This window comes from Camellia sinensis, chromosome 9 (assembly GCF_055761805.1).
Source record: "Camellia sinensis isolate YWXY chromosome 9, ASM5576180v1, whole genome shotgun sequence".
Lineage (NCBI taxonomy): Eukaryota > Viridiplantae > Streptophyta > Magnoliopsida > Ericales > Theaceae > Camellia > Camellia sinensis.
Window position 1 is genome coordinate 161163523 of NC_138969.1, and position 144179 is coordinate 161307701.

Sequence of the window (144179 nt, forward strand, 5' to 3'; positions counted from 1 at the left end):
TTGAACTGCTTCTTTCAAAGAAAACACACACAAAAAAAAAGTTGAAATTGGGGGAAGAGGGATAGAAAGAAGAGGGAAGATAAAGAGAGAAGATGGAGGAGCAAGAGATAGAGAGAGAAGAGGGAAGATGAAGAACATGTTATTGATTTGTTGAAGCTGTAAGACCTATGCCATTCTATTCAGCTGCTATCACTCAACTATTTTGTTTGTGTGTGTCTATCTATATATTGTTTGAAAATAATAATAATAATTGTGATCATTATCTATTTGGCTTAGTTAAAATATGTATATATATATATATATATATTTAGGCTCTTATTTATTCTCTTATTTTTGTCATAGTTTATCTTATATATAATAGTTAGTGATTGATTTTTTGTATAATATAAAGTCATTAATTATGAAAATAAAATGTAAAAAACTCAGTTTATAATGATTTAAAAATATGAAATATAATGGATCATACTTTAAAATTTACAAAAATTGATCAATATTTATTTTAAACCCAATATATATGATCATGGGAAAAAAATATGCGTATCGGTAAGTTTTTTTCAAATTGTGCGAAAAATAAAAAAATTCACGGTTCCGGTTACCGCAACCGTTACGCTACGGCCTTTACATCCCGTAACCGCAACCGCGCCACTGCCACCGTTACGGCGACCGCAACCGCAACCACTTTTCAGAACCTTGGTCCGAACACAATCACTAACATCAATCAATCAAAACTAGTCGAACCCTGAAACAAAAAAAAAAAAAACTAGTTGAACCCTACAGTGCAATAACTTGTGTAGGAATATACGCCCATGAAAGAAGTATTAGAAAAGTGTGTCATATGAATGAAGTTGCTGAGACAAAGAAAGTTACTCAGGCTCTTCAGGGTAAAAGCAGCTTTTGTAGCAGACAATGGTATTCCACATTAAACAAAATTAAGATATCTCCTGTATAGCAAAGCAATACCAAAGTTTTGATTAATTTCTTCTAAAACATGTTAAAAAGATTTTGTAGACTTCCAAGTAGCCTTCATGACAGTGCATGTATAATGTCCATTTGAAATTGTCTTGACATGGGATCTACCACCTTTGGACTTAGCATTGCCCCAGTGATAATCCTACTAGTATGGTAACAACCATGGACAATGAAAGCAGAGCTTACCGTAATATTCTTTTGAATAGCCTGTATCATAATTGAAAGATCTTTACCATAGAATGTCTTCAGGGCAGATTCAATTATCATAGTATCCCATACCTGGATAGCAAAAATGATTGAATATGATTATTAGAATAAATGATACCAATGCACAGAATAACATACTTCTATTGAGCACTATCTAATGAGGCTCCTTTCAGATCCATCCCATGTAGGATGTCTTCAGTAATAAAGATTGATCTGATTTCCCCTTTCAATTTCCTTAAATAAAGGAACCAATAAATAGCCTACAGTTACCAATAATGAATTCAATTTGGACACAGACCTCGGTCACAATGTTTCCTAGAATTATAAGACGCATAAAATATATATATATATATATATAACACTAAAAGAAGAATCAAAAAGGAAAAAAAACTTTGATAACAAATTAATAGTAAGAACCTACATGGTGCAAATTAGTCTTCCTCTTATACCATCGGATAGTGATAGTGTTCCCACCTTCATCTCCAAGGAAACCAACATGAAGAGGCTGTCATCATAGAACAAGAAGCCACGAGTAAATGTGCATTTCTCTTTAGTTGTTCAAAATTTTCAAAATTTGTTTTAAGTATGAATTAAGAACCTTCAGGATTAGGCAAAGGAGAAATTAAAATGAACAAAAAAAAAAATTACAGTATAGAATAAATACCAGTGACTTCAGCCACTAAACTAATTAAAGGTAATCATTTCAGACATCGGTGAATTAATACTATACCAATGTTCCGCACTAAAACCCTGAAACATGGATGCCAAGTACACCACATTGTCATAGCCCTATAGCACTGTAATGTCCATATTGATATGATAAAAACAAGTGGTACACAACAATTCATATTACTCTATATGAGAGCAGAAGATGCAGAAAATTATAATGATTCAAATTGTAAAAATAAATTTATCACATGCACTAACAATAAGACTTCATATTACCACCCAATTAATATGCTGCAGTGATAAATCAGGAAGTCACCCCCACAAGAAGAATCCCAGAGGTCTGTCTCATCCCGAACCCGAACATATTGTTTATTTCCAATTACAAGATCAGCAGAAGAAGATAAATGAAGTCCATTTAAATTATAATTAGTCTTCATTTATTGAACCCGTGCATCAGATTTTTTAAGTTAGCAGTAGGGAGAGCATACCTGATGGACATCCCCAATAAAATGTGATAAGAACATAAGTGCCTCTGTCAAATTGTCTGTCATAGAAAGAGGAATGAGCACCCAGATTATAGTCATAATGAAAACAGGTAAACCAGTGGGACTTACATTTCATTTCTGAATTAGAGTCACTATATGACATAAGTTGCATTGTATAGTTGTAAATTGCTCCAGTGACACACCTATTTTTATGACCAGCGGTATCATGGCAGTCCCCTATATAAAGTTTAAGGGAGGTTAATTTCTGAGAATTGAGTTAGAGAAATAGCAAGAAGGTCACACTCATCAACAACTTGACATTTATCAGAATTTCATCTGCAAAGATACAAGCCAGATTTGAAATGGAACTGTTCTTGCGTAGTTTACATCATTCACTGATGAAGCAAATAACGATGAACAAGCTAAGTTATGTCTCAAGTAAAATAATGGTATAAGAATAAGTTGCAATAGAAACATTTGTAATACAAACAATGTGAGAAGACTCGCGTAATAAACACAGGAAACTAAATGATAAGCTGAACTTACGGCAGTAGCTGTAGTTACACCTGAAATCGGGCGTGTCAACATAGTGTAAAGGTCCACTCCAGTGGAAGTGGAACCGAATCTCATCAGCCCAAGAGCAAACAGAAGCAAGATCACCTTCAGCATGATCAGGAAGCAATTCTTTCACTGCAGCTGAAGCATCTTCAGAAAGATATCCCTGAAATATCCAATAAATTTCGTATCAATTTCCTAAAGAGAGGATATCAAAACAAGTGTTGTTTTATGTAGACTTAAGAGATACTATGAGTGGGCTTGCCATTACTAGTAAATACCCCACAAGTCCTGCCTTTTTCCACTTAAATTTAAAGCTGATATGGAGCTTTAGCAAGCAATTCATTTGGATAGTTCGCAGAGCCAAATTGGAGTGCAAAATAATTAAGAAAGACACTAATCATGATTACATATTACATTCATCCAATTTGGTATTATGCTTGATTATAAGGAGTAAACGCCGACTTCTGAACCAGCAGCAAGCAAGATGTGCCTTAAAGCACAAAACCTACAAATGACAATATCCTTTTGTCCAGTTTCCCAACTTCAATGTATTCTTCCAGTCCCAACTTCCATGTGGAGATGCAAAGAGACATGTAGAGAAAAGTATAAATAGGCCCAACGATGTATATCAAGCTATCCAACATATATATCTAAACTTAGGCCTCGTTTGGGAACCCTCCCTTTTAGCCAAAAAGCCAAAAAGTTACTAAATTAGCCAAAAAGCCAACAACCCATACCAAAAAGTCAAAGATTCTCTTTTCTCTCTACTTTTTGCACATCTTTTCGTAAAAAGCCAAAAAGTCATCCCAAACATACTACTTTTTTTTAGCTCATATTTTAGCCAAATAGCCAAAAAGTTACTAAATTAGCCTGTTGCCAAACGAGGCCTAAATCACAGTGTACAAAGGCCCGCTTCCGATGGGTAACAAGTTTTCGACAATTAGATTACAGAACAACTCATTTCCATTCCCAAATACTATACCATTCACAGAATGCACGCAAAATATGAAGTCACTTGCAAACAAGTACCCGACCTATAGTTTATAGATTGCAAGAAACCCAGTAAAGCATTGAGAAAACAAAACCAAAGTACAGTTTTCAAGAAACACAGCCTTAGGACATGGCACCCACATTTTCTCTTTCCTTTTCCAAATCCCTACCAAAATTCATGATCCAAACACTGCCTCAAGACATGGAATCATCTATCAAGAGTTCTAAGCATTACCATAAAACAATTTTGAATTTTACACCTCTCTGACAACTTAAGCTTTTACCCCTCTCTGACAATTTTGCATTTTACCCCTCTCTGAAACTTGATAATCAATTTTTTTGGCTTATTTAAGTTATTTCTCTCATAAAATATTATAAGCAGAAACTACACATATATCTTCAAGAATTCTAACCATAATCATGAAGAAAACTAGAAATCTGATCAGTTGTAGAGTTACAAACTAAAATCACCCAATTTCTCAACAATCTTGAAAATTTAACCTCAGCAATCTTGCAGATAGTATAATGTCCTTCCTTTCCCCAACCCAGAATTCCTGGAACCAATTGCAGAAGAAGAATCACTCTCCCAATCCACAAGACCTCAAACCCACCCATGTCTGCTTCTGATGAACAAAATTAGTTAAGTAAATTCAAAAAATGCAACAATATGCATATATTGATCTGTACATACATAGATATATGTGTAGATGGAGAGAGTTAGCTTAGAAATTATAGATACCTGGTAATGTTGTTTGCGATTTTAGCACAAATTTTGATGATCGAATCAGTAAGAAATATATAAACCCTAGGACTCAACTACAGGACTTGAGCGGTAGTTGTATGCGAATTCCGATGCTACGGTTGGTAGTTTTAAAGTTTTCTCTTCGGGTACTCTCGGTAATAATTTCAAACGTTTTAACGGAAAACAATCAATCGCTTTGCTTCCGATTTGTTAAATTCAATTTTTTTTTTTTTTTTAGAATTTTTTTTAATATTTTAAATAATTTGTTTACTTTTTAATATATTTAAAAAATAAAAAATTTGTAAGAAAATATTTTATAAAATTAATAAATCTATAAGAATATAAAAATATATTGAATTTTTATTTTTTTATATTTTTAGTATTTAGTGATTTTTTTAATATTTTTTTATAAATATTATATTTTTTAATTATATTTATATTAAGTGTATCTAAAAATTTTAAAAAAATTACTGAAAATAAAAAAAAAACTAAAAACAAAAAATTCAAAAATTTAAATTCAGAAAATTAGAACCAAATAAGGTGAATACGACACCGGATAATGATGAGGAAATGATTCTTTGGCGAGGCAAATCACATCCATAAAAGAGTAACCGGTTTTTGTAGTGTTAATTTATATTTTGCCAATTTAATTGACAAAGTTTATTATTAGTTAATATTTTAGTTAAAATGTTAAAATTGACAACAAAAAAAAAAAAAACAATTAAAGATTCCTTTTCATTGACTCTATTCTTCTTACATATTTTTTTAAAAAATTAAAAAGTCATTTCCAAATATATTACAAATTTTTTTATTTCATATTTTAGTCAAAAAAATTAAGAATTCACTTAAAAAAATCACCTTTCAAATTACCGCTAAAGGAAAAAAATAATCTTTTTACTTTTTCAAGTAGTTCGTGATAATAGACATACTATTTAAATAGTTCAATCCCTTTCAATACATCATTTGCCCTTGATTTGTGTCAAATTTCTCCATTAATGTTATTATTTTTGACTAAATTAAGACAATGTTAAAAATTAAGAGTTAGGCTTGTCTCAAATTTAAATTAAACTTGAGAGAAGCCAGACCAAAAATAAATCAAAATTGACACAATTTACAGAAACTGTGAAAAGGATTTGCCCCTTTTTAAATGAGAAGTGTTTGAAGTTTTGTGTGAAGTATTTCTTAAATACAAAAAGTTTCTTACGAGATATTTTGGGAAGTGGATTAAAAGTCACTTCTCAACTTTTAACATATTTCATCTCTCACACAAAAAAGTTAAAAAGCCAGGTTTTAACCATCTTCTCAAAACACCATCAACATATAATAAAAAAATTACCAAACAAGACACTCGAGTGACCTTAAAAGATAATTTTAAAAAAATTTCAAAAAAATTTTACTTTTTCATAAAATTCGTCTTGAACCTTATCAACACATGAATCAATTCCCTCACCATAGTGTTAAAAGGATATGACAAAAATTTTATGGGGGAGATGGTCATTATGAATTTTCTCCTTTTTTAGATTGTTCGGAGTGAGAATGATCCAACTTGTAAAATTAATAATTTAATTTAAAGTAGTTTAATGAAAGTAATAAGAAATTCATACAAAAACATAGCAAATTTTAGGAATTATGAATTTGTGAAAAGGAAGAGAAAAAAAAATAGACAAACAAATGTTTTAAAAATTAAGGTGCTTATTGAATAAGATAAGATCTATTCATGTGGACAAATATGACAATTCAAACAAAAAATTGGAGATTCTCTAATTAGATAAGGATCGGAGAGCAGCCTTTCTCGAAAGTCATTTGTAGGAAGTTATTGAACAAATATTAGAGAATCCGAAAAGTTATTCAGTAAAAATTTAAATAAAAAAAAAAATTGAAAACTTTTAGAGTCCAAATATATACAAGTGATGATGCCTCAACTTTTTTGAAAATTCAAAATTCAAAAACTCTTTTCAAAACTCATAATCAAATAAAATTTTCTCTTTTCAAAACTCATAATCAAATAAAATTTCCTCTTTTCAAAACTCAACTCACAATTCCACACTAAAATCACTACTCTACACTCAAATTATAATTCCAAAACTAAACCAAACGAAGCCAGAGATTCCTTTCCATTGACTCTATTTTTTATACATATTTTTGTAAAAAGTTAAAAGGTCATTTTTAAAAATATTACTAATTTTTTTATCTTATATTTTAGTCAAAAAAATTAAAAATTCACTTAAAAAATCATTTCTCAAACCGCTAAAGGAAAATTTTTTTTTTTTTTTTTTACTTTTTCAAGTAGTTCGTGATAATAGACATATGATTTAAATAGTTCAATCCGTTTCAAATACATTATTTGCCCTTGATTTGTGTCAAATTTCTCCATTAATGTTATCATTTTGACTAAATTAAAAAAATATCAAAAATTAAGAGTTAGAATTGCCTCAAATTTAAATTAAACTTGAGAGAAGCCAGCCCAAAAATAAATCAAATTGACACAATTTGAAGTTGTCTTTAGTATTTCTCAAATACAAAAAGATTCTTTCGAGGTATTTTGGAAAGTGAGTTAAAAGTCACTTCTCAACTTTTAACTTATTTCATCTCTCACACAAAAATGTCAAAAATTCAAAAAAAATCAAAAAATCAACTTTTGACCATCTTCTCAAAACACCATCAACATATACTAAATAATTACTAAACAAGGCCCTTGAGTGACCTTAAAACATAATTTTGAAAAAACTTCAATAAATTCTACTTTTTCAAAAAATTCGTATTGAATCTTATCAACACATCCTCACCATAGTGTTAAGAGGATTTGACAAAAATTTTATGGGGGAAATAGTCATTATGAATTTTCTCCCTTTTTAGATTGTTCGGAGTGAATAATCCAACTTGTAAAATTAATATTTAATTTAAAAGTAGTTCAATGAAAGCAATAAGAAATCCATACCCAAACAAAACCATAGCAAATTTTAGGAATTATGAATTTGTGAAAAGGAAGAAAAAAAAATAGACAAACAAATGTTTTAAAAATTAAGGTACTTATTGAATAAGGTGAGATCTATTCATGTGGACAAATATGACAATTCAAACAAAAAAACTGGAGATTCTCTAATTAGATAAGGATTGGAGAGCAGCCTTTCTCAAAAGTCATGAGTAGGAAGTTATTGAACAAATATTAGAGAATCCGAAAAGTTATTTATAAATAAAAAAAAAAAAAAAAAAAAAATTGAAAATTTTTATAGTCCAAATATATGCAAGTGATGATGCCTCAATGATCACTTCCTGCATACTATCCCATTTCCACCACCACTCCCTCTGGTGCAATCTATGGTGCCACTATATTCCAGTCCCATTGAGCTCTCTCTCCCCACAATTTTCTCATTAGAAAACGTATGACAAGTTTCTCAATCCACAGACAAAAGTGAAAGTGTCCTATACTTACATATCTTCCCCTCCAACCACCGCCACCCCCGCCTTTGCCGGATTCTTGAAATCCGGCCGATAAGTTTGGCCAAGAACTCCATCAACTTCATTGGACAAGCCCATGAACCTAAATTGCACTTCCAAGCGGGCAAAACTATCATCACAAGGTATCCGATAATTGTGTATCTGATTTTCCTCTTCACTCACTGGTACCACACTCACAAGCACCTCCACAATCTCCGGTACAATGACAATGACACTGTTCTTGCTTGAAGTCCTCTCTATTGTAAGATCATTGTAGAGAGAATTCCATTTGGAGGAGTGACCTTCTGGTATTATTTGCGCATTCCCATCATAGGAAAATTGGAAGTGATCGACTTCGTTGTCTCATTTTTGGGCTTTCTTGGCTTCGAGTGTGAAGTTGTGAGAGCCGAACATAAGACCTAAGGCTTGGATCCATGTGTAGTCACGGGTTCTTCCAGAAGGGCAGAGGCCAATGAAACAGGTGTTGATTTGGAGATTGGGATCAGATACCAAGCAAGAGAGGCCTGCGCCTTGAGCTTCCAAATTTGGGCTAAAAATAAGAGCCTCCAAATATAATTTTATGTTTTAGATGTAAAAAAAAGGCACAAATACTATAGGCCCAATTGAATATGGGGCCAAAAAAAAAAAACACAGTCCACAGATTGAATGGGTTAGCTTTATTATCCATTGAAAAGGATATGGTGGATAAATTCGATTATGCAAGCTTCATTTGTGATTTTGCAGCTAAAAATGTGAGAAGGGTAATGTTTATGTGATAATTGGTTCAATTGTAAACTGGATATTGCTAAATTATAAAGCAACAAGACCAGATTTTTATTTTTTTTAGAGTATTTGTAATGATTGCTTCCTATCTTAATATATGAAAGTAAATTTTATTTATAATTTTAATAATTATACGTGCAAGTAAATTTTTTTGTGATTACAAACAAATAAAAAATTTGCTACTTATCATTTTATCCATAAACTTTTTTTTTTTTCAATGTAAGAGGGACCCCATTTCCAAAACTCGTCTTGGGCCTCCTAAATCTCAAGACCGGCCCTGCTCTTGCCGTGGAAGTAAAAAACAATACCATCTCTACCTGTGAACCGGGGGTCAAAGCATGCTGCTCCGGAACCGTTGCAATTTGTTTTTCGCTCTGTTTAGTGACAATGCAGAGATAGTTTGGCAACAAAATTATAAGACAGAGATAAAAATTGATAACTGAAAATTGATGTAATGTTTGATAACATTGTCAGTTTTTTGTTGTTTGTTAAAAAACTGAAAATTGAAAAGTTGGCATTTGTAGCGCTGTCAGTTCCATGTTTACATAACACATGAAAAAGAAAAAAGAAAAAAAACTTGTTCAATGCCGTAAATGTTTATAAAAACAAAAATAATGAAATATAAAGTAAAAAAAGTTAACAAACGAACTGAAAATTAAATACTAAATTTTTTCTAGTATTGACTTAAAACATTTTATAACTAGACTAGGGAGTTGATAGAACAATTACACAACTTTGAAACAGAAAACAGAAATAGAAACTTACTTCTGCATACAGCCTCACATTTAGGTGAGTAACAGTCCAAAAAGCATCCTTCGGCATCGGCTTCTGCAGGTTGGACCTTTGGACACTCAACCGGGCACATTACATGCTTTAAAAAACATTTGCTCCCGCGGTTTTAACAAGTAACATGCTGTGGTGTAACTTTCTTGGCGTGTGTTTTCGTCACCCCCAACGACGCATACATGAGCAAAATGATCGCCATGGATTGAATGCTTAATGGCTTCATATTTTTATAGAGCAAAATGAAGAACTTGAAACTGCAAAGATGTGAAATTGAACTGATACAACAAATTGGCCAACCCTCTGGCTGTTCTTATAGGGCCTAACAAGAGCAAACTCTCTGTGTGGAAAATTATCAAACATCTTGTTAGTAATATAATATAATACCTAAATATAGTGCAACTTTCGGTGGACATCATCATAGCATTGTTAGTAATATATAATTGTATATAATTGTAGCATGCTCGGTGGGCATCCTCAAAGGCATCCGAGGCATCCATTTCTCTCTATAAAAGAGAGTGCCTTCTCTGTGTAATATATATTCAATACATCAATCAATATATACACAATTTATTCTCTCTTACTCTATCAATTTATCTTACATGGTATCAGAGCAAGGTTGAGAAGCTAGTAATTCTGCTTCACCGGCGGGCGGCAGCCTCGCCTTGGCCGCCCGCCGGACCTCTACACATACCTTCCATCCGCTGCCACAAATCCCATAACTGAGCTATCGATCACCAAGGCCCATGGCTCTCTCCCTCAACCAAATCTCTCTCTCTCTCTCTCTCTCGTTGGGGGTGAAGACAGAGAGCATCTGGGCTAAAACAAACATACACACACACTTTCCATTCTGGGTTTCATCAGAAAACTCATCTCATTCCTTTTCCGATCTCTGGTTCTCGGCGATTTTCTTGCATGGCCTATCCGACCCGACTGCTCTTCCGAGCCCCACTCAATCTCCAGCGGTTTCTCCACTGTCACAAAACCCTCACCATCTCCGCCACAGACAGCGGCGACTCCGCCGACAAACTCGACCAACTCCTTCTCTCCGCCTCCATCTGCAACGGCGAAGACTTAGGCCCCTTCGTCCGCAAAGCCCTCGCCTCCGGCAAGCCCGAGACTCTCCTCCACCATCTCCGCCACTTCTCCAAATCCAAGGAGGCTGAGATCGAAGATGTCTGCAGAGCTCACTACCAGGACTTCATCATTGCCGTCGACGATCTCAGATCTCTCCTCTCCGACGTCGATTCTTCCAAAACCTCGATCTCTCTCAACCCCAGCCGAGAGTGTGTCCAAGAGGCACTTCAACATTTGTTCTCCCTCTCGGTTTCTCTCTCTCTAAAGACCGAGCAGCTTTGCTGGATGATGATGGTCCAGCTTCTGTTCGCGTGTTCATTAGCATATTACGTGCCATTTTCAAGGAAGACACAATAGAATATGTTCTATCTTTAATTGATGCCATGCTTACAGCAAACTCCAAACAAAACAAAAAAAAACAAAAAAACAAAAAAACAAAAAAAAAATATATATATACATGGATGTAAACAAAAAAAAAAAACAAAAAAAAAAAAAAAAACAAACAAAGCCCGCTTATTTCATGATCAGTGGGGCTATCTCTGGTCTTTTCTTTTTATTTATTTATTTGCTTCTCCACCGCCCCCACATGCCCCAAGATATTTCCCTTTACACAATAACAGCCCCATGCGCTATTTGATCCCTTTTATGACACTTTTTTTTATTTTATTTTATTAAAAAGACAAAAAAAAAAAAAAAAAAAAAAAAAACAAAGGCCACCCACGTGGGCTTGCCCCCTCTCTTTCTTCTGTTTAATTTTCAACTCTCTTATTTTTATTTCTTTTCTCTAAACCCTTTTTTTTTACTCTTTTTTTTTTTCACATACCCATTTTTATTTTATTATGTACTCAACATTCCCATCATTCTTTTCCCCACTCCAATATATTATCCTAGCCTTACTTGATTCCACTGATTTCCCCCACTCCATTTTATTTATTATTATTATTATTATTATTATTATTATTATTTAACAAAAAAAAAAAAAAAAAAAAATTCATTCCAGTTTAATTTTTCTGCTCCGTCTTGTCCCTTCCCGCCATTCGGATTTGCACAATACACTCATTTTATTCATATCGGGATCAACCCCGATCCACATTTTACAAAAAAAAAAAAAAAAAAAAAAAAAAAAAAAAACAACAACAACAGCAGCTTTGTTTTCTTTTCTGCAGACGGCCACCCACCGACCTACTCTGTCGCCGGTCTCTTCTTTTTACCTCCGTCCTGGGCAGTCCTTGACGGTGCTGCCTCCGTGTTTTCCACGTCGCCGAGCACGTTCACTCCCCCATACTCCTCCAATGCAGCATATGGCGGCCCTCCAAAACGGAACATCACGGTGGCCTTCCGCTTCAGCTCCTTGTTTTCTGCTTTCAGCACACTTATCTCTGCTCGCGCATCCTTATACATGCGTTGGAGCAGAGCCAGTTGGGCGTTTAAATGCTGCACCTCATTTGTCCTACTCTGCAGCCGGTTCGACAAGTTTGTGACCGCCGTCATGGACTCCACACATGCCTTCAACGTATACTGATTGGCCTCCACATCCGACTGCACCGCCATTTTTTGCTCCACCGACCGCATCGGAAAGTTCAACGGAGCAAACACAGCGGTGTTTGGTTGAGGTTCACTGGCCACCGCACCAGTTATCTCTCTTGTTGACTCATTAAGGTCGGGAAAGAGAGTGAGCAGACCACGGGAAGACGAAGCCATTTTTCTGGGCACCAGAGTGTTACAACGTATCTCTCTCAGAAATCTCTCTCAGAAAACAGAGTGTTACAGAGTTTTTTGTCTCCGCCTCTGCCTCAGCCTCTGCCTTCGTCTTGTTTAAATAGCCAGGGCCAGCCACGCGCATCGCGCGCCTCTTGACGCCAGACAAACGGGCACGCCAGCCAACGGGCACGCCAGCCAAGGCACTCACGTGCCTCGCCATCATATTTGGCACGCCTTTTGATGCATCGGGCCCGCCTTTTGATGGCACGCCTTTTGACAGATTGGGCACACCTTTTGAGGGCACGACTTTTGAGGGCTCGATATCTACATCCATGTATATCTTTTGGGCAGCCTATCTACACACTCATCCAGTGTCTTCTACACCAGTCAGCTTTATCAATCCCTTTGTTTCAACCTCAAATAGGTTTCTATCTTCACACCTATTTGAGTTTGAGGGGGGGTTATACACAGTATCATGTTCAAGCCACCTCATGGCGCACTCCCTAAGTCGCCCCCTTGGTGCACCACCACAATCTTCTACAACGGTCCGACATGACCCCGTAAACTGTCTGCTACAACGGTCCGACATGACCCCGTAAACTGTCCTGCTACATCGGTCCGACATGACCCCGTAAACTGTCTTCTACACCGGTCCGACATGACCCCATAAACTGTCCCGACATTGATTCCGGTCAGCTTCTACATCGGTCCGACATGACCCCATAAACTGTCTTCTCCAACGGTCCGACATGACCCCATAAACTGTCTTCTACATCGGTCTGACACGACCACACAGTGTCTGCTACAACGGTCCGACATGACCCCGTAAACTGTCTGCTACAACGGTCCGACACGACCATACAGTGTCTCCTATCCCATTTTTAATTGTCAACTTATTTTTCTTATTTTGTTACTCTCTCCAAACTCAAGTTGGTTCCTATCCTCCTTGAGTTTGAGGGGGGCTGTTAGTAATATAATATAATACCTAAATATAGTGCAACTTTCGGTGGACATCATCATAGCATTGTTAGTAATATATAATTGTATATAATTGTAGCATGCTCGGTGGGCATCCTCAAAGACATCCGAGGCATCCATTTCTCTCTATAAAAGAGAGTGCCTTCTCTGTGTAATATATATTCAATACATCAATCAATATATACACAATTTATTCTCTCTTACTCTATCAATTTATCTTACACATCTTAAGAGCAACACTGTTTAGCCAAGTTTGGTAATTGAAGACTTTTCTTGGCTTATGGTATTGAAAGGCCAAACCATTGCCTGGCATTGCTTCATAATGTGAAGACTTGTCAAGCAGAATCAATTTTTTTTAAAAAATTAAAAATTTGATATGCAAAATCAAACATTTTGAACATATGTCCAATGATGTTATTGGCTTGATCAACATTTTGGATTCATCCCAAACCCACGAACACAAGTTGTAGCCCAAAGAAATAAATGAAAAACGAAATAAAAGGAAAAGTACAGATATTATTTTTGCCTTACAAAACAACGTATAATATTTGTTTAGCAAACTGTTTCTAACAACTATTTTTGGAAAAGAATTTATAAAAATAATCAAGATTTTAAAAAAGTCGAAAAGTTGTTTTTGAATTTTGACATTGTTAGCAAAATTCAGTTCTCTTTTCAACACATCCTTACTTCATGTCAGCCATTTTCACCAATCTTGCCACGTCATTCTTGTCACGTCATCCTTATGCCTGTCGACGAAAAATTCCTAAATTTTAACACTAACAAACATCAACATTTTTCATCAATTTGACTAACGAACAATTAAATGGCAAAAATTTTATAGGATTTGTTAAGAAATGCCCCCAAGACATTAGTTAAGATTGTATTAAATGAAGCCAATCACTACTATAAAAATAAATATAGTTGCATCACAACTTATTTACAGAATAATGTTAATGGCTTAATAATTTCAATATTTGTGGAATGCTATAGTATACAATTTCAAAAGGATGCGTACCATATGAAGGGTATGGCATTTACTACTACTAATAATAATAATAATAATAAAAGAAAGAAAAACAAAAAAAGGTTATAAGCAACCACACATTTATGATATAACTAAAGAACTTTACTAATTAGTCCTATAAGCTAAACTTATTTACCTATAAATCCTATTGATAAATTTACTTATAAAAAGAAGGTAGACTTATCAATAAGAATTAGCGTGTATTTGGGAAGCAAGTTTCAGACTAAATTAACCATTACAGGACAAAATAGGTTTAATTAAGTGAAGACAAAAACTTAAGTTCTGCTTGACAACAATCAATGGCCAACTAAATTTACAAAACTAACCCACATAATTTGCAGGGGCATCGCCTCAGCACATGAAAAGTAAAAAAAAAAAAACTTTTCCCAGAAAAAACCTTTCCCCAGGAAAAAACTTAAAATACAGTTGAAAAAAAAAATTAAAAACATTTTTTTGTTTTTTGTTAAAATATTTTATAAAAATAAATTCAAACTCTATTTATAAAAATATTTTTAAATATTTTAATTTTTTTGTTATGTATTTGGTTATGATTTGAGTGTAGAGTTGTGAAAGTAGTATGGAGTTTCGAGTTATGTGTTTGGTTATGAGTTTTAAAAATAATTTATAAAAATAAATTCAAACTCTATTTATAAAAATATTTTTAAATATTTTAATTTTTTTGTTATGTATTTGGTTATGATTTGAATGTAGAGTTGTGAAAATAGTATGGAGTTTCGAGTCATGTGTTTGGTTATGAGTTTTAAAAATAATTTATTAATTGAGTTTTATTTTATATGTTTGGTTACAATTTGAGTGTAGAGTTGTTTTTAAATTTAAAATATTAACATTTTAAATTATTTCAATTATTTGAATATTTAAATTATTTAAATTTTTTTGTTAAAATAATTTTTTGAATATTTAAATTATTTAAATTTTTTGAATATTTGTTTTAAATTTTTGCTTATTAAATTTTTTAGATTATTTACATTATTTAAATATTTAAAATAAAATTAAAATTAAAATTAAATTATTTAAAATAAACAGGACAATAAAATAAAACCTCACTTTTTATCATTTCACAGAAAATGAAAAAAAATAAAAATAAAAATAAAAAACACATGAAAAAACCATTTGAAAAAAAAAAAACATAAATTATTTAAAAAAAATATGCCTCATTCAAAAATATTTAAAAATATTTTAAAAATTACAAAAACGTAAATTCTAAAAAAAAAAAAGAACGACGAAAATACGCCTCATTCAAAAATATTTTAAAAAAAACATAAAATCATAAATTACCATTCGCGACGTAATTTAGAAATAAATAAAACACGTGAAAACTCATTTTTGAAAAATAAAAAAAATTATTGTATACAAAGAAAAATAACATAAATTATAGAACAAGAACTAATTAATGTATAAAAAAAATGACAAAAAAAATAAATTAAAGAAAAAACATAAAAAAAAAAGGCCAAATCCAAACCCAACAGGGGGAAAAAAAAAATCAAATCAATTGTGGTCCACGCCATCAACTAACGTGGAGGAGCAGAACCAATTCCTTCACATGTATTAATTATGTGAAGGGCAGTTTGGTAATTTATCATGAAGACACATCACCAAAAAGTTAAAAAGTCAAAAAAGTCAAAAAGTCCTTCCCAAACCAGGCTTTTTAGCCCTAGGTTAAAATAGCCAAAAAAATTAAAAAGCCAACCCACTTTCCAAACGAAGGCTTAATAGATAATAAGTCCTAAAAGTAGGACATATTGATAATTTATCAAAATATCATAATAAGTCATAATTAATATTACAATATGTATAATTAAATCATAACTAACAACACCTCAATAAGTTATAACCAGATATCACCCCAATTGGTCATAATCAAATATCTCAAAGGTCCTAACTAGGAAAAATTATTTGGTGCTCTTGGGACGTCACATGATAGTGCTCTTCACCAATTACCTTACATCATGTCTTCTGTTGTTTTTGAATTACCCAACACAAAATTATAAACTTCACTATAAACTTCACTCCCTCCATCAATAACAATACTTCCGAAATACCACATAATTGTGCGCCAAGACTACCAAACAACTTCTCCCTAACTAGGGGCATAAAATTTTCCTTATTTTAATACACTAATTTGGGAAGGGATTTAGAAAAGGAAAGGAAAAAGGTGTGTGAAACTAGGTGAAATATAGACATGTTTTATTTACATTTCACCTACCTTTTCCATTTCCCTTTCTAAATCCCTCCTAAATCCCTCAACCAAATACAGTATAAAAGTTAAGAGTTCAGATTGTTAACTAATTCATTTATAATTTATTTTGGTATTAATTTACAATAAAAATATATTATTTACATTTTGCGGGTTGGGCCAAACATGAACTTCCAAACTCGCCGATAATGTGGTTCTATAGGTTTAACAATTGGGTCACAATTCTAATTTTTTTGAAATTGTAGAGATTACCCATAATAATATAATTAAAAAAATGTTAAAAACAGTTTAAAAATTGTCAAAAATAAAAAAAATAAAAAAATCTAACAGTAGAAACCAATCACGACAATTTTGGAGATGATTCTCCGTCGAAAGTAGTGAGGCACGTCTATGCATGACTGCATCAAGCCAGGTTTTGGATTCGCATTACTTATTAAGAGACTTTGCGTTTGCTCAAGTCTAATCAAGTCCAAACATCTGGTTTATATGTAAGGGTGTGAGCGGTGTAATATGATTCAGACAGTTTAAGAGTAAAATTATATAGTAATTTTATGAATAGTGGATTGACAAATAATCAAATTGTGGTTTGAACGATTTGAGATAATTTTAATGTATTAGTTGATTGAAGAATATTCTAAAACAATTATTAAGTATTCAAATAATATTTTTTATATATATTACACAAATTAATTTTATATAATATTTTATATATATATATATATATATAATTACTAATTTGTAACAAGTTTCATATCTTAAATATCTCTCACAATCATTTTTATTTAAATATTTCATTAGAAGTTAAAAAAAATATGTGTTAACGATAACGAAGCGGAGCGGTTAAGAAAACGAATTATAAATTTCAAAGCTTACGCTGCAATTAACAGATAGATTTGTGCGGATTGGTGCAGGTCGGTGCGATTTTAACAGATTAGACGGTATTTTATACAATCCTATATATATGATCATCCTAAATCCAGTTCCAAAAAAAATATAATTACAAATATTTAAGTTTTTAATTATTTATACATAAAGAAAGTATGAGCAAAAATTGAAATCCTAATCATGCATATCAGAGCTGGGTTTGGGCGAAACCCACGAAGCAACTACTTTGGGCCAAAAACTGTCAAAAAAAAAGCCCAAAATTATAGAAACCATTGTACGGTAATTTTATTTGCAGCCAAAAATTTATTAAAATCTTCCAAATTCTCAATACACTCCATTAAATTATTTAAGGTTATAATTTATTCTCAATACACTTTATATTTTTTTTTCTAAATTATCCTTTAAAGTAACACCCAAATAAACCCATGGCTATCAAGCAAGCACTTGCCTAATAATCTCAAAAGGTATCTCATACCAACCATGGCCAAAATGAAATATTTCTAGAATATCAACATTAGTTAGTGCACTCATCTAAATAATGTCAAACACAATTTAATATTTGAAATTGTTGTTGTTGAATTTTTGCTGTGGGCTTAAGATGATTCAAACACAATTTGATATTTTAAATTGTTGTTGTTGAAGTTTTGCTGTGGGCCTCTGTTTGGCAACTTAGGTTTTGGGTTTTTTAGTTATTTTAGCCACAAAAAACAAAATAGGCTATTTTAGTCACAAAAAATAAAACATCACATCCAACTCATAATCATTACACTCTTCTCTCACAAAAAAAGTCAAAAAAACTAAAAAGTCAAAAAGTCCTTCCCAAACCAAGCTTTTTAGCCCAGGCTAAAATAGCCAAAAAAAGTCAAAAAATCAAAAAACCAACTCACTTTCCAAACCAACCCTTAAGATGATTGCATGGACTACGGATACATTTTGATACTCATACCTACTTTTAAATTACATGGGATATTCAATTATTTGCATTTTGCTATGTTTGTTTTTTTTGATATAATTCTTTTTGGGAAAAAATTATTCAGAGTACAATGCACATCGTACGCAACTCTGTACAAAAAAGCAAATGGCAAACACTGTCTTCGTATTTACTTGGAGAGAATTTATACAACTTTTGAACAATTTTGAAACAAATGAGTCCCACCCTTATTTATAGGCAACTTTGACCTTCTAAAAACTCTTTAGAATTTACAAGATTGGAGGTATGTAGAAGCTTCATAAAAGTTTTCTACAACCTTACAAGCATATTTTAGAATGCTTTCTAAAATTATCTATACAACTATCTATATAATCTTTTATTAGTCTCCATTCCTCCAATCTTCATTTTAATATTGTATGAAGTTTAGCAGAATGTGACGCAAAAGACTTAAATGTACACCATATGTATAAGGAGAAAAAAAAAAACCGAACACTGTTAACAAGCAGCAAGTATTATATTTTAACCCACAAGCTTTATAGGAATTTCAATATCTCAATTTTAATTTTTAAATTTTTCGATCTAAAAAAAAAAAAATCTCAATATTTATTGACTTCTCTCAATCCACAAACCTTTTTAACTTCTCTCATACCTACTACCACACCATTTCAAGTTCTCCTATGCACTATGGTTAGTGATAGAATTATTAAATCATTTTTATAAAATATCTAAAAAAAATAATTTGTATATTAAAAAAAATATCTAAAACAAATATAAATTAACAGGTTGCAATTGCACAAACAAACAAAAAACAAAAAAAGAAGAAAAAAAGAGAAAAAAAAATTACATCGAGCATTAAAATCTAAAAAAAAAATAACCATGCCTACTACCGCACCATTTTCAAGTTCTCCTATACACTATGGTTACTGATGAGATTATTAAATTATTTTTATAAAAAAATTTTAAAAATAATTTGTATATTAAAAAAATATCTAAAACAAATATAAATTCTTATTAAAAAAGCAATAGATTGTAATTGCAAAAAAAAAAAGAGAAAAAAATTACACTGTAAAAAATAATTTGTATATTAAAAAAATATCTAAAATAAATATAAATTTTAAAAAATAACAAGTTGCAATTGCAAAAAAAAAAAAAAAAAAAAAAGAGAAAAAAAATTTGGACAATGCATTTCATTAAAAGTATAAAAAATAATTTGTATATTAAAAATAATATCTAAAACAAATATAAATTCTTATTAAAAAATAACATATTACAATTGCGAGAAAAAAAAAAGAGAAAAAAATTACAATATAAAAAATAATTTGCATATTAAAAAAATCTAAAATAAATATAAATTTTTATTAAAAAATAACATATTGCAATTGTAAAAAAAAAAAAGAAAAAAATTGCACTGTACATTTCATTAAAATGTATAAAAACAATAACATCTAAAACAAATATAACTTCTTATTAAAAAATAACAAGTTGTAATTGCAAAAAAAAAAAAAAAAGTTAAAAAAAATTACACTATGCATTTCATTAAAATCTATAATAAAAAATTATATATTAAAAATAATATCTAAAACAAATATAAAATTTTATTAAAAAATAATAGGTTGCAATTGCAAGAAGAAAAAAAATAAAAATAAAAATTATACTGTGCACTTCATTAAAATCTATAAAAACTAATTTTTATATTAAAAATAATATCTAAAACAAATATAAATTCTTTTTAAAAAATAACATGTTGCAATTGCGAAAAAAAAAGAGAAAAAAAAAATTACACGGTGCGTTTCATTAAAATCTAAAAAAAATTATTTCTATATTAAAAAAATATCTAAAACAAATATAAATTCTTATTAAAAAATAACATGTTGCAATTGTAAAAAAAAATTACACTGTAAAAAGTAATTTGTATATTAAAAAAAATCTAAAACAAATATATTAAAAAATAACATATTGCAATTGCAAAAATAAAGAGAAAAAAAATTACACTATGCATTTTATTAATAATGCTCAAAAAATGTGCCAAATATTTGTGTAAAAGCTTTATACGTGTCCACTCTCAAATTATCAAATGAATACGGATGACACCAAATAACTCAACTTTAATGACTAACAAACATTACAAACCCGACCATTGAAGCCTAATAACTTAATATTAGTAAAATTCAGCAATTGAAAGGTCTCAAACCATATCTCTTTGTCTTCTCAAGTGTTCCTTTTTTTGGTTCATGCATTCATTCTAATATTGATAGAGAATTAGACGTGTGTAAGAGTGAGAGACATTAAAATTATATATTAAGTTATTGTTGGCTTTTTTGGCTTTCAAAGGTTAATAATGTAATTTTAAGCGTGCCAGTAAGGATTAATAAGTCATTACAGAAATTTTAATTGTCAACCAATTATCAGACGATTGTGTTGAAATTTTTCCAGCCTTAATGAAGAGAACTTTGCCCGATGGCTTTACTTAGGAGAAAATTAAAGATATTGACAATAACAATAGATAAAAACAGTTTCATGAACTGAATTTCATTAAATAATAAGAACTTACAATGATACCCTCACACTTCCATAGTCTCGAAGAGTTTTACAGTAACAGACTACTTGGAACTACTCATAAGAATTGAAGTGTAATACAGGAATTAAAGAACTGTAAATGTAGAAATTGGAAAGAAAAACATAAAGTTAATAAATGGTTTCTAAATCTGAGTCTAGATCCATTTCTGTTAGCCTTCTCTTCTATTTATACACTCTAATGGTAACCGTTGAAGTGGTCTTCTAACCATTGAAATGTCCTTCCACGATCACTGGTTATGGCCTTGAATAGTTTGCTTCCACGTCACCTTACGTCTTCTAACTGCTGCAATGCTGTACAGATCCATAGTTACCAATATAAACTACCACGTGTCTGTCATTGACTGGAGACTTGCATTAACTCCCCAAATTACTCTTTACGAGCCACGTGTTAAACTGCAATTGGCTTATACAAAATATATAGCCAACAGTTATGTAATTGTTGTGATAAAAAATAAAGGTTGTCTTCCTCTCCTATGGCAATTTATCTAGTTATACCTCAAATTAAAACGTTAGATGTGCTTCTATATCATCATTGAACATTGCTTTCATTTTTTTAGATACTTTGTCTTACAATTGTTTATATGTTGTGTTATGAAATTTATTACGTGTATTTGCTAAAATTATTAGATAGACCTAATGCAAGAAGTGTAAACCATTTCAATGTCATTCTTGAGATTAAAAGTACAAAAAAACATACACAAAAATATATGAATAGACAATATTTTACAAAATCTGTTTGTGAGTCTCATTTCTTAAAAATACTATAATTCATTTATTTTTGGTATTATATTTTATGTTTGGTTTCTGTACTTTTTTTTATATAGTTTTCTTTGTTTTCATTAAAATTTTATTTTTAAAAATTATTTAATAAATAAATAAATCATTTTCTATTTCAAACAATTCTATTTTTGTTTTTATTTAATTTTTTCTTTAAGTGGTTTTAGTTTTGGACAATTACTTACTCTTTTTTTTCTTTCTATATATTGTAATTTTGTGCATTTTAAGTGTATGATATTTTTACTAATACACTCGGAGATACATTATGAAAGAAGAATCTTGCGAAAATCAAGTAAGAAGAAAAATAAATAAAATAATACGATAAATGTGAAACAAAGATCAAATATCAAAACTCCCAAAGCAAGCAAACAAACAAATAAGTAAGTAGAATAGAATATTTAACAATAGACATTTGAAAATTTGTAACAAAATTTTATAACTTTCTTTTTTGCTAATAACATTCCATTTGGTACTAGCTAAATAAAATGCTTTAAATTATTTTTTTTTTAATTTCAAATTAAAACTATAGTAAATTTATGTAAGCATAATTGCTAACTACATTTTTTTACTTAATGTATAATATTTATATTGACTACCTTTTTCACATTTATTTTTTTAAGTATTTATATAGAAATAAAAAAATGTCGTTAGGAATAAATTTTTCCTTAATTTAGTTATAAATTTTGCCTGTACATTATTTTTAAATTTCGAATAAAAGCAAACATAAAATAATTGATTGAAAATATACTATATTTGTTATATTCCTTTTTCTGTATACAAAATAAATAAATTAATTAATTAATTAAAAATTACAATTCACATATATACAAATAATTACAAACATAACCCGTGCATAAAACAAGTGAAACACTAGTTTATAGCTAATACATTTATAATTAATTAATTAGAAAATATGAAGTGGATAAAATTACTCTTTGAGTGCACCTTTGTATTGTTACCGGAGAAAATTCCACAATCATCCATTACACCTTTAATCTTATAAATTCAAACCAAACTTATCAATGATAATCCTTAAATCTTTAACAAAATTTACAGCCTTTTTGTTACTTATAGCATCCTCATCAAACTCGGAAAAATCATTTTTTGGCTAAACTAGCGATATAAACTTCAAAAAATCAAATCTATCAGTCTCGCTTGCAGCACGTCAAAATTTGTGATTGCTACAGTATCTCGCTACAACAAGCGAGGTACTGTTCATCGTTACAACAAGTAGATTAGTGTTACCGTATGTCCAGGCGAACGTCCAATCGATCGACCGGTCAACCGGTCAATCATTTTTTATTTTTTTTTTTTGCATTTTTTAAGAATTGTTTGGTTGGTGATTGATCAATCTAATAATAAAAAAAAAGAATAACAAACATAATAAGAAAATAATATTTTAATAAGATTAAATTAAAATAGTGAGTTTAATGCAGTAGATACTAAAGAGGTGACTAGCTAATATAACAATCCCGACATATGATTAACTTTTAATTCATGATTAAGAATGTCTAATAAGTAATTAAGGTGAAATTATGAATTAATTGCACGTGTATTACATTCTTTGTGTTTATATCTGTTTACGGTAGGAATATCTGTCTATATTTCTGTTTTGTTCTGCGAATTGAAGGCCTTATCGACATTCAATCATAAAATTGATTTGGTTTATGTGTTATTGGCAATTTTTAGAAAATTATGATAAGTTTAATTGAAATTCGATTCGAAATGAAATAATTAGAATTAATAATGTTCACTTAAGCCTAATTAATGAATTCCCTAACCAAGCCCATATAAGGCACAAGTGGGCCCTTGATTACACTTTACACTCTCATTTCTTCCTTCTTGAGGCACCAAACGTGAGAGAGGAAGAGAGAGTGCTAAGTTTGGAAAGCTAAGAAGAGGAAGAAAAATTGTAAAGAATTCAAGGTGTTGAACTAAGTGACTTAACCATTTGGACATGTAGGACACCAATAAGCTTCTAGGTAAGAATTTCTACCTTCTAATTTGTAATTTAGTTGGTTGCTACATGAAATCAAGTGTGATGGGTGAATTAACATGAGAATTGAGCTTAAATAGATGAATTCCATGTATGTATGCATGTATCATAGCATTTTGAGTTTGAATTTCACATAAGTCTCACATGCATGTGTCTATTTTGACCTTGTTTTGAGAATTCATCACATTTCTTACCATTTGACCTTAATTGATCATGTTTTGGAAAGTTTAAATTCATGACAATTCATGCATGTCATGTTCACATCATATTCTTAAACTTCAAGTTGAATTTTGAGCAATTGGCAAGCTTTTGGGCCTTAATTTGGCGAAATGGTTTTGAATTCATGATGTTTGACAAGTTTAGACTTATTTTCTCAAGCTTTTGGGCCAAAAAAACATGATTTGTGACTTTAAATTTGAATTTTGAGCTTGGGAGCAAATCTGAAAATTCTAGAATTCTGCTCCTCCGCTTGAGTGACAAAACCTGCGCTTGAGCGACCACTCGTATTTTGGCACTTCCGCTTGAGCGACCACAAGTTGGCTCGAGCGTAAAATGCATGCTTCTAGAATTTTACAAGTTTTGCAGACCGCTCGAGCGACCAGAGTTACGCTCAAGCAAAGACCTCAGTCTCACGCTCAAGCGACCGTCGAGCATGCGTCGAATGGAAAAATCAAGCAACTAGTACTTTTGCAAAGTTTACATACCGCTCGAGCGAAGGAAGTTGCGCTCGAGCAACTACTCACATGTTTAGACGTCTGCTCGAGCGAAGGAAGTTACGATCGAGCGAGACCCTTGTTTCTAGCATATTTGACTAAGTGTTTTCAAGTGCATTTTAGCATCCTTATTACACCCTAGACATTTCTAAGTTAAGATTAAGACATAATAATGTGAATAAATACACTAAGAGCGAAATAAAACAAGTTAAATATTATCCAGGTGTGTGTTCCAATGTGTGTGTCTGTTATGGTTGTGTAGGTCACGCACCGTAAGCTGTTGATTCATTGGTTGCTAGCCAAGTTATCTGTGCAATTTTCAGTAAGTAATAACTCTGTAAAGTTATGGTAACTTTAATTATTTTTGATGATACGAAATGATCAGTTTTCTGAAATACTATGTTTTGTTTGAATAAATGATCGTCCAAGTTTCTAAAATGTATTCGTGGCATCCTTAGTATCATATGATATGCGTCCTGTTAGACTTATTTATTTTGATGATTTATTTAATTATGTTTTTAATTTATTTGGAAGAGAAAAATAAAATCAAAATTCATTTTGATGATTTATTTGAAAGAGAAAAATAGAATCAACATTTATTTTGATGATTTTATGTTTTAATTTATTTGATGATTTTATGTTTTAATTTATTTGAAAGAGAAAAATAGAATCATAATTTATTTTGTCTCATTATTTCTTACCCAAAACTTTTATCCTAAATGTTGTTAGAATGTATTTAATATTTGATTAAACCAGAGGTTCAAACAACCCAAAACAAAGGTTCAAACATCCCAGCATAGCAGCAGGCCAAAAGATTCAAGTGGAAGATATTCAAATTAGTAATGATGGAGTAGAAGATATTCAAATGAATACAACGGCTATAAACGGCTATAAGTTTCATTATATATACCAAAACTTCTAATGTAAACAAGTTATAAAAAAAAATCAGAAAATATTCTTTGATCTATAATCACTCATATCTATTCTCTGAAAAAATTTCTGAGAAGTGTTTTTCAATTTTTGTTTACATCCTCTTTCAAAAATTATACACTAAGACGTATAGCTTTAAGCCCATCTTTCCTTTTGTGTGAAGTTTATAGAAAAATCAGAGTTTTATTTTTATATCTATCTTTGAGAGATAATTCTTGTAACTTTCTGTAAAAGCAAAAACACATTCTTTTCAACTTTGTAAGAGTGTAGTACACTCAGTGTTCTTGACTTAGAAAGTCTATATAAAATCTGTGGAGAATTGCTCCATCTGTGAAAAGGTTGCTAGCACCCTGTGAAACTAGAGTATAGTGGAAAATCTCAAGTGAAGCTTAAGAAGTGGACGTAGGCCGAGTTGAAACCGAACCATTATAAATTTGTTTATCTCTCTCTCCCTTATCTTTTTATTTTATTTAAATTGCCATAGCTATATTTTACATTTTCACTGTGTTAAAATCATTAACTGACATAGTTGTTAAATACTTGTTTTAATTATTTCTATTTCATTAACTATATTTATCTATTGTGCTAGCCATAATTTTTATTAGGATATTATAATTTTTATTTGTAAAAACTTAATTCACCCCCCTCTTAGATTGTCTTTTGGATAGCACGTCTCTTTATGGGTTATTGGAATGTCTTTATGGTCGTCCCTTTATGGGTCATCGAAAACGTCTCTGTACACATGAGTCATCAGAATGCCTTATGGTTGTCCTTTTATGGGTCATCAAAATGCTTTCATGGCCGTCCCTTTATGAGGTCATTAGATTTGTTAACGCTAATGGATGTACAACGTACTATCATATGAGATGTATGAACTTTGAATACAAATATGATTGTGTATATGAATTTGTTTCTGCTTTGACATCTGATTATGCACAAGACTCTGTTTTTGTTACAGACATCATTCATTAAAACATTTATTCTGTTATTATTTACTGGGTTTCCGCTCACTATTTATATTATATATGTAGGTGAGTAGGTGCGTGGCCAGGCCGAAGTTACTGCCTGGAGAGTTTTGGGTCAGGTAGCCACAGTGCATCCTGAGGAGGTTCCCGTTTGTAAAGTCAAGTTTTGTGATCCATGTCAAAGACGTTTTATTATTTTGTTTTTGTCTATTTGTACGTTGGGCTAAGTCCTTTATGATGCTACCTGTATGGTGATGTAAGACTTAAGGAAGTTTGACGTCACTTATGTATACATATATCAGTTTTGAAATTTTCTGCCCTATCATCTACACAGCTCTATGGACATTATATGTTATAATTATAAGATTGTAAAATAAATACTCTTAATTAAATTAAAATATCAACTATATAATATAATAATCCAATTGCAACATATTTATATTTAAGTTTTTAATAAATTTTATATAATTTCTATTTCTACATATTTTTATTTTCCAAATGAATGTAAAAGAAAATTAAATTTGTTACTAATTCTTCTTCTAATTTAACAATTATTTTTAATATCAAAATAAATATTTATTTTACTATTTTATGATTTAATATATATTATACAAAATTATTATATGATAATTTTACGATAGAACTAAAATTATTAAGATACACAAATAATTTAACTAAAATTAATATATATAAGTATTTAAATAACAATTTTATAAAATGATTGCGCCCATATTATCAAAATAAATAATTAAAATCATAATATTAAAATTAAAATTATTCTTTTAAAACACACATTGTACTATCAATTTTTTTAAAAAAAAATAACAATAATAACACGTGCATTACATGAGTGAACTGCTAGTTTAATATATATATAATATATTTATTCTGTTATTTAAATAAATATTAAATGAGCCTATAACGAGCCAAATTTTAGCACGTTTGGAATTGTTTATTAAAATTTTAACAAGCTTGAGCTCGAACGCAATAAAAATTTAGGGAACCGAGTTCGAATGAACCTTTACCAAGTCGAGCTCGAGTTTGTTCACGAACGACTCTATTTATTTACCGTCCTAAATTGAAGACAAACTAAAGGAAGAAAGAGGGTGCTGAGTTGATGCAAGGAGAACAATTTCCACACCTTTGTAATTAAAATTATTCTATTTATTTGTCTTGTAATAAAAAAAAAAATTCCACAGTTTTTCAAACCTCGTTGATATTGTACCTTTCCTAATTTAGCTTTAGACTTTTGAGGACAAAAAATGCATAAGTAGTTGTTTGTGATGACCTAAATAAGTATACTTTTTGTCTTTTTACGAAAAGATGTACAGAAAAATAGAGAGGTGATGTGATGAAAAAAACATAAAAAGATAAAAAGATAGATTATTTTGGTATTGCCAAACTTTACCTAAGTTGTCATAGCATCTCTATTAGGTTTTTCATATTACTAGTTGGCGCCCCACGCGATATCCGCCTGGGGTTGCGGCATTGTTTTTTTGTTTAGATAGGATAATGATAGAAACAAGAATAAAGAACCAAATCAAAGCGTCCTTGTATCAAGAATGACAAAGCGAGACACCAAAACGGAACCTCCTCTATCCAAACCCGCAAGCCTTGAGTTGAAGAGTGCTAGCCTTGCTAATCGATGAGCAACCTCATTCCCCATTCTTCACATGAGTTAGTTACCGTACGATAGCGAAAAGCGGTAAGAGCTTGACGAACGTCCATGATAACTGGTCCAAACAAATGCATATGAGGGTGGCGGCATCGTTGATGGTGTCATGTTAGCACATTATTGAATCACAATGTTATATAATCTAAAAACAATGCTATATATAATTTTATTTTTTGTCTCATTTTTTCATTCCTAAATACAAAATAATGAGATAAACTGATAGAGAGAGAGCATAAATTGTGTATATATTATGATTGATGTATTGAATGTTGTGTTGAGCTCTCTCCTTTATAGAGGAGAGGGAGAACAATTACAAACCTAAAGTAGAAGCACAAACCAAACAACATTATTAAAGGTACATTATTAAAGCATACTAATTATTATACTAACCTAATTATTAAAGCAATACCTTACATATTATATTCTAACAGCCCCCCTCAAACTCAAGGAGGATAGGAACCAACCAACTTGAGTTTGGAGAGAGTAGGATAGGAGACACTGTATGGTCGTGTCAGACCGTTGTTGAAGACACGGTATGGTCGTGTCACACCGTTGGAGAAGACACTGTATGGTCGTGTCGGACCGTTGTAGCAGATAATGTCTGGACAGTTTACGAGGTCATGCCGGACCGATGTAGAAGCTAACCGGAATCAATGTCGGGACAGTTTATGGGGTCATGCCGGACCGTTGTAGAAGCTGACCGGAATCAATGTCGGGACAGTTTACGGGGTCATGCCGGACCGATGTAGAAGCTTTTGGTAGTGCACCAAGAGGGCGACTTAGGGAGTACGCCATGGGGTGGCTTGGGTGGTTCCCATGGTATATAACCATGCTCACCATGATATATGTATAACCCCCCTCAAACTCAAATAGGTGTGAAGATAGAAACCTATTTGAGGTTGAAACAAAGGGATTGATAAAGTGGAGCAAAACAGCTCAACACAGAGGGAAGATGTTAAAAAAAAAAAAAAAAAAAAAAATGAGAGGAAGGGTTTTTTTTTTTTTTTGTAATGAAAAGTGGAGCCAACGTAGGTGGACAGGTGGCCCAATAAGTGTGGTGGGATGGAATAAAAAGAGACATAAATATATATATATATATATATATATATATATATTAGTATTGGTGGAATGGTGATGATAATGTTTTGTGGGTGGTGGAAAAAGTAAAGTGAGAGAGAGAAAATCTGTTTTCCGGATTGAGAGAGAGAGAGAGTGGGTGTAAAGTGTTTGGTGGTGTAAAATAAATGAAAAGAAAAAATAAAAAAATAATAAAGGAAGAAAAGTAAAATGGGTTTGAAAAACGAGAGAGAGAGCATGGGGTTGGGTCATAGATGCTGATGGTGTTTATAATAATAATAAGAATTATAATAATAATAAAATGAATGAGATTTCAAAGGAAGAATGGAGATGCATTTGTGTGAGCCCATCTCATGTGAGCTTTGTGCACTTTTCTGTTGCTGGCGTCTGTGGACCTAAGCTTTTCTGCATACCGAGGCTTGCTTTTTTTCTTTTTTTTTTTTTTTAACTATACTAATTAATTAAATTCTAATTTGCAGAAACTTCACAAGCCAAAAACTCAACGAGCCGACCCACCCCATGGACCAAATATATGATACTTCGTGAAGGCCCTTGCATACTTCGAGCATAATTTCCTCTGGCTCTGGAGTTCCTGAGATATCAATCATTTTCTCTGCTGAGTTCCTCCTTCTTCCTCTTATCTCCCTCCACTGTCAACCGCCGAGAGAGCGAGAGAGAGACCGACGGCAGCCTGGGTCACAACGTCTGTAGGAAATGGAGCTGGGATAGGATGGTGGTTGCGATCGGAGTTGCAGCAGCGGGAATTCTCTAAGTATTGTACAAACAGAGCTTTCCTTCCAGAAGAAGAAAGCCGGGTTGGAGAGAAAGTCGTCGTGGTGTCGAGAGAGAGATCCAGCAGCTTTGAACATTTTTCATGGCCCTTGCTCGAGAGCTCCGAGAGTGAGGGAGAGAGGAGTTTTGTTGTGTGTTTCTGTGTATTGTGTGTCTTCCTCTTTCTTATGCTCAACTCTTCCACCCTCCTATGTGTGCTGGGTGTGGGTGTCTGTCATGCATGTGTCAATGGAGAGAGATGTGTACCGTGTGTGTGTGTTGTTTAGCAGATGATGATGATGATGATGATGAGGATAAGGATGAGTGGAGCAGCGTTCGATAGCTTGCTCAGATCTGGCACATTGACGGCCGTAAACGCCTCATCCGACGGCGCAAACACCGTCACCTTGCCGCCTTTCAAGTCGGTGATGTTGACGGAGCGAAGGAGTTCGCGGTGATGACGTTGTTGCAGTTGTGTGGCGAGAGTGTGTGGAATAGGGGTTTGCTTGTCAAGGAAGGTGGGATTCCTTCATTGGCAGAGAAGAGAGGTCAGCAAGTTGATTGAGCCATCGTACGGCAGAGAAGAGTTCAGCTATGGAATTTGTGGCAGCGGAGTGAAGGTATGTGTAGAGGTCCGGCGGGCGGCCAAGGCGAGACTGCCGCCCGCCGGTGAAGCAGAATGACTAGGTTGTTAATCTAGCTCTGATACCATGTAAGATAAACTGATAGAGAGAGAGCATAAATTGTGTATATATTATGATTGATGTATTGAATGTTGTATTGAGCTCTCTCCTTTATAGAGGAGAGGGAGAACAATTACAAACCTAAAGTAGAAGCACAAACCAAACAACATTATTAAAGGTACATTATTAAAGCATACTAATTATTATACTAACTTAATTATTAAAGCAATACCTTACATATTATATTCTAACAGAATTCATATTATTTATTTATTTATTGATAAATAATAATGAAATTCATATTTATAAATATATAAGAGACCGACTCACTTGTGTCTAGAAGTGAAAAGAAGAGGTAAAAAATATAATTAATTTCATGGAACAGTTTTTATTAAAGCAGCTCAAGTTTGATGGCTAAAATTAATTTCTGACATACACTTTTTAATTCATTAACCTAACATTACAATCAAAATAACTCATCTCAATTTCTAAGTGGCAAATAAACACTCAATTACAAAAAATTGAGCATAAAAACATATCATGTTGTAGGGACTAAAGAATGTAAACCAAATTATCTCACTAATAAAGGTACAGTAGTGACTGTTGTGCCTCAATTTGAGGTGTATTATAGATTTATTTTTATGTTCCAAACCGTTTATTTTGTAGGATTTATTGAGTATTTCATGTCTACCAAAAATCATATTAATCAGATATCAATAACTATATGATCAATAACCAAATAAATAAATAATAAGTTTTTCTTTTGAGAAATAACATAAAAAATATGCAATTCGATCATATAATTATTGATATCCAATTAATATGATTTTTGGTAAGCATAAAATACCCAACAAACCTTACAAAATGAACGGTTCAGATCATAAAAATAAACCTATAATACACCTTAAGTTGAGACACAACAGTCACTGCTGTGGCTTTTGCACAACAGTGACCCATCTCCAGAAAGAAAAGTGGCCAACAATAAATAGACATTCTTATGTAATTAGTGCACTTGCAAACTATTCAATACCTTAAAACAGCTTAAATGCAAATATAAATTTGCTTTAAAAATTTAGTATCTTAGGTTTGATGCTAAAACGATAGGTAGAAGGGAAAAGTAACCTAATTTGTAATTTTTGTTTGAGATGATCTAAATAAATATATTTTTTTGACTTTTTATAAAAAAAAATATACAATGTGATAGGGAAGTGATGTGATCCAATTAAGAAGTGGTGTAACCCAAATAATATAAAAAGATTAAAAAAAAAAAAGTGATGTGCTAAACTAGGGGATGCCAAACAAAGGAAAAAAATTGATGGAATTTGAAAATGATGAACCAAGTATAATGACTTGTTTTCCAATTCTCATTTTGTTCACTCTTGTATTTCATTAAAACAAAATAAAATAAAATAAAATAAAATTTGAATGCAGCATACTTTAAAAAAAATATATTAAAAAAAAACAAAAAAAGCTGTGCCAATTATATCTCTAAAGAAGAACAATACAAAAATCAAAACATGCAGGATAGAAAAGATAACGTAAATACCGATATTAAGTTCTGATATATGAGGCCATGTTTGTTAACATTTTCAGTTTTCAGTTTTTAGTTTAGTAAAAACAAGAAGCAAGTTTTCGTTTATTTTTGTAAAAAATAAAAATAGAAAACTTGTTTGGTATATAAAAATATTTTGAAAATAAATAAAAATAAAATAAAAATAGAGAAATATATTTGATGAGTTTTCAAATTTGGTGGCCGGAGATGGAGGGTAGACAGATGTAGTGACCGATAGTGGTGGATAACCGAAAATGTCCCTTGGAGTTAGTGGTCGGATGTCGTCAAAGGACATGAGGTGACCAAAAGAATGCCAAAATGTGGCCTAAGATCATGATGGTGACTGCCCACCCACCGAAGAGTCGCCGAAGGTTGGCCAAAGCTCGCCACTCACCGGAAGCGGCAACTGGTGGTGGTCGGTGGGTGACAGGAGAAAATGAAAACTTGTTTTAAAAACAAGTGTTAAAAACAACATTTTTGTGTTCTCAAAAATTTTGAAAACTTTGAAGTCAATTTCATTTTTTGAAAACGAAAACAATACACCAAACAAATTTTCGTTTTCAATTTTCAAAAAAAATGAAAACAAAAACAATAAACGAAAATGTTAAAAACGGCCCCTAAACAAATGCATATATATATATATACCATAAATGAGTAATTTTGATTTATTGTCATAATTTTCTTTTCCATATATATAAGCAATCTATGTTGCAACATTTTCGTGTTCTGTTCTGGTTTCCCTATAGACACTTCTACACCATATTATTGTGCAATGGAAGGTAACAGAGTTTAGTCATCATCAACTACTCAACAATGGGCAGTCACTAAATCACTAACTACAAGTAATGTGAGAGAAAAATGCATTCACTTGCCCACAAAAATGTTTGAAAATCATATCCTCCCAAACCTTGAGATAGGAAGGCAGAACACACTGACTAAATCAGCGAAACCGATTCCAATTTCGGTGCACAATGGCCCCAACAGGTGGTACCTGATGAGTTTGAAGCTGGATAGACTGGTCTGCTATCTTAGAGAGGCCAGACAGCTTTTTAAGGATATAAAACTCAATCAAGATCAGAAAATCAGACTTCGTTTTTTTTTATCAGAGAAAATCAGACTTTGTTGGGAATATGGGAAACTATATTTCTATAGTGAGAAAAGGTTAACAACCCTGTTTGGCGTTGTTTTCGGAAATTTTCATTTTTGTTTTGTGTTTTCTGAAATAAAACAAGAAAGAAGTTTAGAAATACCACATGACTACTGCGCTAATACTCCATCCACAGATAAAGTTAGTCAAACACCATTTTACACTTTATACCCAAATCAGTAACTTGTTTCTGTAATAAGAGTTACAACACAGCTATTCTATTCTATGAAATCTACATGTCTTTTATAATTATTCATCCAATAATTGCTTCATCAAACACCTAAACTGCTAAAACAGTTCTCATCATTCAATAAATCACCTCTCAATCATCAAACCGTTCAAAGATTTAAGCATGAAATTGCAAATGCATCACCGCTAGTATTTATATATGCATGCATCTACATATGTACACATTGTTATATGCAAGCATAAGAATTCGCAAAATCAATACCATTGTTATATATGTATACTGCTGCATTTTATCAGTTTTGTGTGTGTGAGGCCTCAATCATCAGTATCATGGGTTTGATATTACAGAAAATTTTCACTTGTCATTTAGTATAATGAGGGGGAAAAAAATTATTGTGTATAATTCTATGTAAGGTTTTGTGCCCCAACCAATAATGCAATCTTTTCTAACAAACCCACAGAATAATACTAAAGGCAACCACAAATTCAAGCCGTCAACATTCACAAAATTCAAATGTAGTTTTCTACACTGAAGTTTTGTTCTAACGAGAAATTCCCCATAAATAGAACAGTGTCTCATGAGAATTGACACAAAAATTATTATTGCACATACAAACATCTTCTTTTCCCAACATTGAGTTAATCCATTATCATGCAATTTTTGTAATTTTGATAATATAATGATTCAATTTTATTTTTTGTGCAGATCAGCTCAAATGAGTGTAGTTCTCCACAATTCCAAGTTAGTATTCTTTTCTTGGTTTCTTTTTTGTTTGCATAATCTTTCTTTGTTTGCCAAGAAGATCAGGGGAAAAAAGAAAATGGTAGGAGGAGGTAGAGTTGGGTGGAGACCATTGGAGTCATGACTTACAAATTAATAAAATCTTTAATTCAGAAAGTATGGTGCTGATTTACTGCATTTTATCTTCACTCCAAGTATCATACTTTCTTATTTTAGAACTTGTGAATTAATTTCTGTGAACATATGTGATGCAGCAATTGTTTTTTTTACTTTTCATGATCTGTGTTATATTATATGTTGCCAGATCTTATTGTTATTTATGTGTTTATTGTCCCAAAATAGTTATTGCATTTTGTCCTGAGTGCTTTGTACTGGGTTATAATAATTAATTGCAATTTGTAAGTAACAGCCCTTTCTGTAACTATTAAGTGGATGAAAGTGGGTTGAAATTGCACGTCTCAGATTTTGTCTTATTTGATCATTCATAGATGCCTGATGTGACTGTCATTTGGTCATAAAGTTTTAAAGGAACTGTTACCCTTAATGGGAAGCACATAAGTGACCAAGTGCTTTCAATTCAATTGCCTAATGGCTTTTCATCCATTCTCAGACAATAAAAGATTCAAGTGGGAAAATTGGCTTTTTATCCATTATCAGACAATAAAAGAGTTCTTTGTATTACTTGTAACTTATTTTTGGACATGATTGGCATTGAATCCATTTTGAAATAACAAATCACAAATTCTGATACTTTGTCCATCAAAATTGACAGAAAATAGAATTATGGGAACCTGTTAAATTTGAATTTCTGAAACCTGGCTGTTCGTTGAGGCATATTGACAAACACATGGTATGCATCTACTAAATATAAATACACAGAAAAATACAAGCATGAAAATAACATGGTTGGATATTCTACAACAGAAATAAATATGGAAGTGGGGATGTAAATTGTAATTACCAGGATTTGCAGCCACTGTAGAAGAGCATCGAAATAGCAGTGGAAATGTATGGACAATGGCGTTTGAACTCTTGGCCACTGCGAACAAACTCCACCATGTTGTTGAGCAAGAAGTTTTTGATGTAATACAATACAATGTTGCCCAAGCAATTCTTATACAAAGCGGCACACCAAACGAAGGAACCTTGTGAAAGCAAGATGTGGATGATAGGGTGGATAATCGGCAGAGGAGCAAAGTGTTTCTCCTTAAACATCTGGAGATTTTGAAGCCACCATAATGACACACCAGCGCGCACACACCGATGGGTAGCAAGGGTGATTTGTAATAAAATATTAGATGCAGGGCAATTTCAAAAACGTAAGCAATAGGATGTGTTATAACGCGTTTATGTGCTCTTTATATAGGTTATAGATATTGTTTTTGATGTGTATTTTACTCAGTTAAATGACAACTTTCAATAGGTTAAGTACTATGTTTGCAAGAGTATACTTATAATTGAAAAGTCAAGGAGACTAGGCAAATATATCCTCTCTCCTCCAACAAGGTAAATCATACCATTTATCATTGCACAAATATCAGGTCAGCAACTATGTCAACATGAATCACTTGGGTGGCATGCCATAAAAAAATAATAATAATAAAAAAAAACACATTTTATTTTGTGTAAATAACTTTATTATTATGAAAATTGATTAAGTTAATTTGAATGACTAATTATAAATAGCCTTGTTGGAGTATACACTATGTAAAGCAATGAAAAAAGCATTCATTTGTTACAATTAATTTTGTTTTCCATATAGAAGAGAAAGAGAGAGAGAGAGATGAAAATTTGCAACCAAAACTGGAATAGCCAAACATCACCCCATTCTCTGTTTTGATGAAAAAGATCAGACATTCCCTCATAAAAAATAATAATAATTCAACTAACTCTATCTCTGAGCTACGAACGTCTAAGACTAAGTTACAGAAAGATCCAGGAACATCTTAACCCAACAATATATGCCAAGTAATTTTTCTCACATCTCGAAATCAAAGTAAAGGGTTGCAAACATTCTGCGACAATCCTCCAAAACCACATGAATTAGCAATTGTTCTGTAAAATATGCAGTTCTTTCTAATGCGTGACAAACAAACTAAGATCAATCCAAACAATCACAAAATGCAATGGCAATTACACTCTAAATCCACGAATGCACAATGCAATTGAATTTTACAAAATTCTACAACAATTGAACTCCAATTCAATCAAAATATTTCCAATAAACTTACAGAATTTTTTGAAACCCACCTCTCAATCATCATCAGCTATTGTTGGCCACCACTCTCTTCCAACTTCTTGACATAAGCTGTCAACACCATCACCAAATTCCTCGCCGGAGCCTGCACCGTCCCCACCACCGCCGACGCGGGACCTTTAACCGACCCAAGCAAATTGGCATAAATCTCAGCCCTGGTCGGCAATGTCTCAAGCGCCTTAAACTCCTCCGGACCATAAAACTTTCCTTCGAACACCGCGCCGGTGAAATCATTCTCCTCCAATTTCTTCTCCTTCTGGAAATTCCTGTAGGGTTTGAGAGCCGCAGGAATTTCCTCACTGTGAACAAACAACCACACATTCATACCCTTCATACAAGGCTTCAGAGCCTCCCATCGAGTCCCCTCAATGGCTTTGAAGACCAGAGTGTTCTTGGCAACGATGAGTTTCGATGTTTGAGGCAAAGATCGACGGAGGTCTTGGAACTGTTTGACGGTGAAGCCTTTGTATTTGATTCCGGCTAGGAGGTGGCAGTCTGTGAGCTGTTGTTTGACAGTTTCGACGGTTTCTTCCTTTTTTGTGCGGCTGATGGCGGCCCTGATTGTGGTGGTTGGTGGTGGTTTGTGGTGGTGGAGTTTGAGTTTGGTGGTGGGGATGGAGAGGGGGTTAATGAAGTGGGTTATTGGGGTTAGGGTTTGGGAGGAGGAGAGTGGTGGTTTTGAGGAGGAAGGGAATGTCAAGAGAGTGGCTTCCATGGTGATGAAGGATTAGAATAGAGAGAGCCAAAGAGAGAGAGAGTGAGAAGGGGGTTCTGCTCTGTTATCTTGTTTTGTTACCTTATCCTTCAATTTTGCTGGCCTTTTCAAAAGGGAATTTTCATTTTCTTCTTCTTTTTTCACGAGTAAGGATCCTCTAGAGTATTTTTTTCTTAAAATTTTCTAGAGTGGTGGATTGTGTAGTTAAGATTTAATGATAAGTCATATCAATTTTTTAACATTAAATCTCAACCACACAATATACCACTTTAGAAAACTTTAGGCAAAAAACACTCTAGAGGATCCTTGGTGTTTTTTCACTCTCTCCCTCTTTTTGTGTCTGATGAATTAGAAAGATTTATTTCATATTTTTGAATCATAATTAAAAAAAATATTATAATCAAATAATTAAAAAAATTATGAGTTATAATTAAAATAAAATTTATTATAATTAATTACATAATTTAAGTCTTATTTAAAAATTAATTATTTTAATTAAAAAATCAAAAGTCATTATAAATTATCACATTACTCTCTCTATTATTTTATACATCTTTTCATAAAAAAATAAAAAAATTTAAATAACATATTTCCAAACAAAGAAAACGATATATATGGTAGAGTGTGTATATAGTAAAATTTCTCATCAATTCACACAAATTTTCAATTAGATATTAACTATAATAAAAATAGATATTTATTCATAAATTTCTCATTATTTACTAATGTTCCAGTTAGTTTGAATTATTTTCTTATGTCTCAATAATTTTTATGGGTCACAAAATTATCAAAACACTCCTAATAATAATATGAATATTTACAATATAAATATTTCACGATGTAAACATTCACACTGTTAAATATGAATGTTTACATCACTAAGTTGTTAAGTGTTCAAAATATATTTATAAAAATAAAATTATCTATAAAATATTTTAAATATGAAAATTATGATTTGATAGATCAAATATCTTCAGTTTTGACAAAACGAACAGAGGCTGGTCCACCTAATATTTTGCTAAAATCTCCAGCACTATGTTTGGATGCAGGGATTTTGTAAGAAAAAAAAAAGAAATTGTGGGAATAAGAAAATTCTTCACTTATTTGAATAATTAAATAGATGAGAAATGATGAGAGATTATGAGGAAAAAAAAACTCTGAGGTGTCGTTTGGTAACACTTACGTTTTCAGTTTTCTGTTTATATTTACAAAAATTTAAAAAACTCAAATAAAAACTTGTTTGGTAAAATTTTTGATTTATAAATCAGTGGTCTCAGTTTATAAATTTTGCCAAAAAATGAAAACACAAAAAATGTGTTTCCATTTTGAGTTTTCAGTTTTTTTTTTTTTACCACCCAACACTAGCCACCACCCGCTACCATTTTCCACCACCGTCTTCCACCACCGCCGCCACCACCACCACCACCACCACCACTACCCACCACCCACCACCCACCTGCCATCCACCCGCCACCACCCACCACTCGTGACTACCATCCACCGCCCGCCACCACCACCTACTTGTCACCACCATTCACCACCCACCTGCCACCACCACCTGCCACCACCAGCCACCTGCCACTCACCCGCCACCACCACCCACCACCCACCACCACCACCACCACCACCACCACCATCACCATTACCCACCACCCACCCACCTGCCACCACCACCCGCCACCCGTCACCACCACCCACTCGTTACCACCTACCACCCGCCACCGTCACCCACCCACCCACCCACCACCACCACCACCACCATCCGCCACCTACCCGCCACCGCCGGCCATCCGCCACTCACCTACCACCACCACCCGCCGCCGCCACCACCACCACCACCACCATTACCCGCCACTGTCACCCACCCACCCGCCATCCGCCACCCACCTGCCACCATCACCACCACCATCCACTCGTTACCACCCACCACCCGCCACCGTCACCCACCCACCCACCATCACCACCCGCCACCCAACATCCGCCACCCACATGTCACCATCACCCACTCGCTACCACCCGCCACCGTCACCCATCCACTCACCATCACCACCCGCCACCCGCCACCACCACCACCCACTCGCTACCACCCGCCACCATCACCTACCTACCCACCACCACTACCATCTACCACCACCAACTACCCACCACCCACCGTTACCCATCCACTCACCACCACCTACCCGCCACCACCACCCACCACCCACCACCCGCCACCACCACCACCACCACCACCACCACCACTAACTCGCTACTACCCGCCACCATCACCCACCCACCGCCACCACCACCCACCGTCACCACCGTCTTCCACCGCCACTTGCCACCACTCGTCATTTCTTACTCTTTTTTATATTTGAATTTTTTTAAACATTTTGTCAATTACCAAACGCATTTGTAGTTTATGTTTTTCTAAAAATAAACAAAAAATAAACAAAAACCAGTTTATAAAATTTTTGTAAATATAAACTGAAAACGTAAACGTTACCAAACACACCCACCAAACCTGTATTTTATTTCTCACAAAAAATAATAAGATTCGATCAGAAAAAAATTAAATTTAATGAAAGTTTTCTACAATACCAAATCATCTTTATGAAAAAAAATATATTATTATTTTAGTAAGCAACACTTTCTTTTTTTTTTTAATTTATCCAAAGCTTAGTTTGGGGTACATTATGTAAGAGCATCTACAATTGATGTGTTAAAGTGTGTTATATGATAAAAAGTAATAAAAGTGTAACCTAAAAACATGCGTTAAGAGTTTATTAATTTAGTGAGTAAATGATAATACAATAGATGTGTTAAGTTATGTGTTAAATATATATATATATATATATATATATATATATATATAATAAATAAAATATAAAATAATTGAAAAGTATAGTAGACCCCACCCCATTGCACTATTAGTGTCCCTCTCTCTTTCTGTCAGTGTATCTTTACTTGGTAATAACTCGGCCAGCCATAAAATCATCTGGCTTGCCAAAAAAACTTTACAACTTTTTTTTTCCCCGTAAAGGTCTAGACGTCTGAGGGGACGATCAACTGGACATCTAGCCGGACTAACGTTGCCCTTAGCAGCTCCACTGTAAAGCTTAAAGTGAAAATGGCTGGTTGAAATTTAGTAGCTGACACTAATGGGTAGACTAACATGTCCACTGCTAATGTTCTAAGTACACTTTTTATCTTTTATGGGTCATATTATTTCTCTATTTTTCTGCACATCTTTTTATAAAAAATCAAAAAATACATTTATCTATCTATATATTATCTATACTATATATTAAGCAAAAGAGAGTTTTTAACCCCAAGTTTTGTGGGAGCTCCAATCTCCCAATTTAAATTTCTTGATTTTTTGATTTCAAAAAAAAAAACTTTAGCATTTATTAACTTCTCTCAATCCCCAAGTCTTACCCTCATAATAATACTTTAATGCATTAAGAACAAACATGAAAAAAATTCTTTAAAATCCAACACATATGAATTCTTTGAAAAGTCCAACACATATGATTATTATCCCTCATAATAACACTTTAATGCATTAAGAAAAAACATAAAAAAAAATTATTGAAAATTCCAACACATATGATTATTATCAAAATATTAAACTTTAATATAATATAATAAAAAAATGAAGACATTTAATTTCTTGAAAAATCCAACACATATGATTATTATCAAAATATTAAACTTTAAAAAATATAAAAAACGAAAAAAAGAAGACATTTAAAATAATAAAAAAGACATTTAAAAATCACAATTCATATATATAGATAATTATAAATATATTAAGGAAAAGGGGGTTTCTAAACCCCAAATCTTGTGGGAGCTCCAATATCTCAATCTTAATTTTCTAAATTCTTGATTTAAAAAAAAAAATCTCAGCATTTATTGATTTGTTTAAAATCCCATGATCAGCATTTATTAACTTTTTTCAATCCATATGCCTGCATTTATTGATTTGGTCAAAATACTTGATTAGCATTTACAATCCCCTCATATAAATAATTATAGATACAACCTGTGCATAGTTACTGCAGTAGCCTTTTTAATTTCTCCTGTACACTATGGTTAGTGATAAAATTGTTAAATTATTTTTATAAAAAATCTTAAAATATATAATTTATATATTAAAAAAATTAAAACAAATATAAATATTTATAATTATCTCGTGCATAGCATGTGTAACAACCATCGCCACTATTTACCGATTAACTACCGATTACTGCTAAACTGAGACTGATTATGATTGGTAACTGAATTGATTGAAGTACTGAACTGACTGACTGAAATCTGGAACTGAATTGACTAAGTATATCTGTTTAATTGTATGTCTATCTGTTGACTGTTTGATTATCTGTTCATGCCTTTGTGTTTAAATTGCGAATTGAAGGCCTTATCGGCGGCCGAATCTGAAATTGATTGACGATTTGTGTTCATTGGAATTTATATGATTTTATGGTGTATTTATCTAAAATGTGATTTGGTATGATTAAATTGGATTAAGATGAGTTAAATTGCAATAGTTAGCTTAATTACAAATTTGCCATCCTAGAGGGCCACTTGCTAGGCACTTGTGAGACTTGGTCATATACATTGCATATATTTTCTTCAACCCTTTTGTGAGCTATAGCCGATTAGAGAGAGAGAGTGAGAGGGAAAGAGTGATTTCAACACATTTAGCTTGGTGACTTGAAGAACTTGTAGGAGATTTGCATAATTGAGCTTCCCTTCTTATAATCGAAGACTTAAGGTAGAGATTGTACCTTCTTGTTCATGTAATCAAGTCATATGTTGCATGGTTTATGGAAGTTTAGAGATTAAGGGCATAAATTAACTTTAAATTGTTGAATTGGAGCTCATTCCATGCATGCATGTTTGAATTGTGAGTTGTGAGTTGATTTTATGGTAAAATGTTATATGCATGTTCATAATTAAGCTTAAGTCCATGATTTCGTCTTGTTTTTGGAACAATTGGCTCGTTAGAGCATGAAATTGAAGCTTTGAAATGATTTGGATTTCATGCATGTCTTGGTTGTAGCATGTTCATGAAAATTGGTTTGAGTTGAGTTGTTTGAAACACCCTTGGGCTTTGATTTTACAATTGAGCTTTGGAATCATGTTAAACTATGAGTTTTGGGATGTTTTCTGGAAAATTGGCCCAAGAGGATCGAAATTTATGCTTTAAATGTTGAATTTGAGCTTGAGGTTCAAATCCGAGAATTCCAGATTTTGAACTCACGCTCGAGCGGGGTGACTAGCGCTCGAGCGTGAAATTCGTGCTCTTAGTACTTTGCACTATTTTGAAGTCCGCTCGAGCAGAATAATTGATGCTCGAGCGGGACTTTGTGTCTCATGCTCGAGCGGGTGTCGAGCGCCCAATCGAGCGTGATTTTCACCTATCCAGCACCTTTGTCTGTTTTGCAGAACGCTCGAGCGGGTAAGTCTACGCTCGAGCGGAAAGCTTTGTCTGCATGACCGCTCGAGCGGAGTAACCTACGCTCGAGCGTGACCCCTGTTTTCTGAAAATTCTGAAAATGCTTTTAAAGTGCATCTTTGCATCCTCATCCTATCCTAGGCATTATTAGGCCTAGTTTAAGGCATCTTAACGAGGATATAGATGTAGAACACACCGAGGCAAATTAGGGATTAAGTTATTATCTTTCCCAACTGTGTAGCTTAGTGTGTGTTCAATCTGTAACTGTGTAGGGTTGGCGACTGGGGACGCGCTCTAGCTTTATTGTAGCCCAGAACTCTGTGAGTAACAACTGTGTAAAGATATGTTCAAAATGATTATCTTCTGAACAATTGAACTGTACTGCTTTCTGAACTGATATTGTTAATTGAATGAATGTATGTCCTATATTCTAAACTGTATTGTGGCATCCTTAGCAACCACTGTTTATTGTTACTGTTACAGAGATCTCTGTCGGTTCCCTTGTTGGAACCACTACTGTTTACTGATTGATGGCCATCATTTACTGTTCGGTCTTTTAAGACCTACTGTTTACTTTACTGTTATGCTAATGGATGTACCGCATATGACTGAATAACTGATATACCGAATTAACGAACTGTTTTCATTACTATAAGGACATTCATTCTTAACCCCTTTACGCATTATGTTGTTCACTGGGCTTTAGCTCACTGCTCATATATATATGTCGATGTACAGGCACCAGACCGTGGCTAGAAGCGTCGGGGTAAGCTCTAGTTTTGTCAAGCCAACCACTGTGCCTCACTGCGAGGTTCCGAGCCCGTCAAGTTATGGCTTAGGGGTGTTTTAGTTCTCCTTTTTGTCTCTGTAACCATTTTGTTTTCTGTACTGTACTGTTTAATAGGGATTAGGTCCCTGAACTGAATGATTGTACATATGTACATACTGTTCTGTACTGTTCGTGTATATGTGTATGAAAAGTCTTTTGGCATACAGACTGTCACAGCTCATTGGACATTGTTTATTTACTGTTTTGGCTTCCGCCATGCTCCTGTACTCTGTTTTACTGTATTACTGTTAAGCAGGCCTTCGGTAATCTTGGATTACTGGCCGGTTACGGTGCTAAACCCATAGGGGCGGGTTTGGGTCGTGACAGTACGGGTGATAGGCTAGTATCTATACTTCTATATTATATATTAAGCAAAAGGGGGTTTTTAACCCCAAGCCTTGTGGGAGCTCCAATCTCCCAATCTAAATTTTCTGATTTTTTGATTTAACAAAAAAAAAAACTTAGCATTTATTAACTGCTCCCAACCCCCAAGTCTTACCCTCATAATAACACTTTAATGCATTAAGAACAAGCATAAAAAAAATTCTTTGAAATCCGACACATGAATTCCTTGAAAAGTCCCAACACATATGATTATTATCCCTCATAATAACACTTTAATATATTAAGAACAAGCATAAAAAAAATTTATTGAAAAGTCCAACACATATGATTATTATCAAAATATTAAACTTTAATATAATATAATAAAAAAAAAGATATTTAATTCCTTGAAAAGTCAAACACATATAATTATTATCAAAATATTAAACTTTAATATAATATAAAAAAGAAAAAAAAGAAGACATTTAAAAAAAAAAAGACATTTAAAAATCACAAATTGCATATCTATATTATATATCTATACTATATATTAAGCAAAATGAGATTTTTAACCCCAAGCCTTGTGGGAGCTCTAATCTCCCAATCTAAATTTTTTGATTTTTTGATTTAAAAAGAAAAAAATCTTAGCATTTATTAACATCTCCCAACTCCCAATTCTTACCCTCATAATAACACTTTAATGCATTAAGAACAAGTTTAAAAAATATTCTTTAAAATCCAACATATATGAATTCCTTAAAAAGTCCCAACACATATGATTATTATCCCTCATAATAACATTTTAATGCATTAAGAACAAACATAAAAAAAAAAATTCTTGAAAAGTCCAACACATATGATTATTATCAAAATATTAAACTTTAATATAATATAATAAAAAAAAACACATTTAATTCTTTGAAATGTCCAACACATATGATTATTATCAAAATATTAAACTTTAATATGATATAAAAAAGGAAAAAAATAAGACATTTAAAAAAAAAACATTTAAAAATCACAATTCACTTATATAAATAATTATAAACACAATAAAATAGGAGGGCATTCATGTCTACACGTTTTTTTTATAAGATCTCCTCCATTATAATAAGATAGCACTTTATTTCTCTCAACTTATAATCTATATAAAAAAATTCTTTGAAATCCAACATATATGAATTTCTTGAAAAATCTCAACACATATGATTATTATCTCTCATAATAACACTTTAATGCATTAAGAACAAACATAAAAAAAAATTCTTGAAAAGTCCAACACATATGATTATTATCAAAATATTGAACTTTAATATAATATAATAAAAAAAACACATTTAATTCCTTGAAGAAAAAAAAACATTTAAAAATCACAATTTACATATATAAATAATTATAAATACAATAAATTAGGAGGGCATTCATGTCTACACTTTTTTTTTTTATAAGATCTCCTCCATTATAATAAGATAGCACTTTATTTCTCTCATCTTATAATCTATATAAAAAAATTCTTTAAAATCCAACATATATGAATTCTTTGAAAAGTCCCAACACATATGATTATTATCTCTCATAATAATACTTTAATGCATTAAGAACAAACATAAAAAAAAAATTCTTGAAAAGTCCAACACATATGATTATTATCAAAATATTAAACTTTAATATAATATAATAAAAAAACACATTTAATTCCTTGAAAAGTCCAACACATATGATTATTATTAAAATATTAAACTTTAATATAATATTAAAAAGGAAAAAAATAAGACATTTAAAAATCACAATTCACATAAATAAATAATTGTAAATACAATAAAATAGGAGGGCATTCATGTCTATACGTTTTTTTTATCAGATCTCCTCAATTATAACAAGATAGCACTTTATTTCTCTCATCTTATAATTTATATATATATATATATATATATTATCTATACTCTATACTATATATTACACAAAATGAGATTTTTAACTCCAAGGCTTGTAGGAGCTCCAATCTCTCAATCTAAATTTTCTGATTTTTTGATTTAAAAAAAAAAAAACCATAACATTTATTAACTTCTTCCTACCCCCAAGTCAATAACACTTTAATGCATTAAGAACAAGTATAAAAAAATTCTCTAAAATCCAACACATATGAATTCCTTAAAAAGTCCCAACACATAAGATTATTATCCCTCATAATAACACTTTAATACATTAAGAATAAACATAAAAAAATTTCTTGAAAAATCCAGCAGATATGATTATTATTAAAATATTAAACTTTAATATAATATAATAAAAAAAAAGTCATTTAATTCCTTGAAAAGTCTAATACATATGATTATTATCAAAATATTAAATTTTAATATATTATAAAAAAGGAAAAGAAGAAGACATTTTAAAAAAAAAAGACATTTAAAAATCGCAATTCACATATATAGATAATTGTAAACATTTATTAATTTCTCCCAACCCCCAAGTCTTACCCTCATAATAACATTTTAATGCATTAAGAACAAACATAAAAAAAAATTCTTTAAAATCTAACACATATGAATTCCTTGAAAAGTCCCAACACATATGATTATTATCCCTCATAATAACATTTTAATGCATTAAGAACAAGCAAAAAAAAATTCTTGAAAAATCCAACACATATGATTATTATCAAAATATTAAACTTTAATATAATATAATAAAAAAAAAAGACATTTAATTACTTAAAAAGTCTAACACATATGATTATTATCAAAATAATAAACTTTAATATAATATAAAAAAGTAAAAAAAGAAGACATTTAAAATATATATATATATATATATATTTAAAAATCACAATTCACATATATAGATAATTATAAACATAATCCGTGCATAGCACGGGTGATATGCTAGTATTATATAAGGAAAAAGGGGTTTCCAACCCACAAGTCTTGTAGAAGCTCCAATATCCCAATCTTAATTTTTTAATTTTTTATTTAAAAAAAAAAAACTCTACATTTATGAACTTCTCCCAACTCCTAAGCCTTTTGAGGGATTTGGTCTTTAATACCTTAAGGACAAGTGTAAAAAAAAAAATTCTTGAAAAATCTAACACATATAATTATTATCAAAATATTAAACTTTAAAATAATATAACTTTTCATGTAGTTGTCAGTTTGTAATAAAATTAGTATTTTCAGAATTATCTCATCAAGATCTATCAAATAAGATCTATGTTGACTATGAAATTTTTAAAAATAAAAAATTATTACCATTGAAATTAATGTAAACAATAACATATTACTCTATTTAACAGTTACTCTGTTTGATAGTAACATGTTATTCTGTCTCACAGTAACATGTTACTCTGATTCACAGCAAAATGTTACTCTGGCAATATTATCCAAGAAAAAAAAAATATTTTACTTTATCCTTACTCAATTATTTGTTTTCTCCTTAGGGGTTTATAAAACAAAATAAATTGGATTGTCATCTTCACTAAATAAGGGTCCAATGGAGGGGTTTGGGCTAAATTTCCCAAACCTTTTTGACTTCTTCCATACCTATTGCCACACTCTTTTTAACTTTTCTCATACACTATGGTTAGTGATGAGATTGCTAAATTATTTTTATAAAAAATATATAAAAAAATAATTTATATTTAAAAAAAATATCTAAAATAAATATAATTTTTTATTAAAATATAACAGGTTGCAATTACAAAAAAAAGAGCATTTCAATAATAATGCTCAAAAAATGTGTCAACTGTTTGCGTAAAGGCTTAACACGTGTTCACTCTCAAATTATCAAATGAATATAGATGAAATCAAAGAAATCAACTTTAATGGCTAACAAATATTAGAAGTTCAACCATTGAAGCCTAATAACTATTAATTAATACAATTTAACAAATTGAAAGGTCTCAAACCACATCTTTTTGTCTTTTCAAATGTTTTTTTTTTTTTTTTTGTGTGCATGCATTCATTTTAATATTGATAGAGAATTAGACGTGTGCAAGAGTGAGCGACATTAAAATTATATATTTAGATATGTAATTGTTGTGATAAAAAATAAAAGGTTGTCTTCCTTTTCTATGGAGATTTATCTGGTTATACCTCCAATTAAAACATCCGATGTGCTTCTACATCATCATTCAACGTTGCTTTTATTTATTTTTAGATACTTTGTCTCACAATTGTTTGTGTTTTATGTTATGTAATTTATTATATTTGTGTTTGCTAAAGCTAGTAGATGGACCTAATGCAAAAAGTGTAGATTATTTTAATGTCATTCTCGGGATTAGAAATACAAAAAATATGCACAAAAAGTATATGAATAGATAAAATTTTACAAAATTTATTTGTGAGTCTCACATCTTGAAAATCCTATAATTTATTTATTTTTTGTATTATATTTTATATTTGATTTTTGTACTTTTTTATATAGTTTTCTTTGTTTTCTTTAAAAGTTTATTTTTAAAAATTAATAAGTAAATAAGTAAATCATTTTCTATTACAAACAATTTCATTTTTGTTTTTATTTTGTATTTTTTATTTTTTCTTAAAGTAGTTTTAGTTTTAGGAAATTATTTACTTTTTTGTTTTTCTATATATTGTAATTTTTGTGCATTTTAAGTGTATGATATTTTCACTAATATACTCGGAGATGTACTATGAAAGAAGTATCATGCGAAAATTAAACAAGAAGAAAAAAAAAAAAAACAATACGATAAATGTGGAACAAAGATCAAAGATCAAAACTCCCAAAGTAAGCAAGTAAACAAACAAGTAAGTAGAATAAAATGTTTAACAGTAAATATTTAAAAATTTGCAACAAAATTTTATAACTTTTCTTTTTACTAAAAAAATTCTATTTGGTACTAGCTAAAAAAATGCTTTAAAAATATTTTTTTTTAAATTTGAAATTAAAATTATAGTAAATTTATGTAAGCATAATTGTTAATAACATTTTTTTTTACTTAATGTATAATATTATATTGATTACCTTTTTTAGATTTATTTTTTTAAGTATTTATATAGGAGTACAAAAATGTCGTTAGGAATAAAATTTTTCTTAATTTAGTTATAAATTTTGCCCATTCATTATTTTTAAATTTTGAATATAAACAAACATAAAATAATTGATTGAAAATATGCTGCATTTGTTATATTTATTTTTCCGTGTGCAAAAAAAAGAAGAAAAAAAAAAGAAAATATTTAAAATTCACAATTCACATATAAACAAATAATTATAAATAAAATCTATATATAGCACGGGTGAAACACTAATTTAAATCATTCCAAAAAATCCCATAACATAATTATAAAAAATTATAATTATTTATATTCTTGTCTCATTGAGTCCGGATCCTCTCCTGCCAACTTCTCCAGCCATTCCTCTTGTCAAGGGTCAGGATTTGGCCACGTCAAAGTGACCAAAGTCTACGGTTCAAATCAAGTTTGGTTTAAAAAAAAAAAAATGAATTTCTTTGGTTTTCTTGTCTCTACTTCTTCAAGATCATCTTCTTCCAATCTGATTTCTTTCAAATACAATTACATATCTATTTATGCATAGATAGAAAGATTACCCACTATCAAAAACCTTGTATTAGAGAAATTTTAACCAACCCAGATAATGAAACTATACATACAAATACAATTACATATATCTATTTATGCTTATATAGAAAGATTGAGATAATACATACAAATACAATTACATATATCTATTCATGCTTATATAGAAAGATTGAGACACAATAATCTCAGAACTGAATCTTCTCCTTCTATCTTCTCTCTCTCTCGATTTTGTGTCTGTTTTTCTCTTTTCTAGCTGTGACTGCATAAATCTAAGAGCTTCTTTACCGTTAAACAATCTTATCAAAGAAATCATCAAGCTAGCCATTGATATTCTCAGTTCTTGATCTCAAAATCCCAAAACAACCCTTCAAGTTGTCCACTCTCTCTCTTATCCCAACCTCTGTTTCCCAATCCACTACCACTCCATGTGAAATACCCATCATTGTTCAAGTTTTGAAAATGACAGATTATTTGGGGAAAAATCAATGAAAAAAATATACAAATCGGGGGCTCTAGTTCGCGGGGTTGCCGGAGCTCTGGTTCGGGCTTGAAATTGCGGCTTAAATCTTCGGAATAAGACTGAGGGAGAGAGGAACATATCGACTTCGATTCGCCGCCAATCGTCGTTCACCAAAGCTTCGATGTTCTCTCTCTCTATATATATTATCTGAAGAAAATAGGAAATTATTCAATACTCTTGGAACACTACGTGTCCATACTCCAAGCCAATCACTAATTACTTAGCCCCATGTTGTTCCCATATCTCCAATATAAATTGTGGGTCCTTACATCGCTCCATCAATCAAAATCTTATGAAATATTATGTGTCCATATTTTAAGAGTATTGAATAATCACTCCTGAAAAATATGATCTTGAAGAAAAAGGAAAAAAAAAAATGGATGAAATTCAATTTTTTTTTAACCAAGCTTGATCTGAGCCGTAGACTTTAGTTAAAGTGGCGTGGCCAAAACCAGCCCTTCACAGTAGTTGGCTGGAGAGGATCCGGACTCTTTCTCATCTACTCACATCTTCTCGCGATCCAAACGGCGTAAGACAAAGAAGTGCAGCGGTAAATAGTCATCAGTGACACTGACACAGTCGTGTTGAGTTCTTCAACCTCTCTCTCTCTCTCTCAATCCCCAACAATATCCACCAACACCAACACCAACACCAACACCAACAATGAAGGCCGTAGTGATAAGCAGTCCAGGCGGCCCCGAAGTCCTGCAAATACAAGAGGTGGAAGATCCAGAATTCGGAGACGACGAAGTCCTCATCAGAGTCGAAGCCACAGCTCTCAACAGAGCCGACACTATTCAACGCAAAGGCCTGTACCCTCCTCCCAAGGGCTCCAGTTCTTTTCTTGGTCTCGAATGTTCTGGAACCATCCAGGCCCTCGGCAAGAATGTCACTTGCTGGAAAATCGGTGATCAGGTAAAATTCCAGTCTCGATTTCATCTGGGTTTTTGTTTCCTCGGGAAAATGTTTGAATTGACGGTTCTGGGTTGTTTGATCAAATACCCTCGTTTTATTGATTGAGTTAAGAAAGGAAAATTGGGGATTTCTAATGGGAAGTGTTAATTCTCATGAGATTTTTATTTGCTTGTTTGGTTTGTTTTTGGTCAATTCATGCTTTGTTTGGTTGCCTAGAAAGTGAGAAAATGAGATTTAACATTTTGTTTTTTGAATTCTGCTGTTTAATTCTAACAAGAAAGAATTTTCTCCATTATGCTTTGGTTGTTTTCTTATCTTGTCCATTGTGTTTGTTCGGTGAGAAAACGAAGGAAAAGAGACGGAATTAGGTTTTTAAATCTTTTGTGTTGTGATTGGGATTTGGGTCAACTGTTTGGTTGCTGAGAAAGTGAGGAAAAGAGAAGAAAATGAAAAATTGTGTTTCTGGTTTCTAATTCCATGGAAAGACACAGTTTCTTCTGTGTTGGTTGATCAAACACCTTGGTTTTGATTTTGAACTTCTATGCCTTGTGCTGTTGCCGAGAAAACAAGAGAGGAGAGGAAATTGGATTATTGAATTTAATGTGTTACTTTCATTGCGAAACTTTACCAGCTTCACTGTCACCTTTGAATCACTGTTTTGCTTCTTTGTGCTATGTTTGGATGCTGAGAGAAGGAGAAGAGAGAATAAAATGAAATATTGAACTTATTTTTGTTTTTTTGAATAAATAACGTTTTTCTGAAGTTTATTTAACGTGATAGCTGTTTTCAATGTCCTTATCCAAAAAACTAAAAGAATAGCTTATATGTACATGAAAGAAAAGCTTATTGGAACTTGGAAGTATACTGATTTTGATTCGTTAGTACTTCGTAATCCAGTTTTAATATTATAATCTATGAACCTACCCCAGTTTAGCCACTGAAAACTTCTGAATAGATTGGCCATTTTACTGAGCGAAGCCTAAAAGCGTTGAGAGGTTTGACAATTAGTTTAAATGCTGAAACATCCATCTCTTCCTCTTCTATGAGATAAGCTAACTATGAAATAGAGTTGTTGAGCTGTTGGTTCTCTTGTTGGTTCTCAACCCTTTCTAATACATTCTTGGAAGGAAAATCTTGTAAGCTTTCTCAGTAATATACTTAGTGGTTTGCAGGTATGTGCTCTTCTTAGTGGAGGAGGGTATGCTGAGAAGGTGGCTGTACCAGCTGGACAAGTTCTTCCTGTTCCAGCTGGTGTTTCTCTTAAAGATGCTGCTAGTTTGCCCGAAGTGGCATGCACTGTTTGGTCAACTGTCTTTATGATGAGCCGGCTATCCGCAGGAGAAACATTCCTGGTAATTTATGAACCCATTCTATTTTCTCATGAGCATTATTTTATACCATTTTGTTTCTTGCAGTAACAAATAATATAAGCCATTGGAATTGCAATGCTACTTGCAATACTTAATTTTGAGGAATATCTCTCTATCTTTATATCTTTGGAAATGTAAGATTAGTTGAATTGAAGCTTTTGATTAAATAAAAGGGAAAAAAATTGATACATATCGAACATGTTACAATTGTCAGGTTAAGGTTAGATTTGCTGAACTTTCTTAGAGTAGTAAGAAAATTGTGAGCCTTACACTTGTAGTTTTTTGGTTTCCTAGTTTTGAGCCTTTACATTTGAAGTTAGTTATGTGTTTGATTATTGAGATGGACTAGTAAAAAAAAGTGAAGCCATAGCATGATTATTTAAATCATTCAAATGAAGACAACACTTGGATGCTCATCACGGTAAGTTAGCGTGACAAAATAATTATGTACATTGGTAATCTCATATCTGTGTTTGTATATGCTCTCTGTTATCCTTCAATTTATCACACTATTGTTGTCCAATCTTACAATCGATGTCTCACTTGAAGCTATTTACTGAGAGGACTTGTATATTTCAGATACATGGAGGCTCTAGTGGGATTGGTACATTTGCAATCCAAATAGCCAAATACCAAGGAGCCAAAGTGTTTGTCACAGCAGGTTTGGTAACACATTTTTATCTCATGGCATGTTTGAGGCATTGCATTAGTTTTATGATTGCGTTAATCTTTGACGATTTTTTCATCAGGAAGTGAGGAAAAATTAGCTGCTTGCAAGGATCTTGGAGCTGACGTGTGCATCAACTACAAGACTGAAGATTTCGTTGCACGTGTGAAGGAAGAAACACAAGGGAAAGGTGTATTCTCTTTGGCATAAAAAAATTGATTTTAGGTTTAATTACAGTAAGACCCTCTCAATTATTAGCCAATATCACCTTACCCACTCACCTATGAATCCATACATTCTGATCGTTTCAACTATAAAAATGTATCACTTTCACCCTCCAAACCACCTCCATAATGGAGGCATTTGTACGGTTTTTATAGTTGAGGGGTCAATATGTATGGATTCATTGATGAGGGAAGTAGGCGATATTCGTTAATAGTTGAGGCGGTCTTGGTGTAATTAACCCTTAATTTTACCTGAAACCGCTGCGCTTAATGCAACATCTGCTTCTTAGAATCTAGAAAGACATTTAGACATCTCCTTTTCTCATATCACATCGATTTAAGAATAGAAAATCTAATCTTTTCTACAGTATGCGTATAACAATTTTTAACCTCAAAATGTTCGACAACAGGTGTTGATGTTATATTGGATAGTGTTGGAGGACCCTACTTTCAGCGTAACATAGACAGCCTAAACTTTGATGGGAGACTTTTTATTATTGGTTTTATGGGTGGATCAGTAACAGAAGTAAATCTTTCGGGTATGCTGGCAAGGCGCCTCACAGTGCAATGTATGTACTCAAGCCTTGTCCATATGTTTGTAGGATTTACCAATATAATTACAGTTGTGTGCTTCCATTTCATTTTTCTATACAATATTATCATGTCCTCATGCCAAACTAAAAGAGAGATTCAATTTGTTTTAATGAAAGATCTCGAAGGTGTAGTTTTATTTGCAAGCATCTGGTGTCATTTAATATTGGAGTCTTGGTGAAAATTGAAGCTTGGGTAACCAGCTTGGGGAATGACAGAATATCACCCCCTATTTATAAAAGATGATTAGGGTTTACAAGAAATGCAATTTACAAGATGATCCCTGAGTGCTATCCCTGAGTGCTGATTACAGTGATTACAGACAGACCCTAGTGTGCCTTTCGGCGAATACAAAATGCTATCACTTAATATAATATGCTAACACTCCCCCTCAAGCTGGTGCGAAGATATCTATCATGCCCAGCTTGCCTACGATGTCATGAAATGGTTTATTCCCAATTCCCTTGGTGAGAATGTCAGCAAGTTGTTCACCTGACTGGACAAAGGGAGTACAAATGATACCACTAGTGAGTTTCTCCTTAATGAAGTGGCGATCAATCTCAACATGTTTTGTCCTGTCATGTTGAACTGGATTGTGAGCGATGTTGATGGCGGCCTTATTGTCACAGTATAACCGCATGGAGTCCGTCTGATCAATACCTAGATCATGCAACAATAATTTGATCCACAAAAGTTCACACACACCTTGTGCCATAGCTCTAAACTCAGCTTCTGCGCTTGACCTGGCAACCACATTCTGTTTCTTACTCCTCCAAGTAACTAGGTTGCCGCCAACAAAAGTGCAATACCCTGAAGTTGATCTCCTATCAGTTACTGACCCAGCCCAGTCAGCATCTGTATAGGCTTCTACACGAAGATGATCATACTTTGAAAAATACAGACCCTTACCAGGAGCAGACTTCAAATACCTCAAGATTCTCATGACAGCCTCAAGGTGAATCTGATGAGGAGCATGCATAAACTGACTAACTATACTGACAGCAACAGCAATATCAGGACGGGAGTGAGAGAGGTAAATGAGCTTTCCCACTAATCGTTGATAGCTCCCCTTATCCACAACTTCTCCTCCTTCATTATCCCCTAATTTCTGATTGGGTTCCAGGGGGGTGGCACATGCCTTGCAACCAAGCATCCCAGTTTCCTTCAACAGGTCAAGCACATATTTTCTCTGTGAAATAAATATCCCATCCTTAGAGCGAGCAACTTCAATGCCCAGAAAATACTTCAAGCTGCCCAAGTCTTTGATTTCAAACTCTTTAGCTAAATATTTCTTCAACAGAGGTATTTCCCCACTATCATTGCCTGTAAGAACTATGTCATCTACATAAACAATAAGTGCTGTAGTCTTACCGTGTGAGGAATGTTTCACAAACAATGTGTGATCTGCCTGACTTTGTTTGAAGCCATATTTAATCATAGCCTGAGTGAATCTCTCAAACCAAGCCCTTGGAGACTGTTTGAGACCATATAATGACTTCCGAAGTTTGCATACTTTGCCTTCTGTTTGATGATCCTCAAAACCCGGAGGAATGTCCATATATACTTCTTCTTCGAGGTCACCATGGAGAAAAGCATTCTTGACATCAAACTGATAAAGCGGCCAATCTAGATTAGCTGCTAGAGAGAGAAGTATTCTGACTGAATTCATTTTAGCCACAGGTGCGAAGGTCTCCTGATAATCAATGCCATATGTCTGAGTAAACCCTTTTGCCACAAGTCTTGCCTTGTAACGCTCAATAGACCCATCTGCTTTGTGTTTCACAGTATATACCCATTTACATCCCACAGGTCGTTTGCCCGGAGGTAACTCAGTTAATTCCCAAGTGCCATTCTTCCTAAGTGCTTTCATTTCCTCAATCATGGCTAGTTTCCATTCAGAGGTAGCAAGAGCATCCTGAAAATGGTTAGGAATGCTAACAGAGGAAATATTGGACACAAACGCTCTATATGAGGATGACAAATGAGAGTATGATACAAACTGTGAGATAGGATGTTGAGTACAAGATCTCACACCCTTCCTCTTGGCAATAGGAACATCAAGATCAATGGACTCGAGAGATTCAAAATTACCTCGACTCTCATCAGAAGCAGGCGATGGCAGTGGGGTAGCAGAAACGGTCCCGTGTATCCAGTTAACTTGTTTTCTGTCTATGTCCCGGACATAAACATGCCCGTCCGTATTCTTGGTGACAGTGGGTTCTATAGTCCTAGTAGAAGAGGGGGGTTCAAGAACAACTGGTTCCACCATAGGAAGCACAGTAGTAGAGGGTGGTGCAAGAACAACTGGTTCCACCATAGGAGGCACAGGACTCACTTCACACCAAGGCTCCCCCGGAAATGAGGACGGTGACACCGGAGAGGACAAGAAATAGGACTGGGATTCAAAGAAAGTGACATCCATGGACACAAACCACTTACGAGACGAAGGGTGGTAACATTTATACCCCTTTTGAGTAGGAGAGTAACCAAGGAAAACACACTTGAGGGAGCGAGGGTCCAACTTACCTCGAGAGGGAGAGTGATTGTGGACAAAACAGACACAACCAAATATTTTAGGAGGAATAGAAAACAAGGACTGAGAACCGAGGAGGACGTGAAGCGGAGCCTGTTTGGCCAAGACCTGGGTAGGGAGACGATTAATAAGATGGGCAGCGGTGAGAACAGCGTCGCCCCAATAGGGTCGAGGCACATGCATAAAAAAACACATGCACCGAGCCATGTCAAGAAGATGCCGATTTTTGCGTTCGGCCACCCCATTCTGTTGAGGGGTATTTGGGCAAGAGGTCTGATGGATAATGCCATGAGTAGAGAAATATTGTCCTAACCCAGAATCGATGTATTCCCCGCCATTATCAGAACGAAAGATTTTGATAGTGGCCCCAAACTGAGTACAAATCATCTTATGAAAAGTGCGAAACACAGAGAAAACCTCACTTTTATCTTTCATGAGATACACCCAAGTAGCACGAGAAAAATCATCAATAAATGTAACAAACCAGCGATGACCTTTCACAGACAGAACACGAGAGGGACCCCAAACATCAGAATGTATTAATGAAAAAGGAACAAAACTTTTATTCAAACTGGGAGCAAAAGAAGCTCTATGTTGTTTTCCAAGTTGACAAGACTCACAAAGAAAGTCAGACACATGATGATTTGCGAAACTAGAAGGAAATAAATGCTTAAGTAAATGAAAGGAGGGATGCCCAAGACGCCGATGCCATAGCCATACATCAGCGGGGGTAGTAGAAGACGTGGTGGAAGAATAAGCAAGTTTGTCCGGTTGATCTAGGAAGTAGAGACCATTTGCTGCACTACCACTGCCAATCGTCCTCCCCGTGACAAGGTCCTGAAAAAGACAATGATCAGGAAAAAACGTCACACGACAATTCAAATCCTGGGTAAGACGACTTAAGGATAATAGATTAACAGAAAACTTGGGGACATGGAGAACAGAAGATAGATGTATGGTAGGAGTGACTTGGACTAAACCTTTGCCAGAAATGGAAGAAACAGTTCCATCGGCAATCCTAACTTTGTCCTGACCTGAAGAGGGCTTATAGACAGAGAAAAGATCAGCGGAGCCAGACATATGATCTGAGGCACCAGAATCAATAATCCAAGGCAAAGATGTATGACACAGAAAAGCACAAGGAGAAGATGCTAAGTTACCTGAGCGGGCAAAGGACGAGGAAGCGGTACTGAGAGCAGTAGAAGATCGGCGGTCCAACAATTGGCGCAAAGCATCCTCCAGCTCAGTATCAGAAGCTTGGGTAACAGAAGTAGAAGTAGTATCAAGGGTATCAACGGCACTAGACTGATGAGCCCGGGAATAGGAACCACGTCCCCTAGATGGACCTGATCGACCTCCTCGAGAACTAGACCTATCACTGCGACCCCCGGAGGGAGTCCCATGAAGCTTCCAACACGTCTCACGAGTATGCCGCGGCTTCTTGCAATAATCACAAAAGACAGACTCCTTAGCAGCAGACGGATGAGGCAGACTGAGGCCATCTCGAGGAGTAGACAGTAATGCGGAACGGTCAGTAGAGACAGGGGACATCATAGCAGACCGGCGACTCTCCTCATTTTGTACATAGGAAAATGCCTCCTGAAGTGAAGGAAGAGTATCCATACTCAGAACCCGACCCCTAACTGGATCATACTCCACATTTAGGCCGGCCAAAAATTTAAAGACCCGTTCCCGTGCGATGAACTTCTTGTACCCGATAGAATCAGTAGGGCAAACGGGCTTATAGTCTTCCAGGTGATCAAGGCGTTTCCAGCCGTTGGTGAGGAAAGTGAAGTACTGAAGAACAGTTTGCTCCCCCTGAAGTGTGCTCTCAATAGAACGGCGCAACTCAAATGCCTGTGAAAAATTCCCTTTGCGGGAATAGGTAACAGCCACAGCCTCCCAAACATCCTGGGCAGTCTCCATAGACAAGTAGCCCTCACCAAGTTCTGGAACCATCGAATGGATAAGCCAACTCATAATTAAAGAGTTGGTAATCTCCCATTGTTCATAACTTGAGTCAGTGGTACTAGGGGCCTGTATCCTGCCATCAACATATCCCATCTTCCCTCTGCTCTTCAAAAACATAGTCAAACTTTGGGACCATGCTAGGTAGTTCTGACCATTAAATAGAGAGGTGGTGATTTTCAGACTAGGGTTGGGATTCTCAATCATGGCAGTAGGTAGAATGGGACTCTCACTCTTTGATGTTTGAGAAGAAGGAGACACACTGGTGGAGTCTGTCATGGATACAATACTACCGAACCCGCAACACAACTAGGGGTAATCACAAACCTGGAAGGTGGTAGTGATATAACAGGCACAATGACCACTATAAAGATATAACAAAATTAAGAAACCATTTTTTTTTTTTTTTTTTTTTTTTGATTGTTTTTTTTTTTTTTTTATTTTTTATTTTTGATTTTTGATGTTTTTTTTTTTTTTTTTTTTTTTTTTTTTGATTAATTTATGTAGATATCAGGATATATACATATATTTATATATAAATATATATATATCAGGCTATTTATATATATATATATATCAGGCTATTTATATATATATATATCTATATATTTATACATAGACTAGAGTTGGAGAGTATACCACGGTGAGGACGACGAGGGACGACGACGACAGAGCTGACGGAGACGAAGAGGGCGACGAGTGACGGAGACGACAGAGCTGAGGAGACGAAGACGAGCTGAGGACCTGAGGAGATCGGCGAAGCAGGAGATCAACGAAGACGAAGCAGATGATCCAATCGGCTGATGAAGACGAAGCGGCTGATGAAGACGATGGCTGAAGATCGACGAAGCAGATGATCCAACTAGGTACGGTTTTGAACCCTAACCCTAGAGCTCTGCTCTGATACCATGAAGCTTGGGTAACCAGCTTGGGGAATGACAGAATATCACCCCCTATTTATAAAAGATGATTAGGGTTTACAAGAAATGCAATTTACAAGATGATCCCTGAGTGCTATCCCTGAGTGCTGATTACAGTGATTACAGACAGACCCTAGTGTGCCTTTCGGCGAATACAAAATGCTATCACTTAATATAATATGCTAACAAAAATATGGGTTTGTTTGGTTTGATTTTTGAAAATTTGTTTTCTGACTTCCTTTTTTTTCTATCTTTAAAGAACTTTTTTCAGAGTTTAGTCATTTGTTTTAGGTGCACCTAATCGAGATCTTTGAAAAAAGGAGACTAAAATACGAAAAAAGATCACTAAAGATAAAAGAAAACAAAAAAAACATTGAAATATTGGAGTTTTGGTGAATGGGTTTGTTTGGTTTGATCTTTCAAAAACTGGTTTCTGACCCCTTTTTTTTTATTATTATTATCTTTAATAAAGTTTTTGCAGAGTTTAGTCATTTGTTTTAGGTGCACCTAGTCTAGATCTTTAAAAAAAGAAAAAAAGATCACTAAATATAAAAAAAAAAAACCAAAAAAAAAAGTCAGCACACTTTTGCAATTTTTTGTCTTTAGTGAATTTTTTCTCTCAATTTTTTTCATATATACTTTACTTTTTATGTGCATGTAGATTAAGTGCATATGAAAAACAATAAATCTGAACACAGTTTTTGAAAACCAAACCAAACAAACCCATAATTTTAAGCAGGAGCCTTGTGCACTGGTTACATTACAACCTTTTAAACGTCTATGCTTGAAACCTGATGTTTTGTGTGTTGGTGGAGTTAGAAATAATAATATTATAATACTTGTTTGGGGTTAGTGATATTGGGTGGCATACGCGGGATGAATTTGGTAATATACATAGGAAAACCATGGCAACGTCTGTTGAGATCTAAGGGTCTTGTCCTCGAGTATTTCCCTATTCTCGAGTACTAGAGGAATGTTCACCTCTTTGTAATATTTGTAAAAGCTATGAGAAATAGAGGGTTCCTTTATGTTTACATCATTAGGCAAAATTCACTTCGCTTTGGGTCCTTTGTAACTTTGTTTGTCATTCCCATGCTCATGCATCTGGTATTCTTTTTATATTAGGATTCCTAGTGTTGTTTTCATCATCTCTCACCAGTCTTCTACTTTTAGGCTGTGTTTGGATTGGTAGGAAGGGGATAAGGGAAAGGGAAGTTGCGTAGTGCATCAGTACGACTCGAACCCAAGTATCACTCACCTGGTAAGGGAGCGCCTCAATCACCAGGCCAACCCCTTAGTCTTTTGGATTATAGATTTATGGAGGGAAAGGAAAAAGGAACAGAAAGGAAAAGTGAATAAAAAGTTTAGCTTTTATTTATTCATTTTCCCCTCTGCAAATTACTTCTCAAATCGTTGATCGAAACACAACCTTACCGACTCAAGGAAACTCCCTTTTCACTATTCTTTCCAGTATTATCCTCTTTTTTATAATCATTCTTCTCTAATTTTTCAGTGTTGTGAAACTATTACCACAATTGAATATGTACTTTCAGACAGTAAACTAGATTAGTTTTACACAAAATTGCAATTCTCCATATGCAGCGGCTGGGTTGCGCTACAGAAGTCTAGAAAACAAAGCTGCAATTGTGAGCGAAGTGGAGAAGAATGTTTGGCCAGCAATTGTGGCAGGCAAGGTCAAACCAGTTGTGTATACATATCTTCCATTATCCGAAGCAGCAGAGAGTCACCGGCTTATTGAAACTAGCAAGCATATCGGAAAAATACTCCTTATCCCATGATACATTGGATGATCTTTGTGTATCAAGTGAATGATGAAGTGATTGTGTACCTCCTCATGAGCATACTGTAATAGAACATAATTGTGTTATTTGTTTAAGTATGACATTTCTATTAGTTATGAACTTCATTTACATTTTGTACTTGGTATCTTTTGTTTTTGTTTTTAAATGTGTTGGAATCTTGGTTTGTATGTGATCAAGGGAAGAATTTGAAACTTGCAAGGGAAATTGTAAGATTTTAGTTAAATTTCTTAACTAGTTATGTAGGCTGAGTTTGTTTTGGAGAAAATGTTTTCACTTGTGAAAAAGAAAAACTATATATTTAAAAATGTTTTTGCTATTTGGAAATTGATGTGCTACTAGCTTATGGTAGTGGTTGTGCTGGTGTGGTGGTGCGGTAGGTGGTAGGGTAGCGACATTGGTGGTGGGCCCATTGTTATTTATTTATTTGTATATATATATATATAGTTTTTAGGACGCTTGGGTCAAAAGTCTAAAATTAAATTTTCTTTGTTGAACAGTCTTGGCGCTAAAATTTCATGTCCATAAGGACAAGCTTTTATTGAACATGACCATAATACCCTTTCTCATTCACATGCATTCTCACAATATACAAACTATTATCTGTTGAATTTATTTTATTCTCACTCCTCATCTTCCTCTCTCTACCAAGCATCTCTCATCCGTTAACACCACCGTGTTCCTCTCTTCTCCGAAGATCTTATCATCACTCATTGTCGTCGCCCTCACTCAGATCTCTCTCTCTCTCCCCTTTGCCGATCTCATCCACATTTACCGGCGTTGCTGTCCCTTCTTCTACCGCGCAGATCTGGTATCGACGTTGATCATCATCATTTCTCTCCCTTGACCCTCACCCGCGACGAAGTTCGCTGCCATCTTCGATGATCTTAGATCGAACATCTAACAATCTATTATGGACAGATCTAGAGAGATAAGAAATCTAGAAAAATCGACATATCAACAAATTGTCGATCGAAGCATAACTAGGGTTTGAAATGGAGGTTTGTACCTCAAAAGCTAAATGCCGAATTTCGACTTACATTATTTATGCAATGAATCGATCGCTCCACCACCGAGGAAACAACAACAAAGACCGTTAAGACAAAAGTCGCAGATCATCTTGGTGTCAATGCCAAAGACTGATTTCTGCTCCATTTTCTGCCATTTCTCTAGATAATTTTCTTCTCACAAATTGTACACTCTAAATTTAATTGCTTCCTCAAATTTCCTGACTTTTAACTAATCTTCAGAAATTCCAAGTATCTATTAGAACAAATTTCAGTTCCCAGATTCCAGGGAAAAAAAAAAATCTAAAACTTAACCTAGTGCTCAACAGTGATTTGTACTCTTCTTTCACTCATGAATTCTAATTTGCAGCTTTCACTAGGATTTAATGTGTTTCCCCAATTAAAAACCCTAAGTCACTGCAATTTCAGAATCAACATTGACTAGGTCTTTCTCTGTAGTGAAGTTGTGCTACTCTACTCTTCTTCTCTATTCTGTAAACCACTCTCTCTCTCTCTCTCTCTCTCTCTCTACTTGTGGTTTTACATTTTGAGGAACAATGAAAGTCACAAAATTTTCTTATAGATTTTTAAAGTGGCATTTTCCCTCTCATATTCAGTATGAATGTTCAGAATATTAATTTTGTTGTTGTTGATGATGATGATGATGAATCTGTGCTCTGATGATGATGAATCTTTGTTTATGATTTTAACAGATAGTGAATAATGAAGAATAAATAGATTGCAATAGATAGAGGAGAGAGATGAAAGTTTTGAACATTAGGAAAATAATAAAACTTTGAACAAATAGAACAGATTTGTTTTAAACAGATCTGTTATAGTTGATTTTCAACACATAAGATAATAGATCTGTTCAAATAGGGTGGAAAATTGAACAGATGGACAAAAAATTAAATAGGTAGACAAAATTGGGCAAATAGAATTTTATTTAGACAAATATTTAAATACATAGGGTAAAAAAATTGAATAGATAGAAAACGAAAAGTCAAACAGATAAAAAAAATCAAGGGATAAAATTGAAAATAAATGTCCTAACGGACTTCTCACCATACTATTTCACAAAACATGGACTTCTTCTCACTAACAAAAAATATCCACTAGATCTAATGCCTTAGAGGTTCTCTAAATCAGATTTATCACCAATTTTCTCTAGTTTTTAATCATTTTGTTTTATGTACATATTTATTTACATTTAAGTGGATTGCATTCTCATATAATGCACACTTCAGCACACTTACTATATAATATCCACTCACTCTCTATACTAGTACCTAACATACAAAATTAGGTTTCACTTTTATATATTTTGTCATGTAATACACTTTTAACACACAAATTTAAAGGAAAAATTATACAATAGTCCCAGAGATGTCCTAATGCAACTACTACCCATTCAAATATTTCATACATTTTTTTTCACAAAAAGAAAAAGAATTTATTTCAAACATAGAAAAAGGAAAAAAAAATATTAGTCATAAAAGGAAGACAACTCAATACATGAGGCTCTTATAAAATGATGCTAAAGGGAGATATATAGAAGGCAAGATACATGCAGCTATACCGAAATTTTAATGAGACCCACCATCACATGAAAATTGATTTATTTAAATATGGTTCGTTAATTGCAACAAAATGACTAACCAGCCATTGGCTTCACAGAATTACAAGAACTATATTTATTTGAGCTCAGCATACTTATAAGTACTATGTGAAACTTTTGGAGCTTTGACTAGCCAGTTTCACCACACTATGCAAAATGAAAATCACAATTCAAACTTATCAAACCATCGAAGTTCATGTCACAGATTCATCATTCTCAAATTTTCATACATCGAAGCACAAGAGTAGGAAGAGGAAATTTAGCTGCTACAAAGGGCTTCGATTGCTAAGCTTTTCGACACTCCAGGACAAGGGTCCCCTAGCTGAGATGTTGAGACAGAAATTGAACATCCTTGTTGGCCAATGCACGCCTGCAGTGCAAACCATACATGTTAGTATGAATGAATTACTAGAAAGAGCTAGCCAGTGTAAAACAAATATTGAGCATGAAGGTTTAACCGTGGCGCAAAAAAAAAAAAAACAAAAAACCAAAAGAAGAAAATTCATGTCTTTGAGACACTAGTTCAATAAAATTGCATGGATCATATGTATCAGGCAGACATTGTAAACACTCGTGGTGTGCACAAAAGGGTACCTCCACGGCCTGATAGGAAACTTCAAGAAAAAGAAGTGATTTGGTTCTCTTGTAACAGATTGGATAAGATTATTTTAGGATTTTGAAAAGTTGTAAGATCAACATTCTCGGAAAAAATCATTCAAATAATGGAAACATAAACCTTCCTCAGATGAATTTACAAGAGAATGTGTAATGCTTGTTTGGTTCAAAAATAAAAATTTGGCAATGCTCTGTTTGTGGTTTAGAGAGTTGAAAATACAAGCAAGGACAGGGTGTTTTTTTTGTGGTTTTAATTGGATGTGTAAAAAGATCTAACAAATCCAATCTTGGTGTTTTTAGGTTAAACATGAACATGAAAGACCTCTGTTACCTGCTCAACAATTGACAACACATCGATATGACAACTTCCTAGACTGAATGCACCACAATGTCCTGTAGGAGTCCCAAAGCTTGCGAAAGCAATTGAAGTAATTTGCCATCCTTGTTCACAAGCCAGTCGAACTTCAGGACTTTGAGACACAAATTCCAAATTTGATTTCCAAGCATCAGCTGGCAGAGGATCAGAATCTGACACGTGTGCACAAACCTCTTGCCCAGTTCGTGTCAACACGGAAATTTTTGAAGGATCGCCACCAAGCTCTTCATGGAGAACCAGTAAGTTCTCACCAGAATGTACCCAAGTGCGTGGGATATGATACCTGGATATAATTTATCTCCACATACTCGTAAAATTATACTAATAAGCTCTCAAGATAAATGCAACGGATTAGATGGTTTTAGATAACTTTACAGAAACAACATAAAATACTTGCATAGAAACATTTAATATCCATCCTAATTTAATCATCAATTTGTATCCATCATGTTTGGCTTTTATAAGGTTGACTTTAGGCTTTTCAAGGCTCATTAAGGGATTGTGCGGGTACCACTTTTAGAAACCATTTTATACGTTGTAAAAATAAATAAATTAATTAAATACAACATATAAAACAAGAAGACGTTAAGTATTTTCAAAAGGGCATTCTGGCTAGAGGTCCATTTCTAAAACTCTTGGGCTAATAGGCCCAAGCTTAAATCTTTTTGGACCAAAAGGACATTATTTTTCCAAAAGGACACATTTTTATTTATCTGTTCAAATATCACTTATCTATTCAAATGTCCCACTATCTATACACATGTTACCTATCTGTCACACCTCAATGCCGCTAGCTGCCACCACTAGCCGCCGGTGACTTTTCAACACGTGTCCTTCTCACCGAATAAAATTAATCCTTTGACCTAATGCCTAACACACCCCTCAACATGGATTTACCGGCAACTTCTCTTTTTCCAAAAACTATTTTTGAGAAATTTTCTTTAAAAAAGAAAAAAAAAAACAAAAAATTCCCGGAATCAGTAAGAATAATGTAAAATAAACTAAAAGACAATGCAACATTTGGTAAACACGTTGTATTCCCACTTACAATGTTTGAGCAGGTTCACCACAGTACTTCAGACATTTAAATGAATCATAGTTTCCCCTGTAGTCACAGTTCTCAGAGCAACCAGTTGATGGAGAGAGATAAGCAGGCCAATATCGGCCTATACTTTGCCCATTAACCCATGCTTGACCCTTTCCCATGCTAGCAAGATTCAAAGATAAAGGACCCTTCCCTTCAGGAGCAACGAATGTAGACTGAGGACAAGAGATAGAGCATCAAACAGAGCATGCCTAAGAGGTAACTACTTTATAATTTTACTATACCTCTTTCTTCTTTTTCCTATGGATTAATTACCCTTTTAGTCCCCAAAATATGGGATTTGTGTCATTTTGGTCCTTATGTTTAAATTGTATCAATTTAGTCCCCAACGTATAAAAAGTGTTTCGATTTGGTCTCTCTATAGATGCCATTAAAGTTGGGGACAAATGTGTGGAAATTCAGTTAAAAAACTACTCTTTCAGTCCTCGAAGTATGTACTGTGTCATTTTTAGGGGTGAGCATGGTCCAGTTTGGATCGGTTTGGACTAATTCATTGTCTATGGTTCTATATAAATTGGAACCAAACCAAACCATTAAAATTATGAAATGCATCCAAACCAAACCATTTAAACATGGTTCGGTTCGGTTTGGAACCATAGTGTCACATAATCTATTCACAAAAAAAAATCATATAAAATTTTTCAAAATATTCAACCTATCATAAATTATAAAAATAATAATAATATGTCCATCAAATAAACTACTCTCATAATATTCACCAGTTAAGCAAAAACATAACACTAAGCAAACATTATTCAACATTAATCTGTCATGATTTTTCGAAACATAAACTTTCAAAATATAAACATGCACATTATTCCACCATTAACTTACCCAAACATAATATATAGCAAATAAACATATATGGCTTAAGTTATACGGTCCGGTTCGAATCAAATCCAGAATCATGGACCTAAATCTTGAACCAATCTGCGAAGACCGGTTCTCCAATTTTCCAAATTAGGACCGAACCTCGAATTAAAAAAACCAAACCAAACCTACTAAATTGGTTTGGACCAATTTGATTTACGGATTTTTCGGTTTCCTTGCTCAACCCTAGTCATTTTGATTCCTAATGTTTCAATTGTGTCAATTTTGTCTCCAATGTATACAAAATGTCACTCATTTTGGTCCCTAACCTAATTTTGTCTCCCTTTTCTATCTGAAATAGGGCTAAAACTTGGAAAAAATAAATACACATAATCAAAAAATGAAAAAAAATAAAATAAGTAAACATCTTTGGATGTAAATATTCTCATTACTACGAGAAAATATACTTTTTGCAATGTGGAAAAAAAAATTGTTGCCCAAAACATACTTTTCATAATAAATATTTATATTTTTATAAAAACTTATTTTTGGAAGATAGGAGGAAAAAGAACAATTGACAGTTCAAGGGAGAATCTATGAGTGTCTCAGTAAAACTAGTACAAGAACAATTGACAGTTCAAGGGAGAATCTATGAGTGTCTTAGTAAAACTAGTACGTACCAAGACACCATATGATATGCACATAAGGTTTTGAGTTGGCATGAAACAAAACTGAGGACATGGGCCCATACTTAAAGGGTTGGCTCGTGAGTCATGACAGACTGTCAATTCAAGGTTTTCCAACTCCTGTTTATCTGAACGTGAGAAATGTAGACAACCACATTATTTGGTAGTAGTTGTCATCTATTTTGGATTTTTAAGTACATTTTGCAGGGCTGTTTGCTAACCCTATTAAGTGCTGAAACTAATAATTTTAAGGGTTCCAAAATGAATCAGCTAACGGACAATTTGCAACTATTCGAAAGATAAGCTCTACTCAAAAACCATCTCCATTTCACTGAATGCTGAAAATGCTCAGTGGATGATGGTTTTAAATTTGATCTGAACTGACAAATTTGCCCTAAAATTGTCAGTTCAGGAACCCAACTGCTCAAAGCTTTCAGCACTGAATTTTTTGGAAGTCCAAAAGAACACAAATGGCATTGTTAATATGAAAAATGAAGCCAAAAGAAGACAAATAATTTGATTGAATCCTGATTCGTACTCCAGAATTATCTGATGTTATTTGCATCAACATACCTTATACCATATCAAACTTTGATTAATTGGAAAGGCATTCCCTTGAGTCCATAATGAACTATTTGCAAGATTTATATTATCGAGTCCAAGGTATTCTCCTTCAAGTCCCACCTGAAATGAAGGAAACATGTAGCAATATCATGTTGAGGTCAAAGATGTCAAAGATGAAATCTTCCCACAGTGAGTTCAAAACAACAAATAATTCACACTTGAAGCATGAAGAAACTCGAGAATTTTCTCATAACAAGTCAGGAGCAAAATTTTATGTCCTCTTATATTTCCAAACTCCTCCTATTTCTTTAATTTCTAAACTAGAACATGCTTTGCTTTGTATTATATCTTTGTTGTAATTAAATTTAATTCACAAATTTTTGTTGTACTCTCTAGTCTCTACAACTCAATGTGCATGCTTCAGCTACATACCAGTTCAACTGATGCCAATCTATCAACCATTTAAAGATTTAAAAAGACAATGCGCATTAGTTTCATCAAATGATTGATCTAACTTATAATCAGGCTCTAAGAGAAGGATGTCATATAATCATTTCAGGTACTAAAACAAGGAGCATGCGCGACCAAGCAAGTTTGGATACTTCAAAAATTTTACAAGTAGATACTGCTTACTGAATAACATTATACAATACTTTGTACATTTCCAATATTTTGAAGGGGGGGCGGGGAATCTACAATATATAGCTGTACAACACATCTTATTGCAATCTTAATTGGTAAAAGTATAGCCTAAACCTGATAGGTCCATTCTGTGGAAGAAAGGCTCTTGTTGGTATTCTTCAGATCACTAAGAATGACAGAAGTAATTCCTGCGCCTTGTATGTCATACCATGGCCCATAGTTCTGGAAAAACAATACAAGAACACATTTAATCAACATTGACGCAGAGGCAAGCACCTGATAGAAATCTAGGCAAACATGTTGCGGATACTTAATGAAAATTTTGGTTTATACAGCTTAATAAGCAGAATATCTGGGAACGGAATCTTTCTTGGACAAGGAAAAAATTCAGAAATAGACTTGGAAAAATTGTGAACATTAGGAAGATTTTGTAAAAATACAAAAGGTTCTGATTTTTGTACCAAAAGATTAAAACACTTCATCAGCTTTTCTTATGTTTAAAAACATGAGTAATCTATAGATGAACACATATAGATCTAACTTCTCAGTTAAAGCAGCATATTAATAATCACCTCACAGCTTTTGTTAATTGGAAAATTCTAACGACCATTCAAAGGGCTGTCATGTCATTAGCCTTATTTAGTGTGCAAAATGTGGATTGAAATGTGTAAAAAGTGTATAAAATTATGTGGAAGTGTTTGGGATGCTTAATAAATACTTTTGAGATTCTAACTTTTTTGGCCACGGCCTCCATCACTAGAATGAGATTCTCAAATTTGAGTCAATCAAATACCCAAAAATCAAGATAGAATTGTTGAAAGTAGGACTTGGTCCTCTTGATTCTAGTGAGTTAGCAATTCATTGACTGCATAGATGATAAACTAACACAATAGCCTAATGGAAAATGCATAGAAGCACCTAATTCAATTTTCACTAACACTATCATTCATTAATTTGTTGTCGACATTCAACATGCAGCATCTCAATGTAATGATGTGTCCTGGAGCAAAATAATTCCAACTTTAATATCTTAAGTCAAATTCAAGTCTAAAACATTCCAAATTTTCATTCATGTTTCAATGTTTAACAACATGGGGAATTACAAATCAATTTACTTGTTGACACCTCATTTTTGGCCCGCCTCCCAAAGAGAGGTGCAGAGGCGCACACTATAATTTGCCTAATTTCCATTTTAACTTATATTATTGATTCAATTTCTGAAAGTTAACTCCATTGATTCAGGCTAGACCACCCATCCAAAATTGCCAGTTGGAGAACCACGGTTGCAATGTTACCCAGTTTCAAAGTGTGGAATAAAATTTTGATTGCGCTTGCATACCAGTTAGGTTCTATATATATATATATATATATATTTATAGTTAAAATTGAACACAAAGTAAGTAATGTAGTTGATATCATATGGGCCACGTTTGAATGATTTGGTTGAGAATGAAATTGGAATCTCATGATGATTCCAAGCAAACAGAAAATTTTCTTTTAAACATGTTAGTCAAGATGCCTTAAGGCAATAAAAGAATCCTATTACCTGTAAGCCAATCATCATACTCAACACATCCAACGTATTATTTCCAGAATCAAGATTGACTGCCTCCTTGAATAAAAAGGCTGGATCATCATGATTACCATAACCAAATCCTACAAGAAATACCAAATAGAATGAGTTTCAAACTATGTATACATGCACAACTAGGTAATTTTGGATTCCAAGAGAACTTGGCTTCAGAATGTATTTAGTTTCAGGATTCCATCACAAAGATATTAGGATTGATGCAGAGAAAATCCTACAGTCTTACAACAATAAAAAAATTATTCTGGAGTGATAACGGAAACCATGAAGTAATAGTGAAGCATTGCCACAAAAATCAAATCATATTCGAGATACATAGCTTGAAAAGAGGAATTTGGGCTTGATATGCTGAAGCACATGGAAAGTAAAGTAATACCATAAAGTTTTGATGCATTAAGTAAATTCTTACTGCAAAGAAACAGTTTTCACAGTAAACACAAATATTAAAAACAACGCCCAAATAATATACATTAATGTGTGTTTGAGAGAGGAAAGATTGGGTACACACATAACCTTTGGCATAGTGCACAAAGTGGTTGTCCCAAGAGTTGAACCCATAACCTCAGGGTTATTAGGTCAAGGTTTTACCATTAAACCAATAGTCACCCCTATAGTAAACACAAATATTATTAGAGAAAAATAATTTTCTCATCAGCCAACAGTTATTGAGTTAGCGAGTCTAAACCATCTTTACAAAATTAGTAGGCAACTTGACACCAATTTGATTCTCATTTTAAAAATCTGCACATTTTCCTTTTCCTCTTCCCAAACCAAATCAAACCAAACCAAACCTTAAGTACCATCAAATGGGGTCAGCTACATGAATCTTTCTTCTACACTCGACTCTATCACCGGTCATTTGGTTAGTCAAATTAAGGAGATTCATATCTCTATTCACTACACTCGCTCATGTCAATCTAGATCTGACCTTTCTCCTAACACTTTCATCTACCGTCACTGTATTGTATCTCTTCACTACTGCCTCTATTGGTCTCCGTTGTATATGACCAAACCATCTCAATCTATTCTCTTTCAACTTATCTTCTATCAGTGCTACTCCTATCCATTCACGAATATACTCATTCCTAACTTTGTCTTTTCTAGTTTTGTCACACATCTACCTTAGTATCCTCATCTCAGTAACACTCATCTAATCTACATGTTGTTTCTTAATTGCCCAACATTCCGTCTCATACAACATCGCTGGTCTAATAGTCATTTTATAGAACTTTCCTTTTAGTCTAGTGGGTACTCGTTTATCACATAGTATCCCAGATGTACTCCTCCACTTAAACTACCCTGCCTTAATTCTATGGACCACATCTATTCCAATCTCCCCAACCGTTGTGATAATCGATCCTAAATAACGAAAACGTCCACTCTTAGATAGTTCTTGGTTCTCAATCTTCACTTCTCCTCTACTTCCAATGTTACTATTGTGAGAATATATTGTATATATGGCGTGATTGTGTATATATGGCATGTTTGTGTATATTAGGAATTAGGCACAATATTAGAAATTAGGCATAATCTTTGTATTTCTTTTTTCAGTCATAGATTTAAGGCTATATAAACTGATGAACTCTTTGTAAACATCGACAATTGAATATACAGTTTCATTCAGAAAACTTACATGGTATCAGAGCTAGTTTTCAAACCCTAGCCACCATCGTGCAATCTTCTGGTTTGTTGGTTCGTGATCTTTGGACCTCGCATGTCTGTCTCGTTCTGATTCTCTCTGGTTCTCGTTCACCTCGCGACACACCAAGGGTTTCGACTGGTTTGGTTCTCTGGTCTGGTCTGACTCGTCTGTCTCAGACGCAATCCCTCTTCGATCAACTTCGTGGGTCATCGTTGTGGGTTATCTACTTCAATCTCGACTGAAGCTCCACCTGAAGCTGTCTGTTGTCGTCGTCGTCGATCAACTTCATTGCTTCGGTCGACTTCTGGGCTTTTGATTCTCTGGTTTGGTTCCCTCCCTTTCTATTTGGGTCTGGGTCTAGGTCTTGACCCATCTAAAGGTTCTCTTATTTGGTTCTTTGACCCTGTTCTGGAGTTTCTCCCTTGTTACGATTTTGACCACAGTTTGTATCTCTGATTTCGGTTAGGCCTATTTGACTTTTAAATATTGTGTGTTCATTGTTCTTGTTTATGAATACACCTATGATGCCGGATACCCATCAGCTTCAGCCTCTTGCAAAGCCCAAAGCATCAGATGAGTGTGCATTTTGCCATCAGTGGAGCCATTGGAAGTATCACTGTCCCAAGAAGGGGCATCTGTCTGTCTCATCTCTTCAGCAATCTCAGAATCAGTTCCGTGTTCCTCCTACAGCTTCGCCTGCATCCACTATAGCTCTTGATCCTGACTTGGCTTCCTTGAGTGCTCAAATTAGTCAACTTCAGCATATACTGTCTATCTCCCAGCTATCCCCGTCTGCCTCCATTGTTTCCTCTCTTCATTCAGGTTTGCTTGGGTTTTCTTCAGGTATTTCTTCATTTGTCTGGATTTTTGACTCTGGTGCCTCTCATCATATGACTCCCGATCTCTCCTTACTTTAAAATTGTACTCCTTATTCTTTTCTTATTACTGTTAATGCTACTAATGGGTCTGGTATGTTTGTTATATCAGTTGGGTTTGTCTTACCGTCTCTTATGTCTCTATTCCATCTGTCCCTTATATTCCTCAGTTATCTGTCAGTTTATTATCCATCAGTCAGTTTGATGCCTCCGGTTTTAATATTCTCTTTTCTTCTTCTATTTGTTCTGTGCAGGATCGGATGTCCAAACAGCAGATTAGGACTGGCTGTAGAGTTGGAGACCCTTATGTAGTGGAGAGCTTGCATCTGTTTATGATAATCTCTCCAACTGCTTTTTCTTCTTTTCGGTTAGATTCTTTGTCCAGTCCTTTCTATTTGTGGCATTCTAGATTAGGACACCTGTCTGCTGACCGCTTACAGTCTTTAGCTCAGTCCAGTATATTGGGTAAAGTTTCTCCTAGTGAACTTACTGAATGTCGGGAGGTGTAAACTTGCCAAAATGATAGCCTTACCGTTTCGTAAAAGTACTTCTATATCTGATACACCATTTTCTTTAGTTCATACTGATGTTTGGAGCCCTTCTCCTGTTCTCACCAAAGGGGGCTCTGCCTACTATGTGTCATTTGTTGATGACTGCACCTGTTACACTTGGGTTTATCTTATAACTCATAAGTCTGATTTCTATCAGATATACCGTACCTTTCAGTCTATGATTATTACTCAGTTTGGATCTACAATTAAAGTGTTATGGTCTGATTTGGGTGGGGAATATTTTAAAAATGAGTTCCGTGAGTATTTGGCCAATTTAGGAACCATTTACCAAACTTCCTGTACAGATACACCTGCCCAGAATGGTTGAGCCGAGCGTAAACACCGCCATCTCCTTGAGACAGTTAGGTCTCTTCTTCTCTTTGCCTCAGTTCTGGCTCCATTTTGGGGGAGACAGTTCTTACTGCTGTTTTTCTTCTCAACCGCATGCCTACTCCCCTTCTTTCTGGTCGGTCTCCTTATGAGGCTTTGTTCTCCCAAATTCCTAACTACTCCCTGCTTCGTGTGTTTGGGTCTGCCTGCTTTGTCCTTCTTCCCCGCAAAGATAGGACCAAACTTAGTGCCCGATCTGTCCTTTGTGTCTTTTTGGGTTATAGTCCTACTCAGAAAGGCTATCAGTGTTACGACCCTATTTCCCGTCGTCTTTATGTCTCCCGTCATGTTTCTTTTCTCGAACGTCTGCCTTGCTTTTAGCTTCCTCCTATCACTGTTCCGGTTTCCAAAGAGGATTTGGTTCACATTGATCTGTTTCCTTCTGAGGTTCCTTCTAATGAGTACATCTCTACTGCTCCCCATGACCTTGTTCTCTCTTCTCCACCTTCCACCCCTCCTGTTGAGTATTTCTCCACTGATTCCCCTAAGGCTATCTCTCCTTCTCCTCTTGCTTCACCTCTGGTTTCCTCTCCTCTTTCGGCTTCTTCTCTGCCTCCGTTGTTAGTCTATTCTCGTCGCACGGCTCCCCCTCCACCAGTTGTCTCTGCCCCAGCTGCTCCTTCTTCTGCTTCTGAAGACTGATCCTGCTGAACACTGTTAGAATTTACCATCACCTACCACACACTTACCATCACCTACCACACACTCACCTACTACACTCACCTACCACCACCTAACCTACATCTATATAATCAATCAATTGTAACAGAATCAAATATCAATCATCAGCTCATCAATCAATAATACATTTATTTTTTTGCATGGTATCAGAGCAAGGTTGAGAATTTAGTGATTCCGCTTCACCGGCGGACGGCAGCCTCGCCTTGGCCGTCCGCCGGACAAACCCAAAATTTTCTAATTCTCTTTCTCCTTCCTCAACAAACTGATTCATCACCCAACCCGTGAATCAACGGTCCAGATTCACCCACACCTCCTAGAACTTCTAGGCCCTTTGATGCTTTGTTCAAAATGGGTGCTTATAAATTGCTCTCTGAAGCCTCCCCTGTTACCCATTTCATGAATTTCACTTCTAACCAAGCAATCCTCGAAGCTCTTGGCTATGGCGGCCGTGTTCATATCATCGATTTCGATGCTTTTGACCCAAGCTCTTATTCAATCCCTCCTGTCCGATCACCGGACGAGGCAATTGCCGTGAGTATTCCTATTTGGGCTTGTTCGAATAGCCTTCCTGTGCTTCCTTCCCTTCTTCGATTCATAAAACAGCTTTCCCCAAAGATAATGGTGTCGATGGATCGTGGGTGTGAAAGAACAGAACCACTCCCTTCGAATCTCAGAAAACCTGTTGTATCTCGGAATCCTCTGTCATCCTTACTACTTGCCGATGATAAAGAAGGATTGCCATGTCAGGATGAAAAAAATCCTGCCTTGAGGACTCCAGAGCATGGCAACAACAACAGGGAGCTCAAGGATGAGGGCAGATTTCTCAAAGCCTGTGGAACCTTACTTGAAACTCCACCAGAACTTCGAGAAGGTTCTGGAAAATTTACAGATCTATCTTGCGATGGAGATTCGGAACCTTCAAAGTTCCATTCTTGGCTACCTAACACATCCATAGAGAAACTTAAGTTGGAGAAGCAACCTGATCAACCTCTGACTCCTATCAATCTTTCCACCACCGCTGCAAGATTCAGAGCCATCATCGTCCATCTCTCCGGCGGCTCCATCTCCGCCGACAAAGTCCAAGACAATTACAAACAGTACTGGTCCTTCTTTCGCTGTCCCAAAGAAATCGAACTCACCGAGAACGTCCCTGCCTTCGTCTTGTTCGGTGAAGACGAGGTTGAGACAATAGGCCCAAGTGGTGCGCCGTCGCCTTCTTCTGCGGCCGAGACGAGCACTCTATCACCAGACCGCCGCAGCTTCCGCCGCCGACCCTCGGAACTGGCGCCTTCGTCGCACCACCAAATCCAGAAGATGGGTTTGGGAGGACCACCATTCTCGAACCAAATAGAGCCGAACCCGACATTTCTTCTTCTTCTCCTGGTTGTTCTACTTGGTTGCTGGAGTGCGAGTGAGAGAGATGATAAGAGTAGTGGTTTTGTTTGGACCTCTCTCTACCAATTCATGACTTAGACAAATAGATTTAACAATTCTCTTATTTTAATATATATATATATATATATATATAACTCTTCTCTCTCTCTCACTTTCAACCCCACGGCTAGCACACCACTTTCTTTTATTTATACTTTTAAGATCCACTCTTATCTTGTTCCCTTTATTTTTTATTTTTTATTTTTTTATTTTTTTTTCTTTTCACCCCTTTTACATCACCCATGTTCACCAGACACGGGCTCTCTCTCTCTTCAAAGACACATCCCATTCTTCTTTTTTTTTATTTACTCCCACCCACTGAGCTTATCACCTCCATGTGCACTTGTTTTTTTTTTTTTTTTATTTTACTTTTTGACAGATTCCTGGCTTGCAAAAAAGAGCCCCCTTTTATTTTATTTTTTTTTATTATTCACACAACACATCATTCCACCACCTTCCCTTTTTTTTTTTTCTACATCATATTTTTTCCACCGCCCACTCCATGATACCTATTTTTTATTATTATTATTATTCTTATTATTCTTCTTCTTCAACCACAAAAAAAAAAAAAAAAAAAAAAAAAAAAAAAAAAAACAACAAACAAAAAAAAAAACCAAACCCCATTGCAAACAATTTACAAATTTGCACCACCACTCATATTTTATTCATCTCAGGGCACAACCCCGATCACACTTTTACAAAAAAAAAAAAAAAAAAAACCACATCCACCGGCGGGATTTTTTCTTCTCTACTCTGCCGCAGGTCTCTTCTTCTTTCCTCCATCCTGGGCGGCCCTTGACGGTGCTGCCTCCGTATTGCTTCCTAGACCACCAAGCAAGTTGCCTCCTCCCTGCTCCTCCACTCCAGCATATGGTGGACCTCCAAATCGGAACAACACGGTGGCCTTCCGCTTCAGCTCCTTGTTTTCCGCCTTCAGCACACTTATCTCTGCTCGCGCATCTTTATACATGCGCTGGAGCAGAGCCAGTTGGCCGTTTAAATGCTGCACCTCATTTGTCCTACTCTGCAGCCGGTTCGACAAGTTTGTGACCGCCGTCATGCTTTCCACACATGCCTTCAGAGTATACTGATTGGCCTCCACATCCGACTGCACTGCCATTCTTTGCTCCACCGACCGCATCGGAAAGTTCAACGGAGCAAACTCCGGGGCGCTTGGTTGAGTTTCCAGTGCCACCGCACCAGTTCTCTCTCTTGTTGACTCGTTGAGGTCGGGAAAGAGGGTGAGCAGTCCACGGGAAGACGAGGACGAGGCCATTTTCTGGGCAACAGAGTGTTACAGAATATCTCTCGCAACAGAGTGTTACAGACTCTCTCTCTCAGCACAACGAAGAGTTTTTCAGACTCTCTCTCAGCACAACGCAGTTTTTTTTCAGAGGTTTTTCGCAGCTTTTCTCAGCCTCAGCCTCAGCATCAACCTTGGTTAAATAGCCAAGGCAGCCACGCGCATCGCGCGCCTCTTGCCACCAGCCGACAACCGGGCACGCAAGCCAAGGCGCCCACGTGCCTCGCCATCATGTCCGGCACACCTTTTGATGAATTGGGCACGCCTTTTGATGGCACGCCTTTTGACAAAATTGGGCACCCCTTTTGAGGGTGCGACTTTTTAAGGGTCCGACAAGACTCTGTAAACTGTCCCGACATTGATTCCGGTTAGCTCCTTTATGGGTCCGACACGACTCTGTAAACTGTCCCGACATTGATTCCGGTTAGCTCCTTTATGGGTCCGACAAGACTCTGTAAACTGTTCCGACATTGATTCCGGTTAGTTTCTACAAGGGTCCAGCAAGACTCCGTAAACTGTCACAACATTGTCTGCTACAACGGTCCGACATGACCCCATAAACTGTCTTCTACATCGGTCTGACACAACCATCCAGTGTCCTCTACACCGTTATGACACCACCATACAGTGTCCTCTACAACGTTATGACACCACCATTCAGTGTCTTCACCAATGGTCTGACACGACCATACAGTGTCTCCTATCCTTTTTTATTTTTATGTATTTTCTTGTTTTGTTCCTCTCTTCAAACTCAAGTTGGTTAGTTTCTATCCTCCTTGAGTTTGCGGGGGGCTGTTAGAATTTACCATCACCTACCACACACTCACCTACTACACTCACCTACTCCTCACCTACCACCACCTAACCTACATCTATATAATCAATCAATTGTAACAGAATCAAATATCAATCATCAACTCATCAATCAATAATACATTTATTTTTTTGCAAACACCGATATCCTACTCGAGTACGTCGTTCTCCAAACAGGTTGGGTTGGTCTAATACATGTTTTTTTGCTTCCTATCGTACTTTTTTGTCTGCAATTCACTCTTTTTCAGAACCTCAGTCTTACAAGGAGGCCTGTCAGGATCCTCATTGGGTTCAAGCGATGGAGGATGAGTTATCTGCTTTGCAGAAAACTAGTACTTGAGAGTTGATTCCTTTGCTTGCTAGTAAGAATCTGGTTGGTTGCAAATGGGTCTACAAAGTTAAAACTCATTCTGATGGTTCTCTTGAACACTACAAAGCTCATCTGGTTGTCAAAGGTTTCTCACAGGAATATGATATTGATTATGAGGAGACCTTTACTCCTGTTGCCAAGATGATTACTGTCCGTACCTTGATTTTGTTGCTGTTATTCGACATCGGCCTCTCTATCAAATAGACGTTAAGAATGCTTTTCTTAACAATTATCTCACTGAGGAGGTTTACATGCGTCCTCCCGCTGGCCTTCTCCACTCCTCTGGGCAGGTTTGTCATCTTCGACGTCCTCTGTATGGTTTGAAACAATCTCTTTGTGCTTGGTATGATCGCTTTCGGACTGCTGTCACCGAGCTTGGATTTCATCCTTCTGCTTACGACTCTGCTTTGTTTCTGAGATATACCTCGGCTGGTTTTGTTGCTCTCTTACTCTATGTGGATGATATGATCATCACTGGCTCTGGCTCTTTTGCTATCTCTGAGGTCAAGCAACATCTCTTCCGCACCTTCAAAATGAAGGATCTGGGTCCCTTGCAGTATTTTCTTAGTATTGAGGTGCCTCTTCTCCAAAGGGCCATTTTCTATCTCAGGCCAAGTATGCTAATGAGGTTATTCACCGTGCCGGTCTTACTGATACTAAGGTTTCTGATACACCTATTGAGCTTAATGTAAAGCTCAACTCTACTGATGGTGTCCCTCTGGATGATCTTACTTTCTATCGCAAGCTTGTGGATTGTTTAGTTTATTTGATTATCACTCGCCCTGATCTTGCTTATACTGTTCATGTAATTAGTCAGTTCGTTTCGGCTCCTCGCTTTACCTATTGGGCTACTTTGGTTCGCATTCTTCGCTATCTTCGGGGTACCATTTTGCCGGGCCTACTATTGTCCTTTACTTTCTCTTTAGACTTGGTGGCCTACGCTGATTCTGATTGGGCTGGAGATGTTAATGATCGCAAGTCCACCTCTAGTTTCTATATGTTTCTTGGCGATTCCTTGATCTCTTGGAAAAGTAAAAAACAAATTGTTGTTGCCCGCTCTACTGTCGAAACTAAGTACTGTGCTATGACTCATGCTACTGCTGAGCTTGTTTGGCTTTGTTGTCTTCTCTCTAATTTGGGTGTACCTCAGTCTTCTCCGACCTCTCTCTATTGTGACAACCGCAGTGCTATTCAGATTGCCCACAATCCTGTCTTCCATGAACGAACGAAACACATTGAGATTGATTGTCACTTTGTTCGACAGCATCTGCAGTCTGGCTCTATCTCGCTTTCTTTCATCTCCTCGACTTTACAACTTACGGACTTCTTCACCAAGACTGACACTCCCGCTCGGTTTCAGTTTCTTCTTAGTAAACTCTCAGTATTTTCCGTTAAAACACCTTGAGTTTGAGCGGGGGTATGAGAATATATTATATATGTGGCATGATTGTGTATATATGGCATGTTTGTGTATATTAGGAATTAGGCACAATATTAGGAATTAGACATAATCTTTGTATTTCCTTTTTCAGTCATAGAATTAAGGCTATATAAACTGATGAACTCTTTGTAAACATTGACAATTGAATATTCAGTTTCATTCAAAAAACTTATAACTGTTACTAAAATTACACTCCATGTACTCTATCTTAATTCCACTTATCTTAAATCATTTAGATTCAAGTGCCTCCAACTTAGTGTTAACTCCTTCTCTAGTCTCGTCTACTAACACGATATCATTTGCAAAAAGCATACACCATGATACATCATCTTGAACATTTCTGGTCAACTCATCCATAACTGAAGCAAAAAGATAAAAACTTAAGGTTGATCCTTTGCGTAACTCCACAGTAATTGAAAATTCACTTGTTTCTCCAGTAGGCGATCTAATAGTGGTCACCACACCTTCATACATGTCCCTAATCACATCAACATAACCTTTTGCCACCTCTTTTTTCTCTAACACTCACCAGATTATATCCCGAGGCACTCTATCATATGCTTTTTAAAGATCGATAAAAATCATATAAATGTCTCTTTTCTTTTCTCTATACTTTTCTATTACTCTCCTTAAAAGATAGATCGCTTCCATTGCTGACCCACCAAGCATAAATCCAAATTGATTCTCTTACATCTCTATTATATCTCGCAATCGATGTTCCATCACTCTCTCCCACACTTTCATTATATGACACATCAGCTTGATTCCTCTATAGTTGTTGCAATTCTAGACATCTCCTTTATTCTTATAGATTGGCACTAAAATACTCTTTTTCCACTCCTCTGATATTTTTCTAGTTACCAAAACTTGCTAAATAACCTAATCAACCAAACAACCCTCTTCTTACCTAAACATTTCCAAGCTTCAATAGGGATATCATCGGGTTCTAAAGCTTTATTCGATTTCATTTTCTTAAGTGCAATCTCCACTTCAAAGTTCATAATCTTGCGATAGGACTTGTAGTCTTGGTTTTCCTTATTACTAGTTACTTCCTCCTATTTTGACCTTCCTCGATGTTTCTCATTTAATTTCTCAAAATAGTTCTTCCATCTCCCCTTAATCTCTTCATCCTTCACCAACACCTTAGAATCCTCCCTCTCTCATTACTTTTTTGACCTCCTTATTAGTCAACCTGTAGCTTTTAAGGTTTTTCTCTCAGTTCTATCCTTCTGTCACTTTTTAAAGCACTTTTTTTCGTTTTTACTACTATTTGAACCTCCTCCCTCCACCATTAAGTTTCCTTACAGTTGGGTCCCTTTCCTTTTGACTCTCCAATAACTTCCCTTGAGATTCTCCTCATATAATTGGTCATCGAGTTCTACATAGTATTAGTATCATCTTTCAAGTCCCAAGTACCTTCTATATCTATTCTATTCTTAAATATTTTTAATTCGTCCCCTTTTAGGTCCCACCATCTCGTCCTACGACGCCCACTATCCTTCCTAAATCTCGTATTGCTTAGATTGTTTGCCAAGTCATCCTAAGCTAGGTCATCACTTGGTTGAAAAATTGGCCTGATGTGCACATGGATTACAGAACAAGTACCTAAACAAATGCCACTCATCTCTGTAGGAATTGTCTATTTTAATTGAAACAAACTCAGGTTTCAAATTGGCTCTATTATGAGCTCCTTTTTTCTTTTTCTCTTTGTGATTTTGTTATTGTTTTTGTTTTTGGGGCTAATAAATGGTTTGACATTGCATTGTCAAATAGATTGTTAGAATTTACCATCACCTACCACCACTACCACCTCACCTACTCCACTAAACTTAACCCACTACACCACTACCACCTCACCTACTCCACTAAACCTAACCCACTACACCACTACCACCATCCACTACACCTACATCTATATAAGGAACCATTTGTAATAGACAGAATATCAACATTATATCAATCAATAATACATCAGTTTTTCTTACATGTATATAGAAGAGTAGGTGGTAGTAGGTGGTAGGTGATGGTAAATTCTAACATAGATCATAGTGATATGCTGAATTAAGAGTGTCTTTTGTTGGATAAAGCCCAAAAACTAGAACTTGAGTGCTCTTAAAAATCAAAGTGTTTGCCCACATCTTTTGATAAAACATAAAAGCACTAAAGAGCTTAACTGACCTGTAGAAATTTAATGTATAAAGAGAAATGATTGTATTATTGATTGATGTATATTGATATCTATTACAATGATTCATGATTCCTATATATAGAAGAGGGTGAGTGTGTAGTAGGTAAGGAGTAGGTGAAGTGGAGGTGGTAGTGGTGTAGTGGGTTAGGTTTAGTGGAGTAGGTGAGGTGGTAGTGGTGTAGTGGGTTAGGTTTAGTGGAGTAGGTTTAAGTGGGTGAAGTAGGTGGAGAGTAGGTGGATTTTAACAGCCCCCCGCAAACTCAAGAGGGATAGGAACTAACCAACTTGAGTTTGGAGAGATTAACAAAACAAGAAAATACATAAAAATAAAAGAGGATAAAAGACACTGTATGGTCGTGTCAGACCATTGGTGAAGACACTGGATGGTGGTGTCATAACGTTGTAGAGGACACTGTATGGGGGTGTCATAACCATGTAGAGAACACTGTATGGTGGTGTCAGACCGATGTAGAAGACAGTTTATGGGGTCATGTCGGACCGTTGTAGCAGACAATGTTGTGACAGTTGTGGTGACAGTTTACGGAGTCTTGCTGGACCCTTGTAGAAACTAACCGGAATCAATGTCGGGACAGTTTACAGAGTCTTGTCGGACCCATGAAGGAGCTAACCGGAATCAATGTCGGGACAGTTTACAGAGTCTTGTCGGACCCATGAAGGAGCTAACCGGAATCAATGTCGGGACAGTTTACAGAGTCTTGTCGGACCCTTAAAAAGTCGCACCCTCAAAAGGTGTGCCCAATCTTTCAAAAGGCGTGCCATCAAAAGGCGTGCCCAATCCATAAAAAGGCGTGCCATCAAAAGGCGTGCCCATGTTTTCGAAAGGCGTGCCATCAAAAGGCGTGCCCAATCCATAAAAAGGCGTGCCATCAAAAGGTGCGCCAGACACGCGGCGATGCACGTGATCGACAGAACGCGTGTCGGCCTCTTTGTCATGGTCTTTATAAACCGAAGCGGAGGCTGAGGCTTGGAAGCAGAGACAAAAACCTGCTAGAAAAAACTCTGAAAAACTCTTCGTTTTCTGAGAGAGATTTCTGAAAGAGATACTCTGTAACACTCTGTTTTCTGAGAGAGATTTCTGAGAGAGATACTCTGTAACACTCTGTTGTCCAGAAAATGGCTTCGCCTTCCCGTGGTCTGCTTACTCTCTTTCCAGACCTTAACGAGTCAACAAGAGAGATAACTGGTGCGGGGGCCAGTGAACCTCAACCAAGCGCCCCAGGGTTTGCTCCGTTGAACTTTCCTATGCGGTCTGTGGAGCAAAAAATGGCAGTGCAAACTGACATTGAAGCCAATCAGTATACTTTGAAGTCCTGTGTGGAGACGATGACGGCAGTCACAGACTTGTCGCACCGGCTGCAGAGTAGGACAAATGAGGTGCAGCATTTAAACGGCCAACTGGCTCTGCTCCAGCGCATGTATAAGGATGCGCGAGCAGAGATAAGTGTGCTGAAGGCGGAAAACAAGGAGCTGAAGCGGAAGGCTACCGTGATGTTCCGATTTGGAGGTCCACCATATGCTATAGTGGAGGAGCAGGGTGGAGTGAACGTGCTCGGTGGCGTGGGAAACACGGAGGCAGCACCGTCAAGGGCCGTCCAGGATGGAGGCAAGAAAAAGAGACCGGCGACAGAGTAGAGAAGAAAAATCCCGCCTGTGGATGTGGTTGTTTGGTGTGTTTTGTTTTTGTTTTGTGTGTTTTGTGTGTTTTTTTTTTTTTTTTTTTTTTTTGTAAAATTCTGATCGGGGTTGATCCCCGACATGAAGAAATGACAAGTTTGTGAAATGTTTTTTTTTTTTTTTTTTTTTTTTTTTTTGTTTGGTAGTGTTTTGTTTAAGAATAAAAATAAAATGAAAGAAAACAAGGGATAAAAAAAATAGATAAAAAATATTTGTAGATGGATTATATGAAAAACATCAGTGTGATTGTTTCAAAATAAAGTTGGGGTTAGTGCCCCTGCAAAAGATATATTATTGGAGAGTGGGTATTTAAAAAGGATTAAAAGTGATTTGAAAAAAAAAATAAATAAAAATAATTGATTTTGAGTCTGGGTCTGTCGGGTCCATGAGAGGTGGAGTATTATTTTATGAGAGAGTGAGAGGAAGTGATAATAAAAACAATGTGTTTATCTGTGTATGATAAGAGAGAGAGAGATTGTGCAACTGTCACTGAAAGACAAAATGTAGTGGATGTGAATATTAAAATAAAAAGAAAGGAAAAAGAGAGGGTTTAAAGTGATCTTATGTAGTGGTGTAGTCTATCTATCATCAGCAAGAGGAATAACAAGAACCCCATAAGAGAAGCTTCAAGCATGTGACTGGCGAGGAGAATCTGGGCCGTTGGATTGACTACACCATTTGCTATTGCTCAAGCTCTGATCACAGCATGAACATTTGGAATTGATCTTGTCACCATTTTCAAGTCTGTTCTCACTAACCCATGTGAAGAAGCCAATCCTTCTTGAGATTTCAATGGAATTCTCGGCGTGTTTTGGGTGCGTGGATAAGCAATCCTTGCACAGGTTTTGGGGATGATCAGCCAGTTTCTTGTGATTGGGACAGTAACCCAACTTGGAAATCTCAGTGGCATGTGCTTCACAGACAAGATTTCTGTAGGAATTTCTTTTACTAGTGTTTGGGTCCAACATGTGATCAACTCTTGAACACCAAAGGCAGGGTGGTTTGAGTCCAAAGTAGTGAGCAAACTTTGAAATCAGAAAAGAAAAGAGTGGGTTCAAGAGGAGGAGGAAGATGAGAATCCACTCAAGGACTGCATAGACTAGGATTACAGTGATTTTGTGGGTGTTTCTGTGCAACATGGTTGCAAACTTGTTGGTGGCGACGCTTGTCAGCTCATCGGGGCTCCATACCCACGCCGTTTCATCCAGTGACCCCGTCAGAAGGAGCGCTGGCTGCTCATCCGTGGTTGGGACCCACGTCATCGTCCACACCGAGTCGTCGTGGTCATTGTCGACCGATAAAGGGATTGTGGTGGCAGTGATGAGGCTACAGGTGGATCGAGTTGCAAGGCGTGTCGTCTCTCTCTCTTTCAGGGAGTATGTTGCCGCCGTTGATGGCGAAGAACTCAAAGCTATGTGTAGAAAATTCCAGCGGGCAGCGAAGGCAAAGTTGCCGGCCGGCTGCCCGCCGATGAGAAAAAAATACAGGCCTAAATCTTATTGCTCTGATACCATGTAGAAATTTAATGTATAAAGAGAAATGATTGTATTATTGATTGATGTATATTGATATCTATTACAATGATTCATGATTCCTATATATAGAAGAGGGTGAGTGTGTAGTAGGTAAGGAGTAGGTGAAGTGGAGGTGGTAGTGGTGTAGTGGGTTAGGTTTAGTGGAGTAGGTGAGGTGGTAGTGGTGTAGTGGGTTAGGTTTAGTGGAGTAGGTTTAAGTGGGTGAAGTAGGTGGAGAGTAGGTGGATTTTAACATTAAGAATGAAAATAAGAGGAAAAAAATAAGAACGGATAAATGTCAGTTCATTGCATATGGTAGAATTACCAACCTACTACTTTTTTGTTGACAAAAACAAGAGCTGCATGTCCCAAACTTTCAATAAGCAAAAATACGTCCTGACCTAGCTTAGCGTTCTCATTCATATTTATACTGCCAAAACAGAGAAGAACAGCGGCAGTTTAAATATCCAAAAAATCTGACTACAAATCATCAAGCAACGAATAAGGCAAAACCACCAAAGATTAAATACATCAATATGTAAAATAAGATCCAGTATGGAAAACAGTTTAGATAGAGAAAGGAATTCAAAAAGTTGATGCTCTATCTGTTTCTTATCTGACACCAAGATTTTCTATTTTCCCACAAAAGAAACATGTAGTTTCCAAAAATGGAAAAGAATTACAGAGTAGTACATCAGCACATCTCCAATCATCTAAATGTCAAATCATAGACTCATGTATTCACTGAAAGAAAATAAAAATAACACGGAAATGAAATAGAATTTCTTGAATGCCAGATTTACAATAAGATCGCATTAGATCAAGTTTATCCAAATTCCAAAGTAAATTTGAAGCCAGCCAGCACTATGATTTGATGGATTGACATAATTTTTTAAGACTTTCTGCCAATGTATTATCAACTTTTCAGCAAACATTTTCAGATGAGTTACCTTGTTGTATACCATAGAAAATCACTAGTATCTTTTGTTGTATTTATCTGCTCCACTAACTCTGATTTGGTAAATGAGTTGTTACCCCAAATACCCACTTTTTCTTTATACCAACTCCATTTTACTGATGCCAGTGAAAGTTCACTGACACTGGTACTGCGAGAAAGTGCAACATCATCACGAGTTCTTTGTGAAACAACCTGGTTCATAATCAATGAAAGGAACAGATTTAATAAGATAAGAGCATGGAATGTGTATGCTTATTTAGTATAGACACAAATATTCATACATAGTTTTATATTTTCTGCAGCGATATAAATTCGGAGAAGAGCAGAAGAACAAATGATTTACAATTTTACACAATAAAAGAAACACAAAATTTTGATAAGCAGGCAAAGCTTTTCTTTTTCTTTTTATTTATTTATTTTTTTGATAAGCAACACAATTTTATGGACAAAAAGTTACAACCAGGGACAAGAGAACCACCAAAAACAACAGAAAAAAGAGAGAATCAAGAATACAAGTCGAAAATAGCTCTCATATGTCCAATCTCTACTAATCAATAACAGAGGAGTCCTCTTCAAAGGTACTATCACTGAAACCCAAAAGGAAGATGAGTAACAAACTCTATCCCCTAAGCCTTCAAGATCTTCAAACTTATCCTAAAAAATTATTGCCTTCAACCAAATCACCCAAAGCATACAGCTCCAAAGAACACACGCCTTTTTATTGTTGCCAAGAACCCTCTAATTAATCCCGAGCAGTGGAACAAAACTCAAAAGAGGCAGCCAACCATCTCCCACTAACTTAAACAGTTTATACCATAGAATCATAGCCATAGGACAATGCCAAAAATAGATGGTCAATCTTTCCTCATCCCTCCTAGACATAATATACCATTGTGGAAGTAAATGACCGTAGGCCTCATTTTCTGAATCATTTCATTGGTGTTGAGCTTTTCATGAGCCAAAAACCAAACAAAAACTTTAACTTCAAGAGGCACAAATGAATTCCAAATTGCTTTATGAGGGCCAAAACTTTGTACATCTGGATTATCAATGACCTTATCAAAAAATGATTTACAAGAAAGAAAGTACCCCAGGAAAATGAATAGTCCACTCCCTCTTGTCTCTAGCATCATGTCTCGAGGAAACATCATCAAGGACAGACACCAAAGAATCCAAGTCATTAACCTCACAATCATTGACATTCTTGAAGAAATTAAAATTCCAAGAAATCGCGGGAGAAATGAGAACAAGACATGGGAGAAATAGAAACATTATGGGAATGAGACAAACAAAGCAATAGAGGGGACAAAAGACTCAAAGAAACCTCGCTCTTTCAAGCATCCTACCCAAATCGAATGAACTCCCCATTTCCCTCAATAAAATGAGTAACCCAAGAAAAAAGAGTAAGGGCTTGAGAGATAGATTTCCATGGACATCGAGAATTCCCCTAGGGCACCACATGAGAGTCCCAAACATTAGCCTGAATCTCATAGTTATTGTTATACTTAAGCAGACAAAGCTTGTATTGGCAAAAATTTCTTTATGCATTATATTAAGACCGTTTTACACCGCTAAGAACTAAAAAATTAGGCACCTGTGTTTTTTTCTAAGTGTTTTTTGTTACGCATCCTGTTAGAATGGCATATTATTAGTTGAGTTATTTTTTGATTGTAATTATTCTATGCCTTAGGGCTCCCTTGTAATTATTAATTTTCATTAATATAAACGGGAGATGATATCACAATCATTCTCTAATCTTGGTATTCTCTAAAATCATCATGGTATAAGAGCCTAACCCTAAAACCTAAACCCATCTATCCATACAGTTCCTATTACTCACTGGAGCCACCAGCCATCAGCCGGAGATATCCCACGCCGCCAACAACTACCCTTCAGCAGCCGACTCCACCTTGAGGGGTTTCAGCTCACATCGAGAAAGACTCAGGTGGTTTTGGCTCTGAGTTGATGTCCGTCTAGGGTTCAAAACTCACCCAGGTTGATCAACATCAGTATCGAAGATCACCCTAGGGTTTGAACCTTATCTGGGTTGGTCAACATCCTCACAGCAGGCATCGACGTCCCTTGTTGGTCTTTGCCGACAAGCCTTTTGGCCTAGTCGACCACTAGTGACGGCTTTTCTGGCCCAGCCGACAACCCCTATGTCTTCTTTGGCCTCATACAACAACCAATCTCGTTTTTTTCCTGTCACCATTCTTCGACCACATTCTGTTTGACTAGGTCCTCTGCTTCTTCGTAGACTTGTAACTTGATATTGGTACCCTAGTCTCTTTATTCTCTAAAAATAAAAATATGAGTTCTTAATTCTTTATGCTTTTATAGTGGTAGTTGTATCTTTCCTTCCACCACCACTTTCCGGGTTTGCAATTAGTACTAGTTTTGTTGAGGATTCGGTAGTACAGTTTCCATGGCAGATTCCACCAATGTGTCCACTACTTCTCAGACACCTAGGAGTGAGAGTTTCATTCTACCTACTACTATGACGGATAACCCCAACCCTAGTCTTAAAATCATCACCTCTCCATTTAATGATCAAAACTATCTAGCGTGGTCGCAGAGTTTGACTATTTTTTTGAAGAGCAGAGGGAAGATGGGGTATGTTGATGGCAGGATACAAGCACCCAAAACTATTGACCCCGGTTATGACCAATGGGAGATTACCAACTCTTTTATTATGGGTTGGTTTATTCATTCGATGGTACCAGAAATTGGAGAAAGCTACTTGTTTATGGAGACTGTCCAGGATATTTGGGATGCTGTGGCTGCCACCTATTCCCACAAAGGGAATTTCTCACAAGCATTTGAGTTGCGCCGCTCTATTGAGAGCTTTGTCCAGAGGGAGCAAATTGTTCTTCAGTACTTCACCTTCCTCACCAACAGCTAGAAACACCTTGATCACCTGCAGGACTATAAGCCTGTGTGCACTGCTGATTCAGTCGGGTACAAGAAGTTCATTGCACAGGAAAGGGTCTCCAAGTTTCTGGTAGGTCTCAATGTGGAGTATGATCCTATTCGGAGTCGGGTTCTGGGTATGGACACTCTTCCTTCACTTCAGAAGGCATTCGCTTATATACAGAATGAGGAGAGTTGCTGGTCTACTATGATGTCACCTATCTCTACTGACCGCTTAGCATTATTGTCTACCCTAAGAGATGACCTTAGCCCGACTCCCATCCCTCCGTCTGCCGCCAAGGAGTCTGTATTGTGTGATTACTGTCGCAAGCCGTGGCATACTCGTGAGACGTGTTGGAAGCTTCATAGGACTCCATCTGGGGGCCGAGGTGATCGGTCTGGTTCTAGAAGAGGTCGGTCAAGCCAGTCTAGAGGACATGGCTCTCATCTACGGGCTCATCAGTCTAGTGTCGTTGATACACTTGATTCTACTTCTGCTTTCGTTAGCCAGGCTACTAATGATCTCTCTGGCATGACTACTCATGAGCTTGAGGATGTTCTACGTCACTTGCTAGACCGCCGATCTTCTACTACTTTCAATACATTTCCTCATCGTTTGCCCGCTCAGGTAACTTAGCCTCTTCTCCTCGTGTTTTTCTTTTATATAAATCTTTGCCCTAGATTATTGATTCTGGTGCCTTAAATCATATGTCTAGGTCCTTTGACCTTTTCTCTGTCTATAAGCCCTCTTTAGGTCAAATTAAAATTAGGATTACCGATGGTACTGTTTCATCTATTTCTGGAAAAGGTTTAGTCCATGTCACTCCTACCATAACTCTATCTTCTGTTCTCCATGTTCCCAATTTTTCTGTTAACATGTTATCCTTGAGTCGTATTACAAAGGATTTGAATTGTAGTGTGACTTTTTTTCCTGATCATTGTCTTTTTCAGGACCTTGTCACAAGGAGGACGATTAGTAGTGGTAGTGCAAAAAAATGGTCTTGACTTCCTGGATCAATCGGATACGCTTGCTTATTTTTCCACCACGAGTCCTACTACCACAGATGATTTATGGCTGTCACTGTGAATTATGTAGTTTATATTATTCATTAAGGATAGTTTAGTACTTTAGGTTATTAGGGTTTCATCCTATTGCTTATATATTTGTACTTCTTTTGATTAATCAATTGACACAAGTTTTGTCATCTGTTAACATGGTATCAGAGCTAAGTTTCAAACATTAGCATACCTGTCGCAGTCGTTCTTCGCAAGGTTGTTGTCGCAGCTCTTTCTTCCTCTTCGCAAGGCTTCGTTGCAAGGCTTCGATGATCTGTCGCATTCGTAGGTCATCACCGAAGCAGTTGGTTCTGGTTCAATCGAAACCTTAGGAAGCCGTCATCGCTGGTCTGTGGTCCTTCGTCACTGGTCTCTGGTCCATTCGAAGACCTAGGTTGGGTATCTCACTGATCTGTAGTCCTTCATCGCTCTGGTCTGTGGTCCTTCATCGCTGGTCTCTATCTTTGTCTTCATCGCTGGTCTCGATCTTTGTCTAGTTCAGTTGAGGACGAGGACAAAACATCGCTACTCTTCACAGGTCGAGCATCTCTTTCTCTCTTCTCTACTGCCTTTTACTCTGTTTTGAATGCACTGTAGTTTGGGTATACAATATGGCTGATGATAAATTGCAAGCTATTACTACTAAATTAGATGGTACCAATTATTCTTATTGGTCTCATGTGATGAAAAATTTTATAATGGGTAAAGGCATGTGGAATTATGTTATTGGTATAACTATTAGACCTGTGGAATCTCAAGAAACTGTGGCCGATGTTGCTAAATGGGATAAAGAAAATGCACAAATTCTTACTTGGTTTCATAATTCAGTTCAAACTACCATTGGTATGAATTTTTCCAAGTATTCTACTTTTAAACAAGTTTGGGACTATTTGAAGACTATGTACCTTGAGTCTAACTTTGCAAAACAGTATGAACTTGAGATGTCTATTCGCAGTGCTAGTTAGAAAGATAAGTCCATTCAGGAGTTCTACAATGAGATGACTACTTATTGGGATCAGCTTGCTTTGATGGAACCGTCCGATTTGCAGCTACTTGACAGTTATATCAAGTATCGGGAGAAACAACATCTTGTTCAATTTCTCATGGCCCTTTGTGATCAATTTGAGCCACTTCGGGGAACTATTCTTCATCGGTCTCCCTTGCCTTCTATGGATGGTGCTGTCCGTGAGCTTATTGCGGAAGAAACTCGGTTTAAGGTGGCTCATGGTACTCCTGCTTCCCAGTCAGTTTTTGCCACTCCTCCGCTCTTGCCCACCCCATCTTCTCATTTATTTCAAGTTACTGGTAAGCCTAAACCTCGAGTTTCCATGGATGAGTACAGCTTCTGTCATCAGAAAGATCATTGGAAACATGCATGTCCTAAACTTTTGCAGCCCAAGGGTCGTTCATCTGGTTCACCATTCGTTAAGCCGACATTTTCAGGATCTCGCTCATCTGCCACCTTTTCTGCACCAGTTTCTGAGAATGATCCATCTTCCAATATGCAGTCTACGTTTGAGCAGTTCAAGTCTTTCATGGTGGCCAATCCAAATCTTTCGTCCCAAGCCTCCGCTATAACTACCACTCAGTTCGGTTTGTCTGGTTCATCCTCTTCAGGTAATATCTATACTTCGTGGATCTTTGATTCTGGTTGTTCACATCATATGATCCCGGTTGCATCTCTCCTCAGTAAGTGTGTCTCTCCTTCTTCTTCTATCACTATTGCTACTGCTAATGGTTCTTCTATGCCTGTACACTCTGTTGGTTCTATTTCTTGTTCCCATTTGTCTCTTTCTCCTGTATTTTATGTGCCTAACCTCTCCCTCAGTCTTATTTCTATTAGTCAATTATCTGATTCCGATTTTGATGTTGTTTTCTCTGCTTCTCATTGTGTTGTACAGGACCGGGTATCCAAGAGGCAGATTGGGATCGGGCGTAGAGTTGGAGAACTATACATCTTGGACAGCTTACATGTTCCTCTAGAAGTGTCTTCTACTGCATTGTCTTCTTTTTGTTTAAACAATAAGTCCTCTTTGTTATATATTTGGCATTCTAGGTTAGGTCATCTGTCGAGTGATCGGTTGAGGATGTTAGTTAGGTCTGGACATTTAGGCAATTTTTCCATTAGTGATATTTCTGAGTGTCGTGGTCGTAAACTGGCTAAAATGTCTGCTCTTCCTTTTAATAAAAGTAGTTCTATTTCATCTTCTCCTTTTCAATTGGTCCATACTGATGTTTGGGGTCCTTCCCCTATAGTTACCAAGGGTGGTTCGCAATATTATGTAGCTTTTGTGGATGATTACAGTCGGTTTACTTGGGTTTATTTAATAACTCGAAAATCTGATTTTTACAAAATATATTCTAATTTTCACTCCATGATTCGCACTCAGTTTTCTACCACCATTAAAATTCTTCGTTCTGATTTGGGGGGTGAGTATTACTTGTCTGAATCTGAGGAGTATTTAGCTATTCATGGAACTATTCATCAGTCTTCGTGTTCTGACACTCCTGCACAAAATGGCCGAGCTGAGCGCAAACATTGCCATCTCCTTGATACAGCTCGCTCTTTGTTGCTCTCATCTTTTGTCCCTTCTGTTTTCTGGGGAGAAGCTGTGCTCACTGTTGTATATCTTCTCAATCGGATGCCTACTCCTCTTCTCTCAGGCTCATCTCCGTATGAGCATCTTTTTGGGGTTACTTCCAATTATTCTCTTCTTCGTATTTTTGGTTCTGCATGCTTTGTGCTCCTGCCTAAACGGGCGCGCTCTAAGCTTAGTTCTCGTTGTGTCCTATGTGTCTTTTTAGGGTATGGCATTAATCAGAAAGGTTATCGGTGCTATGATCCTGTCACCAAAAAGCTATATGTGTCTAGGCATGTCACTTTTTTAGAAAAACTACCCTACTACACTATACCTTCCACCCCTGTTCCTATTACTAAGGATGAATTGGTTCATGTTGACCCATTTCCTCCTAATGTTTCTCCAGATGAGTTTGTTTCTGACCTTGAGGTCTCTGCTTTGCCTCTTACTAGCACTTCTAATACCTCTCCAGCTACCTTATCTCTAGCTCCCGCTTCTCCTGCTCCTCTTATTGTTTATCAACGCCGCAAAGCACTTCCGAGCTCACCTGTCTCTAGCTCTACTGTCCCTCCAGCTGTTTCTTTGGATCCCGCTCCTCCTGCACATCGCTTCCCAAAGCGAGATCGTCATCCTCCGAACTGGTATGGTTTTGGTAATACATGTTTTTCCCTTTCCTATCAGTCTTTTCTTTCTTGTCTTCATACATATTTTGAGCCCAGGTCTTACAAGGAAGCTTGCCATGATCCCAATTGGATTGCCGCCATGAATGATGAGTTAACTACTTTGGCTAACACTTAGACTTGGGATTTGGTTCCATTACCTGCTGATAAGAATGTTGTAGGCTGTAAATGGGTCTATAAGGTCAAAACCCTTTCTGATGGGTCTTTGGAACGGTACAAAGCTCGTCTAGTTGCCTAAGGCTTTTCTCAGGAGTATGGGATTGATTACGATGAGACTTTTGCCCCCGTTGCCAAGATGACTACTGTTCGTACTCTTATCTCTGTTGCCGCTGCCCATCATTGGCCCCTGTTTCAACTAGATGTCAAAAATGCTTTTCTGAATGGGCATCTTGCTGAAGAAGTGTATATGCGCCCTCCACCAGGTCTCTCTCACCCTCCTAGTGTTGTTTGTCGTCTTCGCCGTGCTCTATATGGTCTTAAGCAGTCTCCTCGTGCTTGGTATGAACGATTTCACTCTGTTGCCCTTCAGCTTGGTTTTCGCCCTAGTCATCATGATTGTGCTCTCTTTGTTCGGCACACTTCTGTTGGGCTTGTTCTCCTTCTCTTATATGTGGATGATATGATCATCACTAGCTCTGATTATAGTACTATTGAGGAGGTTAAGCATCAGTTGTTTCAGGAGTTCGAGATGAAGGATTTGGGGTTTCTTCGGTATTTTCTTGGTATTGAGGTTGCTACTTCTCCTACTGGGTATCTTTTCTCTCAGACTAAATATGCCCGTGATATTCTTTCTCGTGCCAATCTCACTGATGAGAAAATTGTTGACACTCCTCTTGAGTTGCATGCTAAGTTTTCTGCTTCTGATGACGTTCCTCTTGAGGATCCCACTTTGTTTCGCGAGTTGGTTGGGTGCCTTGTTTATCTCACCGTTACTCGTCCGGATATCTCCTATGCTGTGCACATTCTCAGTCAATTTGTTTCTGCTCCTCGTTCCACACACTGGGCTGCCTTACTTCGTACTTTGCGCTACCTTCGTGGCACTTTGTTGCAATGTTTACTGTTATCTACCTCTTCGGACTTGACTCTTTGTGCCTATGCTGACGCTGATTGGGCAGGTGACATCTCTGATCGCAAATCCACTTCTGGTCTTTGTGTTTTCCTTGGCGATTCCCTTATATCCTGGAAAAGTAAGAAGCAGTCTGTCGTTGCTCGTTCCACTGCTGAGGCTGAGTATCGTGCCATAGCTCATGCTACTTCCGAGATCGTTTGGCTTCGCTGGCTTCTTTCTGATATGGGTGTCTCTCTTTCTGATCCGACTCCGTTGTATTGTGATAATCAGAGTGCTGTCCAGATTGCCCATAATTCCATCTTTCATGAGCGGACCAAGCATGTTGAAATAAATTGTCACTTTGTTAGACAGCATCTTCAGGCTGGCACTATTACTCTCCCTTTTGTTCCCTCATCTCTTCAGTTAGCCGATTTTTTTACGAAGACTCATACTGTTGCTTGTTTTCATTTTCTTCTTAGCAAACTTTTGATGCTTTCTGCGCGTGCATCCTCAGTTTGAGGGGAGGTGTGAATTATGTAGTTTATATTATTCATTAAGGATAGTTTAGTACTTTAGGTTATTAGGGTTTCATCCTATTGCTTATATATTTGTACTTCTTTTGATTAATCAATTGACATAAGTTTTGTCATCTGTTAACAGTCGCATCGGCATCTTGGGCATCCTTCTTTTTATTTACTTAAGCATTTATTTCCATCTGTTTTTGCAAACAACAATGTGTCTGAGTTTCTTTGCGAGTCTTGTCAACTTGGAAAATAACACAGAGCTTCTTTTGCTCTCAGTTTTAATAAAAGTTTAATTCCTTTTTCATTAATATATTCTGATGTCTGGGGTCTATCTCACATTATGTCTGTGAAAGGTCGTAGATGGTTTGTTACATTTATTGATGATTTTCCTCGTACTACTGGGTGTATCTCATGAAAGACAAGAGTGAGGTTTTCTCTATATTCCGCAATTTTCATAAGATGATTTGTATTCAGTTTGGGGCCACTGTCAAAATCTTCAATTCTAATAATGGGGGGAATACATAGATTCTAAGTTAGGGTAATATTTTTCTGCCCATAACATTATCCATCAGACCTCTTGCACCAATACCCCTCAACAAAATGGGGTGACGGAATGCAAGAATCGTCATTTTCTTGACATGGCTCAGTACATGTGTTTTTCTAGGAATGTGCCTCGATCCCACTAGGGCGACGTTGTTCTCACCGCTGCCCATCTTATTAATCATCTTCCTACCTAGGTCTTGCACAAACAAGCTCCCCTTCAAGTCCTTCTAGGTTCCGAGTCCTTGTTTTTTGTTCCTCCCAAAATATTTAGCTGTGTCTGTTTTATCCACAATCACTCTCCTACTCGTGGTAAGTTGGACCCTCGCTCCCTCAAATGTGTTTTCCTTGGGTACTCTCCTACTCAAAAGAGGTATAAGTGCTATCACCCTCCTTCTCGTAAGTGGTTTTTGTCCACGGATGTCATCTTCTTTGAGTCCCAATCCTATTTCTTGTCCTCTCCGGTGTCACAGTCCTCCCTTCAAGGGGAGCCTTAGTGTGAAGAGATGCCTGTGATTCCTATAGTGGAACCAATTGTTCTTGAACCACCACCTCTTACTGGGACTACAGAACGCAATGTCACCAAGGATAGGGAAGGACAAGTTTATGTCATGGACAAAGATAGACAGAAAGTTAACTGGACACAAGAGAACACTTCTACTCACCCATTGCCATCTCCTGCTTCTGATGAGAGTTCAGGTAATTTTGAATCTCTTGAGTCCACTGATCTTGATACTCGTATTGATCTTAATGTTCCTATTGCCAAGAGAAAGGGTGTGAGATCTTGTACTCAACATCCTATCTTAAATTTTGTGTCCTACTCTCATTTGTCATCCTCATATAGAGCTTTTGTATCAAATATTTCTTCTGTTAGCATTCTTAACCATTTTTAAGATGCTCTTGCTACCTCTTAGTGGAAACTTGCCATGATTGAGGAAATGAAAGTACTCAGGAAGAATGGCACTTGGGAATTGACTGAGTTACCTAAGGGTAAACGACTTGTGGGATGCAAATGAGTGTATACTGTGAAACACAAAGCGGATGGTTCGATTGAGTGTTACAAGGCTAGACTTGTGGCAAAAGGGTTAACTCAGACATATGGCGTTGACTATCAGGAGACTTTGCACCCGTGGCTAAGATGAATTCAGTCAGAGTACATCTCTCTCTAGCAGCTAATCTAAATTGGCCACTTCATCAGTTTGATGTAAAGAATGCCTTTCTCCATGGTGACTAAGAAGAAGAGGTATATATGGACATTCCTTCTGATTTTGAGGATCATCAGACAGAGGGTAAAGTATGCCGGCTTTAGAAGTCATTATATGGTCTCAAACAGTCTCCAAGGGTTTGGTTTGAGAGATTCACTCAGGCTATGCTAAAATATGGCTTCAAACAGAGTCAGGCAGATCACACCTTATTTGTGAAAACATTCATCACGCAGTAAGACTACAACGCTCATTATTTATGTGGATGACATAGTTCTTATAGGTGATAATAGTGAGGAAATCCCTCTGTAGAAGAAATATTTAGCAAGTGGGTTTGAAAAAGACCTGGGGAGCTTGAAGTATTTTCTAGGAATTGAAGTTGCTCGCTCTAAGGATAGGATATTTATCTCACAAAGGAAGTATGTGCTTGATCTGTTGAAAGAAACAGGGATGCTTGGTTGCAAAGCCTGTGACACTCTACTGGAATCCAATCAGAAACTAGGGAATGATGAAGGAGGAGCAGCTGTTGATAGAGGGAGCTATCAGCGATTAGTGAGTAAGCTCATCTGCCTATCTCACTCTCGTCCTGATATTGCTGTTGCTATCAGTATGGTTAGCCAGTTTATGCCTGCTCCTCATCAGATTCACTTTGAGGCTGTCATAAGAATTTTGAGGTACTTGAAGTCTGCTCTTAGTAAGGGTTCTATTTTTTAAAGCATGATCATCTTCGTGTGGAAGCTTATACAGATGTTGACTAGGCTGGATCAGCAACTGATAGGAGATCGACTTCAGGGTATTGCACCTTGGTTGGAGGCAACCTAGTTACTTGGAGGAGTACAAAACAGAATGTGGTTGCCAGGTCAAGTGCAAAAGTTGAGTTTAGAACTATGGCATAAGGGGTGTGTTAGAATTGATGTATTATTGATTGATATCTGATATGTTGATATCTATTACAATGATTCATGATTCCTATATATAGAAGAGGGTGAGTGTGTAGTAGGTAAGGAGTAGGTGAAGTGGAGGTGGTAGTGGTGTAGTGGGTTAGGTTTAGTGGAGTAGGTGAGGTGGTAGTGGTGTAGTGGGTTAGGTTTAGTGGAGTAGGTGAGGTGGTAGTGGTGTAGCGGGTTAGGTTTAGTGGAGTAGGTTTAAGTGGGTGAAGTAGGTGGAGAGTAGGTGGATTTTAACAGCCCCCCGCAAACTCAAGGGGGATAGGAACTAACCAACTTGAGTTTGGAGAGAGTAACAAAACAAGAAAATACATAAAAAGAGGATAGGAGACACTGTATGGTCGTGTCAGACCATTGGTGAAGACACTGGATGGTGGTGTCATAACGTTGTAGAGGACACTGTATGGGGGTGTCATAACGTTGTAGAGGACACTGGATGGCGGTGTCAGACCGATGTAGAAGACAGTTTATGGGGTCATGTCGGACCGTTGTAGCAGACAATGTTGTGACAGTTGTTGTGACAGTTTACGGAGTCTTGCTGGACCCTTGTAGAAACTAACCGGAATCAATGTCGGGACAGTTTACAGAGTCTTGTCGGACCCCTTAAAAAGTCGCACCCTCAAAAGGTGTGCCCAATCTTTCAAAAGGCGTGCCATCAAAAGGCGTGCCCAATCTATAAAAAGGCGTGCCATCAAAAGGCGTGCCTATCAAAAGGAGCGCCCATGTTGTCGGCGAGCGCTGAGAGGCGCATGATGTGCGTGTCGGCCTTGGCTATTTAACCAAGGTTGATGCTGAGGCTGAGGCAGACAAAAAACTTCTGAAAATCCTCTGAAAAAAAAACTCTTCCTTTGCTGAGAGAGAAACTCTGTAATACTCTGTAACCAACCCGTCTCTGAAACACTCAGCAACATGGCCTCTTCTTCCCGCCCAGCTACCCAGAACATGGCCTCCTCTTCCCGTGGTCTGCTCACGCTCTTTCCAGAACTGAACGAGTCCACAAGAGAAATAACTGGTGCGGTTGCCAGTGAACCTCAACCAAACACCTCTGTGTTTGCTCCGTTGAACTTTCCGATGCGGTCGGTGGAGCAAAAAATGGCGGTGCAAACTGATATTGAGGCCAATCAGTATACTCTGAAGTCATGTGTGGAAACCATGACTGCGGTCACAAACTTGTCGCACCGGCTACAGAGCAGGACAAATGAGGTGCAACAGTTAAACTCCCAACTAGCTCTGCTCCAGCGCATGTATAAGGATGCGCGAGCAGAGATAAGTGTGCTGAAGGCAGAAAACAAGGAGCTGAAGCGGAAGGCCACCGTGATGTTCCGATTTGGAGGGCCACCATATGCTGTAGTGGAGGAGCAGGGAGGAGGAAACTTGCTTGGTGGTCTAGGAAGCACGGAGGCAACACCGTCAAGGGCCGTCCAGGACGGAGGCAAGAAGAAAAGACAGGCGGCAGAGTAGAGAAGAAAAATCCCGCCTGTGTATGTGGTTGTTTGGGATTTGGTTGTTTGGTTGTTTTTTTTTTCTTTCAATTTTTTTTTTTTTCCCAAGTATTTGCTCTGCCCAAGACGTGGCCCAACACTTTATTTTATATATTATTATTATTCTTATTATTTCAACCAAAAAAAAAAAAAAAAAAAAAAAAACAAACAGAGGCAGAATTGCACACCAAACCTTCCCTTATTTTATTCATGTCGGGGTAGTGGGAAACATGGGTGCGAAAGGGGCTCCAACTAAGTTGTTTAATAAAAAAGAAGCACAGGGCTCTCGAGGCGCATGTGCATGGGGCCCACGGGAAGACCAGCAAATACCATCATCTTGTTTATTCTAGCTGCTTAGGTTCTGGAAATACTCTGCAGGTACTGAAGGCGGGCAGTATTTCTTCGCAACAAATTTGTACTTGTGTTGACTGTATTGATTGCAGGTAAACTAGAACTGAGGCTATTACAGCAGAGGCTATGCAGTGCCTTAACGCATTCACATAAATCAGAGGGTTGGTAAAGTGTGTAATGTCGCAAGGTGGAATTCCAAGGTCTCTTCGAAGGAAGGAGTATGTAGTTGGCCAAGAAAATTGCTGAAGCAGCAATAAGTGAGGGGGCATAACAAAGCATGTTGTATTCTAGAAGGGATAGCTCTGCAACGTAGTTGGCTAAGCACTCCAGCTGCATTGAGGGAGCCAATGGTGTAATTTGCGGAGAAACCGGTAGAGTCTGCCATGGCGGATTGGAGCTCCCAGAACCTCGTCGGGTTTCGAACGAGCGATATCGCGTTGCCGATGAAGGGAAACACCATTGATGGGCCTGGGATTGAGCTCTTCTTCTTCAAGTAGAATATATTATGGCGATATATCTATCGATCTTCTCTCTCTAGAAATTGAGAAAGAAGACGGACGCGAGGAGTGAAATGAGGGACAGTTTGTTGAAGAAAAAAACAAGCTGGGTTTTGCCCAGAAAAGAGAGTTGCCGAGAGAGAGAGCAGCGGAGTGAAGGTATGGGTAGAGGTCCGGCGGGCGGCCAAGGCGAGGCTGCCGCCCGCCGGTGAAGCAGAATTATTAGCTTCTCAACCTTGCTCTGATACCATGTTAGAATTGATGTATTATTGATTGATATCTGATATGTTGATATCGATTACAATGATTCATGATTCTTATATATAGAAGAGGGTGAGTGTGTAGTAGGTAAGGAGTAGGTGAAATGGAGGTGGTAGTGGTGTAGTGGGTTAGGTTTAGTGGAGTAGGTGAGGTGGTAGTGGTGTAGTGGGTTAGGTTTAGTGGAGTAGGTTTAAGTGGGTGAAGTAGGTGGAGAGTAGGTGGATTTTAACAGGGTGTGTGAGCTCTTATGGATCAAGTTATTGTCGAGTCATCTAGGTATTGATCAGACGGACTCCATCGATTATACTGTGATAATAAGGCCGCCATCAACATCGCTCACAATCCGGTTTAACATGACAAGACAAAGCATGTTAAGATTGATCGCCACTTTATTAAGGAAAAACTCACTAGCGGCACAATATGCACTACATTTGTGCAGTCTGGTGAACAACTCGCTGACATCCTTACCAAGGGAGTTGAGAGTAAGCCATTGCGTGACATCCTAGGCAAGTTGGGCATGAGAGATATTTTCGCACCAGCTTGGCGGGGAATGTTAGAATAGCATATTATTAGTTGGGTTATTTTTTTATTGTAATTATTCTATGTCTTAGGGCTCCCTTGTAATTATTAATCTTCATTAATATAAAAAGGAGATGATATCACAATCATTCTCTAATCTTGGTATTCTCTAAAATTATCACATCCATCTATTGACAAGTCCACAGTAGAACTAACCCCTTGTTTAACTAAAGAAAATGTAACCTTGCTGGCATTCATCTGATTGATTGAGGTGAAACGTTAAATCCCTAAATTCTATAGATTAGTATCGAGTTCAAGAATCATGGCATTAATGAAGAATGAACTCAATTAAAAGAGTTTGTGTGAGTAATGATGGTGCAACCCAACTGATGTAGGACCCACGAAAAAATAACAAATTGATTAGTCTTACTAAGCAGTTAGTCTCGTGTTTTTGAGTCACTGATTTAGTGTTATTTTTTCACTTGTCTCCTCAATGCCTTTTTGACTTTCTTGCTATCTCTTTTTCTCGCTTCCTCTTTTTCTCGCTTCTTTATGTTATTCTCCTAATCTTATCTCATTATTCTCCTATATTCTTATCTTCTGTCTTTCATCTTTTTCATTTCTATTTCATAATATTTAAAATAAAAGTAAATCATCATATTATTTTGCCCATCAACTATTCAAGGAAATCCTCATGAAGGCCATGCTACTTCAAATGGCTTAATGCATTTTTTACTGCTTATTAAGGCTGATAATAATATAATATTACTGAGACATCTGTGCATAGGGTAGAGACCATGAACTGGGATCCTTTTCGGTTATGAATGAAAACTTCGTGCAACATTTAGTAGCAGTATCCAATTTGCGTGGAAACTTTGATACCCTAATTTCACAACATATTATAATCCATTGGTATCAAAAGGGGAAAAATAAATATGAGCTCCACAGGCATTGGGCAGTAAACTCATTTATTCATATATTAAGATGCCATTAATGGGTGTACCTTAGCTGTGTTAAAAATGACATTCTTGCAGTCTGGAAGAATGCTCACAGACCAAGCTGGAAGGAAGTATGAATTCCCATTAAATGTGACATTTGCACCTGAACTGCTGTCATAGTTAGCAAGAAAGGCTGCGCAGTCATTGGAAGTTTTGTAGTAGACGTGTGCCTGATAACCAAATTAATTGTCAAAAAGATAGTTAAAAGAGTGAGCAACCAATCATGAAATTTATAGAGAGTCATAGTGACATAGTCAATAAAATATTTTTAAAAATGATGGTAGTGAGCACCTAAATAGGGGCAATCACACAAACTTATGTCCACTTTAATTTATATACCCGACACTATCTTAGATTTACAGAGATTTGGGTGGGGGGAAACTTGGTGTCATTTTAAATACTACTCACCATCAGGCGAGCTATATACATTCATTGAAGTACACATCTAAACTTCTGGCATACCTCTAAATTCCTACCAAGGGACTGTTGGATTGGATTTGCATTGACCAAATATTCTTCACACTGCTTTATTGCTAGGTGCAAGTCACGGAGGTGCCCAAACTTTGGCTGCCTAATAAAACCTGCATAGGTAGTTTCTTGTAACGTACACAGAAATAGGCATGGAGGTGAAGCAGTTGATAAATTAATTGTCACGTATGTGGTACTATACTCCAAATTGATCATAGCTTCTCTTTTGAACATTAGTAAATAAAGCAATTACATGTCAAATACAACATCATTTAGATGGCCAGCTCAACATTATCACAAATGATATCATATGTTTACCTTGCTGTGGACCATCATTCAAGGACCTGAGTGGCATCCAGACAGATGATAGTTGATTGGAACTTAGTAATTTATATAGAACCAGAAAAAAAAATTTAATAGGAAGCACGCAAATATATTCAAATAAAGAATTAGGAAATAATCTTTCCCAAGAAGAAAGAACAGAAATAGGAAAAGGCCACAAATCTAGGAAGCACGGGTACAAGTACAAAAGCGGGTACAGGTACATTACGGAAACGTCGACACGAATTTTTTAAAAAAAAGAAGGATACTGGAATGGCCGGGTACGTCCATAAAAAAATAGGGTCTGGATTGCCTGCAGCCCAGATCTAGACTGGAGGGTGTTGTTTGGGTCCCTGGGGATCACCACGGGTAACATTTCGATGATCTAAACCATTCATTTTGTATAGCCTTTCATGTATAGCACCAACACAAAAATTAGGTCGTCCGATAATCGTAGCTTGCTCAAAAAATGGATGGTCTATTTTCAAAAATACACTTGCCATAAATTTTTTTGTAGACAAATGCAACAAATTAAATAGGCTATGATTATTGGATCGACATAATTTTTGCATAAATAATAAACACAAAGGGTCCGACAAAATGAACGATTCAAATTGTCCGTGGTGGGCTCAGACAGCACCCTCCAATCCAAATCTTGGACTGGAGGAAGCGCAGCCCAAAAAATATATTTTTACAATTTGTAATAGTACATGATATATAGCATTTAAAAATCAAATGCAAAAAACAATTAAAATTTCTTGCAATGGTCAAAAAGAGAACCCTAAGCATTTTTATATTGTTGATAATTACAAAAATACCATATATTTTTAATGTTTTAAAAAATAGACACAATACAATTCCCCTGTATTTTTGATAAAAAAAAATTATGCCTGACATACCTACAAAAGCACCTAAAATCTACCCAAGCCATACCCAAAGTATTTTGTATATCAGATATGTATTTCATGAACACATGCATCCATATGGTACACGTGCCCATACAGGGTAAGCATCGGTTGGCAATATTTTCAAAGTAACTATGCCTCATAGCCACAAACTACAGGGGCAGCCATAACTCTGATGCAACAGCAAAACCTTGTGACAAACTAAAGGGGTATTTCCAAGGTTGATCTTGAAAAAGCAGAATAAATAGATTTCATGTATCTCTCAGCAACTTATCTTGAAAATAAGAGGCAGTTGCCACATCTAGATTTCACCTACTAGTGGATGGTTGTTTGCACCTATGTTACCAGAAAACGCTAATATCCTAGCGAACTACGTATTGGTACGCACGTTCTAAAACATGATACATTTTCATTCTAAAATGGTAATTTAGTGATCCAAAGCGATCCCAAAAGCTTTTTTCAATATATGTCCTTAAATGTTACCTTAGGAGGAAAAAATTCAAATATAATGAACTAAAATTTAGGGTGAGTTAAGTTTTGACAAGACAAAAACATCAAAAAATGGTCATAATGTTCATAGAAAATATTATATTTTATTAGATATCTAATAGTTTAAAAAAAAAATTACTCTAGCGGTACCTTAAATTCTTAAGTATAATATATATACAAGTCTACCCCTATCGTACCACATTTTAGAGCATATGGCGTACTACGTTCCCGTTCCACATTCCAGGTAACATAGGTTTGCACAATCAGATGGGTTATTAATGTGGTTGGAATAGATTTCAAAAAGGGGTTAGTGTTGGATAACCTGATATATATTGTTGAACCCATTTCCTTATAGCTTAAGCTTTTGGGACAATTGATGATCTAACAGTTAGATCAAGTGACCTTCAAATCTATTTAAGGATATGGACCTATAAAGAGCTGAATTGAGATGAAGGAGCTATGTAGCCGAACCAAAGGATTGGGATTGAGACACTGTTGAGTTGATTTTAAGACACATTGACTTTGGAACTAAGTTGCATCCTTGGATATGTAAGCGCATGTCTGAAAACATCACATATATAACACATACATTCAGATCTAGCAAAAATGTAATAGATTGAATTTAAGTTCTGAGATCAATGAGTGTGTTGACCACATGTCAGTAAGTTTACCATATTCATCAAGTGGGGCATCATAGTCATAACTTGTTGCAATCAAAGGACCTCCAGCTGTTCGTCCAAAATTGGTGCCACCAAAATACTGCAAGGAGATACTAGAACTAAATTATGGTAATAACGTCAAATTTTATGCTTAACAAATTACAATTAGAATAAAGAAGACAAGATTTATGAGGCCCACCATATAATAGTTTTGGAAAGTGCCACCTGTTTCAAAAAAGCGTGCAACAGCAAAAGCCAAGTCCTCAACAGGTCGGTAAGGAACTGCATATCCAAATGAAAGGAACCTGTAACATCATTTTGAACGTTAAATGCATTCACATCTCTTTGACGAATTAAAATGCTTCAATTGTCACAAATGTCTTTTACATAGGCTAAGCTAGATATATAATTTTACCATCCACTGTAGTTTTCTGTCCACATCTTTGGCTTGGAAGGGGAATTTGGTGTAAACCGATCACAATAAAACCCATTACATGTGTTTATCTACGTTAACAACATGAGAGTTTAAATTAGGCAATAATAATATCTTTAAAATAAAACTTCTAAACAAAGCCAAAGACCAGAAACATTGATTCGTGGCAGATTTGAATAAGACTATTTTTTAGTCAAGAGACCATAAAGCTTCTTCTTCACCTTTCTCTTTTACATTTCTATTTCGTTCAATCTTACATTTTGTTTCTTCACATCCATGTCATGAGCATAATCAGAACAAGCTGATGAAAATTTAAAATAATATGCAGCAATTTTTTTCTCTCTTTTTCTTTCTTTTTTTTTCCCTTTCTTTTGTGTGTGTGTTTTTAATTTTTGATGAGCAAAAAGATCCTTTAAAGGGCTCTGAAAACAGAGCACACATGTGAGGTATACCACATACAGAAGCCGAAAGACCCAAAAAGGCTAACAAAAGCAATCCACTTGACTATACAACCCTCCCAAAAATCCTGCTACAGAATCTATCAAAGTAGGAAAATACTCCATCCAAAAAAAAAGAAAGAAAGAAAGAAATTATTGTGTTCAACATCATATATTATATTATTTTCCATGGGTACTTCCTCCTATTCAAAAGATATTTATTCTATTAGGCTCCTCCCAAATAGGTCTTAATACTCTTGTCTGCCAAAATCCTACAAGAAGCTTCTACAACCATGTTGGTTTGGTGATACCATGATGTCCCTTCCACAAAATCTCAAGAATGTGCGTTGCTAACATAACTAGCAACTCAACAAAGCCTTGTCCCAACTATTTTCCAACGGCTTATGAATTCTGTTCACCATTCCACTCTATTAAGAGTCATAACCTTAAGTGAACCACATGCTACCCATGTTTTTCTTACTATCTTAACTCATGTAAATCCACACGAACGGCAAAAATAGAAGGCTTGATTTGACAACAAAGCATTTCTGGTGCCCAACTACCTTGCATTTCTAGTGGCTTGCAAATGCAAGAAATAATAATTTAATTTGCTCATCTGCAGGACTATTGTGAGCCTTCGTACATCTAACTGCCTCAATATACAGCGGTATAATAATACATAAAACAAGATAGCATTTTGATGCTTCTGGTACAAAATGAGCTATGAAGCACGGACACCTCTTTGAAGGTCAGGTTTACTGGTGTCCGACAAGTGTGCCAGACATGTGTCAGACAAGCTGGGGGACACATTGAGACATGCTGGGACAATTTTATTTTTTTAATTGTTTTCACCGGAATAGCATACAAAGGTTCATGAATTTGAAGAAAATAAATATTTAACATATAATAAATTTATAGTATTAAAAAATATAACATATAATAAACATATAAAATTATATGTTTTGCATGTGTCTTCACCGTGTTGTGTTCTGCATTTTTTGAAAATTTGCATGTCCATGTCATGTCATGTGTATGTGTCCGTGCTTCTTAGAATATGAGTAACCGTTCACATTTAACTTATAGAAGAAACAATGACTGGTTACAGGATAAACACTTACCACTGGATCAGGTGCATCTTTCTGCACGCACATCACCCATGGAACAGTAGTGTTAAGACCGACAGCCATTTCTGCAGCCCATTTGACATATGACTGTCCTTCTATTCCATAGGCCCACTCAACATTTCCATACTCATTCTCAATCTGTTACAGCAAAAAAGGAGACGTAAATTAAAACAATTAAGTGATATTGACTTTAGAAAAATCATCATCCTTTACTTAACTACGATACATATTTGTGATTGGGCAGGATGAAAAGAAAAAAAAGCTAGATAATAGGATAAGAAAATAAATTATACGATTGTCACAAAATTTTGTTGACATTGAACATAAATTAATGCCATTGGATATGGCACTTTCCCAAGCTCTTAAAATACCATGAGGATTCAAACTTGAATGCCCTGAAAACTAAGCTATCAAATCAATGTCAAAATAAAAAATAAAAAATTGCATTAATTTTGATTTCTATAATTGAAGCCATTCACTAGATCAGATCTGTATGTGCAGATAACCTTGTCTCAAATGAACCGCCATTTTGTCTAAATTTTAAAATGAAAGATTTGCAACAATTACACTGTAATTATAATTAAGTTCTCGTGTACATTGCATCTGCATTCCATGAAATTATATTAAACATTATATTTCAAATAAGCACAACATGTTCAGCCCATTGGTATTCAGATTATTTTACTAAGGAAAGAGAATGTCACTAATCAAAAACTGAAGTTAAATATTTGAGAGAAAACTTCAAGACTTTTTTTTTGGGGGGGGGGAATCAGCGTTTCTATTTGCACATCACACTTTGTCTCAGTTCACAACATTTTTTTCATTTCGGATATCAACTTCTGAACAAAATCAATTGTTATGGCATCAACTACTGTTGGCACATAAATTTCAACCAAATTTATGTTTAAATTTCAAATATAGTCAATGACACACAGAGCCTATGATAAGATTGTTGTAGGCAATCACTTCCCAAAATGATCAACTTGCTCCGTTAAAGTGTATAAATAAAACGCCGTATCTCAATGACGTTATTCAAGATGCTCAAGTGACACGTAGAGCTTACGAAAGATAACACCTGTAGAGCCTACAACAAGGATTTAAAAATATATTGATAGAGATAAATTGTATGTATTATTGATTGATATATTGATATTTATTACAATGATTCATGATTCCTATATATAGAAGAGGGTGAGTGTGTAGTAGGTGAGGAGTAGGTGAGGAGTAGGTGGAGAGTAGGTGAAGTAGGTGAGTGTGTAGTAGGTGGTAGTGGTAGGTGTGTAGGAGGTGAATTTTAACAGCCCCCCGCAAACTCAAGGGGGATAGGAACTAACCAACTTGAGTTTGGAGAGAGTAACAAAACAAGAAAATAATCTGAAAAATAAAAAATGGATAGGAGACACTGTATAGTCGTGTCAGACCGATGGTGAAGACACTGTATGGTGGTGTCATAACGTTGTAGAGGACACTGGATGGTTGTGTCAGACCGATGTAGAAGACAGTTTATGGGGTCATGTCGGACCGTTGTAGCAGACAAGGCTGTGACAGTTCTTATGACAGTTTACGGAGTCTTGCTGGACCCTTGTAGAAACTAACCGGAATCAATGTCGGGACAGTTTACAGAGTCTTGTCGGACCCATGAAGGAGCTAACCAGAATCAATGTCGGGACAGTTTACAGAGTCTTGTCGGACCCATGAAGGAGCTAACCGGAATCAATGTCGGGACAGTTTATAGAGTCTTGTCGGACCCTTAAAAAGTCGCACCCTCAAAAGGTGTGCCCAATTTTTCAAAAGGCGTGCCATCAAAAGGCGTGCCCAATCCATAAAAAGGCGTGCCATCAAAAGGCGAGCCCAAGTCATAAAAAGATGTGTCGGACATGTTGGCGAGGCACGTGAGCGCCTTGGCTTGCGCGCCCGTGTTGTCGTCTGTCGGCAAGTGGCGCGCGATGCGCGGATCGGCCCTGGCTATTTAAACCAAGGGTGAGGCGGAGGCTGTGCATACCAGTCTGAAACCGCTGAAACCAACCCGTCTCTGAAAAACTCTGCCTCTTCGGAGAGAGAAACTTTGGAACACTTTGTAGCCCAGAAAATGGCTTCGTCTTCCCGCGGTCTGCTCACCCTCTTTCCCGACCTCAACGAGTCAACAAGAGAGATAACTGGTGCGGTGGCACTGGAACCTCAACCAAGCGCCCCGGAGTTTGCTCCGTTGAACTTTCCGATGCGGTCGGTGGAGCAAAGAATGGCAGTGCAGTCGGATGTGGAAGCCAATCAGTATACATTGAAGTCATGTGTGGAAACCATGACTGCGGTTACAAACTTGTCGAACCGGCTGCAGAGTAGGGCAAATGAGGTGCAGCAGTTAAACTCCCAGCTGGCTCTACTCCAACGCATGTATAAGGATGCGCGAGCAGAGATAAGTGTGCTAAAGGCGGAAAATAAGGAGCTGAAGCGGAAGGCCACCGTGATGTTCCGATTTGGAGGGCCTCCATATGCGGCAGGGGAGGAGCAGGGGGGATTGAATGTGCTCGGTGGCATGGGAAACACGGAGGCAACACCGTCAAGGGCCGCTCAGGACGGAGGCAAGAAGAAGAGACCTGCAGCAGAGTAGAGAAGAGAAATCCCACTGTGGGTGTGGTTTTTTTTTTTTTTGTTTTGTATTTTTTTTTTTTTTTTTTTTTGTTTTTTTTTTTGTGTGTGAAGAAATTGTGGATCGGGGTTGAGCCCGGAGATGAATAAAATATGGTGTGTGCAAATTTGCAAATGGTGTGGGTGTTTTTTGTTTTTTTTTTTTTTTGGTGTTTTTTTTTTTTTTTTTTTTTGAAAAGAAGAGATAAAAAAAAATAATAATAAATAAATAAAAAAAGAAAGAAACAAAGTAGTAAAGTGGAGGATGTTGGGGCGATGCTTTTTGAAAAGAAGAGATAAAAAAAATAATAATAAATAAATTAAAAAGAAAGAAACAAAGTAGTACTGTCATGTGCTGTCATGTGATGCTGTCATGTGCTTTTTTTTTCAGCCCTAATAACTAGGGTTTAGTACTGTATGGTCCTGTAATTGGTCCTCGACTCCTTGAGAACACAAGAAAGAAATTGAGTGCGAGAGAGAGCACAGGCTCACCAACCGACGGTAAAGAAGAAGAAGAAGACATGTCCGCGAACAATCCTTCTCAGCTCCTCCCATCTGAGCTAATTGATCGTTGTATTGGGTTGTTGTGCAAATTTGGAAATTGTTTTTTTTTTTTTTTTTTTGAAAAGGGAATCGAAAAAAATAAATAAATAAATAAATAAATAAATAAGGGGATGGTGATGAAATGATGAGCATGGGGATGATGAATAGATAATGATGAAGAAAAATAATAAAGGTGGGAGTGGGGAACAGACTGTTAATGGGTTCTGAAACGGTGGGATGAAAAAAGAAAAAAAAAAATATATATATATATATATAATAATAATAATAATAAGAAAAAGAATTGGTCAAATTGGGAGTGTGTTGTCGGTGGAAGAATAAGAATAATAAGATATTAAGGACAAAAGCATGTGCCCTGGGTGGGAGTGAGAGCAGGTTGAGAGAGCTAAACCTCCCACCACAAATGATCAATTTGGGTCTAAAATCCATTGCTTTCTCTGCCAACCTATCATAATCAATATACCCAGTACTTGAATCCACCTTGTAAGGCAAACTCTCGAAGTAAATCGAGGTGGCAGAGATCTTCTTCCCACCAGAGGTGTAATACCCATGAGTCAAATGACCACCAGAAGGCAAATCCAGGCCCATGATCCGATCATGGGGGTTGAGAACAGCCGTGTAGGCTGTGAAATTGGCGGGACTACCTGAGTATGGTTGAACATTGACAGAGAAAGAGAGAAGCAGCCGAGGCGAGTGAGGTTGCAGGTGGGGGTGGCTCAGTCACGGAGTTGTGGCTGGAAATAATGGCCAGGCTGGAGGCGACAGACACGAGGTGCGTAGGTCGCGCAAGCTGGTTGGTTGAGCACACAGGGCAGATCTCATATACGGTGTTGCCATGTAACCGTGATGGAAGAGGAGGTTCGGTTATGGAATTTGTGGCAGCGGAGTCAAGGTATGTGTTTGTGATATGTGTTGAAAAACTCCCGCGGGCAGCGAAGGCAAGGTTGTCGGCCGGCTGCCCGCCGGAAAGAAAGGAGTATAGGCCTAAATCTTATAGCTCTGATACCATGTAAAAATATATTGATAGAGATAAATTGTATGTATTATTGATTGATATATTGATATTTATTACAATGATTCATGATTCCTATATATAGAAGAGGGTGAGTGTGTAGTAGGTGAGGAGTAGGTGAGGAGTAGGTGGAGAGTAGGTGAAGTAGGAGTGTGTAGTAGGTGGTAGTGGTAGGTGTGTAGGAGGTGAATTTTAACAAAGGACAACACACAGGATGAAATCTCAAATATCAATCCAGTTAATCAGATATACGATTAATCATATAGCGCTATCATTCAAAATTCAAATGGTACTATCATTCAATTTGAAATTCAAATTGAGGATAAGGCATTCTTATCACTTGGATGACCCTCTATAAATATGAGGACCATTACACAAGATGGGGGATGGAGGAGAAAAAATCAGAAGTGAGAAGATCAGAGAGAGAGAGAAAGAAATCAAGAGCTACAGAAGTCATTACAGAAAAGAAGCCCAGAGAAATCAAGAGTCTACGCTACAAACGCAGAATGGCGATGAATAGGTAAAGGGTTTTAAACCCAAGGATTGTACCTTGTATTCGAGGGTTCAAAACCCATAACAATTTCAATAAAATATTTATTTTTCTTAAATTGTTTTTTGTTATTTATTTTGTTCTTCATTAATCAGAGGTTTCATTTATATAAAATGTGTAATTAACGATCTGGAATATAGATCTGAAATAGGAACCTGCTATTCAAATAATCAACACTGTTCAGTCCAAAAACTAAACAGCAGACATTTGTAACATAAAATTTTGAAATGTGTTGAAACACTTCATTGTTTCAAAATTTGTGTCTACAACTACTGAACAGGGTTTCTGTTAGAACAACTAATTTTTGTTCGAAAGTTGATATTAGAATGACAAAATCGTGTGAAACGAGAAAATTTGTGGTGTGAATAAAATTACCCATGTTCAATTTACTAGGGAAGTAGGGATATGAAATTCATGCCTATAAATGTCTATATAAACTATACTGCATCACTAATTAGTTACTCATACAGTCTAAAGTGGTTAGAATAATTGATCAAACATATCTAGAAGATAGCAAAAGAATAAGAAAACAAAGTGCAATATTTCAAAAAATAAAATAAAATAACTATAAGAAGTTCTATGTCGAAGGCATGCCAACAATATAAGGAAGAAACCACCTGCGCAAGAATTATTGGCCCTCCTTGCGATGCAAAGAGATTCTCCCCCTTCATTAAGTCAACGATTTTCGTAACAAAACGCTTCATTTCATTCTGCACAGATGATAATAAGTTTACTAACAAAGAATAATTTTGAACTGTGAACTAATTCAAATGAAATGTCCTAACAAATAAGTATAGTTGAAAAATATTCTCCCAAACAGACAAAGGCATTATATATACATATATATATATATTTTAATTGAAAAACAGACAAAGGCATTATAGAGATCAAAGTGTACCTGGAATAGGTCATTTGATGTTCGAAACTGGATTCCAGGAATGAAGTGTAACCAAATTGGGAACCCCCTGTTCAAACACGAGAAGAAGAAAAACGAACAGATTTTTTAGCATGTTCAAAAATTATGTTAGTGTAAAACCTGCACTTTAGGAGCAAACATTTGCAATGGACTTAACTTCAGGAACATTTTTTTGCAGCTGCCACATATAAAAGCATAGCAACCTTTAATTTCAACAATGACAGCAATGGATAGTGTAAAGCAAAGCAAATAAAACTCATAATTTATAATATAATTTTTGCGATGGTGGATCACTGGATAGCTATGGTACATGGACTCTTTAAAATAAATCGAATACCCATGTCGGACACCCGACGCTTTGATAAGGGTGTGAGATATGCGCCCGATATGCCCCGTTTGGGAATAGGCTATTTTAGTTGGCTTTTTGGCTATTTTAGCCTGGCTAAAAGTCGTGTTTGGGATGATAGTTTTTTTTTAGTTGATTTGATGGTTATAAGAAAGTAAAATGATTATGGGTTGGATATGAAATTTTTTCTTATTGGCTATTTTAGCCTATTTTGTCTTTATTGGCTATTTTAGCCAAATGGCCTCTAGCCAAACAAATTTAACACTATCATTATATGTATCTATTGTTGTACAAGGCATGTCTAGACAAGCCAAACAAGCGGGTGACTTGGAGGCTAGAGACTCCTTACCGAGCGACTGCCAGGTGTGCATTCAACCAGAGCATAACTGCACTAATCTTGGAAGGGTTATAGGAGAGGGGCACACTTGGGTGCGGAGTAGCTTGGCCGAGCTGAGTGGGTGCAAGTGCCAATCACAAGCAGAGAGGGCAACACACTCAAGCAGAGAATCCTCAAATGTGCTGAGGCAATGCTCCAAGCAATACACAACCTTCCCCTGAATGCCAAAGCAAGAGGTTAAGGCACTGCAAATATCGGCCAGATTATTTTTTACCATAGAGGGGAGAGTGATTGGCCCACATGCCAGCTCACAAGGCTAACACGTAGCGCCAAATTCCATGGAGAAGCGATCTTGGAGATGACACAACGATGCCATGTAGCAAGGCTGAACATATGTACCCACAAATATCTATGGAAGCTAGTGAAGCCACAAAATTGGCAAAAATGCACTTCAAAATATATATATATATATATATATATATATATTTTATAAATAACAATAATAATGACAAGAAGTAAAACATGCAAAAGCACAAAAAACAACGAAAGAGTGCAATATGTCACATTACAAGACAGGCAAATAAACAGAAACTGACCCATAATTCCATTCAGCACAAGCATAAGGACCAATTCTCAGATGTACAAAAAGGCCAGCTTCTTGCACTGTCTTTACAAATTTTACAATGTCAAACCTGCCTTCAAAGTAATACTGCAATAATTAGAAAAATAATTAATTATAATGATGATTATGATGACGAGCTTATCCCAAAATAACAAATACGATGAATGCCAATCATAGCAGCCAAAATACTTTAAATTATCCAATAAGCAATGTCAATAGTAGTCAATCAGGTAACCAATCAGTTAACCGTTAGTTTTGAAAGTATGAAAAATACATGTTGAATGATTGAATCGTTAGCAATGCTTCATGCAAATTGATAATGGAGAGGAATTTATAGGAAGAAATATACTCCAGATTGAAGTTTCCCACAACAAGCACATGTATGACACGAAGGAAAAAGTAAACCAACAATTGATATAGCACATATTTCATGCCAAAAGGATATTACAATAGCAATAACCAAAACATACCCCAAAAAAATACAATCATGTAAGGTAACTTGAGAGAGAGAGAGATTGACACTTTAGATAAGCTGAGGCTCTGAGAACTCTCTATTAATCTGGCTCTGAGAACTTCGTATTAATCTTTCTTAAACTTTCCCATTTGATACCAAGTATTACACTGTTTAATTGTTTATTTATTCAACTGAAGCTTAAAACTAACATAGTTCATTCTTTAAACTTGGCTTAACAAAGGAAAATAAAAGGAAAAGGAAAATGGGGAAAAGAAACAGTTGAATCTCCAGGTTACCAAAATCACTAGAGAAACCCTATCTAAGCCCTTGCAATGGGAACTCACAAGCCCATGCACCCTTGACAACCCGCTTATGCATTCTCCTAATAACCATAGACCTAAGAAGCACGAACACAAGACATGGTGATTTTAACAGCCCCCCGCAAACTCAAGGGGGATAGGAACTAACCAACTTGAGTTTGGAGAGAGTAACAAAACAAGAAAATAATCGGAAAATAAAAAATGGATAGGAGACACTGCATGGTCGTGTCAGACCGTTGTAGAAGACTGTATGGTTATGGCAGACCGATGTAGAAGACACTGGCTCGTGTTGGACCGTTGTAGAAGACAGTTTATGGGGTCATGTCGGACCGTTGTAGCAGACAATGTTGTGACAGTTGTTGTGACAGTTTACGGGGTCTTGCTGGACCCTTGTAGAAACTAACCGGAATCAATGTCGGGACAATTTACAGAGTCTTGTCGGACCCATGAAGGAGCTAACCGGAATCAATGTCGGGACAGTTTACAGAGTATTGTCGGACCCATGAAGGAGCTAACCGGAATCAATGTCGGGACAGTTTACAGAGTCTTGTCGGACCCTTAAAAAGTCGCACCCTCAAAAGGTGTGCCCAATCTTTCAAAAGGCGTGCCATCAAAAGGCGTGCCCAATCCATAAAAAGACGTGCCATCAAAAGGCGAGCCCAAGTCATAAAAAGGTGTGCCGGACATGATGGCGAGGCGCGTCACCACATTGGCTTGCGCGCCCGTTTTGTCGTCTGGCGTCAAGTGGCGCGCGATGCGCGTGTCTGCCTTGGCTATTTAACCAAGACGGAGGCTGAGGCGAAGGCAGAGGCTGAGACAAAAAAAGCTGCGAAAATCCTTTGAAAAACCCTTTGTGTTCTGAGAGAGATACTCTGTAACACTCTGTTGCCAATCCTTCTCTGAAAGTACCAGTCGGAAATCGCTGCTTCGCTGAAACACACAGCAACCCAAAAACATGGCCTCTTCTTCCCGTCCAGCGACCCAGAACATGGCCTCCTCTTCCCGTGGTCTGCTCACGCTCTTTCCAGGCCTGAACGAGTCCACAAGAGAAATAACTGGTGCGGTGGCCAGTGAACCTCAACCAAACACCTCTGGTTTTGCTCCGTTGAACTTTCCAATGCGGTCTGTGGAGCAAAAAATGGCGGTGCAAACTGATATTAAGGCCAATCAGTATACTTTGAAGTCATGTGTGGAAACCATGACTGCGGTCACAAACTTGTCGCACCGGCTGCAGAGTAGGACAAATGAGGTGCAACAGTTAAACGCCCAACTGGCTCTGCTCCAACGCATGTATAAGGATGCGCGAGCAGAGATAAGTGTGCTAAAGGCGGAAAATAAGGAGCTGAAGCGGAAGGCCACCGTGATGTTCCGATTTGGAGGGCCGCCATATGCTGGAGTGGAAGAGCAGGGGGGAGTGAACGTGCTCGGTGGATTAGGAAGCACGGAGACAACACCGTCAATGGCCGTCCAGGACAGAGGCAAGAAGAAGAGACCGGCGGCAGAGTAGAGAAGAAAAATCCCACTGTTCCGATTTGTGTTGGTTTGGTTTGGTTTGGTTTTTTTTTTTTTTTTGTTCGTTTTTTTTTTTTTTTTTTTTTGTGTGGTGTAAAATGGTGATCGGGGTGAGCCCCGACATGAATAAAATGAGTTTGGTGTGCAGTTCGTCTCTTCCTGTTTTTTTTGTTTTTTGTTTTGTTTTTTTTTTTTTTTTTGTGTTTGTGCAAAGAAATAATAATGGAAAAAAGGTGAAAAATAAAGTGAAAGAGAAAAAAAAAAAGAAAGAAATAATAAGAATATATGTGAAATTAAAAAACGAAAGAGTGGTTCTGCACGGATTTGTGAAAAACAGTAATGGTGTTTGGAATTATTATTATTATAATATTTTTTTTTTATTTTATTGTATTTTATTTTATTGGTTCACATGGGTTTCTTGGCCCACGGTTTGGTGAAAACCTGCCATGGGTGTGGAATTGGTTTTTTTTTTTTTTTTTTTTTTTTTTTGTGTGTAAGAATAATAATAATAATAATAAGAATAATATATTAATGGTTTGATTGTGTAAGAATAATAATAAGAATAATAATAATAATAATAATATATTAATGGTGAAAGCATGTGCCCTGTGGGAGCAGCTGCCGATAAAGAAAAAGAGAAGATAAAATAAAATAAATAAAGGTAAAGTGGGGGTAGTTCTTTATCTCATTGTCTGTTCTTCCAGGCAACCTTGATGCTATCTTTGACCACCTATTGCCGAGGCGGGCATGAAGATCAATGACCAACTTCTCTTCCTCCTCGTTGAGTAGGCCACGCTTCAAGTCAGGGCGGAGGTAGTTAGTCCAGCGGAGGCTGCAGCTCTTGCCGCAGCGGCGGAGACCAGCGAGCTTCGGAACGGCACGCCAGCAGCAGTGGCCATTGGTGAGGATGAAACTGACGAGTTTGGCGTCTTCCTCAGCTGTCCATGGTCCTTTGTTCACCACAAATTTGTCACAGCAAGGTTTCCTTCCCATCAGCTGCTGTGTGTTAGAGATCAGTGTGTGTATGTATGCCGAGAGGTGGAGTGGCCGGTGGTGGAGCTGAAACCGGCGGAGCGGACACCACAGGAGGTGTGAAGGTATGTGTAGAAAATTCTAACGGACTAGGTTGAGGTCCGGCGGACGGCTAAGGTGAGGTTGCCGTCCGCCGGTGAAGCGAAAAATACTAGGTTCTAAACCTGCTCTGATACCATGTAGAAATTTAATGTATAAAGAGAAATGATTGTATTATTGATTGATGTATATTATTAATTACAAATGGTGAGGGGCTCCTTATATAGGAGATGTAGTGGAGTAGGTAGTAGTAGGTGGTAGTAGTAGGTGTGTAGTAGGTGGTAGTAGGTGGTGGTAGGTGTAGTAGGTGGAGTAGGTGATGGTAGGTGTTAACAAAAATATAAAAAAAATGACGATAACGACAATAAAAAATATATATTTTTGTTTGCTATGTAGATAATATTACGTCCACAAACAATCAAAATTAACAAAAACCAACACTAGTTCAATATATAAAAAATTCATAATTAAATAAAACACTAGATTTAAATAATTAATAGATCATCCATAAAAAATTCCAAAATATTATAAACATTCAAAAGTGGAGAGATTCGGGAAGAAAATAAATGATTTGGGAAGAAAATAAAAGAAATGCATTTCTCTTGGATCATATCACTTGTTTAGAAAAGTAAAGAGAATAGAATTGGAGTGAAATGGAGAGAAACTCATTTCTCTCATTACCCTCATTTGGAGAGATTCGAAGAGAAAAGAAACCAACTAGTCCCTTTTTTTTTAATACCAAAACTACCCCTTTAGATATAAAAGAAATAAAAACCTAACATTTGCAAAAGGTTATTTTGGTAATATAGCATGAAACAATTTCTTTTCTTTTCCTTTAGGTAGTTTAACCAAACAAGATAGGCAAGAAATCATTATATTTTCCTTTCTTTTCTCTCCTATTTATTTAAACAAGAGGAAGAAAATAACAATCTTTTCTCTCCTAACTTATATAATCATTTATTTTCTTTTCTCTCCTAAGTTCCCAAACAAATTAATTAAATACATGTCCCTTGTGTCCTGTGTTCCTAGCGTGTCCAACAATGCTACGAAACTATTTGGAGCATCCATGCTTTATTATAGCCACAGACTATAAATGCATATAATTATTATAAGGACATAGTTATACCTCTCCCTTGACGGGCTCATGATAATTCCAGAAAATGTAAGTCTCAATCACGTCCAATCCTCCTTCCTTCGATTTCCTAATAAGTTCCGGCCACACCTAAAATTCATCACAACAACCACCATAAGCTATATTATTCATACAAAAACATAATGCTGCCAATTAATACATGTGAACACAAACTCACTTCAGGCGTGCTTCTAGGATAGTGAATTGAACCAGACTGCAAAACCCGCCTCTTCCCATCAATAACCAGTGCTTTCCCATCATATGTAACAGTAGTCGCAACCCCTCTTTCACCAAAATAACCTTCAAAAACCAAAATCACAAACAAAACAACTGCCAATGTACTCTTTCCTCCCATACTTCAATTAACCCAAATACCCAAATTGCATAAAATGCATATATATGTGTGCGCATATATGCAGTTTCCAAGGACCAAGATTACAACACTAATCAAGAACCCATGTTCAATTTCAACTTCTTGTATGTGGGTGTCTGTCTTTATCTTCTTATAATGCGTCTTATCTTCTTATAATGCGTGTATACATGTGAATATACATACATGCATGATTGTGAAAAGATATATATATATATATATATATATAAACAAGTGACTGTGTAGTGTGGCCTGTATGGAGTGTTGTGGTCGAAAATGAGGAATCTGAAGAGAAATTTAAAACGGGAATAAAAACATACCGTGGAGGTTATTGCGATGATTGTGAACTTAGAGGTAGCTTTCAAGGTCTTTGTCATGTTTTAAAAAAAAAACTGTGGATTAAGACATGCAGAGTGAAGCTTAGGACTCACTCTCTTGGCAGTTCTTCATATGGACTTATTTACCAAAAAAAAAAAGGATAAATTATACTTTTTAATCTTTATATTTTAATTTAAATTTCATTTTAATCTTTATTAATTCAATTTAAAAAATTTAATTTTTATATCTAAGTTTAATTTTAATTCAATTTTTTTGTTCAAGTTCAATATTAAAATTAACATTTTGAAACGTTTGTACGTTGTAATGAAATTGGATTAGGTTATATTTGGGGATAGTTTTATTGGTTAAAATAATTAATAAAGACAAAAAAAAGACTAAAATAATAAATAAGATAAAATATTACATCTTATCTATCAATCAATTACTTTTTATTTTATAACTACCTATTCAATTACAAAATAAAATTATAAATTATCCAAAACATTATTTTTTTCTATTTCATAAAACAACTAAAAAGTTAAAAACTCAATTAAAATAATCAAGTTTTTAAACGGGTAAGAATGCAAGGACAAAATATAGTTTAAGTCAAATTATAAGAGTAAAAAATATAATTTATTAGAAAATAATAATTTCACTTTTGTACCTTTTATTTTTAAAATGTTAGAGGTTTTAAAAATTCTACTAAAAATTTTATTAAATGTATCACAGTTGTGGGATCCATACACACTCATATTTAATAAAAATTTTGATAAAATTTTTAAAATTTCTACCATTACTCCTTTTATTTTTTACTAATACCAAACACTTCCTTTAATTGTCATAATCAGCCATCTAAATTGTCTGATAAAGCCGGTCTTACAAATTGTGGGAGTAAGTAAAGTAGAAATTTGATTGAAAAACAATGATCTAAATGATTAAGGCTTTGTTTGGAAAGTGGGTTAACTTTTTAACTTTTTGATTTTTTTAATTATTTTAGCTAGGGCTAAAAAGTTGGGTTTAAGAAGGGCTTTTTGACTTTTTTGTCTTTTTTTGTGAGAGAAGAGTGTAATGATTATGGATTAGATGTGATGTTTTGTTTTTTGTGATTAAAATAGTCTACTTTGTCTTTTGTGGCTAAAATAGTCAAAAAAGTCTGAAAACCAACTTGCCAAATGGAGGCTAAAATAGATGAACTAAAGTTTAAAAGGACTTGGACGATAAATCTATTTTTAAATTAGGCCTGGTTTCTTTCAATGTGTGATTAGATTGGAGAGTATTGTTGAATTCGTAGGAGTCCACTACAGGTTCCGTTTCGATAATCTAAATCGTTCAATGTATAAAACTCGTCGAGTACTATATGCCTATAAAAAATCACATTGATCAGATATCGATAGCTACGTAATCAAATCAGTTTTGTATCTAAAAAAAAGGACGGTGAAAAAATAAACGGTTGACAGAAATCTGGTCCGATGAGATAACTATCAATATCCGTTCAACATGATTTTTTACAGACATATAGTACTCGACAAGTTTTACAATTAAACGGTTCGCATTATCAAAAAGGAACCCATGGTGGGCCTCACGGGCCCAACAGTACCCTCTGATCTGATCATAGACAGGATGAAAGCCCAGCCCTTTTAGATTTTATTTATCCAAACATTTAGGCACTATGGGTGTGTTTGGTTTGTATTTTGAGATAAATGTTTTTAAAAAAATTTGGAGAGAGAGTCTAGAATTTTTTTTGGTTTGTTTAGTTGTATATTTTGAAAATAGTTTTGGAGTTTGAAATGATTTGATATTTTGTTATGGTTGAGTAGATGTGTGTGAGAGAAAAATTAATTGAGAATGAGAAATGAGAGGGAAAAAACGTGATTGATTAATGTGTAGAAAAGAGAAAGTGATTTTGGAAAAAAAATTCAAAATTTTAGAAATTTTTCTCAAAAATTGTATCTTCAGATACAAACCAAACTAACCCTAAACATTTTGAGCTCTTTTGGGAAGTAGGTTAGTAGTCAAAAGCCAGTTTTTAACCCATTTTAGGACACATATCTGTTACATTTTTTGCATGGTTTTTTTTTTAAAAAAAAAAAGTTAAAAAACTACATTTTAACCATCTTCACAAAGCAAAGTTTTGTTCAAAAGGATAATCATTATTAAAATGACTAAACTACACACGTATATATACATGCTATCGAAACCAAACCAAACTCAACACACACACTCTCTCTCTCTCTTTCTCCTTTCTCCTCTGATTAGGGTTTCATCCGCCATTCTCCTCTTTGATCTCTCTTCTTTCCTCCCTCATCCCTTCTCTCCCATCTGATATCTGAATGAGAGAGTAAGATGGTGAGGAGAGGCAACACTAGCAAGCTAATAGGGCCCTAGACCCTGAATTGATCCTTGGATTGGGATCAGCCACCAACAATACTTTAAATTAGGGATTAGCCATCTAAACTCTTAATATTATTAAATCTCCTCCTCAAAACCATTACAATAAGCATTCTTATATAAGAAAAATAACATACACTTTCTAATAGAATTAGACTTCCAAAATTGATTTGGATAGTAATTGAAAAGAAGTAGACTTCTTAATATAATTGGTTTTCTAACATTCAATCGCCCTAGAATCACAGCTTGTCCTAAAGTTAGAAAATCGGGATAACGAGCACAAAAAGCAGTATGGTCTTCCCAAGTAGCTTCATTAACAGAATGACCTTTCCACTGAATAAGCCAACGTGTGATAGCTTGATTGTTCTACTTGAAGATGTCGCAATCTAAAATTTTCTCAGGCACCTATTCAAAAACATCAACAAAAGAAGGTAAGTAACATTTGTTTCCAACTTTAACTTCAAGGCAGAGACATGAAAACGGGGTGTATGCGACACCCTTCATGAAGGTCCAACTTGTAGGCAACAAAACCAACCTGCGCAATAATGTGAAAAGGTCCATAAAAACGAGGAGAAAGCTTGGAATAATGTTGCGAAGTAGCTATAAACTGGTGATAAGGTTGCAGCCGCAAAAACATCCAATCATTCACAGTGAAACGACGTTCAGTTTGATTAGCATCAGCATAGAATTGCATATGAGCTTGCGCAGATTGCAGATTATCTTTTAAAAGTTGCAAAGTACGATCGCGATTCTGTAAAGCAAGGTCAACTGTATGAACAACAATTGTACCAGGAAAATAAGCCGAAACTAAAGGTGGAGGGCGGCTGTAGATAGCCTCAAACGAAGTCATTTAAGCAAAATGATAAGTGGTATTGTACTACCATTCAGTCCAAGGCAACCAGCGAAACCAATCGTGAGGTTTCTGACCTGCAAAACATTGAAGATAACACTCTAAAATGCGGTTAGTAACCTCGGTTTGACCATCAGATTGAGGGTGATAAGCCGAACTTCGACATAATTGCGTACCCTACATAGTGAAGAAGGCTTCCCAAAAATTACTAAGAAAGATGGGGTCTCTATCATTGACAATTGTACGAGGCATGCTATAATATCCGGCTCCTTAATTAATTGTTAAATCGTGTGATTTGTCTTAATTATGTGTTTATTTATGTGTGTTATGTGTTCATTGTATTGAATTAGTAGGAAAGATAGATGGAAAGGGGAAATAAACCTATCTGAATCGGTAAACCATAAAATTAAAATTAAAGATTTAACATAGTCAATTAGAGCCTAATTCATAGTAATAAGTTTCAATTTAGTGTTAAATTAAGAAGATTTTAATGAGAATTGAGTTATTAAAAATTAAACTTAGAATTAGGAAGAGAATTAGACCTAAAATAGGCCTAACTCTACTCATCAAATAAGAGGTAGATAGAGATAGATATTTTGTGAGAATTCTAGAGACAAAAGAGAATAAAGAAAGCTAGGGTTCAAGGAGAAGAAAGGGGAATTAACCAACCTTCATCAAATCATCAACTTGAGGTAAGAATTTTTCCTTCAATCTCATGAATTTGGGTTGTCTTTATCATGGAATTAGAGAATCTAAGTTGAAGCAAAAAGTAGAGTGGTGTGAACTTGTTAGTTGAATCCTAAGGAGGAAAATAGAGGAACTAGTGCAAGATATGAATCTGCATGGCATTCTTCATGTTTTACCACTTGTTTTTGCATGATTTATGAGCAATATGGAGGAAACTCCATGAATTAGAACTTAACCTCCATGTTTTATGATTTCTATGTTTTTCATTTGTGATAACTTAAGTGTGAATTGGATATGATTCATGTTAGAATTTCTCTCCACACCTACCATCTCCACTAGCACCCACTTCACCTACCACCTCCACTACACTACACTACACCTACTACCACTTTCTTTTCTATTTATAGAAGTTGTAATTTGTAATCCAATATATATCAATCAATAAACAACAATCAATAATACAATCAATATCTATACAATTCTCTATTTCTCTTTATACATTAAATTTTTCTACATGGTATCAGAGCAGGTTTAGAACCTAGTATTTTCGCTTCCCCGGCGGGCGGCAACCTCACCTTAGCCGCCCGCCGGACCTCAACCTATTCCGCTGTCATCTCTATCAATACATATAGCTTCCAGTTCGCCGCCACCAGAGGCGACTTCTCTACATACAAAGATCAACCACCTTCTCAACCTTTTAGTTCTACTACTGTGACCCTCTCTATGATGGTTCTGGTGTCTCTGCAATGTGGGCTGTTCTTACTATTGTTGTTGTCTTTGACTTCTCTGTGGGTGCAACACTTGGAAGGGGTGTAAATAGGGGTTTTGCAACACTGCTTGCTAGTACTCTTGGCGTTGGAGCTCATCGAATTGCTAGTTTTTTCTGGAGAAATATGTGAGCCCATACTACTTGGGCTTTTTCGTCATCATACTAGCTGCAGTAGTGACATTCATAAGATTTTTTCCAAGAATGAAAGCAAGATACGATTATGGGCTGCTGATATTTATATTAACATTCTGTTTAATATCAGTATCTGGTTATAGAGATGATGAGGTGTTAGAGATGGCCCACAGGAGGCTATCCACCATACTCATCGGTGGTGCCAGCGCTGTGATTGTGTGTGTATGCATTTGTCCATATGTGGTGCTGGTGTTGTCAAGGGCTTCCAGCCATCTATCTATCAGGCAAATAATGGTGGGGCCAATTTTGTGGCACATGGTTAGAACCTTTTCAGAGGACTACAATGATTTGAATGTTGAGCCTTCGTTTGGAGAGACCAATCTCGACTTTGAAGGCAGAGAGAGGAGCACTAAGGAAAGCACACCCATTCTTCTTTTATTTATTTAATCACACTCACCAAGTTTGTTTCACTCTCATTATCACATCCATACACACCGGTATCATGTTGTCTTCAACTTTCTTTTATTTATCATTTTAAAATACACCCTTATCATGTTGTTCCCCACCTTCTTTACTTTATATATATATATATATATATATCTCTTTTTATTATATTCTATTACTCAAACTCTCCTCCATTTGATTTTAAAATCACTTATTTTTTATTTATTTTTTCCAAATCACTTTTCCTCCTTTTTACATACCCCCACTTTATTTTTGAAACAATCACCCTGATATTTTTCATATAATCCATCTATACATATTTTTTTTATCTATTTTCTTTCTCCCTTGTTTTCTTTCATTTTATTTTTATTTTTTCAACACAACACTCCCAAAAAAAAAAAAAAAAAAAAAAAAAACATTTTACAAACTTGTCATTTCTTCATGCCGGGGATCAACCCCGATCAGCATTTTACACCCAAAAAAAAACAAAACAAAAAAAACAAAAAAAAAAAACACACACACACACAAAACAACCACATCCACAGGCGGGATTTTGCTTCTCTACTCTGCTGCGGGTCGCTTTTTCTTGCCTCCGTCCTGGGCGGCCCTTGCCGGTGCTGCCTCTGTGTTTCCCGCACCCACTCCACTGGGCACGATCACTACTCCCTGCTCCTCCACTGCAGCATATGGCGGACCTCCAAATCGGAACATAACGGTGGCCTTCCGCTTCAGTTCCTTATTTTCCGCCTTTAGCACACTTATCTCTGCTCGCGCATCCTTATACATGCGTTGGAGCAGAGCCAGTTGGGCGTTTAACTGCTGCACCTCATTTGTCCTACTCTGCAGCCGGTGCGACAAGTTTGTGACCGCAGTCATGGTTTCCACACATGACTTCAAAGTATACTGATTCGCCTCAATATCTGATTGCGCTGCCATTCTTTGCTCCACAGACCGCATAGGAAAGGTCAACGGAGCAAACTCAGGGGCGTTTGGTTGAGATTCAAGGGCAACCGCACCGGTTATCTCTCTTGTGGACTCGTTGAGGTCGGGAAAGAGAGTAAGCAGACCACGGGAAGAAGAGGCCATGTTCTGGGTAGCTGGACGGGAAGAAGAGGCCATGTTTTTGGGTTGCTAAGTGTTTCAGAGAAGCAGCGATTACCGATTGGTACTGTCAGACAAGGTTGGTTACAGAGTGTTTCAAGGTTTGCAGCTCTTCGAGACAAGCTCTCTGAGAATGCAGAGGTTTCAACTGGTTTGTTATGCTTCCAAGCCTCAGCCTCCGCTTCGGTTTATAAAGACCCTGACGAAGAGGCCGACACGCGTTCTGTCGGTCACGTGCATCGCCGCGTGTCTGGCGCGCCTTTTGATGGCTCGCCGCTCGATGATTTCTGTCGGGCACATCTTTTGATAAAGTGGGCGCGCCTTTTGAGGGCGCGACTTTTGCGGGCTCGATATATATATCTACATGTATATCTTTTGGGCAGCCTATATACACACTCATACAGTGTCTTCTACATCGGTCCGACATGACCCTATAAACTGTCCCGACATTAATTCCGGTTAGCTCCTTTATGGGTCCGACAAGACTCTGTAAACTGTCCCGACATAGATTCCGGTTAGTTTCTACAAGGGTCTGACAAGACTCTGTAAACTGTCCCGACATAGATTCCGGTTAGTTTCTACAAGGGTCCGACAAGACTCTGTAAACTGTCCCGACATTGATTCCGGTTAGTTTCTACAAGGGTCCGACAAGACTCTGTAAACTGCCCCGACATTGATTCCGGTTAGTTTCTACAAGGGTCCAGCAAGACTCCGTAAACTGTCACAACAACTGTCACCACATTGTCTGCTACAACGGTCCGACATGACCCCATAAACTGTTTTTCTACAACGGTCCGACATGACCCCATAAACTGTCTTCTACAACGGTCCGACATGACCCCATAAACTGTCTTCTACAGCGGTCTGACACCGCCATTCAGTGTCCTCTACAACGTTATGACACCACCATTCAGTGTCTTCATCAACGGTCTGACACGACCATACAGTGTCTCCTATCCTTTTTTATTTTTATGTATTTTCTTGTTTTGTACACTCTCTCCAAACTCAAGTTGGTTAGTTCCTATCCTCCTTGAGTTTGCGGGGGGCTGTTAGAATTTCTCTCCACACCTACCATCTCCACTAGCACCCACTTCACCTACCACCTCCACTACACTACACTACACCTACTACCACTTTCTTTTCTATTTATAGAAGTTGTAATTTGTAATCCAATATATATCAATCAATAAACAACAATCAATAATACAATCAATATCTATACAATTCTCTATTTCTCTTTATACATTAAATTTTTCTACAATTCATATTGAAGTTAGATATGGTGAATTCAAGTTGTTTTGATGCATTTTGGACCTTGATTTTCATAAAATTGGGTTTGGGTTTGAAAAGGGGAAAATTCCATTTTCAGTCAAATTTTTCCATTGATTTTCACCCAGACCACTCGAGCGGCTTGGGCCACCGCACGAGCAACCAACCTTGTTTTGGCTAACATTGCATTATGAAGTTTTCCCGCTCGTGGGCCAAGGCCATCGCATGTACGGCTGGGACCACCGCATGTGCGGCCAATAGGACCAATCCAGTTTGATTTTTCCTTTGTTTTCTCTGACTTCCAAGCCTCTAATTGCATAATTTTCAACTGTTTCCTATCCATGGTATGAACACAAGAGGAAAGAATGAAAGAGATTGGATTTAAAAATAAAATAAAATAAGTAACGAATCAGTAATGGATAAGTTAGTTACTAACTGAACAGAAGGACTGTATATTAAACCATTGTGCTTTCATGTGTCTATGTAGGTCAGACACCGCATCCTAGCCACGTGCTATACGAAACTAACTGTGAGTGACAATGTAGTAAATCTATGTTTGAGTTATACTTCTTTCTGATTATTATTATTTTTGTTAAAGTTGTTCTATAGTGACATGATGTGCTAAATAAATGAGTCCATTCCATGCAATATGCTCATGTGGCCCATGCCCAGGGGTAACAATACCACTATTTTATTCATGTGGCCCTTATCCGGGGGTAATAATACCGTGGTCTATATTCACGTGGCCCTTACCCGGGGGTAATAGTACTGTGGTCCATGTTCACTTGGCCCTCGCCCCAGGGGTACCAATATTATGGCCTATATTCACGTGGCCTTCGCCTGGGGGTACTAGTACCATGGCTAGATGCGTATGAGATATTGCGTTATATGATTATGATTGAAGGACTGTCATACGTGCTCGTAGATCTATATGATTGCTATGTTTTAACGAACATGCTACTACTATGTGACTTGACTTTAATGTTCAAACGGACATCATTTCTAACCTCTTTACACATTGTTGTTCATTGGGCTTTGGCTCACAGTTTATATCTGTTATGTAGGCGATCAAGCTCAAGAAATGACCTAAGAGCGTCAACCTATCTTCTAGTTATCAAACCAACCATTTTGGGTCTAACTCCAAGCTTTTTGGGGAGTGATGAATTCACCCTTTTGGTAAGTGATCACGTGTCTTATATCAAAGATCTTTTGTTTTAAGTATATTACGTAAGGAAATAATTCCCTAAGTATTGTATATGCTTTTAGTACTTGTATATGATAAGGTAGTGGATGATTGTACAATAATACATATAGAGTTGGTTGTTCATTTTAGTTTCAGAGTTCATTGGACGATGTTTTGTGATCTTATTGGCTTCCGCCAGCCCCTTATACTATTGACTGTTATGTAGACCTTCAGTAATCTTGGATTACTGGCCGGTCACGTTTTTAATCCTGTGGGGCGGGGGTTGGGTTGTGACATATGCCATGCAAGCGAACAATATCTCTTACAAAAACAGTAGCAATAGTAGTGGCGGAATAAGGATGAAAAAGAGGCTAATGCTCACGCTGTAAAAGGACCTCGTGGCGTTTATACTGTAAAAGATGATGTACCAGGCCATTATCCATAAGCATAATGATAGGAGAACCATCACCAACCAAAGTGAACTCTTGATCAGCGACTTGATATTTCATGGTTAAATTGCGAAAATCTCAAGTAATTAAGCCTAATGATCCTAACCATTGTGCTCCCAAAACCAACTCACAGCCACTAATAGCCAAAAGAAAAAATTTGAAGGAAACTATATAGCCTTGAAAATTAAGTTGAACATCAAAACGCTTACCTAAGCTATTTCAAAATCCACCATTAGCCATCATGACTCGTAAAGACTTGTCCTTTTTAATAGAATAACCACACTGTTTAGCAATAGAATGATAGATAAAATCATGTGTGAAACCAAAGTCGATGACTGCAATAGGTTGATTTTTTAGAGTGTCGCTGATGTGCATAGTTTCAGATTGAGTTGATCCCATAAGAGCATGTAACGAAATTTCAAAAGTTGGGGGTTTTGGGACACCACCAATTATGGTTTTAGATTTAAAGTCCTTAACTTCGACTTCTGGTTCACCTTCCAAGAGAGATAATTGTGGTTTTTGGCATCAATGACCAGGTTTATAAATCTCATTGCAATTAAAACAAAGACCCTTCTCACGTCGTTCCTTTTGTTCAGTCCATGACAAATGTTTAACACCAGTAGGTAAGAATGGCAATTGGTTAACAGACTTAGGTACATAAGATATGTTAGAAGGCCATGAAGAAAATGGACGAGAAATAGTCTTGGTTATACTATATACGATGGTTGCTATAATTACATCCTTTTGGCAAAGCGCTAATTCAAAGGTCTCGATTAGACTCATTGGACGAAGCAAACGAACACCAACCCTTATGTCGGCATGAAGTCCAGAAAGAAAAATACTAATTTGATGCGACTCAAGCAAACCTGGAACCATATTAGCAAGTTGCTTAAACTTCGTAATAAATTCATGAACAGTGCCAATCTGAGATAGTTTGGCTAATGAACTATAAGGATCAATGTGTTGTCGAGAACCAAAACGGGTGCATATGGCTTGAGAAAATTGTTGCCAAGTCAAAACCCCATGGGACTGTTTAATCCAACGATATCAAAAAATAACATCGCCTTGAAGGTGCACTGCAACCAAAGGAACCATCTGTGCGTCTAAAACACCATTAAGTTCTTGATATTGTTTAGCCTGAAATAACCACCCTTCAGGATCAGTACCGTTAAATTTTGAAAAATCAATTCGGAGAGTTCGACCTTGAAAATCTGGACCTGCATGCCGATCGTCGTCATTGCGTTGTATATGTGGATTAAGATTGATGCCAAGTTAGGGAAGGCGAGCTTCACATTGCCTATCCTACAATAATGTGAAAACATTTTGAAGAATGGTATTATTAGTTTGTCTATCACGTATCGACTCTTGCATATTAGTAGACATCATGTCTATCCTAGTAGTAAGAGCAGCAACTTATTCTTCAAGTTCCTTAACAGTCATGTTGATGATGATGAATAATAGAGTAAGTAAATATAGAAGGTCAAAGATCGAATGCTCTAATACCAGATGATAGGGTCCTAGACCCTGAATTGATCCTTTGATTGGGGATCAACCACCAACAATCCTTTGAATTGGGGATTAGCTACCTAAACTCTTAATATTATTAAATCTCCTCTTCAAAACTATTACAATAAGCATCCTTATATAAGAAAAATAATATAGACTTCCTAATATAAGTAGACTTCTTAAATTGATTTAAATAGTAATTGAAAACAAATAGATTTCCTAATATAATTGGTTTCCTAACACGAGCTCCACCATTCTTTATTGTCCTCAGATCTCTCCGTTGCTCGATCATCCGGTAACACTTCACCGTCCACGGCCAAATCACTCTGCCATTGTTGTTGTTCCAAAGTTTCGAAGCCTTCATGTGCCATACCAAGTCCCAGTAGCCTGTGATCTTCTTGCGGGGGAGCACCGCCGGGAGCTGCCATACATTGAGTGTCTTGGTGGTACGAAGGTGGTGGGATGGACTATCGACGTGGGTTTCTTCAAGACGATGATGATTTCGCCCGTTCGTTACTCCCCTTCCATCACCGTCACCGCCACAGCCACCGCCACCGAAACCCTACCTTCTTCGTACTCCTCTCCTCTTCCTCCGGCCTTCTTCCATTCCAGATCTCTTCAGATCTTGAACGCTGGTCTGATCTGTTTAGATATGTTCTTGATTATATTCCAGATCTAGGTTATATTGGTGGTAGATAAAGATGTAGGTCATATTCCAGATCTAGGTTATATTGATCTTGATTATATTTTAGATTTAGGTTTATCCTGGGAAAGTATTGGTGGTAGATAAAGATGGTATTCAATCACTCTGTTTATACAGATAGAATGTGATTGTTCAAAAAATTGATATCCCTGTGTTTGTATTTCTCATATATAATCTGTTTAGATCTGTTCAATTTTATTTTATTTACTTATTTTTTTGGTTGTAGATCTGAGTGTGTGTGTTAGGGGTAAGCAGCGGATATACCGATCCATTAAAACAGACCAAACCGAACCGATCCGCCCAATTTTGGACGAATGCATGATGATGAGCAGACGGTTGCGGATTGATTTTCTCCAATCCGCCAATCTGGCGGACGGATGACAGATTTGAAATTCCTTTGGCCGTAACCGAACCACCGAACCGCCAAACCGCGAACACCCCTATTAATTTATAAGACTTTATGTTTTCAGTTTGTTTAAATATTCTGTTTGTGTTTTCAATTAAAAAAGAGTTTAAATATTCTGTTGAAAAAAGTTTTCAACTTGAATATCTTTTTTGAATTGAAAAAAATAAACGTATTATTTATCTATATTTTTTGGTTTTTAAATCTATCTCTAAAAATAATAAATAGAAAATATAATATATATGCTGGTTGGTTTTTGTTTTCAAAAACAGATATAGATGTAACAATACAAAGATATACAATCTTTACTACTGCTCTGTTCATGGTTTTAGTGATTTGAATTATTTTTATATTTTAAGAACCACATATTGTAATACTTTATGTGAATAAGGCATGCTGTGATTGTAGTATGTGGATGAGGCATGCAGTGATTGTATATTCTAAAGTTTCAAACTTTCTTGCTTTGGATCAGGCATGCAGTGATTGTAATATTTTTTTAAGTCATTAACTGTAATACTTTCTTCTCTTTTTTTTTTTTGAGGAAGTGCAGAAGTTGAATTATGTTGAAAATTTATAAAATTTTAAACCGCCAAACCGATTGGCATCCATCCGCTAAACCGTCAATCTGCTCAATCCACATCCGCCAGATTGGCGGACGGATACAGATTGATTTTCTTCAATCCGCCAATCTAGTAGACGGATTGCGGATTGGAGGTTTCGTGGCTGCAACCGACCCGCGCCCACCCCTAGTGTATGTGTGTGTTTGTTAAGTTGTAGTTGCAATTGTTGATGATGAAAAAATAGATTATTGTTGTTGTTGAAGATGATGACTGCAACAGATAAAAAAAAATCTATGGTGCAACAGATAAAAGAATGATCTATTCAAAATTTGAACACAGAGTGGCTTGGTGTATTTCAATAATAAAGATTTGAATAGATAAAAAAAATAACAAATAGAATTGAAAAAAATTGAATAGATAAATATAATTTAGGAGAAAAATTGAATACATAGATATAATTTAGAAGAAAAAATTGAACAGATAAATAAAATTTAGGAAGAATTGAACAGATATATATACTTTAGGAGAAAAAATGGAATAGATAGATGAAAAATTTGAACAAATAGAAAAAAAATTAAACAAATATATATAAATTTAAACAGATAGCCGAAAAGTTAAATTGATAAAAATAAAAAATAAAAAATTAAAGGGTAAAATTGAAAACAAAATGTTCTTCAAGATTTTTCACTAAATTATTTCACAAAACGTAAACTTTTCATCAATGAAAAAAAAATTTTTGGACCTAATATCTTATACCATCATTAGACTTGATTTATCACCAATTAACCCAAGTTTAAATTTGGTAAAAATATAAAAGTACTAAGTATAATTAATTTAATCCTGAATAAATTTTACTTTACACCCCTATACTTCACGTTCAATCTATCACTTTATGTCTTAACTCCTTAATTTTGAACTTAACTCTCAAAGTTCAAGTTAAGTTGCAATTGAGACCATTTGTTCGGTTGAGTTCTCATAATTGATTTTCTAAAAAAACTTTGATGAAAATAATAATAAACATTTTATTGTTTCATATGATTTGTTTTTATGCCATTTTTTTTTAATTTTAAAATATTTTTTAGTATTTTTTTTGTTAAATTATAGTTTCTAATTTTTCAAATATTATTAAAAAACAAGTTATGAAAAGTCAATACATTTAAGCATATGCAATGGAGATGCATTTTGTGGTGTGTTACATAATAAAAAATAATAACAATTTGATCCAATTATGAGTATTATAATGAAAATATTAAAATATACATTAAGGAAAAATAGGGTACATTTTAATATATTTTATAAGAAACAAAATGTGTTAGGCCCTCCCCTCACTACTTTTCTCCCTCCCATCTCTTCTTATGTTCTTGTCTGGTTCTCACTCTTCATAGTGCAGTGGAGCACTAACCGAGGGGGGAATGTTTGTTAACTACTTTGGTTAATAAAGTCAAAAAAAATATTAATTTATAAAAAAATTATCATTTAGTGGTAATGTTAAAAAATTATTACACATTAATTAAAAAAATTACAATTTTAATTATTAATATTTATAATTTTTGTCACCTTTTATAATTTTTTTTTCTGACATACGATAGTAAGTTATTTCCTCTAATTTATTTGTCGTTAGTTTAAAAGAATCAAATGTTATATCAAATTTTTAATTCATAAAAAAATAAATTTTTAGCAGCCTTCCAAACACATTAATTAAAAAATCATAAGCAAACAAACCCTAAATTCGATTATTTATTACTTATTAAGAAACTCTAGTTATTTATCAACATCATATTGGGTGAGGAGTTTGGGGAGAAAATTATTCTTTATCAATAATTGAGGGATCAATCTCATATTTTAATTATAATCTTAGCTGAAATTACAAGGGTTGAACACATTTTTGACAAACCACGTGAATATAGTACAAAAATGGGTATAGTGTGAAGAATGGTAAAACAATGAGTATAATGTGAAAAATGAAGCTAATTTTTTTTAAGAGGAATTACGTGTAGGTCTTAATAGGTAGACTTATTATTCAATAGATCTTATAATAATTAATGGTATTTTTCATCTAATACTATTAAAAAATGTTACTAATTGTTAATTTTCAGCGACAATTTTTAAAAAATCATCGCAAGAAAATATCGTTAATTTTCAACTTTCAACGATAATTTGAAAAATTCATCACAGAAAAACGTCATTAATTGTAAGTTTCAACGACAATTTATAAAAATCATGACAAAAAAAATCACTAATTGTTAATTTTTAGTGACATATGTAAAAAATCATCAAAAAAAATTTATTTTTAACGACAATTTTATTAAAATTTATTTTCAATAGAACTTGATAAGAATTAAATCTAATTATTATGACCTATTCATAATTTACCTTCCTTTTTTTTCAATTGCAATATTTATCATGCTATCACTCCAATATTTTAGTTTGCATTTATATTATGTTCTAGATAGGAATTTGAAAAAAAAAATGTAATATAAATATAAATAAAATGTAATTTTTTTCTTTTTTATATTCATAATCTAAAAACAAGGTTAATGTCTTATATTGGCAATGTGACGCCAACGTTTCAACTTCGATAATAATTTGAACCATCTATCCATCTTTTAATATTGAAAAATTATATACAATCATTGGGTTTAGTTACTAAAATATGTATTTTTCGTTTGGCAATATCATTTTTTAGTTTAAAAGTAAAAAAATCACTAAAAAAATCGAAAATCTAACAACTTATATCAAAATTTTCTCTCTATTTTTTACATATTTTTTCATAAAAAATTAAAAAGTCATCCCAAACATACTATTTTTTTAAAATCATATTTTAACTAAAAAATTAAAAAATTACTAAAAAAGCTTTTTCTCAAACGAGGCTCATTAGGATATTATTATGAATTTGACTTTTATGATTTTCCTCCCTAAACCTTGTCAAAAGGTCCATAGCTCATGGACAGGCCAGCCCTAAAATATGTAGATTGGGTTTGGGCCAATTCGTGACCCAATTTGATGAATTTTGAAACCTGGCCGACAAGCCCATGCCAAAAGCTTATACTATCATGCTCATTTATACAATGTATAGTATATTTTTGTCTCTCTCTACTTATTTATTTTTGGTACCATGAATTTTTAGTAAAATAACAGAATACACTATCAGATTATTTTTAAGATGCTGAGAGAAAAAGATCCATGGAATCATCAAGTGGTTCCCATATGTAAAATTTAATAATGAAAATATAATGATTTTAACAGTTTAATCGTATAATTTACTTTTTTTTTTTTTTTATATGGACAGAATGTGATCATATGACCGAAAGTAACCATCTCTTATGAAGTGAGACTCATACATTAGTAAGGTGACTAGTTTATCTATCATGATTTTTTTGCAATAATATGATTGTATATTTTTATCACAACAATTAGAGTTAAAATAAAAATAAAATGACATTAAACCTAAACACCCTAAACAACGTAGTTTTGCTTTAACTTCTAAGATAAGTCATTGGACAAACACCAATAGCAGCTCAAGGTTACCTTATCTTATGGGGTCTTTCGAAAAAGAAAATGTTTGAATCATGAATTTTGGTAGAAATTTTAAAAAGAAAAAAAATAAAAGTAAAATGTGAATAAAATATAATTATATTTTATTATTTTTTTTTAATTTTTAATTTTTATTTCTAAATTTCTACCTAAATTTATAATCTATACGCAACCTCAATAATAAATTAAACGGCCTAATAATTAAATCACCTCCCACACAATAAGTTTTCCACAATAAGACCATTGTCAAGAACACTGATAATTTATGTGCACTAACAATTTTTCTTACTATTGTCATTAACAGTTATGGCATATGATGAATCGAATTGTTTCACCACTTCTACTCATTCGTGAGTTATAACTTGTCCAACTTCTTTGTCCGAATCTGTGGACCAGCTTATCCTATCCGGCCGTGGGATTACTTATTAATACACAACCAATCCATGGGTTGCATAATTGCATTTACTGGTGGAACTACTACACGCACCCATACCTGGAATGGAATAGACTTATCCACAAGAAGTATTCTATTCAATGTGTTGCATTTAGGCCTCATTTGGCAACCTTCAATTTTTATTAAAATATCAAAAAGTTGCTATAAGTTATCATATCGCTCTCTCTACTTTTTTGCACATTTTTTTATAAAAAGTCAAAAAATTACTAAAATAACATGTTTTCAAACAAGGCCTTAATGGTGGAATTTCATCTGGAAGTAAATAATGTCATCCTCATAGAATTTTCTTACAAAAAGTTTGACTATTTATTTATTTTTGAAAAAAGTTAGATCACAGCTAAAAACCCAACAAAAAATAACAAAATCCTAAAGGACCAAATAAGAAAGGGGAATGTTTTTTAAGGTCCCTAATAATAGTAATTTAGAGGATAAAGGACACCAAAAAAATGGAGGATGGCTCACGTCCCTCTCAACTAAGAACACGCGCTTTGTAGTTACTTTTTGGACCAAAATACCCTTTACAATCAACCGAGAAACTGAACTACATTCCGACGACTTAGTTCCAGTCTTGATATCTAGCCATCTTCACGTGCAAGAGAAGAGTAGAATTAGGGTTTCACAATCATCTTCACTATCGACATTAGGGTTTCATTATCTTCTGTGAAAATCTTTTCCATTCCTTCCTGAGAAATTTCTCTTACCCGTTTTCACTATTCATCGTCATCTCAGTTCATCTTCATCACAGTGTATCTTCATCTCAGGGCATATCAATTCGTAATTTGAGTTTCATCCTCACTCTGGTATGTTTTTCTACAATCTAATGAGTTTTTATCTAGAAACACAGTTAATTGTGTTTTATATTAGCCTTCTATTAATTAGGGTTTCAATTTCATAATAAAAGCTACATGAATTTGGAAAATTTTATTTCTCTGCATTTTGAATTTATTCTTGAAGATTGTTGTGTGATTTTGAAAAATGTGATTGTGTGTGTAGACACAATTTTTGACCGCCTGTAAGACTTGGACGCCTCAGATTGATCACTTAATGATGAAAATTATGTTGTACAAATATTTGATTTCCTTAGCGGGAAGCCTCGATTTTGAGTCTCAGAAGCCTACAAACCTTGCACCATTTTTGGACCAAAATAGATTTTTTTCAAGCCTAACCACCCAGAGGCCTATAGGCCAAAAGGTGGCCGGCTAGCCAGAAATTAGTGGCCAGCTGTCCCCTACCTGGCCGGCCACTGGCCAGGTGTTCTAGTAAAACATATATTTGTTGCCAGCTGTCCCCCCATGTGCATGCACTGCACCAGCTGGCTAAATACAGATATTTATGATATATCAACCAGTTGTTCTATATATAGAGAGCCATACCTTATGTTTTTAGGTTAGAAAAAATTTCAAGAGCTCAAATTCTTGAAAATATCTCTCTCTCTATCTTGCAACCTATATACACCATGCCTATACTCCCTAAACCAAATCTTTAGGATTCTTTGCTGAGGTTATTGAGTTTAAATTTCAGCACTTGAGGGTGAGAATTTGTTGGTTTGTGAATCAAAGTGTTACTCATCTTCAAGATGTATAACTTCTAGCTTCTTTATACTACTTCTTCCCTATCTCTACTTACTGTTTTTACACTATTTTCCCACTATTTTTATGGGATGAAACTTGTGGCTTAAAACTATTAAAGGTATAGGGGTAAATCACCCTTCTTTGAATCTTATTTTCCAAGCTTTTGCCCTTGTGTTTCCCATCTATTTTCTAACTTTTTCTAAAGGCTAAAAAAGTGGTTTTGAGGTTCAAAAGGTGGAGGGATTAGCCACCCCTCCTTAGGCTTGTTTACTAGCTTCATTTCTTCATTATCGTAGCTCACTTTTTCTAGCTTTTCCATGATAATTCCAACACTATTTTAGCTGTTTTTAGGATTGTTTTAGAGTATTTATTTAATTTATGCTTTATATAGTAGGCTTGTAGTGTAGTGGTCCTCATAGGTTGGTGGTTTAGGCCTTAGACACCAACCTATTTAAGTTGATAGTATTTATTTTATACTTTTCATACGTATGTTCACACTTGCATAATCATCTCTGCACTCTCCCTTCTTTCTTGGCTTTTTATTTATTTGAAAGTCATTTTAAACGAGTGTTGGTTAAAGTATGAGAAAGTGACCCTTCCATGCTTAATGGTTTAATCTTTTTGGAGGTTCATTACCAAGGCATTACCTCTTTCTCATGCCAAGAACAACTCTTTGTTTGACACTTCTCTCCATTAGTGGACTTAATTCTCATTTTTGGACTAAAATGACTAAAGAATGGAATGGTAATTAAAAGAGGCTAATAAAATTAGATTAAAGCAAGATAATAAAATTAGGTTGGGCTCAATTGGACGTTAATCGAACCTATTAAGTCTTGAGACATTTCATACTCTTAAGTGATGATAATGGTTCAAGAATCAATGCCAACCATTTCCCTTGATCAATTCTATGATAGGGAGGAGGTTTTGTTGGTCTTTTATTTTTACTTATTAAGCCTTTATCCAATCGAGTCATGGAACATCATACAACAACCTTGCAACCATTGATGATTTGTGAACCAATTTTATCCCTCCCTTGATCTGTTTTATGATAGAGAGAGGCAGAGAGGATAAACATCCCCTAGAAACACTCTGTTTCTGCTCTATTTCTTTTCTGATGCAGCAGGGTAGTATCAAAATTAGTGGTTAGCCGGGCAACCTTTGAAGCCAACCTACCCTTTCCCTAGCTAGTCGGCCACCTTTTTTCAGCCAGGCATCGTCATTTTTCTTGCAAAACAAAGCAGAAGCTGAGGCAAAAATAGAAGTACTTTCTACAGACAGAACAGTTCTGGCGGCAAAATAGAGGCGTTTCTGGAGGATGTTCTTACTGGCATGTGTGGTTTCTTAATCCCCGCTCGAGTTTAATTAGTTTACATAGCTCTTAGTTAATTAATTCCGTGTTATAACCAATAGTTAATTGCTTAGTTAATTAATTATGTGTTGTAACTAATTAGCTAGTTTAATTCTAATTTGTAATACTTAGTTAGTTTAGCTAATTCATTTATTGGTGTTGTAATAATTAGTATTAGGACATTTATTCAGACCCTCTTTCATGAGGACAAATTGTAATATTGTGTATGTCCTCTAACCCTCATTTCTTTCTCACTTTTATTTACTTGCTTATAATGGTAGCATCATGTTTTGATTTCATCTCATTATCATTTACAAAGTATCCATTTTTACATGCACAAGGTTCGGTTCATCATTCCAACAGCATTGTCATTTATTACTTCCTTGAATACGTACGTTACTGCATGCTATCAAAGTGATTCACATGACATATTAAAAAAAACCGAACCTATTAGTTGCATTTTTGTATGTGTTGTATTAGTCATCTTGCATATTAGAGCATGTATTTTTCTAACTATTTTATTTCGTTTGGCTTGCCTCAGTTGAGTACTAGGTGAATACTTATTGTTTTAGCATATTGTATGCGTGCGATTATTGCTATGTCAAGCATTATTACCATGATACTAAATGCTTAAGTGATATACCTATTTGAATGCCTGTGGATGAAGGCTTTCCACTTAAGTTGGGATGATTTAATTAATGTACATATGAGATTAGTTTTTCGAGTGCTACATATTCAAAAAAAATTTCAAAACAAACATGAAATCAAAGCGTTCCAACTTTTGTGAATTAGTCTATACTTGCATGCATCACATATTAAAGATAGTCTAATATGCGGAACAATTGCATATAATGTACATAAAATCACATCATGATTAGTAAAGGCAGATCTTTGATCTAGTAAGTGGGGTGCTCAATTCATGACCTTCCTCTCTCATATTTAAGTTTCCAAGCTGAGACACTTTGGTGATAACGGACACGTGGCCTTTGGCACGAGTCATGAGTTTCCCAAATTTTCCAAAAATATTTAGGTAGTGACTCTGAAATCTGGCAATACAGTCCATTTTTTGGCATTCTTGTTCAAAAATTGATTTTCCAAAATATTTGCCGAATTTGGACTCTTTTGTATTTATCCGTTTTACATTGCACTTGTAAAATCAAATTCAGAACCACGGGAGTCCAAACTGTAGGGCTATTGTATCCGAGGAGACTAAACCTCTTCGTGGAGCATGAAAAGCAAGCTACAGTCTGTAAATTTCTCTGGCATTTGACTGATCTAAGTTTCTTCTTTGAATTTTTTCTGGCATGTTTATTCCCTTATTTGTTTTTGTTTATTCCCCTATTTTCTTTGGTATTGTTAATTTCTCTGTATTTCTATGTGTAATTTTCAAGTTCAATTTATTCAAATTTCTGTGGTTATGTCTGTAAATTTCTTTAGCATTTTAATATTCTGTGACTTGCTGGATTTATGTTTCTTTTTTACAAATTTCTTTGTCATGTTTATTTTGTTTAATTCTTGTTTTCCTCCAAATTTCTTTGTCATGTTTATGTTGCTGCGATGAATTTATGTGGGAATGGAAATTTTCTATGGCTGCATGTATTCCACATGAAAACACTCACTACTCTTTTGTCTATGTCTAATTTTCTCTAGCATTTATAATTTTTTCTAGCCACATTATTTTTCTCCCTTGTGTGTGCCTGCCATGTTTAATTTTCTCTGGTTGTGTCTGTACATTTCTCTGGCATTTTAATATTCTGTGGCTTGCTAAATTTATGTTTCTTTTTTGAAAATTTCTCTGTTATGTTTATTTTGTTCAATTCTTGGTTTCCTCCAAATTTCTCTGTTGTGTAATTTTCTATGGCATATTTACGTTGCTTTGTTTATTTTCCCTTGCTAATTGTGGAATGAAAATTTTTTCTGGCTTACCATGTTTAATTTTCTCTAGCATGTGTAATTTTCTCTGACATTTTAATTTTCTGTGGCTTGCTAGATTTATGTTTTTTTTTTGAATTTTCTCTGGCTATATTTTACTTCTATATGTAATTTTAGCAATTATTGAAAATTTTTCTGGCATATTTATATTGCTTTGTTTATTTTCTCTGACATCTAATTTTTTGTGTCTAATTTTCTCTGAAATTTATAATTTTCTCTGGTTACCTTAGTTTTCTTCCTTATATGTAATTTTCTCTGACATGTTTAATTTTCTTTGGGATTTAATGTTGACATCTTTATGTTTTCATTGTTTAGAAATGGTAAAACGCAAAAGCAGTAAAACACCAGAAACACTAGGGAAGAAAGAGAAACTCTCTGAGTCTGGCAGTTATGATCTTAGATCAAAAGGTAGCAAAACACCACAAACTCCTCGCCAAAAAACAGAAGTCCAAGTCGAAGAAACAACAAACATGAAGATGAATACGCCAACTTCAAAAGACTCAAGCTTAAAAGGGAAAAAACCTGTTAAACTCCAAAGGAAGAGAGCTAATTACAGCATTCAATACCGATCAAACCTATCATCTGTTGTCTCCATTTTTCAAACACTTGAATTCAATTTAAACCAAGTTGTAGAGCTTCAAAAGACCTCATTTTGATATTTGATCCAAGCTCTAACAACGGGAAGGATGGATCCATGGAAGTGTAGGAAATCAGATGATAATGTAGTTGCAATCATCCAAAGATACAATGAAAATATAAAAGCATTCATAATTGGTAAGAAGAACTTGACCCTTGCAACCAATGACATGACCTTGATTTTTGGTTTGGAAGGTGGACAAGGTGCCATGTCATTAAGATACTCAAAGAAGCCAAACACGCAATTTCCAAGGCGAATATTCCCAAAGGAAACAAGACTTACTGGTCCTGTTCTAAAGAAGGCATTGGTCAAAGCAATGAAAAGGAAGCAACCACATGATTTCAAAGATGTAGCGATCATTGTTATTTTGTACTTATGTCTCACTCTATTTTTTGCAACAATTGGAAATTCAATAGGGTGGGTTTTTATCAAGTACATGAAATCGTTTGAGTCAATGAAGAAGTACGATTGGCCAGAAGCAATAACAACAATATTGATCAATTCTATAACAGCATTACACAAAACTCTAGAGAAAGTTACAGCCCTACGGGGTGTGTCATTGCATTGCTGATAAGTAGAATTTCTATTTTCATTTACAGTTATGATACTCACAAATTTGTGTGTTTAGTAAAATTTAAATACTTCAATTTCCATCACAGTATTGGCTATGCGAACATGTAACTATCATTGACTCGGAAGACAATAACACACTGGTTTAATGAATTTTCTCTAGAATCCAAATTTCTCTGACCATAATTATAGTAACATTAACTTATATGCCTTGATTGATTTTCTCTGATATCTAAATTATGTTGCTTGTTTCATTATTTTCTCTGACTTATAAAATTATGTCTCATTTTGTGTAATTTTCTCTGGCCCATAAAATTTTCTCTGAAATTTGTTTCCCATCAGTATGATTTAGATGAATTTTATCTGGCATTTGGTTGATCTTGTTTGAATTTTTCTCTCGATGAAATTTTAATATTTCTCTAATAAAAGACCTTCCTGTTATAGATAGCTAACAAGGAGCTAGCTAAAAATCCATCAAAGGAGTTTGTCTTGGTAAAAAGAAGAAGAAAGAAGCAAAAAAGGCATTGACTAAATTCAATGAGACATTAGAAGATTCATTTGAAGAAGAATGAGGGAATGAAGAAGGAAAATGCAACAAAGAAGAACAAAAAACAAGCAATTGAGAAGAAGATCAAGCAAGCAGTGAAGAAAAGGAAGCTACAGAAGAAAATGAAGAAGTACAAGACAAAGAAGAATATGAAGGAAAAGAAGAAGAAGACAATAAAGAAAAAGATGAAGGCACTGAATCTAAAGAGGAAGAAGGAAACAATGAGAAAAGGGATGAACAAGGAAATAATGAGCGGATAAACCAACGTCATGATAGCATTTGTGGCTCAACAATGCAACAACCTTAAGAATCAGACGAATCAGAGGATGCTCAAATTGCTAATCTGCATGAAAGACTAAAGGCACTTTCTAAATCTAAAATAGAAGAAGAGAAAAATTGGAATCAATTACTCGAAGAAAAGAACATTGCAATAAAAACCTTAATATCAAATAATTCAGAACTTCAAGAAAGAGACAGTACAAACCAACTAAAGCTAAGGATGATGGAGGTTTAAAAAGATGATAATAAAAAACAATTCAATAGTTGAGACATTCAATTTCAGAGGTTGAAATTGAAAATGCTAGATTGCATGAGCAAATTCAAAAATTATCTGTCCAACTAGGAACACAACCTTACTGAACACCAACACAAGTTCAACCCCAAGGTCAGTGAAAATCTAAAACCACGAAAACTTATGTTCTTCAGTCAACATAACTCGAAGAAATTTTTATTTACTAAAATTTTCTTTGTCAATGGTAATTTTCTCTAGAATTTAAATTTCTCTGACCACATTAGTTTAGTCAGTTTGATTTTTGCTGCTTATTTGATTTTCTCTATCTATTTGCTTCCATATGTGTGTAATTTTCTCTAGATTTTGTAATTTCTCTGACCACGCTGATTTATAGGGCTTGTTTGATTTTCATTGTGTATAGTTGAAATAGAAGTGGAACAAGAACCAATAACCCAACAAGAAAAAATGGCACACAAACAAGAACCTAAACAAAAGACAAAAGTCTATGGTAATTAGAAAATATTGAATCAAATAAATTTGCATATTGAAATATGATCTGTTACTTCAGATAAATTTAACTTTTACTGATATTTCACTGTCTAATTTAAAAGCAAAAGAAAGAAAAGAAAAGCAAGATCTAGATTTTCAATATCCTAAAGTTGTGAAGATCACTAGAGGTTCAAAGTAAGCTGCAAAGCCAATAGAGCAAACCACCAAAGACAAAAAAGTATTTGATGCCGATGACTGTGTCTTACCTCAACCAACAAGTGTCAGAAAATCTTGGATTTTCAACAAAGTCTACTGGTTGCAAAATTGGTAAAAGAACATGTCAAAGATATCTTGCAGCACATATCAAATGTGTCTGGGCTAGACGTACAACAAATAAAATAGAAAATAACAAACAATAATTTACTAACTTATATTGCATTAACAACTATTAAATCATTTCTTTGTCATTTTGTAAGGCTTTCATCTGGACAAATGAGTTAAATCTCATTACTTTTGAAGATATCAGAAACCTAATAAAGGAAAAAGAAATTGCCAACAATATAAGTCTCTCATCAAATTTCTCTGCAATGTTCCATAAGCCTTTACAAACCAACGTTACAATTATAAATGATATTTTTAGAACATTGATGGTTATGGAGAGATACTATTTGTTGACCAAAGAAGAAAAGGACAACAAGCAACTTCATTTTTTTTTTTCACATGCATGAGCTTGGTATGTTACTACTATTTTATTTCATTTTCTCTGGAATTTGCTAACTACTTTCTCTTGTTAAGATATTTCTTGAAGCCAGTTGTGTGACTTGTTTAATTTTCTCTGTCTAGTTGTGTGCATTTCAAATTTCTCTATGTGTATATTTCTGAAATTTCTGTCATTTCAACTTTCTTTGACCATTGTTTGATTTTCTGTGACTGCGTAACTTCATCAAGATGATAGAAAATCAAAGTTTTCGAATCTCATTATTTGACAAGCATCTTGAAACCGCATGGAGCAACTACTGGTTCCTCAATTTCCCAATAAATAGCGGTGGCAATGAGATGTCAACTGATGAAAATCATTGGACCTTGCTTGTCTTGGACAAAAAAGATAATTTATGGAGGTTCTACAATTCACTGACGACAGAGAAGGATGATGTACACGACAAATATCTCAAATATGCAAAACAACTGGTAATGAGTGCAAATTTCTTTGATCCAAGATAATATTTATGTGATGATAATTTTCATAGACTCCCATTAATTTGTGTCTTTGTGTGTAAATTTCTCTATTATTTAAAAATTATTTTTTTACAACATGATTTTGTGGAGAATTTTTTGAAAGCCTGCCTTGAAAAAGAGGCACGATCATAACCCTCTTTCAAATTGATAGACTCACAAAACACAAATTATAACTTTTAATATGTCGACAATGCTGCACAACAAGCCAGTGATTTGTAAGTTTCATACAACATCTATAAATAAGATAATTTAATTTGAATGTTTTTCAAAACTAATTATACCTATAATTTGTATGCTGTGTGGATTATAGCCTCTCTGTATGCTACATAATGAGACAATAAATCAGCCACGAACTTATCAGCTCGACATTGTCAACACAAGACGTAAGGTTGATGAGGACAGAAATCATAGAGAGATTTGTGACCGAAGTTGGCCGATAATAGACAGAACCAATTCAAATACCACCGGAAGAAGTAACAAAAGTATAATAGTGAAAGCAACACTAGTGAAAGGAAGACAATGCAAACAATGTAATTAGGAATAACCCTTCAACATTTTTTTTTTCATATATTGAAGGAATGATAATGTTTG

General features: G+C 35.6%; 4 protein-coding genes and 1 pseudogene across 13 annotated transcripts in view; 1 reads left to right on the top strand and 4 right to left on the bottom strand.

Moving 5' to 3' along the window:
- The window catches only part of LOC114296245 (endonuclease 4), a 7627-nt gene extending 2816 nt beyond the window's left edge, over nucleotides 1-4811 (bottom strand). The window contains exons 1-7 of one of the 4 annotated variants that reach the window (XM_028240535.2): nucleotides 4618-4811; nucleotides 4380-4495; nucleotides 2877-3051; nucleotides 2460-2567; nucleotides 2334-2389; nucleotides 1598-1681; nucleotides 1156-1248 (exon numbers count right to left, since the gene is read on the bottom strand). In XM_028240535.2, the coding sequence (XP_028096336.2) occupies nucleotides 1156-1248; nucleotides 1598-1681; nucleotides 2334-2389; nucleotides 2460-2567; nucleotides 2877-3051; nucleotides 4380-4493 (630 nt within the window). In that variant the 5' untranslated portion in view covers nucleotides 4494-4495; nucleotides 4618-4811. Of the gene's footprint in view, nucleotides 1-1155; nucleotides 1249-1597; nucleotides 1682-2333; nucleotides 2390-2459; nucleotides 2568-2876; nucleotides 3052-4379; nucleotides 4502-4617 lie in introns of all 4 variants that reach the window. The other 3 variants (XM_028240534.2, XM_082888578.1, XM_082888579.1) reach the window with 3 other exon arrangements.
- A 3008-nt stretch (nucleotides 4812-7819) lies between these two features.
- Nucleotides 7820-8643, bottom strand: LOC114296261 (uncharacterized; annotated as a pseudogene).
- Nucleotides 8644-20937: 12294 nt separating this feature from the next.
- On the bottom strand, nucleotides 20938-37329 carry EMB3136 (Ribosomal protein L10 family protein). 4 transcript variants are annotated; one of them, XR_014340999.1, is made up of 3 exons: nucleotides 36480-37329; nucleotides 35191-35444; nucleotides 20938-21303 (listed from the first exon to the last, which is right to left on the bottom strand). XR_014340999.1 is itself a non-coding variant. In XM_028240526.2 (2 exons), the coding sequence occupies exon 1, from the start codon at nucleotides 37199-37201 to the stop codon at nucleotides 36497-36499; it is 705 nt and encodes a 234-aa protein (XP_028096327.1). In that variant the 5' UTR covers nucleotides 37202-37329; the 3' UTR covers nucleotides 35011-35444; nucleotides 36480-36496. The 4 variants fall into 4 exon arrangements, 1 of the variants encoding a protein (XP_028096327.1); XR_014340998.1 differs by having other exon boundaries at nucleotides 20938-21405; XR_014340997.1 differs by lacking the exon at nucleotides 20938-21303 and adding an exon at nucleotides 27765-28126.
- A 12937-nt stretch (nucleotides 37330-50266) lies between these two features.
- LOC114296237 (oxidoreductase, zinc-binding dehydrogenase family protein) lies at nucleotides 50267-61100 on the top strand. Of its 2 annotated transcripts, XM_028240522.2 has the most exons (6): nucleotides 50267-50781; nucleotides 51954-52133; nucleotides 52731-52812; nucleotides 52901-53008; nucleotides 53453-53611; nucleotides 60657-61100. In XM_028240522.2, exons 1-6 carry the CDS (start codon nucleotides 50530-50532, stop codon nucleotides 60851-60853), a joined length of 978 nt encoding a protein of 325 aa, XP_028096323.2. In that variant the 5' UTR covers nucleotides 50267-50529; the 3' UTR covers nucleotides 60854-61100. The 2 variants fall into 2 exon arrangements, with proteins under 2 accessions (XP_028096323.2, XP_028096324.2); XM_028240523.2 differs by lacking the exon at nucleotides 53453-53611.
- A 2383-nt stretch (nucleotides 61101-63483) lies between these two features.
- On the bottom strand, nucleotides 63484-118307 carry LOC114296257 (beta-galactosidase 6). 3 transcript variants are annotated; one of them, XM_082888580.1, is made up of 19 exons: nucleotides 117806-118307; nucleotides 117622-117717; nucleotides 113113-113225; nucleotides 111816-111882; nucleotides 111535-111627; nucleotides 106164-106307; nucleotides 104591-104679; nucleotides 104375-104480; nucleotides 104188-104275; nucleotides 101796-101914; nucleotides 101339-101503; nucleotides 85733-85932; nucleotides 85112-85212; nucleotides 69844-69953; nucleotides 68412-68519; nucleotides 67665-67775; nucleotides 65539-65750; nucleotides 64446-64773; nucleotides 63484-63869 (listed from the first exon to the last, which is right to left on the bottom strand). In XM_082888580.1, the coding sequence occupies exons 1-19, from the start codon at nucleotides 117980-117982 to the stop codon at nucleotides 63759-63761; spliced, it is 2538 nt and encodes an 845-aa protein (XP_082744706.1). In that variant the 5' UTR covers nucleotides 117983-118307; the 3' UTR covers nucleotides 63484-63758. The 3 variants fall into 3 exon arrangements, 2 of the variants coding, with proteins under 2 accessions (XP_082744706.1, XP_082744707.1); XR_014341000.1 differs by lacking the exon at nucleotides 65539-65750 and having other exon boundaries at nucleotides 117806-118301; XM_082888581.1 differs by lacking the exons at nucleotides 64446-64773; nucleotides 65539-65750 and having other exon boundaries at nucleotides 117806-118301.
- Between the last annotated feature and the right edge of the window lie 25872 nt (nucleotides 118308-144179).

Coding starts and splice junctions, on each gene's coding strand:
- EMB3136 (XM_028240526.2), bottom strand. CDS start 37,201: ATGGAAGCCACTCTCTTGACATTCCCTTCCTCCTCAAAACCACCACTC.
- LOC114296237 (XM_028240522.2), top strand. CDS start 50,530: ATGAAGGCCGTAGTGATAAGCAGTCCAGGCGGCCCCGAAGTCCTGCAA. Junction 52,134..52,730: donor CCGCAGGAGAAACATTCCTG/GTAATTTATGAA, acceptor TGTATATTTCAG/ATACATGGAGGCTCTAGTGG. Junction 53,612..60,656: donor AAGGCGCCTCACAGTGCAAT/GTATGTACTCAA, acceptor CTCCATATGCAG/CGGCTGGGTTGCGCTACAGA.
- LOC114296257 (XM_082888580.1), bottom strand. CDS start 117,982: ATGGGAGGAAAGAGTACATTGGCAGTTGTTTTGTTTGTGATTTTGGTT. Junction 85,213..85,732: donor TTTCTATGGTATACAACAAG/GTAACTCATCTG, acceptor CTGTTTTGGCAG/TATAAATATGAATGAGAACG. Junction 67,776..68,411: donor CCACAGAATGGACCTATCAG/GTTTAGGCTATA, acceptor CCTTCATTTCAG/GTGGGACTTGAAGGAGAATA.